At 45.1% G+C, this 144,179-nt stretch overlaps 2 protein-coding genes across 2 annotated transcripts; one reads left to right on the top strand and one right to left on the bottom strand.

Annotated features, from left to right (window-relative positions):
• The first annotated feature begins 10,004 nt into the window (after window positions 1-10,004).
• PPP2R2D (protein phosphatase 2 regulatory subunit Bdelta) lies at window positions 10,005-45,749 on the top strand. Its single transcript, XM_040361369.1, has 10 exons — window positions 10,005-10,264; window positions 12,229-12,303; window positions 30,193-30,290; window positions 34,626-34,791; window positions 36,755-36,867; window positions 38,867-39,044; window positions 42,017-42,181; window positions 43,638-43,807; window positions 43,901-43,992; window positions 45,303-45,749. Exons 1-10 carry the CDS (start codon window positions 10,258-10,260, stop codon window positions 45,580-45,582), a joined length of 1,344 nt encoding a protein of 447 aa, XP_040217303.1. The 5' UTR covers window positions 10,005-10,257; the 3' UTR covers window positions 45,583-45,749.
• Window positions 45,750-73,097: 27,348 nt separating this feature from the next.
• Window positions 73,098-127,797, bottom strand: BNIP3 (BCL2 interacting protein 3). The gene is made up of 6 exons (XM_040361368.1): window positions 127,620-127,797; window positions 98,522-98,699; window positions 94,801-94,885; window positions 86,390-86,496; window positions 85,033-85,182; window positions 73,098-73,734 (listed from the first exon to the last, which is right to left on the bottom strand). Exons 1-6 carry the CDS (start codon window positions 127,663-127,665, stop codon window positions 73,689-73,691), a joined length of 612 nt encoding a protein of 203 aa, XP_040217302.1. The 5' UTR covers window positions 127,666-127,797; the 3' UTR covers window positions 73,098-73,688.
• Between the last annotated feature and the right edge of the window lie 16,382 nt (window positions 127,798-144,179).

Here is a 144,179-nt window from a genome sequence, read left to right as displayed (position 1 = left end):
CAGATCAAAACACTGACAGAATCCATGTATGTGAGGCTTTTGAGTGTCCTTGCAAAGAAAGGTGGCTATATTGGTCACTGATTTGTTTTTGTTTTGTTTTTGAATGTCAGAAATGTATATTTGTGAATGTTGAGATGTTATATTGGTTTCACTGGTAAAAATAAATAATTGAAATGGGTATATATTTTTTCTTTGTTAAGTTGCCTAATAATTATGCACAGTAATAGTCACCTGCACACACAGATATCCCCCTAAAATAGCTAAAACTAAAAACAAACTAAAAACGACTTCCAAAAATATTCAGCTTTGATATTAATGAGTTTTTTGGGTTCATTGAGAACATGGTGGTTGTTCAATAATAAAATTAATCCTCAAAAATACAACTTGCCTAATAATTCTGCACTCCCTGTATATATATATACACATGCACTCATCTGAAATCGCATAGTATCCCATGGAAGCATTTAGTATAAAAAGCCAAATGCTTATTAATGGAGTCGTATTCGACGCATGCGCGGGATTTCGGGACGCTAGTTACACGTCATAACCAGCGGACATGTCCGATTAGGTGTACTAACCATCGGACATGTCCGACGGACATGTTTCCAGCGGACAAGTTTCTTAGCTTGCTAAGAAACTTTTGTCCGCTGGAAACCTGTCCGCTAGGCCGTACACACGGTCGGACATGTCCGCGGAAACTGGTCCGTGGACCAGTTTCAGCGGACATGTTCGACCGTGTGTACGCGGCCTTATGAGTACAGACACCCTAAGGAGCTTCAGACAGTTATCCCCCTCTGTCACGTACCTGGTTGAGGCTGAGCTGATGGGAGGGCTTTCCCTAAGAGCCGGTTCACACTGGGGCGGCACGACTTTGGGGGCGACTCGGCAAGGCGTCCTGAAGACGACTTCAGAGGAGACTTGCAAAATGACTTCTGTATAGAAGTCAATACAAGTCACCCCGAGTCGCCCCCGAAGTCGTACAAGAACCTTTTTCTAAGTCGGAGCGACTTGCGTCGCTCCTATTATAATGGTTCTGGTGTATAGGATGGGACGCGACTTGTGAGGCGGCTGAGTCGCCTGACAAGTCGCCCCAGTGTGAACCGGCTCTTACACCTCCTGTCCTATTTCTCCTGAAGGTGGTGACTGGCTATAACAGGGCACGGAGTTGCACGGGTGCCTGGTAGGAGATCCTGGAGAGAAGATACTTGCAGCCAGAGGGGTTGCTAGGTCTACAAAAGATCTGGGGCTAGAGCCTATAGCAGCGAAGTAAAGAAAGTCATAGGCCTCATACACGCGACCGGATCTATCCGCTGGGATTGATCCGCGGATCAGTTCCAGCGGATAAATCCGGTCGTCTGTACGGCCTAGCGGATATTTATCCGCGGAGATTTCTCGGGCCGATCGATTTCAAGCGGATATAAATTTCTTAGCATGCTAAGAAATTTATCCGCTTGAATCGGGTCCAGCGGATTGATCCGGTGGTCTGTACAGACTCACCGGATCAATCCGTCCGCTCCCCTCCCTCGCATGCGTCGTAATGATTCGACGCATGTGTGGAAGTACTTACATTCCAGCGTCGCGCACGTCGCCGCGTCATCATCGCGGCGACGGCGCGACACGTCACCGCGGATGAATTCCGCGCGGATTTTGATCCGATGGTGAGTACAAGCCATCGGATCCAAATCCGGAGGAGGAATCTCCGCTGGAAACGGTCCGGCGGACCGTTTCCAGCGGAGATCCCCTCGTGTGTACGGGGCCATATGCTTGGGCGGCATACACATGTATATAGTTTGTGTGTGTGTCTATCTATATCATTATATTAGGGTCTCCAGAGAGCCCCACCCTTGCATCAGGGTCCTCAGAGAGCGCCCCCCTCCATTGGGGTCCCCAGAGAGCCCCCCTTGCATTGTGGTCCCCAGAGAGCCCCTCCCTTGCATCTGGGTCCCCAGAGAGCCCCCTTGCATCGATATTCCCAGAGAGCCCCCCCTTGCATCAGAGTCCCCAGAGAGACCCTCCTTGCATCAGGGTCCCCAGAGAGCCCCCCATGCTTTAGGGTCCCCAGAGAGCCCCCCCTTGCATCAGGGTTTCCAGAGAGGCCCCCACTTACATCAGGGTCCCCAGAGTAGGCTGACCACGTGTCCCGGATTGCCAGGGACAGTCCCGCATTTTGCAGATCTGTCCCGGGCACCTTCATTCCAGGACAATACAGTGTCCCGGAATGAAACTGACACAGCCACCCCCCCCAGGCCAATCTGATGCCCCAAAAAAGGCCGCCACATCACAGCTTTACTCACTGACAGTACTTGTCCTGGCTGGGAATACCTGGAGGAGCACAGTCCCCGCCCCCTGCTTGTGATTGTAAAAATCGTAAATCCCACCTCTTGTGTCCAATCACTGTGCTGTGATTCATTACAGCACAAGCTGATTTTTGGGAAGGGGGGGGGGGGGTGTCCCTGAATGGTAGTTTAAAAATGTGGTCACCCTACCCCAGAGAGAGGGCAGACAGTAAGAGATGATATAATCTCTCTGCTGCCCGCGGCTGCACTCATGGCCCTGTGGTTGGGGACCCCTTGCATAGCCCCAAAAGCCACCCCCTAGCAACACCACTGCTTGCAGCAGGTGCGGAACAGCAGGCAGACTGGTCGACCGGCAGATGCAGGTACACAGCGGCAGGTGCAGGACAGCAGACAGCAGCCAAGCTGGAATGCAGGGTCTAGGGTGTTCAACAGGGGTCAAGTCCTGGGGAAAAAAGTGTGGGAACTCCCACCCAAGATCCACTCCCCCACCAAAAAAAGTAAATGATATGCTCATACGCATAATTACTAAACTGCATGTGTTTCTTTAAGCAAGTTCTTTCTAAATCCCGCGATAACTTGCGGCAGACCTCTGCAATGTCTCCTGGGAACAATGACAAAAGCTCCCAGGAGACATTGCGGCATTGAGGAAGTGACGGGATACCCGCACACTACCCGATAAATCCATATACAGGAAGCGACCAGTAACATAAAGGATTACTAAGGTTCGCCTCTCCGTGACAGTGACTCGAGCTGGGCATCTCCGCTTAGTCAAGGATTGGCTCGAGCGGCTCGGGTGGCTTGGCTGCTCTAGTCCTGCAAAGGGAACTGCGTTCCTGCTGAGAAAAAAGTGCAGTAACTCCGTTCCCACGCGTTCCCACAGGACTTGAGCCCTGGTGTTCAGGCAGACAGAAGTCAGTAACGACCAAGCAGAAGAGGTACAGAATCAGATCCAGAGAGAAGTCAGGGCAGGCCAGGGCCGGTATAAAGTGAGCAGAGACGGTACAGGAACAGTAGGCAGAAGGCAGAGTCGGGTCACAATCTGGGTCAGCAATCAGGTATCAGGAACCAGGAACACGCAGAGTCAAACAGGCCAGGTATATACAGGAACAAGCACAGGATCGGGTCACACATGGTAGAGGCTGACGACCACTCAGCAATCTTCTGGTCTAAGGAGCCAGTTTAAATAGGCAAGAGGGCGCCAAGTACTCCCGCAAGTTCATGCTAATGCGCATGTCTGAATTTCTCACTCAGTTCCTCCTCAGTCAGCTGTTCTGACTGACTAATCCCCAGCCAGAATGGCTCGGATGATGGTGGAAAGCTTACTGAGGAGAAACAGGAAGTGAGAAAATAAAAAACAAACCTTTACAACCCCTTCCCCCGCCCGCTACTGGTCAACCCCATCCCTGCCATCCCTGCGCAATATCGCAGTCACGATAAAAATCGCCGATCGCCGACAAAATTAATAATAAAAATGCCATAAATCTATCCCCTATTTTGTAGATGCTATAACTTTTGCGCAAACCAATCAATATAGGCTTATTGCGATTTTTTTTAACAAAAATAGGTAGAAGAATACGTATCGGCCTAAACTGAGGAACATTTTTTTTTATATATTTTTGGGGGATATTTATTATAGCAAAAAGTAAAAAATATTGCATATTTTTTTTCAAAATTGTCGCTCTATTTTTGTTTATAGTGCAAATAATAAAAACCACAGAGGTGATCAAATACCACCAAAAGAAAGCTCTGTTTGTGGGAAAAAAAGGACGTCAATTTTGTTTGGGAGCCATGTCGCACGACTGCGCAATTGTCAGTTTAAACTACGTAGTGGCGAATCGCAAAAAATGGCCCGGTCATTGGGCAGCCGATTCTTCAGGGGCTGAAGTGGTTAACCAGACAGTTTGGTTATGAGTAAGCACCAATTGTCTGTGTGAAACCGCGTCAACAGTGTTTCTGTTTTATGTCTGGCATGATGACGAATAAACGATTTTAATTGCTCCAGCTCCTTTGCGGTGTGTGGCCATTTCTTTTTCTTTATCTATGAAGTTGGCGGCGGTGAGCCCGGGGCGAGCAGTGTTGCCAACCTACCAGATTGAAATTTACTGGCACGACACCCAAAATTTACTGGCACAGCCACGTTTTTACTGGCATTTCACAAAAGTTACTAAATTACATTTTTAGGTGCAAATTTCAGTATTTAGGCTACAAACAAGTACGCTAGGCAAATAGCAATGTGATTTAAGGTAGATATTAAGGTAAGAAAACATATTTTGTTATTTTCGATATAATAAGGGCAAATTATTTAGTCACATCACCCCCTGCCTTCACCACCCTCTCTCACCAACACCCCTTGCCTCCATCCCCTTCTGCGGTGCCACCAACAACCCCTGCCTCCATCCCCCTCTGCGGTGCCACCAACAACCCCTGTCTCCATCCCCCTCTGCGGTGCCACCAACAACCCCTGCCTCCATCCCCCTCTGCGGTGCCACCAACAACCCCTGTCTCCATCCCCCTCTGCGGTGCCAATAACAACCCCTGCCTCCATCCCCCTCTGCGGTGCCACCAACAACCCCTGCCTCCATCCCCCTCTGCGGTGCCACAAACTACCCCTGCCTCCTTCCCCCCTCTGCCACCAACACCCCCTGCCTTCACCACCCTCTGCGGTGCCACAATCTCCCCCTGCCTCCATCCCCCTCTGCGGTGCCACCGACAACCCCTGCCTCCATCCCCCTCTGCGGTGCCACCAACAACCCCTGTCTCCATCCCCCTCTGCGGGGCCCCCAACAACCCCTGTCTCCATCCCCCTCCCCGGTGCCACCAACAACCCCTGTCTCCACCCCCCTCTGCGGTGCCACCAACAACCCCTGTCTTCATCCCCCTCTGCGGTGCCACCAACAACCCCTGTCTCCATCCCCCTCTGCGTTGCCACCAACAACCCCTGTCTCCATCCCCCTCTGCGGTGCCACCAACACCCCCTGCCACTAACACCCCCTGCCTCCAATCTCCCCTGCCTCTATTGCCCCCTACCTCCATCCCACTCTGCGGTGCCACCATTACCACCTGCCTCCAATCACCCCCTGCTTTCAATCTCCATGCGCAGTTCCAAGCCGAACCGATCTCGGCTATTTTTACTGGCACATTCCCGCAACTACGGACATTTACGAACGGGGGGGAAAAAAGTGCCCGTTTTTACGAACTGTCCGTAAAAATACGGACGGTTGGCAACACTGGTGCTTGACGTTGGTGCTTGACGTTGGAGCTACAATGGGGGACGCTCTTCATTTTCAATAAAAGACTTGTCAAAAACCATCTCTTGTTTTTTGTAACGCTACACTGCTTTTTTTTTGGTGAGTGAGTATATTCATTTACATGGGGGGTGGGGAGAGAGCTCCGGGGGCCCCTTTCTTAAAAGGGGGCTTCCAGATTCCGATAAGGCCCTTGCCCTCAGACCCTTACAACCACCGGCCAGGGTTGTAGGGAAGAGGCCCCTGTCACGGTCTTTCGGCTATATCACAGATGTCAAGTGGTTAAATGAGATTCAACATGCTTTTTCTTCAGCGATGGAGTCTTGCGTGGTGAGCGTTCATACAGGCCGTGGTGGGGGAGGGTATTTACTTATTGTTTTCTTTTAAACAATTGTACCTGCATTAGCTGTGTGGCTGACCCTGGTCCTACCTGGTCTAGGTCTTTCTGAAGCTCTCCACAAGTGGTCCTTTGCTCTTGGATAACTCTTCTGATATATCCTTTCACTCCTCTGTCAGAAATCGTGCGAGGAGCACCTGGTGATGCCCGGATTATGGTGAAATTATGTTCTTTCCGCTTCCGGATAATGGCCCCAACAGTGCTCACTGGAACATTCAGAAGTTTAGAAATCCTTCTGTAACCAATGCCATTGGTATGTTTGGCAACAATAAGGTTGCAAAGGTCTTAAAGGGGAGTTCCGGCCACAATTTCACTTTTTAAATATAAATACCCCTGTAATACACAAGCTTAATGTATTCTAGTAAAGTTAGTCTGTAAACTAAGGTCCGTTTTGTTAGGTTGTTACAGCATTTAGACACTTTATAAAATAGAAATTGACTGGGGCCATCTTAAGTGTGGGCATCATGAAGCCAGACTGTATGACTTCCTGGATTTCAGCCTTGCAGATCTCGCACATGCTCAGTGCTGCACAAGCAGTGTAATAGGTTTCAGATCAGGTTTCAGCACCTGTACTGTCCAAGTCACATGATTCTTCGAGACTGGGGAGTGCACAGACTCCTGGAAAGTTACACCCACTACATTCCCAGGAGTCTGTGCGGTGTAGGTTAGGAAGCATTAAGCACCTAGGTGCAGGAAGTGGGAAGATTAACTATTCTGCCTAGCAACAACACTTTGAAGGCATCTAAAAAAAAAAAAAAAAATTCTTAAAGGACTAATGACATTTTTTTAAAACTACTGATGTAATGTTATATTTATGGGTGGAACTCCACTTTAAGAGAGCTCTTTGCTTTTACCCATCATGAGATGTTTTTTGTGTGACACCTTGGTAATGAGACACCTTTTTATAGGCCATCAGTTGAGACTGAACCAGCTTATAATAAAGGGGTTGTAAAGCTTTAATCTTTTTTTTTTTTTTTTAAATAACAAACATGTCATACTTATCTCCACTGTTCAGCTCATTTTGCACAGAGTGGCCCCGATCCCCCTGTTCTGAGGTCCCTCGGCGGCTGTCTCGGCTCCTCCCCGCTTCTGGTAACCCCCTCTGGGAAGCTCTCGCCCAAGGGGGTTACCTTGCGGGCGCGCTCCCGAGTCCTGTATTCAGCCTCCATAGCCGCCAACTACAGGACTCGGCCCCCGCAACCCGCGTCATTGGCGTTGATTGAGAGCAGCACAAGCCAATGGCTGCGCTGCTATCAATCTATCCAATGAAGAGCTGAGAAGATCGAGCCGAGATCAAGCGCGTTCTCAAGGGCCAGGATTGCTTTCTAATTACTGATGGATTGCAGCTGGTGTCTTGGCTTTCCATGCCCTTTTGCAACTCCCTTTCTTCATGTGTTCAATACTTTGTCCCCCGATGTCATTCCATTTTATTACACAAAACCAGGAGCGGTTCGTCCATAGAGGGCGCCGGAGCGCCGCCCCCTCTGGCTTTCGCACAGCCACTACAATATATAGATTCATGCATTGTATGAATCTATATATATTCGCCGCTGCCGCCCACTATTGAGCGCCGGCAGCTGGTTGGCTGTGTGGAAGTGCCTATCAGAGCCAGCGGCCCTGAGGCTGTAGTCGGCTTCCTGAATGCTTATCCTCGGGACGTACCGGCGGTGCGTTCCTTGGATAAGACTGACAGGCGTCTCAGCCAATCAGGTAATCTGATTCTGGTAATCGGTAACCTGATTGGCTGAAGCGTCATCGAGGGCGGGACGAGGGACTGGACGAGGGACATCGAGGGACGGTAGAAGCACGGCTGACCCCAGAAAGGTAAGTGCGGGGGGGGGGGGCATTTTACAGGTCACAGTGGCAGCATTTTACTGGGCACAGTGGCGACAATTGCGGGGCACAGTGGCTACAATTGATGGGCACAGTGGCGACAATTGCGGGGCACAGTGGCTACAATTGATGGGCACAGTGGCGACAATTGCAGGGCACAGTGGCTACAATTGATGGGCACAGTGGTGACAATTGCGGGGCACAGTGGCTACAATTGATGGGCACAGTGGCGACAATTGCAGGGCACAGTGGCTACAATTGCGGGGCACAGTGGCGACAATTGCGGGGCACAGTGGCTACAATTGATGGGCACAGTGGTAACAATTGATGGCACAGTGGTGACAATTGGTGGGCACAGTGGTGACAATTGATGGCACAGTGGTAACAATTGATGGCACAGTGGTGACAATTGGTGGGCACAGTGGTGACAATTGATGGCACAGTGGTAACAATTGATGGCACAGTGGTGACAATTGGTGGGCACAGTGGTGACAATTGATGGGCACAGTAATGACAATTGATGGCAAAGTGGTGACAATTGATGGCATGGCACAGTGGTGACAATTGATGGCAAAGTGGCTGTGTTTGATGGCATGGCACAGTGACTGCGTTTGATGGCATGGCATAGTGGTGACAATTGATGGGCACAGTGGCTGCGTTTGATGGCATGGCACAGTGGCTGCGTTTGATGGCATGGCACAGTGGCTGCGTTTGATGGCATGGCACCGTGGTTTGCGTTTGATGGCATGGCACAGTGGTTGCGTTTGATGGCATGGCACAGTGGCTGCGTTTGATGGGCACAGCGAGGCTGCAATTGTGTTTTTTTTTTTTTTCCGTTTGCGCCCCCCCAAATATTTTGAGCACCAGCCGCCACTGCACAAAACTTAATTTTTTTACTTTTTGGTTTTGGTGTCTTTGTATGTATGGATTGCATGGGATGTTACCGACATGTGGTGAAAATATTATGCCAATAGAACCTTTAGAAATGTATTTACCTAGAAAAATGATGTCGTGTTCAATACTTATTTTACTCACTGTATATAATACAGGGATGTATGTACATATCATATATATATATATAATACAGGGATGTATGTACATGTCATATATAATACAGGGATGTATGTACATGTCATATATAATACAGGGATGTATGTACATATCATATATAATACAGGGATGTATGTACATGTCATATATATATATATATATAATACAGGGATGTATGTACATGTCATATATATATATATATATATATAATACATGGATGTATGTACATGTCATATATAATACAGGGATGTATGTACATGTCATATATGATACAGGGATGTATGTACATGTCATATATAATACAGGGATGTATGTACATGTCATATATAATACAGGGATGTATGTACATATTATATATAATACAGGGATGTATGTACATGTCATATATAATACAGGGATGTATGTACATGTCATATATAATACAGGGATGTATGTACATGTCATATATAATACAGGGATGTATGTACATATTATATATAATACAGGGATGTATGTACATATTATATATATATATATATATATATATATATATATATATATATATATATATATATATATATAATACATGGATGTATGTACATGTCATTTATAATACAGGGATGTATGTACATATTATATATATATATATAATACATGGATGTATGTACATGTCATTTATAATACAGGGATGTATGTACATGTCATATATAATACAGGAATGTATGTACATGTCATATATAATACAGGGATGTATGTACATGTCATATATAATACAGGGATGTATGTACATGTCATATATAATACAGGGATGTATGTACATGTCATATATAATACAGGAATGTATGTACATATTATATATATAATACAGGGATGTATGTACATGTCATATATAATACAGGGATGTATGTACATATTATATATAATACAGGGATGTATGTACATGTCATATATAATACAGGGATGTATGTACATGTCATATATAATACAGGAATGTATGTACATATTATATATATAATACAGGGATGTATGTACATGTAATATATAATACAGGGATGTATGTGTGGAATCCTCTCATGGACAGTCTGGTATCACACACAGTGACATAGGACTGTATACAGGGGGAGGACACCCCTCTCTCTCTCTCTGTACCCGAGCGCCTCGCCAGGCAGCCGTAGGGTTAAATGACGTCATCGAATCAAGTCGACGAGCAATGGGCGCCATTTTGAAACCCCATCCCGGAGCAGCCGAGAGCGGCTCGTGACCGCCGCATCCCCTCCCGAAGTGTCAGGGCGGCTCCTCCTCCCTCACCGGCCCCAACACCCGGCTGTACCGAACACCTCCGACCGGACCGAGAGAGAGCGAAACACACACCGAGGGGAGGGCTGACAAAGCGACAAGGAAGCCGCCTCCTCCCCCCCACCCCCTGGATAGGAAGGCCCGCTCCTAGAGGGCAGCCATGGCAGGTACACACTACTACAGGCGGGCTGCGGCCTACTCTGCGGGCCCGGCGTATACCTCACCCGGGGACCCTGCGCTCCGCCCGGGGACCATCCCTCCTCTACAGGCCCGGCTTCTCTCCCTCCGCCGGAGCCCCGGCTTCTCTCATTCACTACACGGCCCGGCTTCTTTCCTCACCCGCTCTGCAGCCCGACCCCTTCCCATCATCCCCGTCCTCTTCTCCCCTCATCATCCCCGTCCTCTTCTCCCCTCATCATCCCCGTCCTCTTCTCCCCTCATCATCCCCGTCCTCTTCTCCCCTCATCATCCCCGTCCTCTTCTCCCCTCATCATCCCCGTCCTCTTCTCCCATCATCATCCCCGTCCTCTTCTCCCCTCATCATCCCCGTCCTCTTCTCCCCTCATCATCCCCGTCCTCTTCTCTCCTCATCCCCGTCCTCTTCTTCCCTCCTCAAGATCCCCTCCTCATCATCATCCCCATCCTCTTCTCCCCTCCTCAAGATCCCGTCCTCTTCTCCCCTCATCATCCCCGTCCTCTTCTCCCCTCATCATCCCCGTCCTCTTCTCCCCTCATCATCCCCGTCCTCTTCTCCCCTCATCATCCCCGTCCTCTTCTCCCATCATCATCCCCGTCCTCTTCTCTCCTCATCCCCGTCCTCTTCTTCCCTCCTCAAGATCCCCTCCTCATCATCATCCCCATCCTCTTCTCCCCTCCTCATCCCCGTCCTCTTCTCCCCTCCTCATCCCCGTCCTCTTCTCCCCTCATCATCATCCCCGTCCTCTGATCCCCTCATCATCATCCCCGTCCTCTTCTCCCCTCCTCATCATCATCCCCGTCCTCTTCTCCCCTCCTCATCCCCGTCCTCTTCTCCCCTCCTCATCCCCGTCCTCTTCTCCCCTCCTCATCCCCGTCCTCTTCTCCCCTCCTCATCCCCGTCCTCTTCTCCCCTCCTCATCCCCGTCCTCTTCTCCCCTCCTCATCCCCGTCCTCTTCTCCCCTCCTCATCCCCGTCCTCTGATCCCCTCATCATCCCCGTCCTCTTCTCCCCTCATCATCATCCCCGTCCTCTTCTCCCCTCATCATCATCCCCGTCCTCTTCTCCCCTCATCATCATCCCCGTCCTCTTCTCCCCTCATCATCATCATCCCCGTCCTCTGATCCCCTCATCATCATCATCCCCGTCCTCTGATCCCCTCATCATCATCATCCCCGTCCTCTGATCCCCTCATCATCATCATCCCCGTCCTCTGATCCCCTCATCATCATCATCCCCGTCCTCTGATCCCCTCATCATCATCCCCGTCCTCTTCTCCCCTCATCATCCCCGTCCTCTTCTCCCCTCATCATCATCCCCGTCCTCTTCTCCCCTCATCATCATCATCCCCGTCCTCTGATCCCCTCATCATCATCATCATCATCATCATCCCCGTCCTCTGATCCCCTCATCATCATCATCTCCGTCCTCTGATCCCCTCATCATCATCATCTCCGTCCTCTGATCCCCTCATCATCATCATCTCCGTCCTCTGATCCCCTCCTTATCCCTGTCCTCTTCTTCCCCCTTCCTCTTCATCATCCCTGTCCTCTTCTTCTTCCCCCTTCCTCTTCATCATCCCTGTCCTCTTCTTCTTCCCCCTTCCTCTTCATCATCCCTGTCCTCTTCTTCTTCCCCCTTCCTCTTCATCATCCCTGTCCTCTTCTTCTCTTCTTCCCCTCCTCATCCCCGTCCTCTTCTCTTCCTCTTCATCATCCCCGTTCTCTTCTTCCCCTGTCCTCCTTCTTCTCTTCTTCCCCTCCTCCTCCTCATCCCCGTCCTCTTCTTCCCCTCCTCCCCCTTCTCTTCTTCTTCCTCTCCTCCTCATCCCTGTCCTCTTCTCTTCTTCTTCCTCTCCTCATCCTCGTCCTCTCTTCTTTCTCTCCTCCTCCTCACCCCCGTCCTCTCTTACCCTCTTTGCCTCTTTTCTTTCAGGAGTGGCCGGAGGAAATGACTTCCAGTGGTGTTTCTCCCAAGTCAAAGGTGCCATAGACGAGGATGTGGCAGAAGGTGAGTGATGTAACCTGGAGGACCACAGGTCCCAGCATTACTGTAGTCTAGATGGGAAGGGGGACCACAGGTCCCAGCATTACTGTAGTCTAGATGGGAAGGGGGACCACAGGTCCCAGCATTACTGTAGTCTAGATGGGAAGGGGGACCACAGGTCCCAGCATTACATAATGGCTGTATAGAGACTACAGAGTTGTGCAATATTGTGATGTAGGTGGTTGGAAAGTTTTATTGAATCTTGTGAAAATGTGAATGAGGCCCGGTGTCTGGTGTCCTTTTATAGTATATGTGAGCCCTCGCCTTGTAAAAACAACCCCTTCACTACCGGGCACTTCACCCCCTTCCCGCCCACACCAATGTTCAGCTTTCAGCACTCTCACAGTTTGAATGACAATTGCGCGGTCATACAGAACTGTGCCCAAACAGTGTTATCATATTTTTTTCACACAAATAGAACATTGTTTTGGTGATATTTAATCACTGTTGTGTGTGTGTGTGTGTGTGTGTGTGTGTTTTTTTTTTTGTTTTTTTTTTTATAACCTTTTGCAAATAAGGTATTCATTTATTTTGTTCCAAAATGTTACACTGCTACATATCTTTGGTAAAAAAATAAAAATAACCCAAATTAGTGTATATTATTTAGTCTGTGTCTACAAGCTATGCTACCAAGAATTGAAAATTGATCACACCTAATCATCCTGAAAAATGTCAGGACCGTACCAATACCCCCTTTTGGAAAGTAGACATTCCAAGGTTCTTAGAGGTATGATGAGTTTTTTAAAGTTGTAATTTTTTATTTTACCCAAAATTGTCATTAAAGGATCACAAAAGTAATTTTTAAAAAAAATAACAAGCATGTTATACTTGCCTCCACTGTGCAGCTCATTTTGCACAGAGTGGCCCCGAACCTGGTCTTCTGGGGTCCCTCGGCGGCTGTCTCGGCTACTCCCCCCCCCCCCTGCATGGTGTTGAGTGCTTGCGGGCGCGCTCCCGTGATATAGCCGGCGGCCATAGCTGCCGACTATCACTCGGCCCCGGCGCACCACGTCATTGGATGTGATTGACAGCAGTGCAAGCCAATGGCTGCGCTGCTTTCAATCAACCAATGAATGAGCCGAGAAGACCGCGTTCACTGCGTGGGACTTTCGAGTGGTCAGGTAAGTAAAGGGGAGGTTGGGGGGGCCTCTAATACTCTAATGTTTTTTCACCTTAAAGGAACACTAAAGGCACCATTTTTTTTTTTTTTAAATAACAAACATGTTATACTTACCTCCACTGTGCAGATCGTTTTGCACAGAGTGACCCGGATCCGTGTCTTCTGGGGTCCCTCGGCGGCTGTCTCGGCTCCTCCTCGCAAAAGCTTTCCACGTTCATGCGAGCTCCCTCGCATGGTGGAAAGCTTTTGCGAGCGCGCTTCCGTGATACAGCAGCGGCCATAGCCACCGACTGTATCACTCGGCCCCGCCGCATCATCCGCCAATGGCTGCGCTGCTATCAATCCACCCAGCCTAGCCAATCAACGGCCGGTGCTGTCAGATGTTTTTTTACCTTAATGCATAGGATGCATTAAGGTAAAAAAACTTTTACCTTTACAACTCCTTTAATGCATTAAGGTGAAATTTATTTTTATTTTTTTTACCTTTTACAACCCCTTTAACCACTTCATTACTGGGCACTTAAACCCCCTTCCTGCGCAGACCAATTTTCAGCGCTGACGCATTTTGAATGACAATTGCGCGGTCATACAACACTGTACCCAAATTATATTTTTATCATTTTTTTCCCCCACAAATAGAGCTTTCTTTTGGTGGTATTTGATCATCTCTGCGATTTTTTTTTTTTTTTTTTTTTTTTGCACTATAAACATAAAAAGACAGAACATTTTGAAAACACTATTTTTTACTTTTTGTTATAATAATATCCCAATTTAAAAAAAAAAAAAAAAAAAAAAAATTCCCTCGGTTTAGGCCGATACGTATTCTACATATTTTTGTTAAAAAAAAATCGCAATAAGTGTTTATTGATTGGTTTGCGCAAAAGTTATAGCGCCTACAAAATAGGGGATAGACTTATGATTTTTTTTTTTTTACTAGTAATGGCGGCTATCTGCGATTTTTTATTTTTTTTTTGTCAGGCCTGTGATATTGCGGCGGACATATCGGACACTTTTGACACAATTTTGGGACCATTCACATTTATACAGCGATCAGTGCTATAAAAATGCACTAATTACTGTATAAATGTGACTGGCAGTGAAGGGGTTAACACTAGGGGATGAGGAAGAGGTTAAATGTATTCCCTGGGTGTGTACTAACTGTGTGTGGAGGGGGACTGACTGGGGGAGGTGACCGATGCTGTGTCCCTATGTACAAGGGACACAGATCGGTCTCCTCTCTCCCTGACAGGACGTGGAGCTCTGTGTTTACACACAGAGCTCCACGTCCCTGCTGTCACCGCCGATCGCGGGCAACTGGCGGACATCGCGGCCGCCAGGCACACACCGGCTCCCCAGTGATGCGCCGGGCACAGTGTTTCCCCGCTGCGCGCCCCAGCCGACCACTGTCTTGCTAAAGAAGATGAGGGTGATGGACCAGCCAAGCATGTCTCCAGGGCATCCTCAAACAGAAGGTGGAGGAGCGCAAGGTATCTAACATCCTCCAGCTCTGTGATGTCATGGAGGAGGGGAAGAGGACTCCAGTGGCAACCTGTGAATCTCTGGGTTAAGGCAGTGCTGGAAAATGTTGGTGGCCACACAAAATATTGACACTTTGGGCCCAATTTGGACATTTTCACTTAGGGGTGTACTCACTTTTGTTGCCAGCGGTTTAGACATGAAAGGGATTGTAAATGCATCCTATGTATTTAAAGGGGAATTCCAGCCTTTTTAGGTTTATTAAAAGTCAGCAGCTACAAAAAGTGTAGCTGCTGACACTTGCCTGCTCCACGGCTGTGACAGCTTTCGGCTTCACAGCCTGGCACGCACTGCGCATGCGCGAGCGGCGCTGCGCTCCCCGAGTGGACAGGCGATCTCCTGGAACCTGTCACGTGTCCCAGGAGATCACCTAGGGGGAGGGGCCGCCTAAGGCGAGAGGAGGCGGTCCCTGGATGGAAGGAGGAAGTGGGACAGGAAGTCCCACTCCTACCGAAGGCCCCCCCCCCCCAAAAAAAAATTACATGGCAAAAGTGGCATGTAAGGGGGTGAGGAGTGCTTAAAGCACAGTGACCGACCCCTAGCGCCCCAACCCCCTGTTTTACTCGTCTGAGTCCTGTAATTCCCACGGCGGAGACGCACTCTTCCCCTCTGCCCGAGGTTCTCGGCTCTTGATTGGATAGATTGATAGCAGTGCAGCCATTTGTTCCCGCTGCTGTCAATCAAATCCAATGACCCAGGGGCAGAGTCCTGTGTCTATGAATGCAAATGCTGGACTCGGGAGCGTGCCCGCAAGGTAACCCTCTGGGAGAGTGCTTCTCCTAGGGGCTTATACGATACAGGTAGTTGCTGATGGCACCACAGTGGGACCCCAGAAGTCTATACAGAAGTCATTTTGCAAGTCGCTTCTGAAGTTGTCTTCAGTACGCCTTGCCGAGTCGCCCCCAAAGTTGTGCCGCCCCTGTGTGAACCGGCTCTGTGTTGTCACATGAAAAGATAGAATCTCACATTTTAATAAATATTTTATTCTAACTAGTGACTACTTATCACACTTTTTTTTAAGGCCCTGGAGCACCAGGACAAAGGAATTACCCACACAATGACCCCATTTAGGAAAGCAAATGCCCCAAGGTATATTCTATGGGGCATAATGAGTCTTTTTGAGCATGTCATTCTTTTCCACAAGTTTTTAGAAAATGACAAAAGAGACATTTTTACACAGCTGACTATTTATAAGATATTTATAACACATGGCAATTACATTCTGCTACTTGTCCTGAGTATGGCGATGCCACATGTGTGAGGCTCTTATACAGCCTGGTAACATACAGAGGCCCAACATGCAAGTAGCACCTTCAGGCGTTCTAGGAGCATAAATTACACACTTAATTTCCTGACTACCCATCACATTTCTGTGAAGGCCCTGGTGCACCAGGACCATGCAAAATGCCCAAAAATGACCCCACAAGACAGGTACTGGGGTACTCTGGACTGGAGACAGGTCCTCTTTATCTTGGGGGCAATCTTGGGACTGTTTTACTACTGTAATCGGTAAATTATTGTTACCAGATCTCCTCGCACTGGACCAGTGTGTGAGGAAGAGAACCCGATAACAGTGAGTATATACTACATGCAAGGCTTAGGGCTGGGGGTGTCAGCACAAGTCTGACCATTAGAGCACAGGCGGGCTTTGCTCCGAGCACAGGCGGGCTTTGCTCCGAGCACAGGCGGGCTTTGCTCCGAGCACAGGCGGGCTTTGCTCCGAGCACAGGCGGGCTTTGCTCCGAGCACAGGCGGGCTTTGCTCCGAGCACAGGCGGGCTTTGCTCCGAGCACAGGCGGGCTTTGCTCCGAGCACAGGCGGGCTTTGCTCCGAGCACAGGCGGGCTTTGCTCCGAGCACAGGCGGGCTTTGCTCCGAGCACAGGCGGGCTTTGCTCCGAGCACAGGCGGGCTTTGCTCCGAGCACAGGCGGGCTTTGCTCCGAGCACAGGCGGGCTTTGCTCCGAGCACAGGCGGGCTTTGCTCCGAGCACAGCCAGAAAACTGACCATGCTGGGATGGATGTGCTACTATGCTTAGCGTGGTTGGTTTGAAATGGGAAAGCAGAACTGGTGGCAGGATCACCCAGTATTTGACACAAAGAAAGCAATGCAAAGAGAACAGGATATTATTATTTTTTTTTTTTTTTTTACATAAGTGCATGGTAACAGACATGTTGGAAATATGAAATGTTGGGGAAACATACTTTACACATGTTTTACTATAGATCAGCCCCGTATTTGGCTCCACCTTCTTGTCCTCAGTCCTACTTGGTATTCCAATTGTTGGTGAAGAATACTACATGTCTAAAAACAGCGCCTGAAAAAAGCCTCAGCTGCAATCCCAGTGTGAATGCCCCAGTGCTTTCACACTGGGGCGCTGCGCTGGCAGGACGTCAAAAAAAAGTCCTGTAAGCAGCATCTTAGCAGCGCTTTAGGAGCTGTGAATTCACCGCTCCTAAAGCGCCCCTACCCATTGAAATCAATGGGCAGCGCCAGCAAAGCGGTGCTTTGCGGGAGCTTTTAGCCCTTTTTCGGCCCCCAGTGGGGGTCAAAAGCGCCCCGCTAGTGGCCAAAGAGCGTTACAAAAACTACGGTAACGTGCCACTAAAAATAGCGTCACTTTACCGCTGACACCCGGGCGCTGTGTGTGTGAAAGTGCTCTTAGTGTTATTGAACCCAAAACAGTAAAAGTCTGTATATGCAGTAAAGCATGCTTGTTATACTCTGGAACCTAAGAGGGTTAAGTCGCTGCATTGTGTAAAAGGGCTGATCTTGTATTCTCTGATCCTCCTCTTCTTCCACAGTCCCCAATCCATTTCCTGACAGTACGGAACCTTGGGTGCACCCTGCCCATGCTCAGTTTGGTGTGTGTAAAGAGAAAAAGACAAAGGCAGGCGCCGCTAGAGTAAAACTTTTATTTTAATAGTACAGTAGCATTTAAACACTCACTCTGTAGTATCTTTAAAACGGCATGTGGGAGTCCAGTGAGATGTACATCTCCGCCTGTGCCAGCAATGTCCAGACGCAGTCTCTGTATGCAGGGGAGCCGGTGTTCTATCCTATGGATGGTTTCCGGATCTCGGGCGGCGGCCAGAACGAGGCCTGGAGAGCAATATGCTGGAGCGGGGCGGGATGACGTCACGGACCAAGATGCAACGCGTTTTGGTGCATGTGCAGTGAGGAGATGGAAAAACACCGCACCTTTCTCAAGGCTTTTTTCTTCTCCTCACTGTGCACGCACCGAAACGCGTTGCATCTTGGTCCATGACGTCATCCCGCCGCGCTCCAGGCCTCGTTCTGGCCGCCGCCTGAGATTCGTAAACCATCCATAGGATAGAACACCGTCTCCCCTGCATACAGAGACTGCGTCTGGACATTGCTGGCACAAGCGGAGATCTCACTGGACTCCCACATGCCGTTTTAAAGATACTACAGAGTGAGTGTTTTAATGCAACTGTACTATTAAAATAAGTTTTACTCTAGCGGCGCCTGCCTTTGTCTTTTTCTCTTTACATGCACTGGAGTTCAGCCTCAGCTCCGCTCCCCTTGCAAGGCAGCCCAGAGTTCTTGGGACAATTGCCTCACTATAAAGCAAAGGACTTCTGTGGACAAGTGTCCTATACTATATTTCAGTGTGCGCCACTATTTTGTATTTCAGTTTGTTGTGTGTTGTTAGTTTCTTTTATATATATATATATATATATATATATATATATATATATATATATATATATATATATATATATATATATATATATATATATATATAAATATTTTTTTTTTTTTTTTTTTTGGGGGAGGGTGCATGCGATCAGCACAGGGCCAATCGGCTCTGTCCAGACAGAGGGTCAGGGGTCCTGCAGCCTCATAGGACAGTCGGAGGTGAATGAAAACTCCTTCCACAAGCTATAACCAGTGCTCAGCAAGACACCGATAGAAGTCACAAGACTGCTATATACTGCTGATGAAAAAATATTTAGCAGTTTATATTTACTAAATTGGATTTCCATGTTCTGTGGGAGAGCAGATATAGTGAATGCAGGCTCCTGGGTTTGTTCACACTTTAACGCACGTTTTGGGAGTGTTCTGAGTTTTTTATAGTGTACATTGATGATTATAGTGAAAAATTAGTACAGAGGGATGTTTTGGAATGTAAAAAAAGCTTCTAAAAGCAAATGCCCTTTAAACGCCCCTAAACACTTGTGCAATACAAAATATTGTGAGCTTTTTATTTTTTTTGCTGCTTTTACTGCCAGAGGTTCTGATGCTTTTTTTCTGCTTCTAGTGAGCTTGGACCTTACGTTTACTTCAAAAGGTATCTTGGATGACTAAATTACTATGCAGCAGATGTCTTGTTGGGGACCGTTTTGTCATTCACTTCAGACTGACCACCAAATGTAGTTCTTTTATAAAGGCAAGGCTCTGCACCATAACCAATACAAATGTAGCTTTCGTTGTTTGAAGCCACTTTCAGTGGGCTATCAGGCTATGCTGAGGCTTGTAGGTCCAGCTTTTCCCCGTCCCATTTTTATTTTTTTGCTTCTCCTCGCTTGCTTGTATATTATGTTTATGGGTCTGTGCACACTGGCTTAACCACTTGCTTACTGGCCTCATAAACCCCCCCTCCTGCCCAAACCAATTTTCAGCTTTCAGCGCTCACTCTTTGAATGACAATTGCGTGGTCATACAACACTGTATCCAAATTAAAAAATTAATAGAACAAATAGAACTTTCTTTTGGTGGTATTTGATCACCTCTGCGGTTTTTATAAAAAATAAATAAAATTTAAAGACCAATTAAAAAAAAAAAAAAAAATACAAAACCGTTTTATATTTTGTTATAATGTTTTCTTTTTTTTTTTTTTTCTCCATTGATGTACGCTGGTGAGGTGGCACTGGTGGGCACAGAGGCGGCACATATATACAAATCGATCAACATATTACAACACTGGTGGGCACTGATTTGTGGCACTGGCAGGCGGTACTGGTTGGCACAGATGAGGCGAATGTGCCTCTTCGGCCCCTTTCACATGTACGGATCCCGTGAGGATCCATTCATGTCTCATCCTCTTGCTCAGCAGGGATCACTCCGTTGATCCCCACTGAGCCGGCAGATGACAGGGCATTCCCCGCAGACTGTGCAGGGACTGCCCTGTCAAATCTCCGCTCTCCCCTATGAAGGGATCGGATGAACACGGACTGTCCGGGGAGTGCGCAAAGGGGAGGACGTCTATTGATGGCCTCCCGGCAAAGTAGGTCCGCGCTGTAGCCGCCATTCGGCTATAGCACGGATCCGAAGGAGTTAAACCCTCTAGAAGTTTAGTAGCGCCGAAACAACTAATCGATTATGAAATGAATCGATTACAATTTTCAGAATCGATTAATCGGCCAGTAACATAATGGGGTTAAAAAACTAAAATTAGCCCTTTTATAGTACAAAAAGGCAAATGGCTACTGTAAATATTACTTTCACTGTCCCACAGTAAAAAAATGAACCCCTTACAGTAGCGATTATTTGCTCTTTTTGTACTTATTTTTGTTTTTTTTTAACCCCATTATGTTACTAAACATCTCAGGCCGGGGGTCACCTCTGTTTTTTTTGGTGCTTTTTGCAGAAACACATTACAGTTCATTTACATGTTTTCCTATGGGACACGTTCACATCCAGGATTTTTTTTCAGCTGCTGCGTATTTGGAAAGGGCAAGGACTTTTTAACGCTAAACTGTGCTATTTTGTTTTTCTTGGCTCAATACACTTCAATGGAGAAGCTGCAGAAAAGCATGTAATGTGTTTTTGCGTCAATTTGTGTTTTGTAATCTGCCATTTTGTAATCTGCCATCTGCAATTTTTTTTAAGGCTATTATTCCGATTAATCAATTGATCGAAACAACTAATCAATTATGAAAATAATCGTTAGTTGCAGCCCTAGTTTAGCATTTTCCCTGTAAAAGCAACTAATGTTCTATGTATTAAATAAGTATTTGTGCGCTGCTATGGACCTCACAACCAACCAAAACTGAGATACCAAAGAATATATCGCCCTAAAAATACACATGAAAAAGATGCCACCATTAGTGACCTCAACACTCTAAAACGTATAATGATGATAAAAATGGTGCGCTAATTCAAGGAGCTATGCAGCATAAAGACAAAAATGCCATAATGTGCAGTAATGTTGTGAAACAATGATAAAATGTTCTCTGTGTCCATGCACATGACGTTTAGATGCATATTTTAAGTTCCGCATTTAGAGGCGGAAAAAAAAATAAACCCTTCCTGAGCAGTTTTCTGGCAGAAAAAAAACGCTGCTAAACCCTTCTAAATGCTCCTACGAAAAAAACACTCAAAATTAGCCAGTGTTTTTTTTAGGCCAGTATCCATGGACCCTTAGGGCTCTTTCACACATACAGAACCGTATGTCCGTTTTTTAATTCATTTGTTTTCGGATGAAAAAACGGACGGACATACATGTATCCCTATGGGATTGCGGATGGACATCCGTTCTCATCGGTCTCCACTATGCTCCGTTTCTGCAGACGGAGGAAAATCCTATTTTTCCATTGTCATCGGATGAACACGGACAGATGGTCCGTGTTCATCTGATCCTCCCATAGAGGAGAGCGGCCTGCAGTGGTTTGGCGATCGCCCCCTGTGAGACCGCAGTATTGGGGATAACCTCCCCCGTACTAGCTGCCACTTTTTAAAAAGAGCGTGGATGTGTGGGGCTCTGCTCACATGGCTGCGTCATTCATCGATTTCTGTGAATGAACTAGAAGTACCGACGTCCTTTATGGCTATCAGTTTGTAGTTCTCAATGAACTACCGCGGTGTTGTTGAGTGCTCTGGTAGTTGGATCCTTCCTGTCAGTGTGAAAATGCCTGCCTGTATGATGTATGTCCATACTGCCAGTCTGCAGGAGACCTGCATGGCATCAGCGATATGCTGAACGCTGGTGCAATGCTTTCCAGGCCCCCCAAAAACGTGGTGACTGCGCTCCTTTTTTTTTTTTTGCAAAAAAGTGCATTTTGTTTTATTTAATTTTTTTATATTAAACTTATCCTTTACCAAAATCTGGTACAGCTATGCATGGTAGCCATGCCATCGCCTTCTAACTTCAGCTTGTTCAATTAGGCTGGTTTCACTACAGCGGTCAGACTGAACATTGCACAGACCATGGTGGTACAGGGGGCATATGTGTAAAGGACGCCAGCGGGTGCCAGTTCCTTTACAACCTGTATCTTTCTAAAGAAAGTGTTGTGTGACCCGAAAAAACACACCTTGGTGTGTTTAATATTGACTTACAATAGAAGATGTGTTTTTGGTGCACCTTTGAAAAGTTGCTCCAAAGATGCTACAAGCAGGATTTTTTTTTTAAACTGCAGTGCAAAAGCAACACAGCAGTGTGAATTTTTTTTTTTAATTGGCTTTAAAGGGAAGTCTTTTTTGATGCACTTGTCCTGGGCACACGCGATTTGTCCCTCCACTTTCGGGTTGCTGCCGTTGCCATCTTCGGTAAGACCCCTTTCACACTGGGGTGGTTTTCAGGAGCTATTGCCCTAAAAATAGCACCTCCAATAGCACAAGCAAAAATAGCATCTCCAAACCGACCCTAAACAGCTGCTGCTGTTTCTCCAGTGTGAAAGCCCCGAGGGCTTTCACACTGGAGCGGTGCGGTAGCAGGACGGTAAAAAAAGGTCCTGCTAGCCGCATCTTTGGAGTGGTGAAGGAGCGGTGTGTATACCGCTCCCGCCCATTGAAATCAGTGGGACAGCGCGGCTATACCGCCAGCAATGTGCCTCTGCAGAGGCTCAATGCTGGCGGTTTTAACCCTTTCTCGGCCGCTAGCGGCCGAATAGCGATGCGAAATTAGTGGGGCGGGAGGTGCAGTGGCGGTAAAGCGCTGCTACTTTTAGCATCGCTTTACCGCCTCTGCACCTCCCGCCCCAGTGTGAAAGAGGCCTAAGGGAATCAGGATTCCCTACTGCGTATGTGCGAGTCACGCTGTGTGATCCCACTGGTCCCTGCTGTCTTCTGGGATCTGTGTGTCTCCCAGAAGACAGCAGGGGGGGCGTGTAGGCGCTGGACGTGACAAAGGTCACCACGATGATCTATGCCTGGAAATGGGAGCAAATACCTGTATTACACAGGGATTTGCTCCCTCCTTCCCCCTGAAAGGTGCCAAATGTGACACCGGAGGGGGGTTTCCAAAAAGCGGAAGTTCCATTTTTGGGTGAAATTCCACTACTTCTTTTTTTTTTTTTTTTTTTATAACAGGAAACCGGTCCACAGAGACCACAGTAACAAAATGGTCAAAATAACGTTGGCACACGTAAAGGTGCATATGCATGGATAATACAACATTGGCAGTGATGATGTAGGATTAAACCTTTTCTTGATTCTGTGTGTCCATGTAGACAAAACAGGGAACTCCACTTTAAAGAGAAAGTAAAGTCTTCCTATTTTATTTTATTTACAGGTAAGACTTGCCTGTAGGTACTGTAAATATCTATCTCCTAATCTTACACCGTTTAGGAGATATTTTACTATACGCGCTGACGTCATCGGAGCATGCGCTCTGAAGGAATGGCCCGCTCGTGCCGTTTCTTCAGGGCCTGTGCTGTGACCGGCGGCACCCGCGTGCATGCGAGGAAACTACGTCATCGTGGCTTCAGCCTATAGCAGTGACGGAGCCTGCGACCCCGGGAGTAACTCCGGGAAAGATGTCTGCTGTGTGAGGGGAGTGCGGGTGGCACCGAAGGGCTCATCGTTCTAAGGTATTTCATACTGAGCTAGTATGCAATGCATGCTAGCTCATCATGCCTTTGTCTTACAGGTGTGTGTGTTCCAAGAATATTGTTTTGTTTTTTTTTGGAGGTTTGCAACCTCTTTGACAATAAAACCTGGAAGCTGATTGGTTTCTATGCAGAACTACACCAGATTTGGCACTTTCCAATTTTAGTAAATAAACCCCGCTGTCTCATAGGAGGTGCTTTTATATTTTGCAAGGTTTATTCTTTTTGCCCAATTTAAAACTTCAAACAAGGAAATGAAGGGTGTGTTGTAACTTCAACCAGTGATGTCACTTCAAAATAATAGTAGCGTGTGCGTCTGATGAAACCTGCACAGCTTGTATTTTTAGTAAAACTACAATGAGCTTTGTTTAATTGTCTCTTGTAGCAGTGTGAGACATGTCCGGGTTTGCTAGTGTCAGACCCGTTTTATTGGCTTGGGAATATTGCACGTATCCAGAGATCTGCTTCTACGCTTAATTTTTCACTTTCCCTCAGCTGTCATTTTGATGTTTGCTTTATTTTTACATGCAAACAAAATAAAAAAATTTATTTTGATAAGGTGGGTTAAAAATATTGAAGATTTCTATGTAAAGTGGGGGCTGAGGACACTGATTTAGTTTGTATGGGGCAGGGCATGGGTGAAAACAAATGCAGCCACCACATCAAATGATTGGTAAGCTGCAATACGTAACATTTTTGGGTTTAATTACACTTTAAAGTCTAAGCTACACTTCTTTTCCATTGCACTGCCTATTAAGTTGCAGATCTGGACAGGTGATGCCAAACTTACTATTTTAACAACCAGGTGGTTACCCGCTTGTTGAAGTTAACCCTAAAAAAAATAATAATCCAGTTTCCTTAAGGCAGGGGTCTCCAAACTGTGGCCCATTGCTTGTCTTTATCCGGCCCTTGGGGCACTATTCATCCCACTGATATGAGACTATTCTGCCCACTGACACCAACAATGGGGCACTATTCCTCCCCCTAATAACGAAGATGGGGGCACGGTTTACTCTCACTGATGCAGCAAAAAAAAGATATTCTCGCTGACCACAGTGCGGCCCCCCTAAAGTCTGAATGACAATATACTGGCACTTTGTGTAGAAAGTTTGGAGACTCCTGCCTTAAGGCCCCATTCACACTGTGCGGATCCACTTAGCAGAGTCCGCCTGCTCAGCGGGAGATCTCTCTGTTGATCTCCGCTGAGCCGGCGGATGACAGATCACTCTCTGCTCACTGAGCGGAGAGGGGCTTGTCGAGCGCCGCTGTTTGTTATGGAGAGATCAGACTAAAACGGACAGCATGTTGGTTTTCATCAGATCTCACCTGATCCGATCCGCCAGGAATGTATCGCCGTAAGTCTGAGTTTAGCGGATCGGATGTCGGTGGACATGGTCACCGCTGACATCCGACGCTCCAAAGACTTGCATGGAGCGCCCATTCAGGTCCACCGAAAAAACTGACAGTGTAAAAGGGGCCTAAGGCATGATCTATACTAGTAGTCATCAACCCTGTCCTCAGGGCCCACTAACAGGCAAGGTTTGCAAGATAACTAAAACGCATCACAGGTGATATAATTTGCTGCTCAGTGATTGCAGTATTCTAGTCTACATCTCCCCAAGGTAATGCATAAAACCTGGCCTGTTAGTGGGCCCTGAGGACTGGGTTGATGACCACTGATCTATACCAGTGTTTCTCAACTCCAGTCCTCAGGGCGCACCAACAGGTCATGTTTTTAGGATTTCCCTCAGATGAAACAGCTGTGGTAATTACAAGGCAGTGAAACTGATAAAATCACCTGTGCAAAATAATGGAAAGCCTGAAAACAAGACCTGTTGGTGCGCCTTGAGGACTGGACTTGAGAAACACTGATCTATACCATGGTGCTTGTGCAGTGTGATTTGTGCCACTAATGCAGTGTTTCCCAACTCCAGTCCTCAAGGCACCCCAACAGGTCATGTTTTCAGGATTTCCCTCAGATGAAACAGCTGTGGTAATTACAAGGCAGTGAAACTGATCAAATCGCCTATGCAGAATAATGGAAAGCCTGAAAACATGACCTGTTGGGGGCACCTTGAGGACTGGAGTTAAGAAACCCTGCACTAATGTGTACTGACCACAGTAATCGTGCTTGATACCATGGTCATATGTCCCTCCATCATCCCCCCTTTTTTTTTTTTTTTGAGACAAGTAGAGCTTTTTTGGGTGGTTTAACCCTTTCACTGCCAGGTACGTATGTCGTACAGACCTACAACACTGCTTTCAGCTGGCCAGGTCTGTACGCCATACGGACCTCCATTCCTCCTCTGCTTTAAGCTTCCACTGCTGAACAAAACAATAGCTCTGATCAGCGGATTACAATCCAATGATCAGAGCTATTGGTCGAAGTTTAAAATACACAAAAATCCCCCCCACTGAGTGATCACCGGTGCCCTGTCTGTGTAGCGCTGATGGCCAGCTCTCCCTTCACCCCCTCCTGCTGCCTGCAACTGCTGCCTGGGAGATCGGTAAATGTCAGGATGGGGGGGGGGAGGGGTGTAACATGTTTACCAGCCCCCTTTTCTTGAATGAACAAAGCGATCGGTACCGATTTGCTTATGTTCATTCCTTACGGTCTTACCGTCCCTTTCCTCTGTCTCACAAAGTAGACATTTTTGGGCGTATGCTTTAGTACACCTCATGTGAACAAGGACTTAGTAGGAATTTTGGGGGTTTTTATTTTTTGGGCTATAAAAATAAATAAATGAAATTCGTGTTTTTATATTTTCGTCTTGGTTTCTGTTCCAAAACGTAGCCAAATTAGTGCATATTATTTGGTCTTTGTGAAAGTTAGTCCCGGTTCAAACTAAGGCAATTTGTTTGTCAGGCAACTTAAGTCACGCTCCATGCAGTGCAATGGAACCGTTCTTATGTGAACGATTCTAGTCGCTCCCACCTTAGAAAAAGGTTCCGGTACTACTTGGGGGCGGCTTGCAGTGTGATCCGGGACTTGGTGCCGTTTCACACCAGTGCGAGATCGCCATTTGATTTGGCAGCACAGTGGTGTAGTGGGTAGCACTCTCGCCTAACAGTAAAAAGGGTCGCTGGTCCGAATCCCAACCACGACACTACCTGCCTGGAGTTTGCCACTGTGGGTTTTGTCTGGGTCCCCCGGTTTCCTCCAACACTCGGACATGCTAGTGGGTTATTTGGCTTCTGTCTAAATTGGCCCTAGTATATGAATGTGAGTTGGGGACCTTGGATTGTAAGCTCCTTGAGGGTAGGGACTGATGTGAAGGTACAATGTATATGTAAAGTGCCGCATAAATTGATGGCGCCATATAAGTAGCAATAATAGCATCACATGCGTTGTCCATGCAATGCGATTTCAGCCATACAGATGGTATGCGTCACATTCGGACCAAACTCGCACAGGACCCTTTTTTGGTCCGCGCCAAGAATCGGATCGCATGGGTGTTCATGCCAATGTGATCCATGACCCAACTGTCGGTTGGCAGTGCGATTTGGTAGACTCATTACCATTGTATTGACACTCCCAGCAGTTCGCACATGGCAGTGTGACCTGCCTCACTCGCATGAACCTGCCTCAGCAGCGCGGGGCACAATCTGACAGAAAAGATTCTCATGTGCAGTTCGCCCCGAGCACTGATCGATGGGGGGGGGCACTGATCGACAGAACACCGGCACTTGGAGTCTACAAGCTATGGTGTCCAGCCATTGAAAATTGATCACATCTGATGTACTAACATGCAGTGGCAGCTGGTGCTCAGTTTTTGGCGCAAACAAACTGGTAAAAAAATCAATTGTAGCCACTGTGACCCATAAAGCGCCGCCTGTGTACCTCGCCCCGGCACTTGTCTGTCTCGCATCGGGTCGCTGTGGCGTCCTCTACGCTCTTTGATGTCTTCTCCCATCCTCTCTATCAGACAACCAATCACAGCGCCTGTTTCAGCCAATCAGGTAACAGACCCGAGCACCTGATTGGGTGAGAGGCGAGTCGGTGTTGGGAAAACGAATAAATAGTTTTCCTAACACAGCGCTAAGTGAACAACGATCGCCCTGCATGGCGCCCGCTGTTCACCATTTTGGATGCCTATTAGAGCGTATGGCGACCATAGATAGATTTTATGCATTGCATGAATCCATCTATGGTGAGAGAGGTGACAGGAGAGAGGGGCAGCTGTGCCTGTGCTCCCTTTATGGACACACCGCCACTACTGACATGCCATCCATGACAGTACAAATACCCACAAAATTATCCCTTTTTGAGAAAAAAAAGAAAAAAAAATATATATATATTTTTAATATTATTGTTTGGGGGTTCCAAGTAATTTTCTTAGGCTGCGGCTCACAGCATGCGGTCCGGTGCATCCCTGTTCACCGATTCAGGTGCGACCCAAAGACGCACAGGACCCTTCTTCAGTGCAGACCGTGGCTGTCCCGGAGATGTGTGAACCCAGCCTAAACTTGCAAGCAAAGTGCCGGCAAGAGAATTTTTATTTATTTTTTTCTTAAATTACCAAATTGCATTAATTTTATAAACTAATACAATGCTTACCCTGAATGTTTGTCAAGTATCAAGTGTTGCCATTTCCTTTTAATATTTTTTTTTTCTTTAATCCGTATAAATGACGCCTCCTAAGCTGTTTTTTGTATGGGGAATAAGTCGACTGACAATGGGTTTTTAGGCCCTATAAAGACTGAAGAGCAAGAAATAAAACACATATATTGCAATTCAAAGCAACATTTTGTACCAGAAACCAGATAGTCTTTTCTGGAAGTGGCTGTGAAATGAGATGCTGTATTTTATAATTGCAGTTATACTTCTCAACTTTCCTGTCCAGAAAGTAAGCTAAGAAACGGCTAAAAAGTAAACTCATGCTTTTTAGTGTTTAACACAACACTCCATATTCATATGTGCCTGCTGTACCGTGTAGTTGTATGAGAAAGTATCCTGTTCTTTGTATTGCTTCCTTTATGTGAAATCCCCAGTGTTCCTGCTAGTCCCTCTGCTTTTCTTTTAAAAACTAACCACACTAAGCAGGAGAGCACATTGTGGTCAGTTCTCTAGCTGTGCTAGGAACACTGTGCTCTCCTCCAATGGTAAGAATTGTCCTGACACGCCTCCACTGCAAATCTATTCACTGGGAAGCCCAGTGTGCCGTTTTCTCCTCCCCCAGCTTTTATGCAGCTGAGAACAGAGGGAATGTGATCACTTATTAAAAAAAAATGTGTGTGTATGCGCACACGCACACACACACACACACACACACACACACTCTTGAACCTCGGATTACGAGCATAATCTGTTCCAGGAGTATGCCCGTAATCCAAAGTACTCGCATATCAAAGCAAGTTTTCCCATTGAAGTCAATGAAAACGAAAATAATTTTGTTCCGCATTGACTTCAATGGCATGCAATAACGGGTGTGCCAGAGAGCGCCAAAAAAGGCTGAGGACACTTCGGCTTGTTTCCTGCGCCCCCGTACCTCAGGCCAAATGAGGTACTGAAGGCCTATTTTGCTTGAATTCTGCTCGTCTTGCGAGTCAACACTCGCAAACCGAGTCAGAATAAAAAAAAAAAATTTGCTCGCAAATCAAAACGCTCTCAAACCAAGTTACTCTTAAACCAAGGTTCCACTGTATGAATCAGCTTGCTATGGAGGGCACCTTGGCTGCAGCTCTGTGTGTTCGTTCAGTCACGGCCCTGCTGTTCCACCCTGCCCCCTCATTCGTTCATGGACGGACACAGCATCCTTTGACAGTAGGTGCATAACCCTACTGTCAAAGGATGCTGTGTCTGTCCATGAACTTCAGAGAAATGGTTTTTACGTTGAGTACAAAAATCCTATTTTTCCGATTGGCTAACTGACTTTGACAGCCGCGGGAGCCAATGACGCCGCTGCTGTGGCTGTCAATCGGGGCGGCCAAGGGACTTGTGGACATCGCTTGACAGATGGGGCTCAGGTAAGTATGAGGGGGGCTGCTGCACATTTCTTTTTTTTTTATTTCTTTTTTCGTGTAAGTTCACCTTTGCAGAAAAATGTGTATAGGGATCTTAGACCGGTCCCTCTCCCCAGTCCCGCTGACCTGGACCGCGGCAATCTCCGGTTCTAAGCCCCGGTATATCCGCGTCAGGAGCCTGGGGCTTAGAAATCCTCTCCATCCCACGCGTCTTCTCCATAGCTGACAGGACGGGCTATGCGGCTGCTGATTGGTTTGACATAACTCTGATGTCATGCTTTCTTGTGATTATTTATCTCAAATAAAATTGTGCTTTGAACAAAAATTGCCAGGTGATAATATATACAAGCTATGGAAGTGCACGTCTTCCTGTGACTGCAAATTTTTTTGTTTTTTGCCAAGAAACTGTTTTAACATTAAACTGTATCTGTTTTTGTTTTAGCCGACATTATTTCTACTGTTGAGTTCAACCTTCCTGGAGACTTGTTAGCTACAGGAGACAAAGGAGGAAGAGTGGTTATATTTCAACGGGAACCAGAGGTTTGTCTTTCTTTTTTTCTCATCTATTTATTGCCTGGGGGCTCTGGTATTATACACTGACCATACACATGGCAAATTCTCTTGCCAATTTCAGACACTTTAAAGTGGAGTTCCACCCATAAATATAACATTACATCAGTAGTTTTAAAAAACAAATGTCATTAGTCCTGTAAGAATTTTTTTTTTTTTTTTTAGATGCCTTCAAAGTGTTGTTGCTAGGCAGAATAGTTAATCTTCCCTCTTCCTGCACCTAGGTGCTTAACCACTTAAGCCCCGGACCAATATGCAGCCTAAAGACCCAAGGTGTTTTTACAGTTCGGGACTGCGTCGCTTTAACAGACAATTGCGCGGTCGTGCGACGTGGCTCCCAAACAAAATTGGCGTCCTTTTTTCCCCACAAATAGAGCTTTCTTTTGGTGGTATTTGATCACATCTGCGGTTTTTATTTTTTGCGCTATAAACAAAAATAGAGCGACAATTTTGAAAAAAAAGCAATATTTTTTACTTTTTGCTGTAATAAATATCCCCCAAAAACATATATAAAAACATTTTTTTTCCTCAGTTTAGGCCGATACGTATTCTTCTACCTATTTTTAGTAAAAAAAATCGCAATAAGCGTTTATCGATTGGTTTGCGCAAAATTTATAGTGTTTACAAAATAGGGGATAGTTTTATTGCATTTTTATTATTTTTTTTTTTTTTTACTACTACTAATGGCGGCGATCAGCAATTTTTTTCGTGACTGCGACATTATGGCGGACACTTCGGACAATTTTGACACATTTTTGGGACCATTGTCATTTTCACAGCAAAAAATGCATTTAAATTGCATTCTTTATTGTGAAAATGACAGTTGCAGTTTGGGAGTTAACCACAGGTGGCGCTGTAGGAGTTAGGGTGCACCTAGTGTGTGTTTACAACTGTAGGGGGGTGTGGCTGTAGGAATGACGTCATCGATCGTGTCTTCCCTATAAAGGGAATGACGCGATCGATGCGCCGCCATAGTGAAGGACGGGGAAGCCGTGTTTACTTACGTCTCTCCCCGTTCTTCAGCTCCGGGGAGCGATCGCGACGGAGCGGCTATAAACAAATAGCCGCGCCGTGGTCCCGGATCGCTCCCCGAGCGGACCCGACCTCCGCATGTAGCGGGGGGGGTCCCGATCGGACCCCCCACCCGCTAATAGGCGAGGACGTACGTGTACGCCCATGTGCCTGTACGTGCCATATTGTGGACGTATATGTACATGCGGGGGTCGGGAACTGGTTAAATGGTCACTAAAGGATTTTTTTTTTTAGCTAAATAGCTTCATTTACCTTACTGCAGTCCTGGTTTCATGTCCTCATTGCTTGTTTTTGCTCTGATGTTGCTGTAATACTTCTCTGTTCTGGACACTTCCTGGTTGTCTGGCTCCGTATGAAAAAAGTCATGGGAGAGTTTAGTTTCAATTTCCTAGCCATGACTCTCTATGGCACTGTCCAGCACAGAGGCATAAAATAACATGCAAAGACTAAACTACTTTGTTTCGTTTTTGCATCTAAGAGGCATATTATATGATTGATTTTTAACTATTTTTAATTGTTTTCATTGTTTTGTTTTAATTGTTTTCAATCAGTTAACTATTATGTCTCTATACCCTGTAAACAGTCATTTCAGCAAAAAAAATGTTTTCCTTTAGTGATCCTTTAAGCTTCCTAACCTACACCGCACAGACTCCTGGGAATGTAGTGGGTGTAACTTTCCAGGAGTCTGTGCACTCCCCAGTCTCGAAGAATCATGCGACTTGGACAGCACAGGTGCTGAAACCTGATCTGAAACCTATTACACTGCTTGTGCAGCACTGAGCATGTGCGAGATCTGTAAGGCTGAAATCCAGGAAGTCATACAGTCTGGCTTCATGATGCCCACACTTAAGATGGCCCCAGTCAATTTCTATTTTATAAAGTGTCTAAATGCTGTAACAACCTAACAAAACGGACCTTAGTTTACAGACTAACTTTACAAGAATACATTAAGCTTGTGTATTACAGGGGTATTTATATTTAAAAAGTGAAATTGTGGCCGGAACTCTGCTTTAAATTCCAATTCAGAATAAACAACAAAGTGGTCAACCATTAGAATCTGTCTAAGACGACATTCTCGAGTGGTCATATTTTTCAACTGCATTTGATTCGTTTTAATTCTGTATCTTTTGCACTCCAAAACCACTATTTTATTGCTTTGTGATTTCAACAAAAATTTTCAATCTCTCAAATATGTATGGCCAGCGTAAGGGCTCATGGGCGTGGAGGGTTCTACACCGACAAGTAGCGGCATATTTCTGGGCCCAGGAGTGGCAGGTATTTGCGTACAGCCATGGCCAGCATCCTGTACAAGTCATTGACAGGCCTGATGGCTGCATAAATGTAACAGCACATCTGAGCCGTTACACCCATACAAAGACCTCCATCCTTGTGTGCCTGCAATCACTTGGATGTGGGGCCACATCTATTCAGCAGTGACATGTCATTCTGTCATTACTGGTATAAGGGAGTAGTGAGTGTAAAGCTCTTTGTACCCGTGTACTAGATCACTAACACTCTACCACAATACTAAGGATCAAGAGCCTGTCAGAAGCACTTTGCATGCTGGTGTTTTAGAAGTGGTTACAAGCACCTAGTTAAAGAGGAGCTCCAGGATCCTTCACAAAAAATGAAGTTAGCATCTACAAATACTGTAGCAGCTGACATTTAATATTAGGGCACTTGCCTGTCCAGGCATCTAGTGGTGTCCTCACCCGAGCCGATTATTCTATCGGGTGCTGGCGCCGACATCTTGACTAAGGGAAACCGGCCTAGAGCAACCTGGGGCCCTCCAGCTCTTGCAATTTCCCATGAGGCATTGCAAGACTGGCAGTTACAATTACTCCCAGAAGCATGATGGGACTTGTAGTTCTGCAACAGTTGGATGGCCCCAGGTTGCCTACCCCTGGCCTAGAGGCTTCACAGCCGTTTTTCTACTGCACGCGGGCCGCGGTCTTCTGGCACCTGTGAAGTGTCCCAGAAGGCTGCGCGGGAAGGAGGGGAGGCTGAACCTCTGGCTTAGTTCACTGCGGCAAACTGATCCGGAGGTGGGAACAGGTACTCCCCAGGTATCTGCCCCCCCCCCCCCCAAAGGTGGCAAATATGGCAGCGGAATGGGGGTAAAAGGCAGACAAGTGGTGCTTTCCCCTTTTGGGTGGAGTTCGGTTTTAAGTGAAAACTCCATCTGTTGTTCTGCAGGTAAACCAAGCACTTTAGACCTCTTCTGGTTCCAGACTTCCAGATAACAGGGCTTGGGCATTATTATTCTGTACCCCCTCTATTAGACAGGTACCCAGAAATTAAAGCAGAGTTCCACCCATTTCTTACAAGTCAGTAGCTACAAAAAGTGTATCTGCTGTCCTTTTAATAAACACACTCGCCTGTCCCACAGTCCAGCGATGTGGCCGCCTGAAGCCTCGGTTCTCTCCCTCCCCTCTCTGTGGCGCCGGCATCACTGGTGTGAAGCAGTCACGGCCAGGTGCGCACTGCACATGCGTAAGTCGCACTGCACTTTCCGAATGGCTGGGCAATCTTCTGGGACCTTTGACATGTCCCAGAAGATTGGAGAGGGGGGGTAGGTAGAGTAGAACTTGCGCTCGGGCCATGAGGGGAGCTGGGTACCTGTCATTTTTTTTTTTTTGGGGGGTGGTACCTAGTTTTAGCGGCGCTTTACCTTCGTTTTCCACCGCTAGCAGGGAGCTTTTAACCCCCGCTAGCGTCCGAAAAAGAGTTTGAAGTGTTGCTGTAACGGCGCTTTGCTGGCAGTTTGTCAGCCCCTCACATTGATTTCAATGGGCGGGGGCGCTTTAGGAACAGTGTATACACCGCTCCTAAAGCGCTGCAAAGAAGCTGCTTGCAGGACCTTTCTTGACACCCTGCCAGCACCAGCGCCTCAGTGTGAAAGCACTGGGGCTTTCACACTGGGATTGCGGCTGAGTCTTTTTTTTTTCAGGCGCTATTTTTAGCGCTAATGCGCCTGAGAAACGCTTCTAGTGTGAAATGGGTCTAAAACAGAACACTTGCAGTTTCTTATCGATGCTTGAGAAGAGTTGATGAATTTCCTGATAAGATTGCACTGCAAATTAGGGTGAAGGCTATCTATGTCCTTATCTTTTAATGGGTTGATTTGTGAATTTCACAATTTAACATGTGCATTATATTCCCTTTTTATAAACGAATTGTTGTAAATGTGTAGAAAATATATTTTATTTTTTACAGTTTGTCTGAATAGTAAATGACCAGCCTGTTTATTTTGGTATTTTTTTTCCCCCACAGAGTAAAAACCGTCCTCATTCTAGGGGTGAATACAATGTTTATAGTACTTTCCAAAGCCATGAGCCGGAATTTGACTACTTAAAAAGTCTAGAAATTGAAGAAAAAATAAACAAAATTAGGTGGTTGCCACAGCAAAATGCTGCTCATTTTCTACTCTCCACCAATGGTAAGTGTATGACCTACTATTACAAAGGCATAAGGATAATATGCAATATTCTTACATGGTTGAATCGGCAGTTTAAAATACACTTTTCATAAAAGGACTTCACTGTGTAGAGATGAGACCCCCTCCCCCCCCCCCCCATTGTGCCAAATCCCTCTCTGCTTTGTTGATTAGAATCTGACCATTTTAGACACTCCCTCCAGAAGTCTATAGTATCTGCGTAGTTACATTGCAACACATAAAAGTGGGGACCACACTATTGGGGGTCCGTGGAAGCGGTCCAGTTGCCTCCACCTGACTGCCGACGGTGTACACCCGCCCTCGCTGACGTATGTCAGCTCCTTTCTCTATCTGCAATGTAGAGTGTCCTGACTCTCCTGTAGTCCAAGGGAGGGGGCGAGCACGACACTCCACCAGGAAGAAAGCCTCGCATTACTGTGTGGAGTTACAGACAGAAGAACAGGAAGTGAGGATTTCTCAGAAGAAATAAGGACATTTAAAAGCAAAATGGAAGGATGAGGTAAGTGAAGGAGGACTGCACTAAGGTAAAGGAAGATATTTAGGGAAAAAAATTGTACCTTTACAACCCCTTTTTAAAGCGGAGGTTCACCCTAAAAAACATCTATGTACCATTCCATCCAGCATACTTGCGTCAGCTACAGTATGCTTTTTTTTTTTTTTTCTTGCGCTGTATTTACCGTTTAATCGCTCAGTTTCTTTTCAGACTCCCGCGGGGAATAGGCGTTCCTATGAAGAGGGGAACATGATTGACGTCCGGCTATGGCGCGTCACACGTTCCGAATATAGCCGGACTAGGTCTCGGCTCTTCACGGCGCCTGCGCACGGACTAGGAGCTGGCTGCGCAGGCGCCGTATACAGCCTAGTTTTATTTCGGCTATTTTCGGAACGCGTGACGCGCCATAGCCGGACGTCAATCATGTTCCCCTCTTCATAGGAACGCCTATATCCCGCGGGAGTCTGAAAAGAAACTTAACGATTAAACGGTAAATACAGCGCCAAAAAAAAGGCATACTGTACCTGATGCAAGTATGCTGGATGGGATGGTATATAATTATTTTAGGGTTGAACCTCCGCTTTAAGGTGAAAAACCTCCTGAGATGCAGCAGCCCCCCTTTTACTTACCTGAGCCCTGTAATTCCCGCGACGGGAACAAGCACACTAGCTCCTGCTGATGTCTTGTGTCCTTATTGGATAGATTGAAAGCAGCGCAATCAAATCCAATGACGTGGGGTCGGAGCCATGTCCTGCTGTCTGAGTCAATAGACGCAGCAGCAGGACATGGGAGCATGCCCGCACGGGAGTTTTCGTAGGGGAGCTACTCTCAGACACAGCGCTCGAGGTCGGAGCCACCAGCGCCGCTGAGGGACCCCAGAAGAGATGGATCGGAGCCACTCTGTGCAAAACCAGCTGCTCAGAGGAGGCAAGTAGGACATGTATGTTTTAAAAAACAAACAAAGGTTTAGTAGCCCTTTAAGGACACGCACGGAACACATGTATACCTAACAATTCACGCTTGTAGTATGTATGTAAGCAGCAATCACACACAACCTCAGGTAGTGCCACGTGCACATTACTTCTAGGACTATAATTTGAATAAAGGTTAACAAGCTGTCTTGGGTGTCGTAGTGTGTCGCGTAGGACCAAGCACTTTTTGAGGCCCAACCTATTTGGTGGTAATTTACATGTCGGTCTTTAATATTTTACTAACAAATGGAGACTATATTGTTTGTGTACACTGATATTAATTTTGGTGTATTTCTGCTGAAAATATGAATTTGATAAACCCACTTTTTAAATACAGTACACATGTGTGTATTATGCAGTATCTTGTTGCCCATCCTAATTTTTATTAATTTTTTCATCCAGTCTGCACAACTCATCTTATAAGCACTTCAATGTGTGTTTTATTTATTTTTAATTTAAAAATGTTATTTATTTTTTACAGATAAAACAATAAAGTTGTGGAAAATAAGTGAACGCGACAAGAGAGTAGAAGGCTACAACTTGAAAGATGACGATGGCAGGCTACGGGATCCATTTAGAATCACCTCTTTACGGGTATGGACCAATTGGATTTCCTTGGAGGTTGTTTGGCATAAATGTGAAGGTTCAAAGAACCCTTGGGCTCCATGCACACTGGGCTTAAAAAAACAACAACTGTGCTCTCGGGAGTAAAAAACACTCATTTGTAGAACATTTTTTGGTACAAAGTTTAGGAGTGTTTTTTGTTTTGTGTGTTTGGCTCAAAAAACAGCGTCTACCAAATAGGGGATAGTTTTATTAATATTTGTTTTTTCCTAGTAATAGCGGCGATCAGCGTTTATTTTTTATTAGAGATATATATATATTCTCTCTCTCTCTCTCTCTCTCTCTCTCTCTCTCTCTCTCTCTCTCTCTCTCTCTCTCTCTCTCTCTCTCTCTCTCTCTCTCTCTCTCTCTCTCTCTCTCTCTCTCTCTCTCTCTCTCTCTCTCTCTCCAACATTATGGCGAACACTATTTTGGGACCAGTGTCATTTTTACAGCAAACGGTGCTACAAAAATGCACTGGTTACTGTAAAAAAAATGGCAGTGAAGGGGTTAACCAGGAGGTGGCGCTGTAGGGGTTAAGTGTTCCCTAATGTGTGATTCTTACTGTAGGGGGGTGTGGCTGGCCGTGTGATGTCACTGATCGTCGTTCCCTGTGATAGGGAACAGATGATCAGTGACAGGCTCACTAGGAAGCACAGGGGAGAGGTTTGTTTTACACTTGCCTCTCCCCGTTCTTCCTCTCTGTGACCCAATCGCGGGACACCGGCGGCGACCGTGTCCGTTGTTCCCGCGGGGACGGTCACAGAGAAGAGGGCCGGGAGCATGCCGGCGGCGGCGCACTCGCGGCCCACGGCTGGGATCTTAAAGGGGACGTACATGTACGCCCTTGTGCCCAGCCGTGCCATTTTGTTGACGTATATCGTCGTGCGGCGGTCCTCAAGCGGTTAAAATAGTGGTCATACAGCCAACACCATTTCTTCTTCCTCGGGCCCAGGAAGCACAATGCACCATATGTAGTCTGTAGCGGCGTTTCTCAGCTTTGAGCCTTCGGAGTGTTGCAGCAAAAGGGCAAAAAATCTGCTATAGGTTAACTCCTGTATACAGACAGAAGAGAGAACATGGACCTCGCTTCTCCTCTGTGCTGCTTTCTTTATTCTTGCTGGTCACCCAGAAAGCTGTCCGGGAGGCCTGCCGGGATCTTACCAGCCCCAAAGATCTCATTGATGGCGAAGGACAGGTCAGATGGCCAAAAAGCTTTATGGGTTGCCGACAGGATTATAGATGGCAGCAGAGAAAGAGGGGAGGTCTGTGCTGTCTCACTCCTGTGTGTGTGTGTGTGTGTATACTGGTGTCAACACACAGGGTTTGAATACTGTCTCTTCCCTTCCCCAGACTGCCAGGGGGGGCACCTCCCACTCACCTAGCAAATGCACATGTGTTTGTGCCTGCTAAAACTCATGATACCACAGTAACTTTTTCTTTATGCGATTGAAATGTTTCAATCGCATAGAGCAGCCCATTAAGACGCAGGCAACTCCGACGCACCTCAGACAGGGTTCCCCCGAGATTGTTCACAATTCTACATGGTACCTTGACTGAAAGTTTGAGAAACACCGGTCTATAGGACTGCAGGAGGGGGGGGTGGGGGGTACTGCATGTCTGTTAGCCAGATGAGGTTAGATTGACACTGGTCCTCATCCAATAGGAAGTGGGATGGTAAGAGCAGAGGCATCGCCCAGTGAAACCTGTGCAGCAGCATGGGCAAGTATGGCAAACAAGCCTTCTACTAAACCAATGTATAGCACATTCTTAGAATGGAAGATATTCACAAATCTCATTCCATCACTTATCCAAAACATTAGAGGATTATTCCTCATTTCAGTAGTGGACAAAGCTTATTACTAATCATTTTTTGGTATGTGAGTTTTTTTAGGGATTAGAAAAAAAATATTGTGTACTGTAATATTGCTGTTCAGGTTATTTATAGGTTCTCTGTATTTATGGTTTCTGTTTTTTTTCTCTTTTTCAGGTGCCAATTTTGAGACCCATGGACCTAATGGTTGAAGCAAGTCCAAGGAGGATATTTGCAAATGCACATACATATCACATAAACTCTATTTCAGTAAATAGTGACCATCAAACTTACCTTTCAGCAGATGACCTGAGAGTTAATTTATGGCATTTAGAAATTACAGATAGAAGTTTTAGTATCCTTTTTCTGGTGACCTGTGTATTTGCCTATCCCATGCATGATCAGATCTATTTTTTTTTTTTTTTTTTTTTTTTTTTTTTTTTTTTAAATCTGTGTATGTGTGTATGTGTGTGTGTATATGTATATGTATATGTATGTGTGTATATATATATATATATATATATATATATTGTGTGTGTGTGTGTGTGTGTGTATATATATATATATATATATATGTATGTGTGTATGTGTGTGTGTGTGTGTGTGTGTGTATATATATATATATATATATATATATATATATATATATATATATATATATATATATACACACGCACGTGCACCTTCACATTTTTGTAAATATATTTTATTATCTTTTCATGTGACACTGAGACCCGGTTCACACAGGGGCGTCTCGGCAAGACGACTTCAGAGGCGACTTGCAAAATGACTTCTGTATTGAAGTCAATGCAAGTCGCCCCCAAAGTCGTACAAGAAACTTTTTTCTAAGTCGGAGCGACTTAAGCCGCTCCTATTAGAACGGTTCCATTGAACAGGACGCGACTTGTCAGGCGGCTGAGTCGCCTGACAAGTCGCCCCTGTGTGAACCGGCTCTGAAGAAACGGCTTGTATAATGGTGTAAATTTGCTGTCCCCTCAAAATAACTCAACACACAGCCATTCATGTCAAAACCGCTGGCAACAAAAGTGAGTACACCCCTAAGTGAAAATTTCCACATTGGGCCCAAAGCGTAAATTTTTTGTGTGGCCACCATTATTTTCCAGCACTGCCTTAACCTTCATGTGCATGGAGGTCACCAGAGTTTAGGTCTGGAGACATGCTTGGCCAGTCCATCACCTTCACCCTCTGCTTTTTTTTAGCAAGGCAGTGGTCGTCTTGGAGTCGTTATCATGTTGGAATACTGCCCTGCGGTCCAGTCTCTGAAGGGAGGGGATCATGCTCTGCTTCAGTATGTCACAGTACATGTTGGCAGTCATGGTTTCCTCGAACTGTAGCGCCCCAGACCATGACACTCCCGCCACCATGCTTGACTTGTAGGCAAGACACACTTGTCTGTACTCCTCACCTGGTTGCCGTCATACACGCTTGACACCATCTGAACCAAATAAGTTTATCTTGGTCTCATCGGACCACAGGACATGGTTCCAGTATTTCATGTCCTCGGTCTGCTTGTCTTCAGCAAACTGTTTGCAGGCTTTTGTGTGCATCATCTTTAGAAGAGGCTTCCTTCTGGGACGACGGCCATTGAGACCAATTTGATGCAGTGTGTGGCGTATGGTCTGAGCACTGACAGGCTAAACCCCCCTTCCCCCCACCCCTTCAACCTCTGCAGCAATGCTGGCAGCACTCATATGTCTATTTCCCAAAGACAACCTCTGGATATGATGCTGAGCACTTAATTTCTTTGGTGGACCATGACGAGGCTTGTTCTGAGTGGAACCCGTCTTGTTATAACGCTGTATGGTCTTGGCCATCGTGATGCAGCTCAGTTTAAGGGTCTTGGCAATCTTTTTATAGCCTGGGCCATCTTTATGTAGCCCAACAATATTTTTTTTCAAATCCTCAGAGTTCTTTGCCATGAGGTGCCATGTTGAACTTCCAGTGACCAGTGTGAGAGCGATGACACCAAATTTAACATACCTGCTCCCCATTCACACCTGAGACCTTTTTAAGGCCCCATACACGGCAAATTTACACTGTTATACAAGCTGTACACTCACTACACAACATTGTAGCAAAGTGTCATTTCTTTAGTGTTGTCACTTGAAAAGATAGATATAAAATATTTACAAAAATGTGAGGGGTGTACTCACTTTTGTGAGCTACTGTGTGTGATTTGTGTGTGTGTGTGTGTGTGTGTGTATTTATATTTATATATATATATACATACACACACACACACACACTATATATTCAAGACCAGATTTATTTGGATTTGCAATTTACTGTTGCCTTTGTAAACTGACAGATTTCTTTCTTTGGGCAGTTGGCGGTTTTAATCGAGATAACAAATGTGCTGATGAGTTATTTGCAAAAAACGGGAGGATTTGTTAAAGCACATATGCGTCAAGCCTTTTGAGTTTCACACCAAAAGGTTCCTAGTTTTCAATGAAAACTGACTACTACAATGTAGTGTAAGTTCTACAGCTGCAAAATGTTAAAATAGTTTGGTACATAGTTGGGTTAAAGGATGAGTTTAACTTTAGGAACATGTTCCAGCTCCTCCAGCTGCCCCTCTGATCCACTCCACACTTGACCCCTACAGCGCCCCCTAGTGGTTAACTCCTAAACTGCAATTGTCATTTTCACCGTAATCCGTGCATTTTTATAGCACGTTTCGCTGTGAAAATTACAATGGTCCCAAAAATGTGTCAAAAGTGTCCGCCATAGTGTTGCAGTCTCGAAAAAAATCGCTGATCGCCGCCATTACTAGTACATTTTTTTTTTTTTTATATAAAAATGCCATAAAACCATCCCCTATTTTGTAAACCCTATAAATTTTGGGCCAACCAATCGATAAACGCTTATTGCGATTTTTTTTTTTTTTTTTTTTTAACCAAAAATATGTAGACTACATATCGGCCTAAACTGAGGAAAATAAAAAAAAAATTATATCTTTTTTTGGGGGATATTTATTATAGCAAAAAGTAAAAAAAATATTGCATTTTTTTTTTCAAACTTGTCGCTCTATTTGTGTTTATAGCGTAAAAACTAAACCACAGAGGTGATCAAATACCACCAAAAGAAAGCTCTATTTGTGGGGGGGAAAAAAGGACACCAATTTTGTTTCCGAGCCACGTTGCACGACTGCGCATTTGTCAGTTAAAGCGACGCTGTGCCGAAACGCAAAAAGGGGCCAGGACCTTAACCTGCATAATGGTCCGGGTCTTAAGTGGTTAAGTTTAGGTGTCACATTGAGAAAATCTTAACTGAAATGTGGAAATTTGTCCTTAACACTGTTCTCAGACATTGTAGATATTAAGCCTGCTAACATGGAGGAATTAACAGAAGTCATCACAGCTGCTGAGTTCCACCCTCATCAATGTAACGTGTTTGTCTACAGCAGTAGCAAAGGAACAATTAGACTTTGTGACATGCGGGATTCAGCACTCTGCGATAGACATTCAAAATGTAAGCCAAGCTCTTTTCTCCTCTAGCCAACATTTGCTGCTTCTCCAGATAAGGTCCTGGCACCTCACAGAACAGGGTGTAATCAATTATTGGTAAAGTAACATTTACTTTAAGTGGAACTTTAGTCAGAAAGTAAAGTCCTGCTAGAAGACTTTAGGCTGGCCTCTTTTGCAGGTATAGCTATGGAAAACAATAAAGTGCCTATACTGTTTAAAATTCAGCAAAACACTCTCCCTGCTCTGCACATGCTCAGCTGCTCTCTATTTTTCGGCCCTGTGCCTAAAATCAGAGCCACTAGAGGCCATTCTGCTGACGGCCTAAAGATTTACTGCTGCTCTGGGCTTCAGCAAAATGGCAGCTTCCGGCAAGAAGAAACTGCAGCAATACTGGAGGGAAATTACAACACATGGTAATTTTGGTAGCGGCATCAATCTGGGATGTATGTTCCTTGCTGAAAAACATTATTTTTCATCAAGTTGTGAGTGCAGTTCCGCTTTAAGACCCCTTTCACACCGAGGGTGTATTGCAGGCTCTACCGGGATGGAAGGGCCTGCTGCCAGTGATGTATTATTAAAATGATGAGGCAGGCAGAGTGGAAATGAAGAGGATTTGACAAGCTATGAAAACAAAAAGGATGATATTATGAGGTGTGTCTTTAAAAGTTCAGTGAATGGTATCTGAAAACAAACACAACAGAACATATAAACAAATTCAATTTATTGACCTTCAAAATAATCGACATCCTTCACAAAACACTTTTCAACGTTCAGAAAGTTTCTGGAAACTGTTAGCAAAGGGCTCTTTAGGAATCGATCGCAGAACGGCTGTCACACATTCTTGGATTTCTGCTGAATTCAGAAAACATGACTCTCCAGGCGGGGAAAGAAGTCCGCAGGCTCCAGATCAGGGGAGTACGGTGGATGATTGAGAACAGGAACGCCGCGCTGAACCAAGAATCGGATCGTACAGAGCGCAGGTGCGTTATCGTCCAGCAACATTCACTGTCCAGTCCTGTACATCTCTGACTGAACACAGCGGATACGTCACAGCAACTGTGACTCTACCTCTCACAGGGACTATGTTCGTCTGCCCGCAGTGGGTTTTCCCTGATGGTCACGTGTTCTCCACGCTATGTGGGGCTTCTCGACATGTCTGGAAAGCCATGTGCACGCACCTCGCCCACGTTGTTGCTGAGATATCCGAACATTCGCCTAACTTTTTAGACACCCCTCATATGTAAGACTTGGACCTATTTGAATACCTGAAAAAATCGAGTTGTCAGTTTTAGTAGAATTTTTTTTGGGGGGGGGGGCAGGAGGGTCTGCTTTAAAATACACCTCGAGGATAAAGAACTTTGTCACTATGGATTTGTTTTTTAAACCTCTTTTTTGCTTGTTAATGGTATCATCCTCTTCACTCAAATGAGCATCTGACTCTTAAAATTGTATCTTTCTAGTTTTTGAAGAACCTGAAGATCCCAGCAGCAGATCGTTTTTCTCTGAAATCATCTCCTCTATATCAGATGTCAAATTTAGTAATAGTGGCCGCTACATGATGACCAGAGATTACCTGTCTGTCAAAGTCTGGGATCTCAACATGGAGAGCAGGCCGGTAGAAACATATCAGGTGAGTTTGTGACCGGCTTACCTTCATGTTCTTAGTTTTGTACCCATATGAGCCAACTTCCCTAACTAAACTTATGCTGTAAACATTGCACAGGTTCATGAATATCTTCGAAGTAAACTTTGTTCCCTTTATGAAAACGACTGCATCTTTGACAAATTTGAGTGCTGCTGGAATGGATCTGACAGGTGAGTGATTGAGTAGGTAAAAACTTCCATTGCATAACGGTAAACTACATTAGTTTTATTTTAGACGACTGCTTTAAAGTTGTTTTTCCACTTTTGCAGTAAAATTTGAGAAAAACTCACTGTTTTCCCAGTCACATTGCATTCCTTTAACCGCTTCAATATCAAGTATTTTTACCCCCTTCCTTCCCAGGTCAATTTTCAGCTTTCAGCGCTGTCACACTTTGACAATTGCACAGTCATGCAACATTTTACCCAAATTCTTTTTTTTCTTTTCACACATTCTTTTGGTAATATTTATTCACAGCTGGGCTTTTAATTTTTTTCTAAAAAAAAACAATAAGACCAAAAATTGGAAAATAATTATTACATTTTTGTAAATAAGTATTTTGTAAATAAGTGATTTTTCTCCTTCACTGATGAGGCGGCACTAATATGCAGCACTGAAACGCAGCCCTGACTGGCATCGCTGATAATGGGCACTGTTGGGGCTTCACTGATGATCAGGGCACTGTTGGCGCATCACTGATGATCAGGGCACTGTTGGCGCATCACTGATGATCAGGGCACTGTTGGGGCTTCACTGATAATGGGCACAGATTGGCGCTTCATTGATGATCAGGGCACTGTTGGGACTTCATTGATGATCAAAGCACTGATTATCTGTGCAGGTCTCCCCAGTTAGGAAATGCCAGTGATCGGCTCTCCTCACATTCTGTCAGTGTGAGGCGAGGAGAGACCATAAGCGGCATTTCCTTGTTTACTTGAAATCGGTTGTGATTGGGCACAGCTAAACACATAGATAAAGAGCTAGGACAGACCTTCTTTTTAATCTAGTTTACAACTGATGAAGTCTGCCAGCACAGTACTGAAGGGGGTAATTATGTACACAACTCCCCCTGCCCTCTCATAAACAAGGGCCGAAGCTGAATTTATCAGAAAACTTCATGTGGAATTTTGAGCAGTAATGTTTGATTAAAAAAAGATTTGGCTGCAGAAGTGGAAATACATTTTAAACGTGTGCTTTAATCAAAACTACAGGCCGACTTGTGCAGTAAGAGATGACTCAATGTACATCAGCTGAAGGGCCGTAGTTTGCAGATCCCTGCACTACACATAGAGGAGCTGTGGTGAACAGGGGTGCTCCTGTCAATGACCTGTTGTAGGATTGACTGAATGCAACTGCCCTGTATATTGAAATTCCTTACACAAGTTGTGAAAATATTTAGGAAATGTATTATATGCTGCTTTTTTTATTTTTTTTTCTTACTAAATGACTTGAGGGTGTTTTTTTTTATAATTTTATTTTTTAGTGCAATTATGACGGGCTCTTACAACAACTTCTTCAGAATGTTCGACAGAAACACACGCCGGGATATAACCTTGGAGGCCTCTAGGGAGAGCAGCAAACCACGTGCCATTTTAAAGCCAAGGAAAGTCTGTACGGGTGGTAAGAGGAAGAAAGACGAGATTAACGTCGACAGCCTAGACTTCAACAAAAAGATTCTACACACTGCATGGCACCCTAAAGAGAATATTATTGCTGTTGCTGCCACCAATAATTTGTATATATTTCAGGACAAAGTTAATTAAAGATGGTATTTTCTTTTTTTTTTTCTTTTTTTCTTTTTTCCCCCTCTCCATAACTTTGAGGACAAAGTCTTGTTCTTGCATAGTTAAACCTAGTTGTTTATCTGTAAGAGATCAGACCATGTTGTCCTACCAGTAAAAAATAATAATAATAAAATAAATAAATTGGATGCGCTTCCCTTTTGTAGAAAATAAACTATAAAAACAAATTTAGCAGAAAGCTGACCTGGATTTCATTTCATAGTAATGCTCTGTCCCAGTAAGGAGGAAGCCAGGGGCCGTCTTGTGTCCACAACCCAGAGAGGGAGCAAAACTCTGAGGTCAGTACTCTACCTGTGCTTAAATGATGAACTTCTTTCATTGCCATATAGACCAATACCATTCGCTGGAATGGAACGGAAACCTAGCATTTTAAATGTAATAGTTTGACCATTGTTTTTTGTAATTGTTAACGGACTTTGGCCTTAATTCAGGACTGGACTACAATATATTTTTTTTTTCTTTGTCCTTTTTTTTTTTTGTACTACCTGAGCCCCGACCATGAAATCCCAGCGATGAAATTCTATAGAGAAAGTTGCCTAATAGCAGTACTGTAATTATCTGGATATATAATGTGGCATTGTTGGGCATTTGTGGGGGGAATGTAAAAAAAAATTCAAATTTGCACCCGTTTCCCCCTTCCTTTTCCCCAGCATGTCGGAATTTAGTAGGAGTTTCATAAGCAACACCCAATGTAACAGAAGGGGCAGGCACTTTTTTTTTCTTCTTCTTCTTCTTCTTCTTCTTCTTCTTTCTGGGTGCTGGACACTGGAACTCCATATTTGCTGCTCTCTCGTGGTAAGGAAAGATGAACTTTTTATTTTATTTTTTGTCCCTGCAGCTTGTTTTCACACATCCTATCTTTCCATTGGACTGGAATACTTCAGTCACAGCTACTTGCGTTACTGTGCGACTTGGTCCCGTTTATTTTACAGTGAATAATCACTGGCGGGTCACATGCCTATCACTTAGTATGCAAATTGGGAATCCAATGCCCTAAAAACTATATTAAAATGGTGACAGTTAACTGTTATTACACATAAATTCCCACTGTCTGTAACATTCCTGTTTTCTGTAGGCTTGGCCGTTGCTACTGAGCGTTTGCTGCTGAGCGTTTAATTAAAAAAAAATGTAGTTTTGGTTCAGTATGCAGTACCAAGCCCCCCCTCCCCCCTCCATTCACTGTATGTCTACCCCTACATTATCAAGTACAAAAAAGCAGGCTTTTTTTTAGAATTTTGGGCTTGTTTGCCTTTTTTCCTGTATACTGTTCAGACAACCCAGTTGAATTCAGATTCATGCGTTGCAACTTTTTATTCCTTGTTCCATTTTTATTTTTTAATGAAATGGTAAGGTTTCAGCAGGGTTGGCTAATGAGGCAGCCATTCAGCTGAGGAGTTGCATTTCCCAGCATGCTCTGCTTTGTCAGGACCACTATGGGATTTGTCTCTTCTCGAGACCTGTCATTTGAACGATTTTTAACCTACTTGGTTATATTTTTTTGTCGGTATCCAATGAGTGGAAGTTAACAAAAAAAATTAAATAAAAAAATTCAGGGGGTTTTGCACAGTATTATGTAGGATGGTTGTAACAACATGCTAACAATTTCATAGTGTACCTAATGTGCATTATTTTTTTTTATATATACGGTCCCTTTTTTTTTTTTTTTTTTGGTCCATCGCTGCACCTCAGCCCAAGACATTTAATGCCAAACAATATTTTTTATATCATTTTCTTTTTTTTTTTTCTTACAAAATGGCTGCAATGAACAAATAGGTTTAACTGGGTTAAACGGTTGCTTGACACTTGGAGTTTGTTTCCTATAACTAGTAGGCGACCCGTCTAGTCGTAGGAAGCTGAGACTGGTACTAAGTGCAAGAATTTTGTGCCTCTTTTGGAGATGAGAAAACACATTTGACCTACAATCTGTTTTTTTTTTTTTTATTTTTTTTTATTTTTTTTAGAATTATTGGTCAGTTCCAACAGTAATATGCAAGAACAAAATATGTACCTCATCCCCGATATGCCCGTAGAGTGCCACTCTTCACATTAGACTTGGCTCAATATAAAGGCCAACTCTTCCTTTCTAGAAAATTATATTTTTAAGTCGGGGTGGCAAAATCGGCTTTCTAAATGGTTGTTGTCCATCTTGTCTGCTTCCTGATGGTATAGCCTCTTAAATAATTAGCACTGCCTAACGGGAAGTGTTCAAATTGTGTGTGTTGCTACATGAGAATTCAGAATGTTATGCCTATTTTTAAATGTTTGTGTGATTGGCTGTACAGAATTGTAGTCCTCTATGGTAATGACACTTTCATACACTGACACTGTAGAAGCACGGCAAAGTGGGTAAAAGACCGTTTAAAGAGCCGATTGTTTAAAGTGGAGGTTCACCCAAAAAAATCTATTTTTAACAGTAGATTGGGCCTAATTACGGGAAGCAGAATCGGGTGTTTTGATTCAAATCAGTGCAGTACTTACCTTTTTTGAGAGAGATGTTCTGCCGCCGCTTCCGGGTATGGTCTTCGGGACTGGTCGTTCCTATTTGATTGACGGCCTTCCGACCGTCGCATACAGCGCATCAACAGTTTCCGAAAGTAGCCGAACGTCGATGCGCAGGCGCCGTATAGCGTCGCACCGACGTTCGGCAACTCGTGACGCGCTGTATGCGACCGTCGGAAGGCTGTCAATCAAATAGGAACGCCCAGTCCCGAAGACCATACCCGGAAGCGGCGGGAGAACATCTATCTCAAAAAAGGTAAGTACTGCATTGATTTTAATCAAAACACCCAATTGTGCTTCCCGTAATTGGGCCCAATCTACTGTTAAAAAAAAAATTTCGGGTGAACTCCCGCTTCAACTTTTCCCGTCTTTAAAGTATGGCTTTTTTTTTTTTTTTTTTAGAAAGGTGCAGTTGCCGTTTGAAATTCTAATTCAATTTTTTTTTTTTTTTTTTTTTACATAAACAAAGGCTTAAAATATAAAAACAAAAAAAAAAAAAACTTCCTATCTTGTATATTGGTTGTGACACTATTTCAAATTGCTAAGTTGTGAAACTTTTTGGCCATAAAATCTGACCATGTTCATGAAATAGAAAACAGACCTATACAACAGGATTGTATATATTTGTTCAATTATTTTGACCAAAAAGTTTAATAAATTTTAAATGTTTACCTGAATTTTGAGTTGTGTACATTGGTCTATTTTTTTTGCATTCTTTTTTATATAAACCCTTTTTTTTATTTTTTTAAATATAATAGTTTTCTATTGTACAGTTGAACCTTGGATTATAAGAATAATCCGTTCCAGGAGAATGATTGTAATCCAAAACACTCACATATCAAAGCAAGTTTCCCCATAGAAGTCAATGGAAACTAAGATACAGTAAAACCTTGGTTTGAGAGCATTTTGCAAGACGAGCAAAATTTTTTAATACATTGTGACTTGATAAACAAGCGATGTCTTGATATACAAGTGGCGTCATCTCACAACTGAGTATAAAAGAGAAGAGAGGCGCTTCTAAGTGTAGCAATACGGTTACATTTAATAAAGATACAACATTTAGCAACTCACATGGTTGATGATTAATAAAAGAGGTACAGTGCCTTGCGAAAGTATTCGACCCCCTTGAACTTTGCGACCTTTTGCCACATTTCAGGCTTCAAACATAAAGATATAAAACTGTAATTTTTTTTTTGAAGCATCAACAAATGGGACACAATCATGAAGTGGAACAAAATTTATTGGATATTTCAAACTTTAACCACTTAAGGACCGGACCAATATGCTGCCTAAAGACCCAAGGTGTTTTTACAGTTCGAGACTGCGTTGCTTTAACAGACAATTGCGCGGTCGTGCGACGTGGCTCCCAAACAAAATTGGCGTCCTTTTTTCCCCACAAATAGAGCTTCCTTTTGGTGGTATTTGATCACCTCTGCGGTTTTTAGTTTTTGCGCTATAAACAAAAATAGAGCGACAATTTTGAAAAAAATGCAATAATTTTTACTTTTTGCTATAATACATATCCCCCAAAAACATAAATTTTTTTTTTTTCCTCAGTTTAGGCCGATACGTATTCTTCTACCTATTTTTGGTAAAAAAAATCGCAATAATCGTTTATCGTTGGTTTGCGCCAAATTTATAGCGTTTACAAAATAGGGGATAATTTTAATGCTTTTTTTTTTTTTTTTTTTTTTTTTTTTTTTACTACTAATGGTGGCGATCAGCGATTTTTTTCGTGACTGCGACATTATGGCGGACAATTTTGACACATTTTTGGGACCGTTGTCATTTTCACAGCAAAAAATGCATTTAAATTGCATTGTTTATTGTGAAAATGACAGTTGCCGTTTGGGAGTTAAACACAAGGGGGCGCTGTAACATTTAGGGTTCACCTAGTGTGTGTTTACAACTGTAGGGGGGTGTGGCTGTAGGACTGACATCGATCGAGTCTCCCTAACAAAAGGATCACTCGATCGATGCGCCGCCACAGTGAAGCATGGGGAAGCCGTGTTTACATACGGCTCTCCCCGTTCTTCAGCTCTGGGGAGTGATCGCGACGGAGCGGCTATAAACGAATAGCCGCGCTATCGTCCCGGATCGCTCCCCGCGGGAACCCAAACGCCGCATGTCGCGGGGGGGTCCCGATCGGACCCGCGGAAAGGCAGGGACGTACAGGTACGCCAATGTGCCTGTACGTGCCATTCTGCCGACGTATATGTACATGTGGAGGTCGGGAAGTGGTTAAAAAAAAAATTAAAAATTGGGCGTGCAAAATTATTCAGCCCCTTTACTTTCAGTGCAGCAAACTCTCTCCAGAAGTTCAGTGAGGATCTCTGAATGATCCAATGTTGACCTAAATGACTAATGATGATAAATAGAATCCACCTGTGTGTAATCAAGTCTCCGTATAAATGCACCTGCACTGTGATAGTCTCAGAGGTCCGTTTAAAGCGCAGAGAGCATCATAAGGAACACACCAGGCAGGTCCGAGATACTGTTGTGGAGAAGTTTAAAGCCAGATTTGGATACAAAAAGATTTCCCAAGCTTTAAACATCCCAAGGAGCACTGTGCAAGCGATAATATTGAAATGGAAGGAGTATCAGACCACTGCAAATCTACGAAGACCTGGCCGTCCCTCTAAACTTTCAGCTCATACAAGGAGAAGACTGATCAGAGATGCAGCCAAGAGGCCCATGATCACTCTGGATGAACTGCAGAGATCTACAGCTGAGGTGGGAGACTCTGTCCACAGGACAACAATCAGTCCCTGTATACTGCACAAATCTGGCCTTTATGGAAGAGTGGCAAGAAGAAAGCCATTTCTTAAAGATTTCCATAAAGTGTCGTTTAAAGTTTTCCCACAAGCCACCTGGGAGACACACCAAACATGTGGAAGAAGGTGCTCTGGTCAGATGAAACCAAAATCCAACTTTTTGGCAACAATGCAAAACGTTATGTTTGGTGTAAAAGCAACACAGCTCATCACCCTGAACACACCATCCCCACTGTGAAACATGGTGGTGGCAGCATCATGGTTTGGGCTTGCTTTTCTTCAGCAGGGACAGGGAAGATGGTTAAAATTGATGGGAAGATGGATGTAGCCAAATGACCATTCTGGAAGAAAACCTGATGGAGTCTGCAAAAGACCTGAGACCGGGACGGAGATTTGTCTTCCAACAAGACAATGATCCAAAACATAAAGCAAAATCTACAATGGAATGGTTCACAAATAAACATATCCAGGTGTTAGAATGGCCAAGTCAAAGTCCAGACCTGAATCCAATCGAGAATCTGTGGAAAGAACTGAAAACTGCTGTTCACAAACGCTCTCCATCCAACCTCACTGAGCTCGAGCTGTTTTGCAAGGAGGAATTGGCAAAAATTTCAGTCTCTCGATGTGCAAAACTGATAGAGACATACCCCAAGCGACTTACAGCTGTAATCACAGCAAAAGGTGGCGCTACAAAGTATTAACTTAAGGGGGCTGAATAATTTTGCACGCCCAATTTTTCAGTTTTTTATTAAAGTTTGAAATATCCAATAAATTTCGTTCCACTTCATGTTTGTGTCCCACTTGTTTCTTCAAAAAAAATTACAGTTTTATATCTTTATGTTTTGAAGCCTGAAATGTGGCAAAAGGTCGCAAAGTTCAAGGGGGCCGAATACTTTCGCAAGGCACTGTACATCCAAGTATACAGACATTCAGGGTAAAGCTGTCCACACTTTTTTTCAAAGAGGGCCACATTTGATGAAGTGAACATGCTCGAGGGCCGACCATTTTGCCTGACATTCTTTGAACCATTAAAATTTGATCTAAGTGTATTGGCCTGAGCAACTAATACACTGCCCAACAAGAATTCTCCTTGCCTTTGTGGCTGTGTGTGGTGAAGAGATGAGCTTGGGCGTGTTATTTGGATATACTGTATATATCTCTTTTGTGACCCCAACGAATCCCAGAGCGCTGCTCAGGACTAAGGATGAGCTTGGGCGTGTTATTTGGATATACCGTATTTATCAGCGTATAACACGCACAGGCTTACCATTGCCATGAATGCAGCCTCACCATTGCCAGAATGCAGCCTGACCATTGCAATCAATGCAGCCTCACATGTGCCCTGAATGCAGCCTTACCATTGCCATCAGTGCAGCCTGATCGCTGCCCATCTGCAGCCTCGGAGGGGGAGGGACAAGTGCCGTCAGATTACAAACAGGAGAATTTCTTGTTTACTCTGTGGCCTCTTTAATACAAAGTCCTGCCTCCTATGATAAACAGAACAGTCATCCAATGGCATCCCATTTATTATTATACAGGATTTATATAGCGCCAACAGTTTGCGCAGCGCTTTACATCGGGGAAGAGAGTACAGTCACAATACAAATCAATACAGGAAGGATCAGAGGGCCCTGCTCGTTAGAGCTTACAATCTAGAAGGGAGGGTCAAGTGGAACAAAGGGTAGTAGCTGTGGGGGATGATCAGATGGACTCCAAATCTGGAATATGCAGTTCAGTTTTGGGCACCAGTTCTCAAAAAGGATATAGGAGAACTGGAGAAAGTGCAGAGAAGAGCAACCAAACTGATAAGAGGCATGGAGGAGCTCAGCTATGAGGAAAGATTAGAGGAACTAAATTTATTCACTCTTGAGAAGAGGAGAATAAGGGGGGATATGATCACCATGTATAAATATATAAGAGGTCCATACAGTGAACTTGGTGTTGAGTTATTCACTTTACGGTCATCACTGAGGACAAGGGGGCACTCTTTACATCTAGAGGAAAAGAGATTTCACCTCCAAATACGGAAAGGTTTTTTCACAGTAAGAGCTGGGAAAATGTGGAACAGACTCCCTCCAGAGGTGGTTCTGGCCAGCTCAGTAGATTGCTTTAAGAAAGGTCTGGATTCTTTCCTAAATGTACAGAATATAACTGAGTACTAAGATTTGTAGGTATAGTTGATCCAGGGTAAATCCGATTGCCTCTCGGGGGATCAGGAAGGAATTTTTTTCCCCTGCTGTAGCAAATTGGATCATGCTCCGCTGGGGTTTTTTGCCTTCCTCTGGATCAACTGTGGGTATGGAGTTGGGTGTATAGGATTTTACTGTGTTTTTTTTATTTTGTTTTTTGTGGTTGAACTGGATGGACTTGTGTCTTTTTTCAACCTGACTAACTATGTAACTATGTAAATGCAAATACAATTGTTAGGTGTGGGTAGGGTAGGCTTCTCTGAAAAGAAGGGTTTTCAGGGATCCTCTAAAAGCTAATAGAGAAGGAGATAGGCGGATAGATTGGGGTAAGGAGTTCCATAGGCTTGGAGAGGCTCTGGAGACGAGCATGGGACCAGGTGATGAGAGAGCTAGAGAGTAGGTCTTGAGAAGAGCAAAGAGAACAATTAGGTTGGTATTTAGAGACTAGGTCAGTGATGTAGCTGGGGGCAGAGTTGTGGATTGCTTTGTAGGTAGTAGTTAGTACTACCTACAACGGGACTTCCTATTATAGACGCCGCCGAGTAAATAGGAGATTCTCTTTATGTAATCCGACGGCGCACGTCCTGTCCCCTCAGAGGCAGCGCCGATAAATACGGTATATATCTTTTGTGGCCCCCAGAGCACATGTGAGGCTGCAATGGCTATATATATATCCAAATCCCCAGGGGGGCCATATTAAATCACCAGTGGGGCCACAATTGGCCCCCGGGCCGGACTTTGGACATGCCGGACATAGACCATCCCCTGCACCACTATCAATGTCATCCCTTCCACTCTGCACTCCATGAGCGTTTCAAGCCTCACTTTCAAATCGCTCTACTGCAGGGTCATCTTCCAGGTCACGATTGCAGACAACTTTCCCCGGATTCCTGCATACTTGGATGCGCCTTTTTTCATCAAAAACCATGTGAGTTGCTAAGTGCATCTTCATTAAATGTAACCATTTTTCTACACTTAGAGGCGCCTCTCTTCTCTGTGGCTCCTGCTGGATTTTGCTTCTAATCCCCTTGCGGAGGCTTCCATTTGTGGATGGACATTTTATCCTTACACGACCATCACATTGCTATAATCTTTTTATATGGACTATAAACTGAAGGACTTATGAATAAATTGTGGAACGAATCTGAGTTTGCATTATTTCTTATGGGGAAATTCGCTTTGGATTACAAGCATGTTTCTGGAACGTATTATTAGGTAGATTCAGGTACATTGGATTATCTTTAGGGCGGCCTAGCCTAGCCTGTTTAGGCTACACCGCCGTAAATTAACTAGGCTAGTAGTGATTTTCAATCTACTTACCTGCTAATCTACGGCGGCGTAGCCTCAAACGGGCGTAAGGGCGCCTGATTCAAATTGGTTGGAGGGGGGCGTGTTGTATGGAAATGATGCTTGACCTCAAGTTTTTTGACGTTTTTTACACTGCGCATCGCCGGGCACCTACATTTCCCAGGGCGCATTGCGGCTAAGTACGCCGTACGGGCCTATTGATTTTGACGTGGACGTAAACGACGTAACTCCCGATTCGCGGCCGACTTACGCAAACGACGTAAAAAATTCGAACCTCACGGCGGGAACGGCGGCCATACTTTTAACATTGTTATTCCACCTCATAGGTGGAATAACTTTAGGCCGCCTAAGGCCTTTACGGAAACAACGTAATTCGACTGCGGCGGGCTGGCGTACGTTCGGGAATCGGCGTAAAAGCTCATTTACATAATCTACGCCGGCCGCAATGGAAGCGCCACCTAGCGGCCATCCGAAAAATTGCAAGCTAAGATAGAACGGCGCAAGCCGGCCTATCTTAGCTTTGTTTAAGCGTATCTCTGTTTGAGCATACGCTTAAACAAACGGCGGCGTAGATTCGGAGTTAGGCCGGCTTATCTACTGATAAGCCGGCCTAACTCTTTGTGAATCTACCTATCTGTTCACAATCCAAGGTTTTACTGTAATTGGTTCCGCATTGACTTCTGTGGCATGTTAATACCGCCTGTGGCCAGAGGTGGGGGGGCACCGGAGAGCCTCAAATACTCGGACACCTCGGCTGATCTTGGAAAGGCTCGGGAACGGAGTGTTTACGACCGGCTACGAACCGTTCCGTGTGTCACCGGCGCCCCCTGCACCTCTGGCCAAATACGGTTCTGCACACCCCATTAGCTTGAGTTTTGCGAGACAACACTCACAAATTGAGTCGGGCTTTAAAAAAAATAATAACGCTCGTTAACTGCGTAAACCAAGGTTCCACTGTACTAGGAAAATCAGTATTACGTTGGCTGCTGTGAACGAGGGGAGTTCTGCAGCAGGTAAAGGCAGTTCTGTGACTATCTGTTTAAATATTTCAGTTTTAATGATTTAAGTTTGTTGTGGATGTTGGCACTATGACATCCAAAGGATTGGGCACCATTTTTGCTTGTGAAAGAACCAGAGTTTCTTTCCGTTGTGATACAAAGATCTGCTAATTGGCTATATGTACATTTTTTTTTTTTGGAGCACTATCCCCCAGCATGCTTGTTAACCTGCCATCTGTATTCCCTGAATAAAGCTCCTGTTTGTTCTACTTTAGATTCAGGATTTGTTGGCTTCATGGGCTGAAGATGACCACCTGATTAGTCTGTATATGGAGGTGATAGCTGGTTTTGGTTGAAATAGATGGATAGATTAAATGCAGTACAGACCAAAAGTTTGGACACACCTCATTCAAAGAGTTTTCTTTATTTTCATGACTATGAAAATTGTAGATTCACACTGAAGGCATCAAAACTATGAAGTAACACATGTGGAATTATACATAACAAAAAAGTGTGAAACAACTGAAAATATATTTCATATTCTAGGTTCTTCAAAGTAGCCACCTTTTGCTTTGATTACTGCTTGGCAGACTCTTGGCATTCTCTTGATGAGCTTCAAGAGGTAGTCACCTGGCGCAGCACCCCATCACTCTCCTTCTTGGTCAAATAGCCCTTACACAGCCTGGAGGTGTGTTTGGGGGTCATTGTCCTGTTGAAAAATAAATGATGGTCCAACTAAACGCAAACCGGATGGAATAGCATGCCGCTGCAAGATGCTGTGGTAGCCATGCTGGTTCAGTATGCCTTCAATTTTGAATAAATCCCCAACAGTGTCACCAGCAAAGCACCCCCACACCATCACACCTCCTCCTCCATGCTTCACAGTGGGAACCGAGTCCATCCGTTCACCTTTTCTGCGTCGCACAAATACACGGGGGTTGGAACCAAAGATCTCAAGTTTGGACTCATCAGACCAAAGCACAGATTTCCACTGGTCTAATGTCCATCCCTTGTGTTCTTTATCCCAAACAAGTCTCTTCTGCTTGTTGCCTTTCTTTAGCAGTGGTTTCCTAGCAGATATTCTACCATGAAGGCCGGATTCACACAGTCTCCTCTTAACAGTTCTAGAGATGTGTCTGCTGCAAAAGGTGGAAGAACCTAGAATATGAAATATATTTTCAGTTGTTTCACACTTTTTTGTTATGTATAATTCCACATGTGTTACTTCATAGTTTTGATGCCTTCAGTGTGAATCTACAATTTTCATAGTCATATATATATATATATATAATTAAAAATACACACACTGGCCCAAAAAATGAATACACACTTCAACAGTTATCTATACCCTTTTTTTTACACAGACCTATATTAAAACACAGTGGGGTGGATTCAGGTACATTTGCCCATTTCTTACGGAGGCGCAGCGCACCGTTTTGCCGCTGCGCCTCCGTAAATTTCCTGCGCTACGCTTGATTCACGGAGCAGTAGCTCCGTAAATTGCGTGGGCGCTCCTGAAAAATGCCCGGCGTAAGAGCGCGCAATTTAAATGATCCCGTAGGGGGCGTGGATCATTTAAATTAGGCACGTTCCCGCGCCGAACGTAGTGCGCATGCTCCGTCGGGAAACTTTCCCGACGTGCATTGCGGTAAATGATGTCGCAAGGACGTAATTTGCTTCAAAGTGAACGTGAATGGTGTCCAGCGCCATTCACGATTCACTTACGCAAACGACGTAATTTTTCGAAAACCAGCGCTGGGGCAGACGTACGCAAACGACGTAAACTGCGTACGCAGGACGCGCGTACGGTTGTGAATCGGCGTTAGTATGCAATTTGCATACTCTACGCTGACCACTACGGGAACGCCACCTAGCGGCCTGCGTAAAAATGCAGCCTAAGATATGACGGCATAAGAGCCTTATGCCAGGCATATCTTAGGCTGCAGTCGGCGTATCGAGGTTCCTGAATCGGGAGCATTCGATACGCCAGCGCAAGTAAGCAATTGCGCTGCATAACTATGATTACGCAGACGCAATTGCTTATTGAATCTACCCCATTGTAATGTTGCAATGATTTTAACCTTTATTCAATTAAACACTTCACACAATACTAGATAGTCTATGCGTGTGCCTATGAAGTCCATTTCTCTAGTTTTCAATTTTCTCCTTCTAAACATTATTGGGATGCTGGCACACTGTTATTTGTGTATCTACATAGTCACCCTATGAAGCTGTAAATGTTGTCAAATTGCTGATATCATGTTACTGGTCATTCATGCGGATGAGTAATTTTACTTCCAGCAAGATGGCGCACCACCTCGCTACCAGCGTGAGAGCCTATCTCCATGACATTCTTCTGCCAGGGTGTTAGATCGGATGTATAGGTGCTTTTGAATTCCCTGGACTTAACACCCCTTGATTTCCAACTGTGGGGAACCGTAGAAAACCACCTACACGCAATTCCTGTCGACACGCTAGTGGTGTTTATACAGTAGTTGACCAAAATCAAGTGTCTGGATGTGAATGGTGACCATTTGAGCTCCTTATTTGGATAGCATATTTTTCTAACATGACTTGTAGCTACCCTTTAAGCTCCATGCACACTGGGCTTAAAAAAACGTTTATTCTTTTTGGAGTAAAAAACGTCCATATAGAGCATTTTTTGTACAAAGTTTAGATGAGTTTAGGAGACGTTTACGTTTTTTCTGCCAGTGGAGCTCCAATCAGAAACGCGAATGAGAAGTTTTTTTTTTCTCTTCCGTTCATGGATGGACACAGCAGCCTTTGACCTTAGGGTTATATCCGCTTCCTTCCAGGAGAGTTCCTACAGTCAAAGGCTGCTGTGTCTGTCCATGAACTCAGAGAAATGGGTTTTACGGTGAGTACAAAAATCCTATTTTCTCTTCCGTTCATGGACGGACACAGCAGCCTTTGACTGTAGGGACTCTCCTGGAAGGAAACGGATATAACCCTAAGGTCAAAGGTTGCTGTGTCCGTCCATGAACTCAGAGAAATGGATTTTACGGTGAGTGCAAAAATCCTATTTTCTCTTTTGTTGACGGACACAGCAGCCTTTGACTGTAGGGACTCTCCTGGAAGGAAGCGGATATAACCCTAAGGTCAAAGGCTGCTGTGTCCGTCCATTAACTCAGAGAAATGGATTGGAATGGAGTGCAAAAATCCTATTTTTCCTGCCTCTAAACGTTGTTCTCAAAAATATGCCTGTAAACGTCCTAATGTGTATGGACACAAAGGGTAACATTGAGTTGCTTCTACAGGCAGAACACAAAACTCCTGTAGAAGCAACGTTTATTTATTCCAGTGTGCATGGAGCCTGAGGGGCAGATCCACAAAAGGATTACGCCGGCGTAATTTTAAATTTCCCGCGTCGTATCTTTGTTTTGAATCCTCAAAACAAGATACGACGGTATCTGGGATCGATCCGACAGGCGTACGTCTTAGTACGCCGTCGGATCTAAGCTGCAATTTTTCGGCGGCCGCTCTGTGGCTGCACTGCCGGGTACCCTAACCTGCAATGGCGGCGGTAGCAAACGACAGCGGATGCCGACATCGCTGGACTTCAGGACAGGTAAGTGTCCATTTATTAAAAGCCGGCAGCTGCAGTATGTGTAGCTGCTGGTTTTTAATAACTTTTTTGGGGGCGGAATACCACTTTAAAGCACTTGCCACATGCACTTTTGAATCTTGCCAAATTCCCTGTGTGTGTGTTGATTTTCCTATTTGTTTTAAGGTGTCCCAGCAGATCCCCCTACTCACTAGTAACCCCCAGCTCTGCTTTTCTGATCCTCTGTGGTCCCCACTTGCTATATTGCTCCTGTGCTACACACCTTGTGTGACATCTGCAGTTTCTCCTGCTCTGGTCCCCCAGCACTGCTGATCCTCTGCGTTTCTCCTCCAGTCTCGTTTACAACATAGGAACACTATATAAAGCAAACATGTGCTGTCTGCTAGTTGCTCCAGTCCGGATCCTGCTCACCTTCAGATGTGATGTCTGCACCAGACCCTTCCAGAACATACACGTGACTGCTGATGACCACATTCCAGTTCGCTTATTGGTTTCTCAATGCATTCTGGGATGCTAAAGCTGAATAAAATCTTCAGGGTGCTGTAAGCAAGTGTTGTCAGATGTCTTTGAAGCACCAATAAAGCAACATGGGGTAATATTTTTGAAGCAAAGTAAACACGTGACAACAGAACTGTAAGGTAACTATTTTATTTAGCGACGGGCACTTTGTTGAGCATTCGGAATGCTATAAAAATGTGTGTCCAATGCCACGTTTTGACGCAAGCGTAAACCAGCCCTAACAGGACTCGGCAATTTTTCCAAATTATGGATTTTTTTTTTTTGGATGAATCAGCACTTCATCTCTCTGGTAAGGTTATTCACTGCAATGTTAGCATTTGGGGGGGTTTGTGAAAATCCTTGCATAGTCGTCGAACATGAAAGGGACTCCTATGATCCAATTCAAGTGGTTGTGTGGCACTGTGGACTTTTTGACCGCCTGTAATTCTGTGGTCCGTTTTCTTTGGTAAAAGGCCCGGTGTTGTGATGCCCGGTGGAGGATCATCTCATGCTCAACTGCTTGTGTCTTTGTTTACCCCGTGGGTGATTCCCGCTTCCTTTCCTGAACAAGGGGCCATATTCTCAGTGAAGTTACGATGGAGTAAGTCAGATACTCCATCGTAACTCCCTTTTTTGGCCCGTGTATCTATGCTCCTGATTCTCAGAATCATTTTTGCATAGATACACTTAAGATCCGCCACCTGTAAGTCACTTACACTGGCGGATCTTAAATGCAATGACGCCGGCCGCCGCTAGATGGCATTTACGTGAAGGAGTCATTTGCATATGCAAATGATCCTTCTACGCCGATTCCCGAACGAGTTCGCGTCGCGTAACCGTCGCTAACGTCGTTTGCGTAAGCGGAAATTTAGTCCTGCTATATGGAGGATTAAATTTCCGCAAGTCTCGCGTAGGCCATGTTACGGATGGCGTCGGGTCCCCGTCGTGTTTTTTCGTCGGGTACGTCGTTTACGTAAGTCGTTCTTGAATACGACTTTACGTCATTGACGTTTTCCGCCGAGAACTGGAGCATGCGCACTGGGCTTTTTGCAGCCCGGCGCATGCCCAGTTCTTTCGCATCGGGGGCGCGCTTCATTTGAATAGAAGACGCCCCCTTGGAGATCCGCCAGGCTACGCCGGGACACTTACACTCCGCTGTCCCAACTTATGGAGCAAGTGTTTGGGGAATACAACACCTGCTCCAGTAAGTTGGGACAGCGGAGTGTAAGTGCCCTAAGCGCAGCAGGCGGATATTTTTAGAGAATATGGCCCCAGGACTTTACTTTAAACACTATTAGGTAGATTCACAAAGAGTTAGGCCGGCTTATCTACAGATAAGCCTACCTAACTCTGAATCTAAGCCGACCTATGTTTAAGTGTATTCTCTAACAGAGATGCACTTAAACATATCTCAGATAGGACGGCTTGCGCCGTCCTATCTTAGATTGCAATGTTTTGGCTGACCGCTAGGTGGCGCTTCCATTGCGGCCGGCCTAGATTATGTAAATTAGCTTGTACGCCGATTCCCAAACGAACGCGAGCCCGTCGCAGTCGATTAACGTCGTTTCCGTACGCGATAGGCCGCCTAAAGTTATTCCACCTATGAGGTGGAATAACAATGTTAAGTATGGCCGCCGTTCCCGCCGCGAGGTTCGAATTTTTTACGTTGTTTGCGCAAGTCGTCCGCGAATCAGGATTTACGTCGTTTACGTACGCGTCAAAATCAATAGGCCCGTACGGCCTACTTAGCCGCAATGCGCACTGGGAAATGTAGTCGCCCGCCGCATGCGCAGTATCAAAAAACGTGAGGTCATGCCTCATTTCAATACAACACGCCCCCCTCCAAGTCATTTGAATTAGGCGCCCTTACGCCCGCTCGTTTTAGGCTACGCCGCCGAAAATTAGAAGGTAAGTGGTTTAAGAATCACTACTAGCCTAACTAATTTACGGCGGTGTAGCCTAAAAAGACTAGGCTTGGCCGCCCTAAAGTTAGGCGCCCCTACGTGAATCTACCTATATGGACTCTTACCTTTAATGTTATGCTACTAGTGCTGCATACACCCATTTTTTTCCCCCTGAGCAAACTGACAGAATTTTTCATATCTGTACCTGCTACAAAACGGGTCGTTTCCCCAACTTCAAGAAGATTCAAATGAATTAATTTTCATGCAAGATGGTGCCCTGCTTCACTTGCACTTGGCGTTATCTGACCGATACCATTGCAGGATAATGTATTGGAATAAGTGGACAACAAGATCGTGTTGTCTGTGGCCTCCCAGGTCATCAGACCTTACCCCCAAAATTATATATATTATAATCTGTGTGGGGGGGGGGTCCATAAAAGAAAAAGTGTTTGCCTACCACTCAAGATCTGAGATACTGAATTGTTGAAGCTGCGAATCCAATAACTAGAGACCAGTTGTGTGTGGCAAGAAATGGTCTACTGTTTTTGATGTTGTACAACACATGGTACTAATATTAAGCGCATACAGCCTTTTTGAGAAAAAAATAGACACACAGTTGTGCTCACACGTTTACATACCCTGGCAGAATTTATAATTTCTTGGCCATTTTTTCAGAGAATATGAATGATAATACAAACACTTTTCTTTCACTCGTGGTTAGTGTTTGGCTGAAGCCATTTATTATCAATCAACTGTGTTTACTCTTTTTTTAAATCCTAATCACAACAGAAACTACCCAAATCACCCTGATCAAATGTATACATACCCTGGTGATTTTGGCCTGATAACAACATGCACACAAGTTGCCACAAAAGGGGTTTGAATGGCTATTAAATGTAACCATCCTCACCTGTGATGTGATTGCTTGTAATTAGTGTGTGTGCATAAAAGGTCAATGGGTTTCTGGACTCCTGACAGACCCTTGCATCTTTCATCCAGTGCCGCGCTGACGTTTCTGGATTCTGAGTCATGGGAAAAGCAAAATAATTGTCAAAGGATCTGCTGGAAAAGGTAGTTGAACTGTATAAAACAGGAAAGGGATATAAAAAGATATCCAAGGAATTGAGAATGCCAATCAGCAGTGTTCAAAGATTAATCAAGAAGTGGAAAATGAGGGTTTCTGTTGAAACCAAACCACGGTCAGGTAGACCAACTAAATCTTCAGCCACAACTGTCAGGAAAATTGTTCGGGATGCAAAGAAAAACCCACAAATAACTTCAGGTGAAATAAAGGACTCTCTGAAAACATGTGGTGTGGCCGTTTCAAGATGCACAATAAGGAGGCACTTGAAGAAAGATGGACTGCATGTTTGAGTCGCCAGAAGAAAGCCATTACTACGCAAATGCCACAAAGTATCCAACGCCAAACAGCACAGAGACAAGCCTCAAACCTTCTGGCACAAAGTCATTTGGAGTGATGAGACCAAAATGTAGCTTTTTGGCCACAACCATAAACACTACATTTGGAGAGGAGTCAACAAGACCTATGATGAAAGGTCCACCGTCCCTACTGTGAAACACGGAGGCGGATCGCTGATGTTTTGGGGGATGTGTTAGATACAAAGGCACGGGAAATTTGGTCAATACTAAATGGCAAGATGAATGCAGTAAGTTATCACAAAATACTGGGGGAACATTTGCATTCATCATCCAAGAAGCTGCGCATGGGACGTACTTGGACATTCCAACATGTCAACGATCCAAAACACAAGGCCAAGTCCATCCGTCATTGGCTACAGCAGAATAAAGTGAAGGTTCTGGAGTGACCATCTCAGTCTCCTGACCTCAATATCATTGAGCCCCTCTGGGGAGATCTCAAACGTGCCGTTCATGCGAGACAACCCAAGAATTTACAGGAAATGGAGGCTTTTTGCCAAGAGGAATGGGCAGCTTTACCATCTGAGAAGATAAAGAGCCTCATCCACAAATACCACAAAATAATTCAAGCTGTCATTGATGTTAATGGGGGCAATATACAGTATTAGGAACTGGGGTCATTTGGGTAGTTTATGTTGCCATTTTAATTTAAAAAGAGTAAACACATTTGATTGATAATAAATTACTTTAGCCAAACACTAACCATGAGTGAAAAAAGTTTTTGTGTTATCATTTATATTCTCTGAAAAATGGCCAAGAAATCATAAATTCTGCTAGGGTATGAAAACCTATGAGGACAAGTGTGTGTATATATTTTATATATATATATTAAAAAAAATTATTATACACACAGTATATTCAAATCAATAGTAATGTGCATGCATTTGTGTTTTTATGCCTGGAGATCGGCTTTTAAACACTGCATTGGGAGCATTTTCATCATTTGCTAACACCCCCTATGAAGCTACAAAGTATTCCAGACAGTTGCCATTGAAAACACTAAAACTTTTATTATAGCTTGAACTTGAACTTCCTTTTTTTTTTTAACACCACAATAGTTCTGATTGTACTTTGTCATAGCTAAAATTCAGTAACTTAAAACAGTTTGGCATACAAAACTGAATTTCCTTCTTTGTCAGTAAGGAATCACTCCAAGTTGGATGTATTGGCTACATTTAAATGCACACTGAAGAAGAAGTACAATTCTGATCATCAAGAGGTCAAACTGAAACAATACGTGGAGCTGTTGGCTAAAATAACCAAAAAATTATAAATTTTCTAGAAAAAAAAAAAAATTCAAAAAATAAGCAAGCAAGCTGGTTGCTTATTGCAAACTGCTTTAGTTTTAATTCCAGTTTACATAAATCAGAATGGTCTCACACAGCCAAGAATACATTTTTCTCTAGTATTGGTGAAAAAAATAAAAATAAATTTGATTTCCCTCAATAAAATAAAAATGAGGCATTTCTGCAAAGTATACAAAGGGAGTGGGGATATAAAGTACATTCAAAGAGTACAATAAGCCATATTCTTACCGAAAACAGCCTGAAAAATTACTTTGGTTTAAAATACAACATTCACTTGTGTGCAACATAAATTCTGTATTCATTTACAATGTATATACAGCGATTAAATTATAACTAATAAGGCAAAATGTTTTTTTCTTTAGCATTTGAATAGTGGTGAGGGGTTACAACCCTTGTCAGTTTTTTATTATTATTATTATTGCCATAAGGCTAGGTTCACACTGCTGCGAATTCAAAATCGCGCGATTTTACCACAAATTCGCGGCCGCAATTTTGCTGCTATTTCAGGGAATGCCAGTCTATAAAGCTGAATTCTCATCGCACACGCATCAAACTCGCACAGGACCCTTTTTTCCCCCCAGCTTAGATTCCCACCGCACTGATGTGAACGGCACTAATGGAAAACAATGTTATTTTAAAGTGGAGTTTCCATCCCAATTTTTTTTTTTTTCATTATTGTGCTCATTAGACCTAAAAAATATTTTTTTTTTTACTCATCTGGAAATGCCTGTTGCTATGCGGTCCCACCAAATCTGCCTTTGGAATCACCTAGGATCCTGACATCATCTCCCTCTAATGCTCCTGGGAAATGTGTTTGTCATCGTTTCCCAGGATGCAGTGCGCTACCCAATTATCACTCCCCAGCCAAGACTTCCAGGAAGTGCTTGTGGGCTTCACAATGCCCACAAGCAAAATGACAACGGTGTGGACATAGTTTTATAAACTATGGGGCAGATCCACAGACAGAGTACGGCGGCGTATCTCCTTATACGCCGGCGTACTTTCAAATTTCCCGCGTTGTATCTTTGGTTTGAATCCTCAAGCCAAGATACGACGGCATCTGGGTTAGATCCGACAAGTGTACGTCTTCGGATCTAAAATGCAATACTTCGGCGTCCGCTGGGTGGAGTTCGCGTCGTTTTCTGCGTCGGGTATGCAAATTATCTATTTCCGACGATCCACGAACATACGCGCGGCTGTCGCATTCTCTTACGTCGTCTCTAGTCGGCTTTTTCCGGTGTATAGTTAAAGCTGCTATTTTGCGGCGTATAGTTAGACTTGCCATGTTAAGTATGGTCGTTCCCGCGTCAAATTTTTTTTTTGCGCAAGTCGTCCGTGAATCGGGATGGACGTAAATCATGTCTAAGTTAAAAAAAAATGACGTTGTTGCGACGTTATTTAGCGCAATGCACGGCGGGAAATTTAGAAACGGAGCATGCGCAGTTCATTCGGCGCGGGGACGCGCTTCATTTAAATGAATCACGTCCCCTAATCGGCAATTTGAATTCCGCCGCCAGAGATACACTACGCCGCCGTAACTTACGGCGCGAATTCTTCCAGGATTCGATTTAAAGCCAGGTAAGATACGGCGCCGTAGCGTATCTCTGATACGCTGCGCGGGTGCAGATCTCTGTGGATCAGCCCCTATTTTTTTTTGAATAACTATGCGGAGCGGCGGCGGATTGTAAAATAGTAAGTGACAGGATTTATATTATAAAAACGCAGGATGAAAGGACATACATTTAAAAAATGCTAATTGTGGTTGGAACTCCGCTTTAATGACTTGCGAATTTGAGCAATCGCAACGGCTCAAATTTGCAGCAGTGTGAACCCAGCCTTATGGAAATTCACTCAAACTGTCCTGATCGCCAATGTCCCAGAGTGAAAGTCAATTTAAAATTTGGAGCTGTCACTAGAACAGGAATTGAGGGGAAATCTGCCAATGGAGGGGGAGACTTGTCCCTGTGACAAGGGTGTAAAAAGAGATTTACTTCCCATTTAACAGCTTTCCTCTCACTTCCTGTTGAGTTGACAGGAAGTGAAGGGAAATCTCTTGAGACACAGCAAAAAAATAAAATAAAAGACAGTGGTTTCAATCCCCCCTCCTCTGTCCAAAATGCAAAGAAAGAATGTTGACTTTAGATATCAGCTAAAGAATAAAATCACAATTTACAAGCAAGTCACTAAAATACAAATCTACCTTTATATTGTGCTTAATCTTTGATTTCCAAGACATTAAGGTGCATTTTCCAGGAGTTCCTGTATAAGGCCTGGTTCACACCTATGCAGGTTGCATACTGCAGGTGCATTTTGTGTTTTTCAATACATGTTTTTGATCTATTGAAGTCTATGGAACCAAAAAAAGTCCCTGGCCCTTTCCATAAAATGCACAGATGTGAACTACGTCCATAGGAAACCCTGTTATATGGACTGTAGTGTGTTTCTTCAAAATTGAAAATGCATTAAAAAAAAATGCATAGGTGTGAACCAGGCCTAAAGGTATAATGGCAAATATCTCTTCTGTGACGGTGCTCAGCAGGTCACAGATAACTTGGCATGGTTCAGTAGGTTTCAGAGTGCTATAGGGCCTGAAGGTCAACTCCAGCCAGGTTCTGGGTAGAGTGGGGAACGTTCAGAACTGCAGCCTGTTCCTACTGAGATGTTTGTCAGGTTTTTAGTGCCGTGTCCCCACATTGGAGATTAATAGTTTATGTTGTCAGCACACCAACAAGCTTGTTGTAAAGAAAAATAATAATAATTTTATTGCATGATCACAAAGACATGCAGGGATGTAATACTTAACAATCTTGCCAGTGTTCTGACAATTACCGTATTTATCGGCGTATACCGTGCACTTTTTTGCCCTGAAAATCAGGGCAAAAATCGTGGGTGCGCGATATACGCCGATACCCGCGCCGAGTTTGAACCACTGCGCCGGCATATACCGAGCGCAGTACACTCGGGCAGGCTCCTGTCCTCCTCTCGCAGTCACGTCCTGGACGTACAGGACGTGACCGCGAGAGAAGCCGAGCCTGCCCAACTATACCCGAGTGTACTGCGCTCGGTATATGCCGGCGCAGTGGTTCAAACTCAGCGCGGGAAGCGGGGATCGAGCGGCGAGGACACCGCAGAAGGACGCCGGACCCGACGAGGCCGCCACGCAAGACACCAAAACTAAGTACTAAAATGTTTTTTTTCTACAGGAATGCGGGTCCACTTTAGGGGTGCGCGCTATACGCCGGAGCGCGCAATACCCCGATAAATACGGTATATCTTATGTTAAGCCCCGTACACAAGATCAGGCTTTTGCCCGGCCAAACTCACATCGGAATTCCATCGGAGTAAAAGGAATTCCTCGAAATATCCGATGGAAAAAGTCTGTCTGACTTTTTCCACCGGAAATTCCGATCGAGTGTACGGGGCATTAGTCTGAGTGGCGGTGGAGTCATTGCAGCCCCTTCTTTAACCATATGGTTGATGCCAGTATTGCACAGATGTCAAACACCCGGCTCCTTGTTATGTGGCCCTTGCACCCAGAACGTGGCAGAACTGCATTCCACCACCTCCAGCTCTCGCCCTCTACTTCCCTTTGTCTCTGTTAGAGAGAGAGAGAGAGAGATTACCTCCCTGCAAGGCGAGGCAGAGCCACCTACACAGGGATATCAGAGCCAGACCAGATAGGAGAGAGTAGAGATGCAAGGAAGCTGTGGGGGATTGGGGTTGATTGATTGATTGTAAGTGCTAACAAGCTGCCCCCTCCCCCCCCCCCCCGATTCCTACTGTATTAAATTGTACTGTCTGCCCTAATGTTGTAAAGTGCTGCATAAACAGAAGCCTTCTGTGTTTACAAGTGACAACTTTGCGCTCAGCAGCTCCCGGATGTAACAGATCTCTGAATGCACTCATGGCGGGGACAGGACTCCAGTGAGAGAGAATAAGCTCCCTGCAAGGCGAGGCAGAGCCACCTACACAGGGAGATACTAGAGCCAGGCCAGATAGGAGAGTGTAGAGATGCAAGGAAGCTGTGGGGGGTATTGGGGTTGCACACTGCACCCCTAAACTCTACACAGCGCACCCCTGAACTCGGCATTATGTACATAGTGCACCCATAAACCCTGCACACTGTACAGACTGCAGAGTTTAGGGGTGCACTGTGTGCAGAGTTTAGGGGTGCACTGTGTGCAGGGTTTATGGGTGCACTATGTACAGAATGCCGAGTTCAGGGGTGCACTTAGTACAACCGGTCCTTTGAGGACAACCATACTGCTGATGTGGCCCGCAATAAAGTGGAGTTTGACACCCCTGTAGTATTGTGAGCCGAAACAATATTCTCTTAGGATTGTAAGTGCTAACATGCTGGGCCCCCTGATTCCTACTGTATTAAAAGGGGGGTTCCAGGCTTTTTTCATGTTTATTAAAAGTCGGCAGCTACAAAAAAGTGTAGCGGCTCGCTTTTAATAAAAAGACAGTCACCTGCTCCACGTTCCAGCGCTGCGCCTCTCTGGCCGCCGCCTTCATTACTAGTATGGGCACCCGGCCGTGACAGCCTTCGGCTTCACGGCCTGGCACTCACTGCGCATGCGCTAGCGGCTCTGCGCTCTATAAGTGTCCCAGGTGATCGCCTTACAGGGAGGGGCCGCCGTAGGCGATATGACATATCGCCTAAGCGGTCCCTGGGCGGAAGGAGGAAGTGGGACAGGAAGTCCCACTCCGACCCCCCCCCCCCCCAAATAGGGGGTAAGGAGTTGTTTAAGTGGAAGTTCCACTTTTGGGTGCAACTCCGCTTTAAAAATTGTACTGTCCGCCCTAATGTTGTAAAGCGCTGCATAAACTGTTGGTGTTATAAAAATCCTGTATAATAATCATATACAGTACTCGGTGCACACATTGGAGAGGTCTCTTTCTGACACCCCTCAGCTGGACAAGAAGAGAGGGACGATCCACACTCTTTCCAAAATGAAAAAAAAAAAAACACAAAAGTAAAAAAAAAAAAAAAAGGAAACTTTATAGAATAAATAATATATATATATATATATATATATATATATATATATATATATGAGAGAGTTTTTGAAATGGCAAGTTCTGTAGAGGTTATCGTGATCACTACGGCGGCAGGTCGGCTCGGCTGCGCAAAATCACGTTATATTACGTGATTTCGCATTTCAGCCACTAGGGGCGCGCACGCCCCCTGCTCGCCCCTGGTGCCGTCACGCGTGCCCGATCACCGCCGGGCACCCGCGAAACGCTAGTTACGGAGCGAGAACAGCTGTGTGTCAGGGGGAGAAATTACTGATCACATGTTCATACAATGTATGAACAGCGATGTGTCATTTCCCCAAGTCAGTCTCACCCCCCCCCTTCAGTTAGAACACACACAGGGAACATAAATAAACCCTTCCCCGCCCCCTAGTGTTAACCCCTTCCCTGCCAGTGAAATTTTTACAGTAATAAATGCATTTTTATAGCACTGATCACTATAAAAATGCCAATGGTCCCAGAAGTGGGACCATAAGGTCGCAGTACCGATAAAAATCGCAGATCGCCGCCATTACTAGTAAAAAATATATTATATATATATATATATATTAATAAAAATGCCATAAAACTACCCCCTATTTTGTAGACACTATAACTTTTGCGCAAACCAATCAAACGCATATTGCGTTTTTTTTTTTATGAAAAATATTTAGAAGAATACGTATCGGTCTAAACTAAGGAAAAAAAATGTATTTTTAATATATTTTTGGGGGATTATTTTTATATTCATTTTTTTCAAAATTGTCGCTCTATTTTTGTTTATAGTGCAAAAAATAAAAATCGCAGAGGTGATCAAATACCACCAAAAGTAAGCTCTATTTTTGGGGGAAAAAGGACGCCAAATTTGTTTGTGAGCCACATCACACGTGCAATGGTTAGTTAAAGAGACGCAGTGCTGAATTGCAAAAAAGTGGCCCGGTCATTGACCAGCAATACGGTCCGGGGCTGAAGTGGTTAAGCCTCGTACACACGATCGGACTTCCGTCGGACAAATTTGTGGAATTTTTTCCAAAGGGCGTTGGCCGTGAACTTGTTCTGCATACAGACGGCAGAACTTTTTCAGCCAACATTCACGAAACGCCAGGCGTTTTGCTCTATGACAGATGCCTTTGTAATATTTAATAAGCATTCGGTTAATTATAGGCTTTTCCCCAAGCTGTATGTCACTTTTGAGATTCACGTGTAATAAAACCGTAGTGTTCAACTGAAGGGACAGGAAAAAGATTGCGTAATATCTATTCACCCCGCTACAGAGAACGCGGATAGCCGTCACAAAAAATTGGCCTTTCTTTTTGGAGTACTGGCAGTGGCAACTATCTATGTCAGGGATATGCACTTAGTGGACCTCCAGTTGTTGCAGAACTACAAGTCCAATGAGGCATGCATGCACATAGGTCCTTGGAAGCTCACTAAATTTACAACTTTAAAATTAGTTGACACTGTAAAAAAAAAAACCTTTATTAAATGGTCAGAATTAAAGGAATTGTAAAGGTAAAATTTAAAAAAATAGATAAAAAAACAACAAACAGAGGTCTATACTTTCCTGCTCTGTGCAAAGGAATTGCACAGAGCGGACCACGAACCTCCTCGTCTCGGTTCCCCTACCGGCACTCCTGGCCCCTCCCCTCTGTCCAGTGCCTCATGCGCACTCGTGCATGCTCACTCCTGAGCCCCGATGCTGCGTCCATTGGAACAGACAGCAGGACTCGGCCCTGCTCCCTTGTCACTGGCTTTGATTGACAGCACTGGGAGCCAATGGCTCCCGGTGCCCCAGCGAGACCTGGAAGTGAAGAGAGAAGATGTGCAGCGTGGGATCGAATGAGGGCCTAAACATTTTTTTACCTTATTTTTTACCTTATTGCAAGGAATGCATTAGGGTAAAAAACGTTTAGGCTTTAGAACCACTTTAAAATTAGATATCATAACATGAATTAAAAAAAAATGTATTGATGTGTGCAAGATTCAAAATTAGCAATGTACTTTAAAAAAAAGAAATAAAAAAATAAGAAGTTTGTATAGCCCCCCCCCTTTGGATAGAGTATGGAAGGAATAGAACCCCATTAGGCTTTTATTACTGTCTGTGTTCCCGTTAGGTGGGTTCACCCTCTCCATTTGCTTGGTTGACCATACTTGCATATTAAAGCGAGTTTCCCCATTAAAGTCAATGGAAACTAAAATAATTTGTTCCGCATTGACTTCAATGGCATGCAATACCGCCAGAAGCGGGGTGGGGGGCGCGCCAGAGAGCCTTGGAAATGGCTGGGAAAGGCCAGAGGACAGTTCAGCTGACCTTGGAAAGACACCGTTCATGAGCCTTTCCGAAGTTTGCCGAGGTCAGCCCAACTGTCCTCGGGCCTTTCTGGCTGTTTCCGAACGGCTCTGTCGCCTCCACACACCTCAGGTCAAACGTGGTACTGCACACCGCTTTGGCCTGAATCCTGCTTGTTTTGCGAGACAACACTCGCAAACCGAGTTGGGATTTTAGGAAAACCAGTTAACCGCGTTACTCGCAATCCGAGGTTCCACTGTATATGGATAGAAAGTAAGGCTTACAATGGGGACATCTGTTCCAGCAAGAACAGGGGAATTCACCTGATTAGGTGGGAATTTTCCTTTTACTTCACATTGCATCTCTGGGACAGGAACTGAAGGGAAAATGTTCCCATCGGAATAAAGACAGCAAACAATTACCTGGCAGGTTACATTAACCTTTGTCTAGGACAGTGGTCTCTAAACTGCGGCCCTGGGCCAGATCTGGCCCTTTGCTTGCTTTTATCTGGCCCTTGGGGCACCATTTCATCCACTGATATTTAATAACAGTGGGGCATAATTCCCCCCACTGACACCAATGAAGGGACACAAACTCTCCCAATGACGCCAACAATGGGGCACAATTCTTCCCAACACCCAAGATGGGGCACAATTCTTCCCAACACCCAAGATGGGGCACAATTCTTCCCAACACCCAAGATGGGGCACAAATATTTCCACTTACACCATAGATGGGTCATTGTTTTTTCCACTGACATCGAGACCTTTTCTACACCCAATGACCAAAGTCCGGCCCACCTTATGTCTGAAGGACCATAAACTGGCCCTTTGTTTTCGAAAGTTTGGAGACCCCTGGTCTAGGATATCCAAAATTGTTGAAATGTTACTGACCATGGCCAGCTAAAGCAGCCACATGCATCCAAACAAGACCAGTTGGGCATCCTTGCTTACATGTCCATCTCAAGGCAAAATTGGCAACCTTCTCCACTCCCACGCATTCATAATTTTTTTCCAAGCCCCCTTTCACTTAGGCCTCTTTCACACGGAGCGGACCGTTTTTGTGTCCGCTCCGTGTGTGTCCGTCGGCTCAGCGGGGATCATCCGTAAGTCAGGTCAGGGCGGTCCCCGCACACTGTGCAGAGACCGCCCTGTCTTTCCTCCGCTCTCCCCTATGGGGAATCGGATGAAGATGGACCGTCTGTCCGTCTTCATCCGATCCGTTCCGCCAGACGGAAGAAAAATAGGGTTTTCTTCCGTCCGAAAAAACGGATCCTGACGGACGCGGATGGTTGCGGACGTTAGCGGATGCTCCATCCGCTAACGGACGCAATCCCATAGGGTTGCATTACAAGTCCGTAAACGGACTTGTAATAAACGGACGAACGGTCCGCTAATGTGAAAGGGGCCTTACTTGAATCCACCAATTGATATTGACCCTCAATGGCACCTCTTCCATTAATGCAGAATGGTGATTCAGCCATGGAGTCCTACCGGTTTTGCTGTCATCCATTATAGTCCTCTGGTGCTTGAGAGGACCCTGCTGCTGGACAGGCAATGGGTTCAGGTCAGTGAGGCAGTAATGTGGGTAACTAGAGATGGATTACCACTCTGAGGAAGCAACCATTTAAGATTATTTATCCCCTTTTTTTTTTTTTTAAAGGAATTGGGGGGGGGGGGGGGGGGTAGAGGGGCTTCCCTGGCCAGACTTAAACTTTAAGCCGTTCTCTGCTCTACTATTTCTTATAAAGAGCGACGCTGCTTTTCCTGCCCTAAGACAACAATGTTTAGTGTATTCATCAGTGAGGATCAACGTTCAATGAATAGCATTTGAAAACACTGTTGACCCCATTTCTTATGTTGCAGCCTTAGCTAAAAAAAAAAAGTACCACCACAATGTACACCTATGGACTCTACCGAACCATGGCAACATACAAAGCCCAGTATGGAGGCAACGAGATTATTCTCTACCATTGGCAGTATATTGGCTACTGAAATCAAGCGAATGTCAACTAAACAAGTAGGCTTAATCATTTTTTTTTCACCTGTACATTTTTTTTTTTAAACTACAATTCACAGTGGATGAACGCCTGGAACATGCCAATGGATCTGAATGAAATGATTATCTTCATTAAAGAGGTTACTATCCCCTCCCCACTAATAATAGGCTTTATAAACAACATTCATTTACAGAGCAGAATATGATGACCGGAGGTCTGCTCTCTTCTCATGCTTGAATAAATCTCCGCTCTCTCCATTTTAGAATGTACCGGCGGAGGTCGTCAAACGTCTTCCGATATAAACCCTAGAAAAAAAAAGGGGGGGGGGAATTAATATTTTACAGTGAAATGATTACTTAACATTCATGCAATGGTAGTCAGTGGGGGAGATTTACTAAAACTGGTGCACAGAGAATCTGGTGCCGCTGTACATAGTAACCAATCAGCTTCTAGATTTTGTTGTCAAAGCTTAACCACGGGAAGATTTTACCCCCTTCATGACCAGAGCCTTTTTTGCAATTCAACACTGCACTAATTTAAAGCGGGGGTTCATCCTGAAAAAAAATTCTAACATCACATCCAGCATACTAACGACATTTACAGTATGCAGGTCTTTTTTTTTTTTCGCCGTACATACCGTTATTTTGTGATTTTTCCCCCGGCTTCCGGGTTGATTCCCGCGGGACTGGGCGTTCCTATCCCTGGGTTAGATGATTGACGTCTGGTGAAACAGTTCCCATGTCGCACAAGCCGCGTCACCAGATTTCCATAAAAAGCCGAGCTGCGAGTCGTCTGCGCCCGCCGTGTAGAGCTGACTGCGTAGGCGCCGTATAGCGCCGACTCGCAGTTTGGCTATTTACGGAAATCTAGTGATGCGCCTTGTGCGACATGGGAACTGTTTCACCAGACGTCAATCATCTAACCCAGGGGTGGGAACGCCCAGTCCCGCGGGAATCAACCTGGAAGCCGAGGAGAAAATCACAATATAACGGTATGTACGGCAAAAAAAAAAAAAAAAGACCTGCATACTGTACATGTTGTTAGTATGCTGGTTGTAATGTTAGAATTTTTTTTTTTTTTAGGGTGAACCCCCGCTTTAACTGGTAATTGCGAGGTCACACTGTACACAAAATACATTTATGTAATTGGTTTTCACATAAATAGAGCTTTATTTTGGTGGTACCCCGTTTCCCCGAAAATAAGCCCTAGTTAAAGTCATTCTAAAAACATGCAATCCATTTTGTAAAAAAAAGTATAATATGTGCAGTGTGTCTTCTTGTGTAAGTTTATTGTGAAAAATGCCTGTTTTACAGTGCCACTGGGCGCTCACATGACCCGCCAGAGAGCTTCTCCAAAGCCCTGAAGCAAGAGGTAGCAATGTACCGTATATACTCGAGTAGAAGTCGACCCGAATTTAAGCCGAGGCACCTAATTTTACCACAAAAAAAACTAGGAAAACTTATTGACTCAAGTATAAGCCTAGGGTGTCCATCTGCATTCCTCACTGTGTCTCACTTTGTCTCACTGTGTCCATGTCCATGCCTCACTGTGTCCATGCCTCACTGTGCCCATGACTAGACTGACGTTTAACATGGGAGTATATAGAAGGGGTGCCCGGCTTCGAAAAATCGGTGCTCCCTGGCCGTAGGTCCCCCAGACAGCAAACTTTGTAGAGGAGAACTGGGGCTACATGTGTGCCAAGTTTCGGGTCCAGGGGACCTACGGCCGGCCAGTACCAGGTCCCCAAAGTTACTGAAGAAATTATCGTTTAACATGACCCTGCTACTGGACAGGCAATGGGTTCAGGTCACTGAGGCAGTAATGTGGGTAACTAGAGATGGAGTCCCACTCTGAGGAAGCAACCATTTAAGATTATTTACCCCCTTTTTTTAAAGCAATGGGGGGGGGGGGGTAAAGGGGCTACAGGACAAGTGTATTGAACGGTCCATTAAATAAGGGGCAGAATTTTATATTGGATACTGTGAAATATATATATATATATATATATATATATATCAGTGCAATCCATATTCCACACCTTAACTTTTACTCAGCCAGTAGGATAAATAAGAAATTTTCCATCAGGACAGATCTGCTTTAATAGTTTGAATCCGGCAGCCTCAGTTGGGAGAGAACAGGAAGTTTGAAAATGACTGCCCATTAACTATCCTGTTAAGATGTTCAAACAAGGCCTAATTATATAGGTTTAAAGACAGAGGGAATAGATGTATCATCTATGAATTATTTACTGTGCAAATACAGCATAAGGCATTCCAACCATACCACGGCTTTCCGCTTCACGAACGTTTATTATTTTATGTAATACAGACCTATTTTAGCAGATCTTATCTACTTTAACCATTTTAATCAATATACTTGTTACCGTATTTGCCGGCGTATAAGATGACCCCCTAATTTTCCAGCCAAAATGTTGGTTTTGGGATATACTCGCCGTATAAGACTACCCCCTTCCTACTAGTCATGCCTCGCCTCACGGTGCCACCATTACATGCCAGACCTTGTCACTACATGCCAGACTGTGCCCCAGTACATGCCAGACTGTGCCCCAGTACATGCCAGACTGTGCCCCAGTACATGCCAGACTGTGCCTCAGTACATGCCAGACTGTGCCCCAGTACATGCCAGACTGTGCCCTTACCTTATCCCAATACATGCAGAATCGCGGCCGTACGATTTTTCAAATCGTAGGCGGAAACACAGCTTCCCAGGAGGCACTGTGTTCAGTGTTCGCCTATCACGCCAGTGTTCAACTCCGTGATAGGCGGACACTAAACACAGGACGAGAGGGCCTCCGTGATAGGCGGACACTAAACACAGGACGAGAGGGCCTCCGTGATAGGCGGACACTGAACACAGTGCCTCCTGGGAAGCTGAGTGTTTCTGCCTATCACGGAACAGAAGACGTCGGAGGCGCGGCTTTTGAAAAATCGTACGGCCGCGATTCTGGGATAAGGTAAGGTTAGGTTACCGGCGTATAAGACGACCCCCGACTTTTAAGAAGATTTTAAGGGGTTAGAAAGTCGTCTTATACGCCGGAAAATACGGTATATAAATATTCAATGCATTTAAGGAAGACCATAAGCTGGCCATGAATAGATTAAAATGTGTCCAGTTCACCAGGGACCAGATACATTTCGATCCACGCCTGGCCGTTCCAGTTTTTCAACTGGGTTGTCTCCTCAATCTGGCATTTCTTTAACATAAAAATAGGAACACCAGACTTTTCACAGCAGAACATAAAAACACAGGCAATATGTTCATCTATTTTGCAGTACGACCATGAAAGACATTTGACCAAACTAGGTTGCCATTTTTGTGAGCCCACCAATACTGTTGACTAAGGATGCTCGGATTGTCCTTTCATGTTCAAACACTTGTGTAGGATAGATCTGCCACCAAGACTTGATGTCAAAGATTTTCCCACAGGCTGGCACACTGTGAAAAAGGAAGGGAAAGGGATGGAAGCACAGGTGGAATTCACTGGAGGCCACTTTAACTGGGACCTGGCAAGGTGGCCTTATCCAAGACTGGAGTATTGACCAACAATGGGAACATTGGCCAGGATTTGGAGAACTGGCCAACAACTTGAGCGCTGTCCAACAACGGGAGGGCTGTCCAACAACGGGAGGGCTGTCCAACAACGGGAGGGCTGTCCAACAACGGGAGGGCTGTCCAACAACGGGAGGGCTGGCCAACAACGGGAGGGCTGGCCAACAACGGGAGGGCTGGCCAACAACGGGAGGGCTGGCCAACAACGGGAGCGCTGTCCAGGATTTGGAGAACTTGCCAACAACTTGAGCGCTGGCCAACAACGGGAGCGCTGGCCAACAACGGGAACATTGGCCAGGATTTGGAGAACTTGCCAACAACTTGAGCGCTGGCCAACAACGGGAGCGCTGGCCAACAATGGCAACATTGGCCAAGACCCAAAGAATTATCAGGATTGGGAGATTGGAGGTGACCAAGTTACACACTTCATTCACTCCTCCAAACTCAACCACATAAGACGAAAACAGACAAAGATAAAACTGAGGTCCCTACCCTGTAAACAAGGTAGTTGGGAAAGGCTTGTGTACCAGAGGAGCTATAAAAGCATGGTTATACCTTTTACGTATATACATTAACACCTGGAATGCTCCTGGAAACAGTATAAAAAAAAAAAAAGCAAAAAAAAAAAAAATGAAAAAATGCTATATTTTGTAAAAACAAGAACGTTGTACAGATTGACCCAACGTGACTCAGCACTGATATCATTTCTAGAAATAATTAACCTGGGGGTACCTAAGAGTACCGGGTCAGCATCTCATACATTTAATGGTACTTTACAGTATAAACAATGTTATATGGAATGTTATTGTGGAACACTATAGCTTGTTATGCAGAAGTTAGACCAAAATAGCGCAAGATGATTGGAAATGCGGCCATTAGCGCTGTTTAATGGGAAGTATATGTAGAAACAAAATATTTGTACAACCTTCAAAGCAATTATAGGCGATTTATGATCTTGCTAAATTTTAAGGATTGCCTCATTTTATTTTTTATTGTGTTGACAGGTATGTATATAGATATTTATATATCAAACGAGGTTAAAGTGAACCTGCGTTATGCCCATTGAGTGTGAAAGCCAAAAGGTTGGCTTTTTTTAGCTTCTTAAAACGCCCCTGCTTTAAGCTCCCAAGGCCACCCCAGCTGAGTGAAGGCTCCAAATCACAACATGTTATACTTACCTCCACTGTGCAGCTTGTTCTGCACAGAGAGGCCCCGATCCTCGTCTTCTGGGGTCCCTCGGCAGCTGTCTCGGCTCTTCCCTGCAAGAGCTAACCCCCGTTCTGGAAAGCTCTCTCCCAAGGGGGTTAGCCTGCGGGCGCGTTCCTGTGATACCGCCGACTGTATCACTCGGCCCCACCCCCAGCACTCTGCATCATTGATATGATTGACAGCAGCCAGAGCCAATGGCTGCGCTGCGATCAATCATCCAATGAATGAGCAGAGAAGAGCTGAGAAGCCAGCACGTTCACAACGTGGGACTTTCGACGGCTCAGGTAAGTAAACGGGGGGCTGGGGGGCATCGGATGTTTTTTCACCTTATTGCATAGGTTGGGTTAGGGTTACAGACAGGGTTAGGGTTACAGATAGGGTTAGGGTTACAGACTGTAACCCTAACCCTGTCTGGAACCCTAAACCTAACCCTGTCTGTAACCCTAACCCTATCTGTAACCCTAACCCTGTCTGGAACCCTAACCCTTACACTACCTGATCGATACAACATCATACCTGATGTTTTAAAGCACGTTATTCCAAACAAATTAGAAAATACTTGTGACAGCTCGGCTTTTGGTGCTCAATGATAGCAGAGAACTGAGAAAAGATGTCCTGATAATTAGTATTTAAGGCTCCGTTCACATGCAATTTTACAGGCATTTTTCCGGCGTTTTTGTACCAGCGTTTTCAAGCTTAAGAGGTCACCAATGTAAAAACAGTAAAACGCCTGTAATCTGCCAAAAAAGAAGCTCATGTACTATTTGGAGCGACGGGCTCAGATGCGAGATGAATGAGACTTGTCTTGTTGGGCCGTTTTAGAGCTGAGGCTCATGCCGCGTACACACGACCGGTTTTCGGGTTGTAAAAAATTACGTTTTTTTTTAATGTCATTAAAAACGATCGTGTGTGGGCTTCAGAGCATTTTTCACGATGTAAAAAATGGGCATTAAAAATTTCGAACATGCTCTAATTTTTTACGTTTTAACGTTGTCGTTTTTAACATCGTAAAAAATGGTCGTGTGTGGGCTTTAACAACGTGAAAAAAACGCGCATGCTCAGAAGCAAGTTATGAGACGGGAGCGCTCGTTCTGGTAAAACTAGCGTTCGTAATGGAGATAGCACATTCATCACGCTGTAACAGTAAAAGACGATTTGCGCTTTTCTGTCTAACACAAAATCAGCTAAAGCAGCCCAAAGGGTGGCGCCATCCGAATGGAACTTCCCCTTTATAGTGCCGTCGTACGTGTTGTACGTCACCGCGCTTTGCTAGAGCATTTTTTTTTTCACGATCGTGTGTAGGCAAGGCCGTTTTAACGATCAGGTTGAAAAAAACATAGTTTTTCTAGACCATTAAAAATGTCGGGCCAGATTCACAAAGAACTTACGCCGGCGTATCTATTAATACGCCGCGTAAGTTCTACGATGCCCCGTTGTATCTTTGTTTTGTATTCACAAAACAAGATACGACTGAATGTGGGCTCGATCCGACTGACGTACGTCTTAGATACGCTACGCCTGCCTAAAGATAGGCAGATCTTTGTGGATCTGGCCCGTCATTTTTTACAACCCGAAAAACAGTCGTGTGTACGCGGCAGAGCAGAAAAATGCCCAAAAAAACGCTTAAATGGGAACAGAGCCTCATGCCCCGTACATACGATCGTTTTTCCTGTTGGAAAAAGTCTGATGAGAGCTTTTGGTCAGGAATCCTGGGCACATTTTGGCCAAGGTTAGACACTGCACATAATGTACTTCCAATTAACAAATGATTCCCACACTTGGGGGTCTATTTATGAAAGATTTGTTGGACAAAAGTCACACACACAATTTGTGAAAGCTGGGCACACGTTGCCTATATTTTCTGCAATAGATTAATTTCTATGATCATCAGGTCCATCTAGTGGCCCGAAATGCTAAATATTTTCACACCGAGGTATTTTGGCCACTGGATGGAGCTCATGGATTACAGGAAATGTAGGCCTGTAGTGTTAAAAATAGGGTTGGCGTAAGCCGTTAAGCGAGGGAGTAGGATGTCACTGAATGTTTTATAATACAGGACTGTATACCTGTCCGGGCCTGGGGCTTTTCCTAAAGGTGTGGTTTTAATGATTTTTGAAATTCTTCAACAGAGAAGTCGGTTTCCATATGTCAAATGCCGCCTACACACACGATCATTTTTGAGGAAGAAAAAAAAGTAGAAAAAACATTTTTTTACAACTTCATCATTAAAACAACGTTGCCCACACACGATCGTTTTAAAAAAATGCTCTCGCAAAGCGCGGTGACGTACGACGGCACTATAAAGGGGAAGTTCCATGCGGATGATGCCATCCTTGGGGCTGCTTTAGCTGATTTCCTGTTAGTAAAAGACGATTTGCGCTTTTCTGTCTGTTACAGCGTGATGAATGTGCTATCGCCATTACGAATGGTAGTTTTACCAGAACGAGCGCTCCCATCTCATAACTTGCTTCTGAGCATGCGCAGGTTTTTCACGACGTTTTAGCCCACACACGATCATTATTTACAACCTGAAAAACTACATAGTTAAAAACGTTGTTAAAAAATGCAGCATGTTCGGAAATTTTTTTTTTTCGTTTTCCAGAACCCGAAAAATTATGTGAAGCCCACACACGTCACGTCGTGTGTACGCGGCATAAGAGTCTTACGCGGGAGTTTGGGAAGTTTTGCATGTTTTAGGTAGGAAAGTATGTGATTGCATTTCTCTGTTGGGGAAAAGAGGCTTGTAAAGATTGGCATAAAACTCCCTAAAAGCCATGAAAATTTGGGGGAAACATGAGCCATTTCACCTGAATAGGAGTTTAATTTTAGGTATGAAGGAAGCTTTTTTTTTTGCTCGAAGGGATCATGCAAGTTGTCTACCGGGTTTATCCCACCATTTATAAATTTTATATGAGATAAAGGTGGGACTTCTTTTTTGTTTCTAGGCCAGGAAGAGCCTTAAGTTCTTCTCTCTTTTTCGTAACAGCCTTCAGGTGTGTTTTATGCAGGGATAATTTTTGTTTCTTATCTAGGTCAGCAACCAGTAGCAATAATTCTTTAGGTTGTTGACCATGCTCTCTTTTTTCTCACACCAAGTTCAATCGATCTACCCCTCATCGTTGCCTTGTGGGCCTCCCATGTTCGAGAAGGAGTCGTTTCTGGAGATTTGTTCTCCATTAATTACCGTGCCAAAAGATGAGGATCAGGAGGGAGATGTCAGTAGGATTCGAGAGGAGAGAATAGTTGGAATTTCCAATTATTGGTGAGAGGGGATAGAGGGAATGGACAGACGGATAGACGGGTGCATGATCTCACATAGATGCAGTATCTATGGAGGCAGAAAGCAAGAGAGGAAGGTGGAAATGGTCAATAACAATATTATCTATCCTTGAATAGGAGTGGTGTGTGTTGGAATAATAGGAATAGTCCTTATCTTTGGGGTGAAATAAGCGCCAGAAATCCATTAATTGCAAGTCATGGAGTCTTTTTTTTTAACATAAGACAAGCGTTTGAATGGGTCTCCAGAACGGCCCTGTGAAGTATCCATAATGGGTTCTAGTGGCATATTATTGTCTCCTGACAGAATAGTGATCCCTTCTGCAAAATCAGCTAGTTTTGTGAGGATTCAAGACAAAGGCTGGCTGGTTGCGATTTGGACTGTTTAAATTTCCAGGGTGTTGCTTATAGATCCCTTAAGAAAAAGAAAACGACCATGATCATCTGCTATCATCTCATCAAGCTGAAAAGGATATGCTCCCAGCTTTATTGTATCAGATAGACGATATTACCATTTCAGGAATTGGGGTGAAGAAAGTTTGACAGAAGTAGAGTGCGTTAGGTGCGTTTATTGAAGAAAAGCAATAAAGCAGGCAGCTTGTTTTAACTCTCTCATAACCTATTGTCATTTCATGGCGTAGTTCAAACCCCTTACGTTGTATGGAAAAACAGTCAGAGTAGCCATTGTGTGGTTGGTTCGTGAACTCTTAGTCTGTGGGACCATCTATACCAGCAACAATGGGAGGGAAAGAGAAGAAGGGAAGGAGAAAGGGGGTGGGGGCAGATAAGAGGGGGAAAAAAGCACATAAGCAAGACAGACATATAGATCTTATGACTCTGGTGGGATACACAAAACCTTTACGCAGTAAACTGTTGTGATCCCTGTGGGAATGGAGAGGACGAGCAGCCAGCAAGGCCTCTGTAGAAGGTCTAGCCAGGAAAGCATGGAGGCCGCTTTTACTCACCAACCCCAAAAAGGAGGGGGGCATGGAACATAGAAAAAAAAGACAAAAAATGTACTGGGGCCACTGGGCCCCATCAGCGCACGGCCGAAATGATAAGTGCGAAATAACTAGAAAAAATAACCTCTAGCAATGAGGAAAACTGAACAACAATAACTCAGATAATACAGTCAATACTGAACGTTAAGGTGATAATGAAGTGGGGAATGTCCCAAAACAGTGACTGTCATCTGATAATCTGATTAAGCCTCTGGTCTCAAAGGAGAGAGATGGCATTTAGAAGGCCATATATAATTTATATACAGGAGAGTAACCACTCTAAGTGTGGTCAGATAAGTAAAGAAGATAAGAGCTGAGAATATCTCACCCATTTTTCAGAAGACGATCCCGGTGTCACTGCTCGCTTCTTTTTTTAAGGGGTTTTGCGCCACTGGGGCTCCGGGGACACAGAGAACACTGGAATAGGATCTTGCCAACCGGGAAGCTCCACCTGGGGAATGCTGATCTTGTGAAAGAAGGCCGGAAGTTCTTCTGGGAATTGGAGAACACGATCGAATCCTAGGGGTTCAGTGATCGGTTTGTCCAAAATCAAGTTCAAGATACCTTAGATCGTAACCTCAAGCTCGCCATCTTTGGTTGCCTCTGGTAACCCCCATATTCGCAAATTATTTCTACGGTTCCGGTTTTCTAAGTTCTTAAGCTTGTAGAGAGTGAAGCGATGGGCAAGTGCCAGCTGAGTGACAGTATTCTGTAATTTTTAAAGCGGGGGTTCACCCGAATAAATTTTTTTAACATTAGATTGAGGCTAATTACGGGAAGCACAATCGGGTGTTTTTTTTTTTTAAATCAATGCAGTACTTACAGTTTTAGAGATGGATGTTCTCCGCCGCTTCCGGGTATGGTCTTCGGGACTGGGAGTTCCTATTTGATTGACAGCCGTCCGACGGTCGCATACAGCGCGTCACGAGTTGCCGAAAGAAGCCAAACGTCGGTGCGGCTCTATACGGCGCCTGCGCACCGACGTTCGGCTACTTTCGGCAACTCGTGACGCACTGTATGCGACGGTTGGAAGGCTGTCAATCAAATAGGAACGCCCAGTCCCGCAGCCCATACCCGGAAGCGGCGGAGAACATCTATCTCTAAAATGGTAAGTACTGCATTGATTTTATAAAAAACACACCAGATTGTGCTTCCCGTAATTAGCCTCAATCTAATGTTAAAAATTAGTTTTTCGGGTGAACCCCCGCTTTAAATGGCAACCTTGTGTGTGTCTTGGTGTTTTTTTAAGTCCTCTACTCAGGCTAGCAGGTGGGACATATCTGACCTTACTGCTGCAATTTCCTTCTTCATAGAATTCTTAAAGGTTGGGAAACATCCCTGCCAGTTCTTTCTTTATACCACTCACTAGGTAGGACATCTCTGAGCCGGCGTGCACAGGGGGGGGGGGGATATTCTGGATCTCGAGGCTCCTCTCCCTGACCTCTTAAAGAATGCCGAGTAGGATCCCGAGGCTTTAGTAAGCATTGCTAGAGGTATAAAGGCCAGTGCATGGACAGAGCTAGCTTCAGACACGTCCGGTCAGCGCCATGCGGAAAATACGCCCCCACAGGACTCTTAAAACTAAATAAAATTACCTACTGATCCAGTCTTTCCTGTGGACTGAACTGAAATCTCAAACAATGAATCAGCTTTCTCAGCTATCTACTCAAAGCCCATCTCCAGGTAAAAAAAATGTTTTTCCCATACATTGGGGCTGTGCCCACGGTGCATGGGTTAGCTGCTCATTTTGGAACAGGGGGATCCGAGTTACTACCTCCTGTGCAATGCCTGGTGAGCCTCAAGAACACACCACTCAGCCTGTGAAGCTGCATGAGCTGCTCATTTTGTCTAGGGGTGGGAAGAGAGCTTATACTCCCCCGATCCTTCGTTCCACCAGAAACCGGCACTCCCCCACAGAGCAGCAGTGGACTGTTCTTGGTCTATGAAACCTATCTCATGCACTATCCTGGAGACAGGCATTATTTTTTAATTCCCACCCCCACTCCTTTTCTGCAGTCATGTGGTTACTTTTCTGGATTTTGACTGGATGTTAGTGATCATAGCATAATTTAGTGTAAGGAATACACAGGAAAAAAAAATGTATGTTGACAAGAGGAGTGTAGAGGGGGGCGGGGAGTCTACTGACATCATGACTCCACCCACAGAGCTCCAGACAACAGACCCACCCACAGAATCTGCAGTTTTTCAGGTCTTATAAACAGACAGAGAGGAGACATTTGACAGGTAAGGATACATGCAGGAGGTATCTATATCCTTATAGATCAGCACTATGGCAGTAGTTTAGAAAGGATGAGAGGAGGGTTCACATCCACTTTAACTTTTGCTGTTGTGTCATTTCTGAATAGCAAAAGCAAATATCTTTGCACAATGTTATTGATAACAAAAAGTCAATGTCAGTCAATGGGTAGCCATACAAGGTGACTTTTGACTATTATCTTAGGACTACTGCAGATTGTTCTACCCCATATTAAATAAAGGTCAATGGCTGTGTCATTTGCAGTAATTATTGTATTGTATACAACATACCCCAGTCCAATAGCCAGCAGATGGGATAATAGCAAGGAAGGAAGGAAAACTTTTAAAAATTCTGCAGAGAAAATCCCACCCTTCTTCATAACACTTGTATTTCTCATGCTCAGAGCGGAGCTACGCTTCGGATGCTTAAAGACAAATTCCCTGGGGGAAGAAAAAATAATATAAATAATAATAAATCAAAATTTTATGTTAAACAAAATCTATTTTTCAGTATGTTTAGCATCACACAACTTTAAGGAAACCATTTTTGTTAAAGTGTAACTAAACCCACAACAGTAAAATCAGTCTGTATATTCAGTAAAGGATGTTTGTTGTTATACTCACCGTGGGACCCAATGGGTTAATCCTTTGCATTGTGTAAAAAGGCTGTTTGATCCTGTCTTCTCTGATCCTCCCCTTCTTGCACAGGCCCCAATCCATCTCCTGATAGTACAGAGCTTTGGGGGCAACTCTGAACACGCTCAGTTTTGTGTGTATTGCTAGAGAGTTTTTTTTTTATTTCTTGGGAGGGGGCATGTAATCAGCACAGGCCCAATCAGCACTGTCCAGACAGAGGATCAGGGGGACCACATGTATGGATTTTGTACATACATGTGTTATATGGAAAGGATTACCTGCCTTAACTGTGAATAAGCATGCTTGCAAGTCATTGAGATTTGTAGTCACTGGTGAGTACTGCTCTAAAATTACAAACTTATTTTAACTACCCTATTTATTGGCGTATAACGGGCAACCCAATTTTAAGAGGGAATTTTCTGGAAAAACTATTTTTTTTTAGTCCAAATAGTAAATGCAGTTAAAATTAAAAATAAGATAAGCAGCAATGTACAGCAAGCAACTCAGAGAGCAGCTCCTATGTTCAAGGAGATACACAGTACCTTAGGGCTTCTAGCTGTCAGCATTCGATGGTGGGAGGGAGGGAGCTGGAACTCTCAGACGCAGGCAGCGCTGACCGGGACTGTAGCGTGGCTTGGGGCTTCTATACCCAAATGTTCAGCAGTCTGTGGTGAAGGGGAGGGTGAGGAAACCCTTAAACGTGGGCAGCGCTGGTCGAGACTGTAGCGCGTACCCATGGCATACCTCGGAGGGGAAGGAGGGGGACGAGCGCCTGCCAGAAATCACCGCCGGAAATCCCAGAGCCGTCATCTCCACTCGATGACGGCTCAGTGATTTCCGGTGGGCGCTCGTCCCCCTCCGAGGTATGCCATCGGCATGATTTTCCCCCTATTTTCAGAGGAAAAAAGTGCGCGGTATACGCCGATAAATACGGTAAATCCTAGTTTGTGTACATGTTGGTTGTTCTGATAAATGTAACCAAAGAAAAAAAAAAAAAGACAGACAATCTTACTTGGGAGGGATATTTTCAGGCCTGCTGGACCAATCCCAAATCCAGTCTGAATTCTTCTTCAAAAGGTTTTCCAGTTCTTTCCTCCGTTCAATATAATCTTCTTCTGACTGTCATAGAAAGAACGAATAAAAGTTAACACTTATCATACACAGGTGATCTTCCACAATCACTGGCATACGCTATTCTATCTCAAAGATTCATCTTTGAGCTGTCTGGCATTAACAGATCGGAGCTACTACAACAAGCCTTAACCAAGTGATGGTGGTCCCCGTGTCTTCTGGCTCCATACCAGGTTTCGGCACATTCTCACCTTATCCAATTTAAAAGAGGAGTTCCACTCGTTGACTTTAAATAAACAGACACTCACCCGTCCCACGGTCCAGCGATGTGGACTGCCTCTTAATCTTCGTTGGATCAATATGCCCCGAAGAAATGCCTTCAAGGCATCCAATGTCACCCCCATTAGTGCTGTACCGGTGTTTAGCTTTACAAACTCTTTCAAAGCCAATACCTCATCTGGTTTCCCCATTAATTCCATCCAAAATAGACTTATTTTCCAATCAACCTGACTTTCCGCCCCCTAGGTTTACAGACAACGCCAATAGGGAATGATCCGACAAGCAAGATACACTTTACCAGATGCAATGCTTCTCCATTTCCCAGAGCCATGTCGATTCTGAAGAGTGTGGAATGGGAACTTCCCAAACAAGAATATTGCTGACCATCCAGATTCCACACTCTCCATATCTCCAACAGCCCTGCCTCCTCCAAAAACTGGGAAAGCCAATCATCAGACAGATTTTTCGTCTGTATCCCTGGTGGAAACCCATTACTTTTATCTAGGACCATGTTAAAATCTCCCACCACTAAAACTGGCATGTCTTATTCACCATAAACTCCATTAATCTATACAAAATCTCTGATTTAAATGGTGGAGGGATATACCGTATACCATTTGCCAAAACATATTTTTTTTGTACTGCTCTATAGTGAAGAAGATGTAATGACCAAATTCATCTATGCTAATCTGCCTGCAGGAGAAAACCACCACACCCCCAACAAAAATGCTCACTTCTCTAGAATATGAGGTGTGAACAGAATGCTATTGACACTGAAATTTGCTATCTCTAAATTGAGTTATGGTCGCCTTTGTTAGGTGTGTCTCCTGCAGGCAGAGCAGCCCCACTCTATGCATACCCAATATAGAAAAAACTGTGGTTCTCTTAACTAGGTCACCCAGCCCTCAGACATTCCAGGAGCCTATATTAAGCATTTTAGACTGCATTTAAAAAAAAAAAAAAAAATGAATAAAAAAAAAAAAAAAAAAAAAAAAGAAGGGGGGGGGGGGTTTTCCCTCCTCCCCTCTTAGTTTCACCCTATATCTTGGTGCACTAATTTCCTTTTAATCGAGACTGAACTGTGTATAAATTCCATTTTAAAGTGAAGCCCTCATTGTTCTCAAATGTACTTCCATTACACTCTTATCCTTTCTATGTGATTGTTTTGCGATTTACTCTCCACATACCCCCACTCAACCCCCCCAAATTTTCCTCCCCTCAAAGCATCCACCCCCCCCCACGCGCACACACCCATCTAGGTTTACAATGGGGGCTTTTGGTGTGACCGTTCCATACAACCCATGTGATACCCATAATCCTTTTCGTTTACAAACCCTCTCACCCCCCCAAAAAAACAACGACCACATTTCTTTTTAAATAAACGTGTAACAAAAAACATCTTCAGAAAAGAAACCCCATTCATTCGTCATTCCCTTCATCCTAAGTGTATTAACTTTCTTTAATCAACTATGCAAGCTAAATGTCATTTTCATATTGATCCCAAGTTGCCTGTAGTCTCTTCTTCTTGTCTTCCAGCCACTTTTTGCTGCCCCAGCTGGTGTATTAAAAAAAACTGGGTTCCCCCAGGGCTGTTACCCGTAATTGTTCTGGGTACAACAAGGCATATGTAACTTTAGACTGTTGTAAACTATGTTTGAATTCTGAGAACTTAGCACTTCGATTCTGCAACTCTGGTGAAAAGTCTGGATACGTAGAAATCATTACTCCATTATAAAAAAGGATATTTCCCATTTCTCTAGCTTTTTGGGAGTACGGTGACTTCATCCATGCGATTGAAAAACTTCAAGAATAGTGATCTGGGATATCCTCCTGGTGGCGATGGTCTAAAAGGCACTCTTTTGTGCTCTTAAAAAGTATATTTTCCAAAGATTTCCCTGAGCCATTTCTCCAGGAATGCTATGGCATTGGAGCCCTCGCTCTGCTCAGGGAGGCCCACCACCCTCACATTATTCCTGCGCAGTCTATTTTCCATATCGTCCATTTTTGACGCATGTATATACATTTGCTCCCTCATAATTTTAAACTCTTGTTTTATCGGGTTTCAATTCGTCCTCCACGGAGCCAAGCCTTCCCTCTAAAGCTGTTGTCCTTTCAGATATCTTTTGTAAATCATGGCTCACTAAAGATATCTCTGCCTTAATGCCCTTCAATTGATCACATAGTTCACATAGAGAAAACTTACAGACGTTGACTGCTTGCATGACTTCCAGTGTCGGTTCTCTCTCTGATGATGGTCCTGCTTCAGAGGATGGCTCAGGCTTAAAGGAGTTGTAAAGGTAAAAGTTTTTTTACCTTAATGCATCCTATGCATTAAGGTAAAAAAACATCTCACAGCACCGCCCCCCCCCCCCCGAGCCCCAGTTTTACTTACCTCACCGTTCGAAAGTCCCGGGCGCGTGCTCGTCATCCTGCTCGGTTCCCAGCCTGGCCGTTGATTGGCTAGGCTGGGCGGATTGATAGCAGCGCAGCCATTGGCTGGCGCTGCTGTCAATCACAGCGGATGACGCGGCGCGCCGGGGGGGCGGGGCCGAGTGATACAGTCGGCGGCTATGGCCGCTGCTGTATCACGGGAGCGCGCTCGCAAAAGCTTTCCACCATGCGAGGGAGCTCGCATGAACGTGGAAAGCTTTTGCGAGGAGGAGCCGAGACAGCCGCCGAGGGACCCCAGAAGACACGGATCCGGGACACTCTGTGCAAAACGATCTGCACAGTGGAGGTAAGTATAACATGTATGTTATTTAAAAAAAAAATTATTGTACCTTTAGTGTTCCTTTAAGGATTTCTCCCTCTGTCATCCTGTTGCTTGCAGGTTTTATCCCTGATGCCGCTGTTATCTGTCCTTGGCTATTTCTGTCAGAGGGGGCTCCCAACTGAACTCTGGCTAGCGGCTGCTGCCCCCCCCTGTTGGTGTCTGAACAGGGGTATGAGCAAACCACTCCAGCTTATCTGCTGCCGCCTGGTTCTCTGTCTTTGGCTGCACACTGTGATTGTACGCCCGCATTCTCCTGGTGCGCCGGCTCTCTCCCCTTTTCGTGTCATGGTATAGTGGGGATGCAAAGTGTGACCTGTGCCCAGCTCTCAGGTTCCCACCTTCAGTGATTTTCTCGCTCCGCTACACTTTTGAAATTCACGCCAGAGAGCCGACGGAGGATGTATGAATCGGGATGGTCCTGCACCTGACTCTGCGGATCTCGCGAGCGCACTCGCGGGTATTCACGGGGATGTTCAGCAGCATCTCTCCCCGCTCTGAGCCCACACTAAGGAGCCGCCACCTCTGCTCACTTTCAGCAGCCGTCGCCTCTCGTATTGTGGGGCACAGCTGACAGGTACCTCGGAGACAGAGCAGGGAGCTAGCCCGCACACATCCACTCACTCAGACATCCGGTCACACCCCTGTGTATATGCATTAACCTCTTTGATTTTTTAATTTTTACGCCCCCCCCCCCCCCCAATCTAAAACATTACAGTTTGTTGTTCAACTGAGTTGTACAGTTTATAGGTCACGTTAAAAGGTGGAAAAAGTTCCGAAATTATTTATCTTTGTCTAATTTTTTTTTACATCACAGAAACCTGACATTGTAACAGGGGTGTGTATACTTTTTATATCCACTGCAGGTACCAAGCAAACATTTTATTCAGTTCCTGATTTTTAACGTGCAACCACATCACCTGTGTACTAATGTGCCCAGATCCTAACAGGCCAGACAGGAGCAGGCCAATTCTGACATCAAATGTTCCATTCTATAATGAAATCTTCAAACACTCGCTACAATGGTTTCCTGTGAGCCAAGCCTCAATAGTGTCCCTGTATATCTGATTTCCTGTACATTAGTGTGCAGTGCTTAGCTGACTCCATACTATGCACTTAAAACAATTATTTTTGATGTTTAACAGTTAAGAGGTTCAACAACATTATATCAATGTTAGTCTTTGCATTAGCAAGGTAAAAGATAAGAACATAAATATTTATAGCTGCAGGCCATATGGGGCCAAGATAAGTCAGCAAAGGTGAGGCCGGTGATTGGCTCCAGCAGCTGCTTGTGACACCTGTTTTTCTAGAACGTTATTTGCACAGTGGCTGCAGCAAACTAGCTTTGTGCAAGAAGAGCTTACACCTCCAGCTACAAACTCGGACGTGCCGGACTCCAATTTATTCTTTGCTGATTTTACGTAGCCCACACAAAAACATAAATTGGACAAACATAGATAATCTCATCCTTTTTAATTGTCTCTAAAAATCAGGCATCTCCAAACTTTATAAAGAAAAGGGGCAGTTTACTGCCCTTCAGACTTTAGAAGGGCCGGTGGGAGTAGAAAATGTCCTGGTGTCCAGTGGGGGTAAACCATACCCCATCTTTGGGGTCAGTGGGAGGACTAGTGCCCGTTTGTTTGTGTCATTGGACAGAATTCTAACCCATCATTGTAATCAGTGGGAGGAATAGTGGCCCACCATCTGTGACAGTGGGAGGAATAGTGGCCCACCATCTGTGACAGTGGGAGGAAGAGTGGCCCGTCCTCTGCGACAGTGGGAGGAAGAGTGGCCCGTCCTCTGCGACAGTGGGAGGAAGAGTGGCCCGTCCTCTGCGACAGTGGGAGGAAGAGTGGCCCGTCCTCTGCGACAGTGGGAGGAAGAGTGGCCCGTCCTCTGCGACAGTGGGAGGAAGAGTGGCCCGTCCTCTGCGACAGTGGGAGGAAGAGTGGCCCGTCCTCTGCGACAGTGGGAGGAAGAGTGGCCCGTCCTCTGCGACAGTGGGAGGAAGAGTGGCCCGTCCTCTGCGACAGTGGGAGGAAGAGTGGCCCGTCCTCTGCGACAGTGGGAGGAAGAGTGGCCCGTCCTCTGCGACAGTGGGAGGAAGAGTGGCCCGTCCTCTGCGACAGTGGGAGGAAGAGTGGCCCGTCCTCTGCGACAGTGGGAGGAAGAGTGGCCCGTCCTCTGCGACAGTGGGAGGAAGAGTGGCCCGTCCTCTGCGACAGTGGGAGGAAGAGTGGCCCGTCCTCTGCGACAGTGGGAGGAAGAGTGGCCCGTCCTCTGCGACAGTGGGAGGAAGAGTGGCCCGTCCTCTGCGACAGTGGGAGGAAGAGTGGCCCGTCCTCTGCGACAGTGGGAGGAAGAGTGGCCCGTCCTCTGCGACAGTGGGAGGAAGAGTGGCCCGTCCTCTGCGACAGTGGGAGGAAGAGTGGCCCGTCCTCTGCGACAGTGGGAGGAAGAGTGGCCCGTCCTCTGCGACAGTGGGAGGAAGAGTGGCCCGTCCTCTGCGACAGTGGGAGGAAGAGTGGCCCGTCCTCTGCGACAGTGGGAGGAAGAGTGGCCCGTCCTCTGCGACAGTGGGAGGAAGAGTGGCCCGTCCTCTGCGACAGTGGGAGGAAGAGTGGCCCGTCCTCTGCGACAGTGGGAGGAAGAGTGGCCCGTCCTCTGCGACAGTGGGAGGAAGAGTGGCCCGTCCTCTGCGACAGTGGGAGGAAGAGTGGCCCGTCCTCTGCGACAGTGGGAGGAAGAGTGGCCCGTCCTCTGCGACAGTGGGAGGAAGAGTGGCCCGTCCTCTGCGACAGTGGGAGGAAGAGTGGCCCGTCCTCTGCGACAGTGGGAGGAAGAGTGGCCCGTCCTCTGCGACAGTGGGAGGAAGAGTGGCCCGTCCTCTGCGACAGTGGGAGGAAGAGTGGCCCGTCCTCTGCGACAGTGGGAGGAAGAGTGGCCCGTCCTCTGCGACAGTGGGAGGAAGAGTGGCCCGTCCTCTGCGACAGTGGGAGGAAGAGTGGCCCGTCCTCTGCGACAGTGGGAGGAAGAGTGGCCCGTCCTCTGCGACAGTGGGAGGAAGAGTGGCCCGTCCTCTGCGACAGTGGGAGGAAGAGTGGCCCGTCCTCTGCGACAGTGGGAGGAAGAGTGGCCCGTCCTCTGCGACAGTGGGAGGAAGAGTGGCCCGTCCTCTGCGACAGTGGGAGGAAGAGTGGCCCGTCCTCTGCGACAGTGGGAGGAAGAGTGGCCCGTCCTCTGCGACAGTGGGAGGAAGAGTGGCCCGTCCTCTGCGACAGTGGGAGGAAGAGTGGCCCGTCCTCTGCGACAGTGGGAGGAAGAGTGGCCCGTCCTCTGCGACAGTGGGAGGAAGAGTGGCCCGTCCTCTGCGACAGTGGGAGGAAGAGTGGCCCGTCCTCTGCGACAGTGGGAGGAAGAGTGGCCCGTCCTCTGCGACAGTGGGAGGAAGAGTGGCCCGTCCTCTGCGACAGTGGGAGGAAGAGTGGCCCGTCCTCTGCGACAGTGGGAGGAAGAGTGGCCCGTCCTCTGCGACAGTGGGAGGAAGAGTGGCCCGTCCTCTGCGACAGTGGGAGGAAGAGTGGCCCGTCCTCTGCGACAGTGGGAGGAAGAGTGGCCCGTCCTCTGCGACAGTGGGAGGAAGAGTGGCCCGTCCTCTGCGACAGTGGGAGGAAGAGTGGCCCGTCCTCTGCGACAGTGGGAGGAAGAGTGGCCCGTCCTCTGCGACAGTGGGAGGAAGAGTGGCCCGTCCTCTGCGACAGTGGGAGGAAGAGTGGCCCGTCCTCTGCGACAGTGGGAGGAAGAGTGGCCCGTCCTCTGCGACAGTGGGAGGAAGAGTGGCCCGTCCTCTGCGACAGTGGGAGGAAGAGTGGCCCGTCCTCTGCGACAGTGGGAGGAAGAGTGGCCCGTCCTCTGCGACAGTGGGAGGAAGAGTGGCCCGTCCTCTGCGACAGTGGGAGGAAGAGTGGCCCGTCCTCTGCGACAGTGGGAGGAAGAGTGGCCCGTCCTCTGCGACAGTGGGAGGAAGAGTGGCCCGTCCTCTGCGACAGTGGGAGGAAGAGTGGCCCGTCCTCTGCGACAGTGGGAGGAAGAGTGGCCCGTCCTCTGCGACAGTGGGAGGAAGAGTGGCCCGTCCTCTGCGACAGTGGGAGGAAGAGTGGCCCGTCCTCTGCGACAGTGGGAGGAAGAGTGGCCCGTCCTCTGCGACAGTGGGAGGAAGAGTGGCCCGTCCTCTGCGACAGTGGGAGGAAGAGTGGCCCGTCCTCTGCGACAGTGGGAGGAAGAGTGGCCCGTCCTCTGCGACAGTGGGAGGAAGAGTGGCCCGTCCTCTGCGACAGTGGGAGGAAGAGTGGCCCGTCCTCTGCGACAGTGGGAGGAAGAGTGGCCCGTCCTCTGCGACAGTGGGAGGAAGAGTGGCCCGTCCTCTGCGACAGTGGGAGGAAGAGTGGCCCGTCCTCTGCGACAGTGGGAGGAAGAGTGGCCCGTCCTCTGCGACAGTGGGAGGAAGAGTGGCCCGTCCTCTGCGACAGTGGGAGGAAGAGTGGCCCGTCCTCTGCGACAGTGGGAGGAAGAGTTACGCTGGCCTATCAGTAGATACGCCGTCGTAACTCGGAATCTAAGCCGTCGTATGTTTAAGTGTATGCTCAAACTGAGATACACTTAAATCTAGCTAAGATACGACGGCCTGCGCTGTCGTATCTTAGCTGTCTAGTTCCGCCGGCCGCTAGGGGCGTGAACGCTGATTTACGCCTAGAATGCGTAAATCAGCGAGATACGCCGATTCACAAACATACGCTTGCCCGTCGCATAAAAGATACGGCGTTTACGTAAGGCGATTCCCGGCGTAAAGTTAGTCGAACAAATAGCTGGACTAGTCAATGTTAAGTATGGCTGTCTTTTCCGCGTCGAAATTTGAAAAATTTACGTCGTTTGCGTACGTCGTCCGTGAATGGGGCTGGACGTAATTTATTTTCACGTCAAAACCAATACGTCCTTGCGGCGTATTTTGGAGCAATGCACACTGGGATATGTCCACGGACGTTCGTAAAAAAACGTCAATCACGTCGGGTCACGAGTAATTTACATAAAACACGCCCCCCCTCATCCTCATTTGAATTAGGCGCGCTTACGCCGGCCCATTCACGCTACGCCGCCGTAACTTAGGAGGCAAGTGCTTTGTGAATACAGCACTTGCCTCTCTGACTTACGGCGGCGTAGCGTAAATACGATAGGCTACGCCGCCTCAAAGATGCGCCCAGCTACCTGAATCCAGCTAATAAAGTCTTATGATGCACTTGGATTACCTGGGAGCTGCTTTTTCCTTTGCTGCCCTGGGTTTCACTGTCGCTCAGCCTCTGGATGCTCTGGGGGGTCTGAGATCGGGGAGGGCTTGGAAAGGAAAGACAAAGAAGAAACAGATTAGATCAGTAAATTCAATTTTAAGATTTTGCAGCTTTGGAGTAATTGCTTATTTGGTAATCTTCCGTACCAATCCCCTTCCTAGTCTTATACCCACACATCTGCTTGCCAAAATGCTCCTGTCGGGGACCACACACGCACTCAGAACGATGCATTCCTATAAACGTCCACGTCTTTCACAGAGTCTGTATTATATACACAGGGCTTCTGATAGAAATCACAGGTACAGACTACGTGACAGGGCGCCCCTCCTCTGAAAATATCATTTTTTTTCCCAAAAATGCAACACCGGCGATGCTTTGCAGCCATGGCAGAAATTATACCCCTGTCAAACAAGACCCATTCAAGTGAATTGCAACACAGAGGCAATAACTGCACCTCCACAGTGAGCGATTGGTACTGATCACTCACTGTGTTCATTTAGGGTGGTGTATTCATTCAGGATAGTGAGCCCCCCACTCACCATCCTGAAACTACCATCCTGCCTGTGTGCTCTCAGCAGCTTCTGAAAGGAGAGGAGGGAAAACAGCAAGAGGGGGGAAAAGGGGCACACAGGGGTCCCAGACAGCAGGGAGAAGGGGTTACAGATACTAGAACCAATCCTCCTTCAGTGCAGCCATAGAAAGAAAAGAAAGGTAGAAGCCAGCAGCACTTCACAAGTGTCAGCAATAAGTCAGTAATGCTTGCCCTCATGTTTGGCAGGTGCCTGGGCCCCCCCCCCCCCTTTTTTTTTTTAACTGATCAAGCCTGGGTCCAGTACAGGAGGCTTGGCTGTACTGCCTTAAAGTGACACTAAAAGGTTAATTTTTTGTTAAATAACAAACATGTCATACTTACCTCCACTGTGCAGTTTGTTTTGCAGTGTGGCCCCGATCCTCCTCTTTGGGGGTCCCCCGGGGGCTCTCGCGGCTCCTCCCCGCATCAGATAACCCCCTAGAAGAAGCGCTCTCCCCGGGGGGGTTATCTTGCGGGTGCGCTCCCGAGTCCAGCATTTGACTTCCATTGCCGCCCAATTGCAATGAAGCGCCGAGTACCCCGGGCAGAAAGACATCACGTCCTCGGCGTGGGACATTCCAGGGCTCAGGTGAGTAAAAACGGATGGGGCTGGGGGGCCACTGACTGATAGGATGCATTAAAGGGTTAGTAAAGGAAAAATAAAATAAAAAATGTTCCTTCAAAATAACAAACATGTTATACTTACCTCGTTTTGCACAGAGTGGCCCCGAACCCTGTCTTCTGGGGTCCCTCGGCGGCTGTCTCTGGTCCTCCCGCAAATACCGACTACAGTCAAGCGAGAGCTCGCATGGTGGTGAGTAATTGTGGGCGCGCTCCCATGATACAGTGAGCCATAGCCGCTCACTGTATCACTCGGCCCCGCCCCTCAGCGCGCCGCGTCACTGGATGTGATTGACAGCAGCGCCAGACAATGGCTGCGCTGCTCTCAATCCATCTGCTCTAGCCATTCAGTGGCCAGGCTGAGCGGCGAAGAGGATCTCGGGACCGAGCGTGGGACTTTCAAGGGGTCAGGTAAGTATAATGGGGGCTCGGGGGGGCGACAGGATCAGATGTTTTTTCACCTTAATGCATAGATTGCATTAAGGTGAAAAAATATTTTACTTTACAACTCCTTTAAGGTGAAAAAACAGGAGGGTTTACAATCCCTTTAATATCGGCCCTGTACACACACACACACACACACACACACACAACGGGGTTGATTTACTAAAACTGGAGAGTGCAAAATCTGGTGCAGCTGTACATGGTAGCCAATCAGTTTCTAACTTCAGCTTGTTTGCTTAAGCTTTGACAATAAAACCTGAAAGCTGATTGGTTTCTATGCAGAGCTGTTCCGTTTTCCTCCCACACTTCAAAGACTGTCTTTGTAGGTTAATTGGCTCCAGTCTTAAAGTGGAGGTTCACCCTATAAAAAATTTCTAACACTACATCCAGCCCAGTTCTGCAAATAAAATGACAGACCTTTTTTTTTTTTGCGCCGTAGATAGCGTTTAGCCTTAGAATTCACCGCGGCTTCCGGGTAGGGAATCCCGCGGGAGTGGGCGTTCCTATTGTCATGCCAATTGATTGACATGCTAAACGACGGCGCACACAGCGCGTCACGACTTCCCGAAGGAAGCTCGGGTCGGCTCTATTCGGCGCCTGCGCACCAGCGCCAAATAGAGCCGACCCGAGCTTCTTTCGGGAAGTCGTGACGCGCTGTGTGCGCCGTCGTTTAGCATGTCAATCAATTGGCATGACAATAGGAACGCCCACTCCCGCGGGATTCCCTACCCGGAAGCCGCGGTGAATTCTAAGGCTAAACGCTATCTACGGGAAAAAAAAAAAAAGGTCAGTGTCATTTTATATGCAGAACTGGGCTGGATGTAGTGTTAGAAATTTTTTATAGGGTGAACCTCCACTTTAATTTCCCTAGTACGTATCTGTGTATGTAAGCTCCTTGAGGGTAGAGACCCCTATCTGCTGTTGGGTGGCCAACATCCCTCCATTCAATGAGAATACAGATTTCCCCTTAGGATAGGGCTTTATAGGCACAGATTGTAGAAGGTTAAAAATTCTAATTTAAAAGGTTTACAATAACATAAAATATTGGACCAGTATACATAACACAACCCCAGATGCAAATATAATGAAAAGCACAGATTATGTATGTGGTAAATACTATTAGCATTCGTGATTCCTACACGTTACGGAGCAAATTAGACTTCTTCAGGGATAGTCCGATATGCAATTTAGTAACAATAATAGTCGAAAAGATAATGAAAAATATATGTTATACATCCAGTAAAACATGCAACCTGTAGAATTTTTTTAAACGTCGCCTATGGAGATTTTAAAGGGTAAAAGTTTGTCGCCATTCCACGAACAAATGCAATTTTGAAGCGTGACATGTTGGGTATCAATTTACTCGGCGTAACATTATCTTTCATAATAGAAAGAAAAAAAAAAAATGGGCTAACTTTACTGCTGTCTTATTTTTTAATAAAAAAAAAAGTTTATTTTTTCCAAAAAAAAGTGCGCATGTAAGACCACTGTGCAAATACGGTGTGACAAAAAGTATTGTAATGACCGCCATTTTATTCTCTAGGGTGTTAGAATAAAAAATATATATAATGTTCGGGGGTTCTAAGAGAAGGAGCTTGTTGGGCAATGAAGACAGGCAGGGAAGCTAAATTAGCATTGCTGGTTGTGTTGCAACAACCAACGGCCACCACAAGAGGGCTCCAGATTCCAGAAAGAAGCATAGGCCTGCAGAAGGCCGCAAAGCTGCGGCCTCAATTACCGGCCGGCGCAGCTCACACGATCGCGGGGGGGGGGGGGGGATGCGCACGGAGACAGGTTTGCCCAGCTGTGCCGCCCCAGACGCCAGGTCGCTAATTCTAGTCGCAATTGCGACCTGGCGCCCGGGGTTTGTCGAGCCCTGCATTAGATACTGAAAAAACTGGGCTATTTGTTTTGCCACTAGGCATGTAAAGATGTAGAGATTTGATGCATTTTTCGCCATTACCGGTATGTTTTTTTCAGTATCTACTGGATGTATAACATCAGCAGCCGCAGTATTTGTAGCTAAATCCATTTAATAATATATACCTGTCACAATGTGAACTCTCTCTAGAGCTGCTCCGTCCAGACTCATGCTGGGCATCCAGAAGTATTTTTTCCATGTCACCATTATGAATGGAGATTGAGGCGGGCACTTGCTCTTGGCCCACTAGAGGTGGTACTCCACCATGCCCGTTGTTGCTGAAATGCAGCTCTACCCAGGAACCTACAAGTCAAAAGATAAAATAGAATTAGTTAAAAAAAAGACTATTCAAAAAGAACCCAGAAATTGCTTTTTTTTTTAGATTACGAAATTAAATTTTTGCTCTTTTTATTCATTTTGCTGAGATGAAAGAGAAACAATTTATATATATATAAAAAAAAAAACACGACACATTGAAATTATAACAAAGAAATACAGTCTCATGCCTTTCATCACTGAATGTGTACAAGGGGCTTTGGCAATCATGGTTGAATCACACAGAGTAAAAAGAAGTGTCCACATCACAAAACATTAAGGCCAGGTTCACACCTATGCGAATTGAGTGTGGCTTAAACCGCATCCAATTCGCAGAACATTTTAAAATACATTGTTTTCAATGAGGCTGGTTCACATATGTGCGATGCATTCGCACTGCGCATTGCCGCCAAACCGTGTGCGTCTTTTAGGCATTCAGGTGCGAATTCAAGCCCATTATCTTCTATGGGTACGCAGCTGATTCGCAGATGTGTTCAGTTCTCTTCAGGAATTTCTCTCATTCAGCGCAATACACTTCTCCCCCACTCTCCTCTCACCCGTAACTTCTCCTAGATCTCCAAATTCGCATCTAAAACGTTGCTAATCTGCTGAACACTTCTCGTATCTCTCTGCAGAGATAAGAGAGCTGAAATTCGCACCGCACTAGTGTGATTCTGGTCTAAAGCGGAGTTCCCCCCAAAAATGAATTTCTCACTTCCTGTTCCTCCTCAGTAAGCTGTTCTGGCTGACTAACCCCCAGACAGAATGGCTCGGATGATGGTGGAAAGCGTACTGAGGAGGAACAGGAAGTGAGAAATTAAGGCCGGAATCACACTAGTGCGGTGCGAATTTCAGCGCTCTTATCTCTGCAGAAAGATACGAGAAGTGTTCAGCAGATTAGCAACGTTTTAGATGCGAATTTGGAGACCTGGGAGAAGTTACGGGTGAGAGGAGAGTGGGGGAGAAGTGTATTGAGCTGAATGAGAGAAATTCCTGAAGAGAACTGAACACATCTGCGAATCAGCTGCGTACCCATAGAAGATAATGGGCTTGAATTCGCACCTGAGCCGCACCGCAATGCCTAAAAGACGCACACGGTTTTACTGCAATGCGCAGTGCGAATGCATCGCACATATGTGAACCAGCCTCATTGAAAACAATGTATTTAGAAATGTTCTGCGTATTGGATGCGGTTTAAGCCGCAGTCAATTCGCATAGGTGTGAACCTGGCCTCAGACAAAGAAAAAAAAATTTAGAAGGGAAATTGAAGGAAAAGGGAAGCGAACCAACAATGCACTAGCTTAAAGCGGGGTTCCAACCCCAATTTGCATTTTTGAAATGCATGTCCTTTTAACAATCGTTGTTGTGCTAGACTTAGAGGGCCAGATTCAGAAAGATCAGCGGATCTTTCTTCTGGCGTAACGCAACTCATTTACGTTACGCCGCCGCAAGTTTTTTCAGGCAAGTGCTGTATTTACAAAGCACTTGCCTGTAAAGTTGCGGCGCGTAGCATAAATCCACCCGGCGGAATTCAAATTCGGCAGGTAGGGGGCGTGTATCATTTAAATGATGCGCGTCTCCGCGCCGAACGAACTGCGCATGCCCCGGCCGCGACTGAATCCCAGTGCGCATGCTCCAAATGACGTGGGCAACTTGTCATGCTTTCGTTGTGAATGTAAATTACGTCCAGCCGTATTCGCGAACGACTTACGCAAACGATGTAAAAATTTCAAAACTCAACGCGGGAACGACGGCCATACTTAACATTAGCTACCCCTCATATAGCAGGGGTAACTACGCGCCGGAAAAAGCCGAACGCAAATAACGTGTTAACCCCTTCCCTGCCAGTCACATTTATACAGTAATTAGTGCATATTTATAGCAGTGATCGCAGAATAAATGTGAATTGTGCCAAAAATGTGTTAAAAGTGTCCAATATGCCCGCCATAATGTAGCAGTCCCAATAAAAATGGCAGATCGCCATCATTACTAGTAAAAAAAATAAAAATAAAAAAAAAGTAATAATTCTGTCCCCTATTTTGCAGGCACTATAAACTTTTGCGCAAACCAGTCGCTTATTGCGATTTTTTTTTTTTTTTGACCAAAAATATGTAGAAGAATACGTATCGGCCTAGACTGAGAAAATGTATTATTTTTTTTTTTTTAAATTTGGGCTATTTATTATAGCAACAAGTAAAAAATATTGGTCGGATTCAGATAGAATTGTCTATCGGCGGGCGTAACGTATCGCAGATACGTTACGCCGCTGTAAATTAGGGCGCAAGTTCCGTATTCAGAAAGGACTTGCACCCTATGTTACGGCGGCGTAACTTATGTGTGTCGGCCTAAGCCCGCCTAATTCAAATGGGGATGATGTGGGCGTGTTTTATTTAAATGAATTGTGACCCCCGCGTATTTTATGTACTTTAAAAAATCCCAGTGCGCATGCTCGAAATTACGTCGCAAATCGTCATTGCTTTAGACGTGAACGTAACTTACGTACAGCCCTATTCACGAACGACTTGTGCAAACGACGTAAAATTTTCAAAACTCGACGCGGGAACGACGTCCATACTTAACATTGGCTACGCCTCATATAGCAGGGGTAACTTTACGCCGGAAAAAGCCTAACGTAAACAAATGCGCCGGCTGGACGTACGTTTCTGAATCAGCGTATCTACCTAATTAGCACATTCATTGCGTAACTATACGGAAGTGCCACCTAGCGGCCAGCGTAAATATGCAGCCTAAGATACGACGATGTAAGACACTTACGCCGGTCGGATCTTAGGGAAATCTATGCGTAACTGATTCTACGAATCAGTCGCATAGATACGACGCCGCACACTCAGAGATACGACGGCGTATCCGGAGATACGCCGTCGTATCTCCTTTCTGAATCTGGCCCATTGATTTGTTTTTTCAAAATTTTCGCTTTTTTTTTTTTTTTGTAAAACAGGGACAAGGCCGACAAAAATAAACACAATAGTACACACAGTACGCGCAATGTATAAATTACACAACAGCAAAACATAATGTATAAAAGCCAATCACTAACCTCCCTTCAGGTATCCCCCATGGACCGCCAGCGCCTAATTGCGTCCGCGTCCCCGGGGAGCGCCCGAAGGCCGCCGCGTGCAACAAGCCTGCGGCGGCTCTTAAAGAAGGGGGAGGGGAAGCTCCCCATCCTGTGGTAGACATCATGGCAATATGTCCAAACCGCGCAACTGGCCTCTTTTTTTGTTTATAGCGCAAAAAAGGATGCCAATTTTGTTTGGGCGCCACGTCGCACGACCGCGCAATTGTCAGTTAAAGCGACGCAGTGCCGGAAGCTGAAATTTCACCTGGGCAGGAGGAGGGTATGTGCACCCAGTAAGCAAGTGGTTAAAGTTATTACAAAACAAAAAAGAAGAGGTTACATAGGTTCAGATCTGAGAATAAACATCACCAGATTTATTATTAACTCGCTGAACGGTTACGGCATTTACCGGGAACAAAAGGAACACAACGCAGTGCGCACGTCACCGCTCGGCATTCCTCCATACTATCATCTTCCTACTCAATGTAAACTCTCCGTATTGTAAAGTGGAAGTCAACTGACTGCAGTCACATGGCTTTGTTTTCACCTCCGAAGGCAAGGGAACAAAAGTGCAGCTAAAAATAGCAATCCAACGTGAGCCAAGCGGTTACTAGAAGCCAACAACCAAACACATAAGAGGAAATGTTTACCCAGATGGTCAGCGAATTAGAGAATAGAGTGTCCATCCGATCACTTGGAGGAGTGAAAAGAGACATCTCACTGTCGGAAACGTTGTCCTCAAACTTAGTTGACTCACAAGTTTGTTTACACCATGAAGGCACAGAATGTGCCAACTCCAGTACTCCGTAGTGTACTCCATGGTTAATAACCACTTCAGCCCCGGACCATTTGGCTGCCAAATGACCGGGCCACTTTTTGCGATTCAGCACCGCGTCTGTTTCAGGCTGCATTCACATCTAGGCGGACAAAATCGCGGAGTTTTGTCCCGCGAATTGCGGCGACAAATAGCAGCATTTTGTACCGCGATTTGCGGCGACAAAACGCCGCGATTGTCCGCCTAGATGTGCCCCTAGATTGTCCCCCTATGGAGATGGTTCCCATCTCCTATGCCGAACGTCGAAAGCCGCCTGAAAAAAAGGTCCGGGACTTTTTTTCCAGGCGGCAGGCGTGGAGATGTGAACCATCTCCATAGAGGGCAATGTTAAATCATCCCTCTGGCGTGTCGGGGCGGCAGCGGGCGTCACACTGCAGGCGACAAAATGCCTAGGTGTGAATGAGCTCTCACTGACAATTTCGCGGACGTACGATGCTGTAACCAAACAAAATTGGCGTCCTTTTTTTCCCACAAATAGAGCTTTCTTTTGGTGGTATTTGATCACCTCTGCGGTTTTTATTTTTTGCGCCATAAACAAAGAGAGCGACAATTTTGAAAAAAAAGCAATATTTTTTACTTTTTGCTATAATAAATATCCCCCCAAAAAAATATATAAAAAAATTTAATTTTTTCCACAGTTTAGGCCGATATGTATTCTACATACTTTTGGTAAAAAAAAAAAAAAAAAAAAAAATGCAATAAGCGTTTATTGATTGGTTTGCGCAAAAATTATAGCGTCTACAAGATAGTATGGCATTATATATATATATATATATATTTATTAAAAAAAAAAAATTTCACTAGTAATGGCGGCAATCAGTGATTTTATATTTTTTTTTCTCAAAAAAGGATGTTTGACACATATGGTAAAAAAAAAAAATAAAAAAAAAAAAAAACAACAGTGTTACATACATTTTCTCTTTTTTTTTCTTTTCGTAAAACAGTACAGAAAAACGGAAAGAACAGTGGCGATCAGTGATTTTTATCCTGACACATTATGGCGGACACATCGGACACTTTTGACGTTATTTTGGGACCATTCACATTTATACTGCGATCAGTGCTATAAAAATGCACTGATTACTGTGTAAATGACACTGGCAGGGAAGGGGTTAACCACTAGGGGGCGAGGAAGGGGTTAAGTGATTCTAACTTTGTGGGGCTGGGCTTACTGTGACACAACACGGATGACAAGGAGCAGAAGATCACTGTCCTGTCACTAGGCAGAACAGGGAGATGCCTTGTTTACATAGGCATCCCCCTCGTTCTGCAGGTCCGTGACACGATTTGCGGGACACCGGTGGACATCGAGTCCGCAGGCACGGTCACGGAGCTTGCGGCAGGGGCGAATATTCAAAGCAACGTGTATATATATATATATATATATATATATATATATATATATATATATACACACACACGCGTAAAGTTGCCCCTGCTATATGAGGGGCAACCAATGTTAAGTATGGCCGTCGTTCCCGCGTCGAAATTTAAAAATGTACGTCGTTTGCGTAAGTCGTCCGTGAATGGGGCTGGACGCCATTTACGTTCACGTCGAAACCAATGACCTCCTTGCGACGTCATTTAGCGCAATGCACGTCGGGAAATTTAAGGGACGGCGCATGCGCAGTACGTTCGCCTAATTTAAATGCTCCACGCCCCCTACCCAGCTCATTTTAATTAGGCAGGCTTGCGCCGGGGGATTTACGCTAAGCCGCCGCAACTTTACAGGCAAGTTCTTTGTGAATAAAGCACTTGCCTGTAAAACTTGCGGCGGCGTAACGTAAAATGACATACGTTACGCCGCCGCAGTTTTACGCCCATCTACGAGAATCTGGGCCAAAGGCTTCATGGTCTCTTATAAAGACTTCATAAATGTATTTATATATATATATATATATAATATGTATGTATGTATGTATGTATGTATGTATGTATGTATGTATGTATGTATGTATGTATGTATGTATGTATATATATATATATATATATATATATATATAAACAGCTGATCTAAAATGTGAATTGCACAAAATCCGAGTGGAAAATTACAGCAATAAAAATGCGTCATTCCTCCTCCTCCTCCTCCGCAGGGAAGTGTAAACAGAAGAGAATGAGGGTGATAAGTCAGCGTTTGGGACATTAATGGATTTGTTTAATAACATGTTGCAGCAGATTAGGACCCGAGGACTTTTACCCTGAATGCAGGACCTCCGCTTGGTTAGAATGTGATCCGCAATACCCACACATTGGCACCAGGATGTTATGAAAGATGACATCATTACTCGTGTCACAATTCACCTCCTTTTACAGCGAGCAGTGACCCTTACTATATCAAAGATCAGCAGTCACTAGTCTGCACACTCTATTGGCTTGTTTACACTTATTATAAAAACATTTTTTTTTTTTTAGTAGTAACGACGGTGATCAGTGATTTTAGCGGGACTGCAACATTGCAGCGGAGAGATCGGAAACCCAACTGACATTTTTTTTTTTTTTTGGGAACCAGTGACATTATTACAGTGATCAGTGCTTAAAATATGCACTGGTAATGTACTAATGACACTGGCAGGGAAGGGGGTTAAGACCAGGGGGCAATCAAACGTGTTCCCTCACTGTATGGGGGATGGGCTCACTGGGTCAACACACAGATCCGTCTTCCTGCATAGCAGAAATGTGTGATCTCCCCAGTCAGAATGGACATATGCCTTGTTTACACCGTTCTGTCAGTGCGGGGAACGATCGTGGGTGGCCGGTGGACATCGAGTCCGCCGGACCCGCTCATTGGCTCCCCCGCTGGACAATGGGAGCATGCGCCCACAGTTCGTCATGTACAAGTCCGACGATTTGCGTAGCTGAGCCAACCTGCCACAGTATAACTGCAGCGGCTGGTTGGTTAAAGAATATGTTAATCCAAAACCTTTTTTTTTTTGGATCAAATAAAGGGGGATTTTGTCTGCCTGTGTTCTGCTTGAGACACAACAGTACCGCATGACTTCATAAAATAACTCATGCGGGATTTTAGTAGCGTTCTTACAGCACTAATCGCTGTATAAATGCCAATGGTCCCAAAAATGTGTCAAAATTATCCGATATGTCCGCCATAATGTCGCAGTCCCGATAAAAATTGAAGATCACCGCCATTAAGAGTAAAAAAAAAATAATAATAATAATAATAATAATAATAATAATAATAATGCAATAAATCTATGCCCTATTTTGTAGACACTATGGGCCAGATTCAGAAAGAAGTTACGCTGGCGTTTCTATTGATACGCCGCGTAACTTCTAGGATGCGCCAGCGTATCTTTTTTCTGTATTCAGAAAACAAGATACGCCAGAATTTTGCTAAGATCCGACTGGCGTAAGCCTCTTACGCCGTCGTATCTTAGTTGCATATTTACGCTGGCCACTAGGTGGTGCTTCCGTAGATTTACGCATAGAATATGCAAATTAGGTAGATTCACCGATTCACGAACGTAGTTGCGCCCGGCGTATCTATATGCTTCGTTTACGTAAGGCGTCGGACCGGCGTAAAGTTACCCCTGCTATATGAGGCGTACACAAATGTTAAGTATTGACGTCGGGACAGCGTAAAATTTTCCATCGTTTACGTAAAACGTTCGCGAATAGGGCTTTGCGTAATATAAATATTTGCGGCGTAATTGGGAGCATGTGCACTGGGATACGTTCACGGACGTTCAGGCGCCGTTAGTCAAAAACGTCATTTACATGGGGTCAGCCTTCATTACCATACAACACGCCCACTGCATGGAAAATTTGTATTCCGCGGGCTTACGCCGGACCACATACGCTACGCCACCGTAACTTAGGGCGCAAGCTCTTTCTGAATACGGAACTTGCGCCCTAAGTTACGGCGGCGTAGTGTATCCGAGATACGCTACGCCCGCCGATAGATACGTATATGTATCTGAATCTGGCTCTATAACTTTTGCGCAAACCAATCAATTTATGCTTTTTATTACCAAAAATATGTAGAAGAATACATATCGGCCTAAACTGAGAATTTTTTTTTTTTTTTTTAAATTGGGGATATTTATTACCACAAAAAGTACAAAATATTGTTTTTGATCAAATACCACCAAAAGAAAGCTCTATTTGTGGGGGGGGGGGGGGGGGGAGTACATCCATTTGTTTGGGTACCATGTAGCACGACCGCGCAATTGTCACTTAAAGCGACGCAGTGCCATATCGCAAAAAATGGCCTGGTCATTGAGCAGCCAATTCTTCCGGGGCTGAAGTGGTTAAATATCACACGCCGGGATCACTGCTTATTTACGATATGTATTCCTTTCCCTTTTGTGAATGGACTTTCACTCCTGTGTTATTTACTGAGCGTTTTTGCTGTATGCAGTAAATACCACATAAAACAAACAGTGAATTGACATTTTCAGGATCGCATTCAGTATTTGGGAAAACACCTAAATACCGCATGCCATGTGGTTCTGTGACTGGAGCCCATAGAGTGTTGTTTTCCCCGGGTAGAATGAAGGTTCCCTCTTACCCTTACATGGTCCCCTCAGAACACAGTAAACAAAGACGGTTCATTTACAGGGACCGCAAATTCTGACTAAAAAACATCCCAGCCAATAGACACAACCTAAATATAGTTCCATCCAGAAGAGATCATAAGAGGACGCATTGTGTCCTATCAATAGAAGACATTCGATCTTCCACTTCTATAGACGTGACCATGAAAACAGTCGGGGGGAACCATCCCGTCACTATGGGGCAGATTCACATAGAATTACGCCGGCGTATCAGCAGATACTCCGACGTAACTCCGAATCTAAGCCCGTCGTATGTCTTAGGCCCTGTACACACGAGCGGATATCCGATGAAAACGGTCCGCCGGACCGTTTCCATCTGACATTTCTGCTCCGGATTTTGATCCGATGGCTGTACACACCGTCAGATCAAAATCCCCGCGGAAAACATACGCGGTGACGTGGCCGCGCCGATGACGCGGCGACATGCGCGACCCTGGAAGGTAAATACTTCCACGCATGCGTCGAATCCCTTTGACGCATGCGAGGGATGGGGGGATCGGTCGGACTTATCCGGTGAGTCTGTACAGACGACCGGATAAGTCCGACGGACAGGTTTCCAACGGATAGATTTCTTAGCATGCTAAGAAATTTTTATCCGCTTGAAAAACGGTCGGCTGGACAAATGTCCGCCAAAAAATGTCCGCTAGGCCGTACACACAACCGGATTTATCTGCTGGAACTGATCCGGGGATAAATCCCAGCGGACAGATTCGGTCGTGTGTACGGGGCTTAAAATGTATTCTCAAACTGAGATACACTTAAACATGCCTAAGATACGATGGCCAGCGCCGTCGTATCTTAGGGTGCAATATCTACACTGACCGCTAGGTGGCGCTTCCTTCGCGGTCGGCGTAGAATATGCAAATGACTAGTTACGCCGATTCACGAACGTACGCTTGCCCGTCGTAGTGAATTTACGTAATTTCCGTAAGAGATACGCAGCGTAAAGATAAACATGCCCCCTAGGTGGCGTATCCAATGTTAAGTATGGCTGTCGTTCCCGCGTCGCAATTTGAAAATTTGACGTCGTTTGCGTAAGTCGTCTGTGAATGGATCTGGACGCCATTAACGTTAACGTCGAAACCAATGACGTACTTGCGACGTAATTTTGCGCAATGCACGGTGGGAAATTTCGAGACTGAGCATGCGCAGTACGATCGGCGCGGGAACACGCCTAATTTAAATGATCCACGCCCCCTACCTGGATCATTTGAATTAGGCGGGCTTGCGCCGGTGGACTTTACGCTACGCCGCCGCAACTTTACAGGCAAGTGCTTTGTGAATCAAGAACTTGCCTGTAAAACTTGCGGCGGTGTATCGTAAAGGAGATACGTTACGCCGCCGCAGTTCTACGAGAATCTGGCCCTAAATGTTCTGAACCGAAACAAATACAAAACTCCAGTGTATACAAAGTGTGTCCCATTTCACCTAAACAGTGGATGGTTTTGGTTGCACTTTTTTTATCATTTTTATACAGTTGTGCTCATAAAGTTTACATACCATGGCAGAACTTAAAGATTCCTTGGCCATTTTTCAGAGAATATGAATGAGAAAACAAAAAACATTTCGTTCACTCATGGTTAGTGTTTGGCTGAAGCCATTTATTATCAATCAACTGTGTTTACTCTTTTTAAAGACCCTGATCAAAAGTTTACATACCCTGGTGATTTTGGCCTGATAACATGCACACAAGTTGACACAAAGGGGTTTGAATGGCTATTAAAAAGGTAACCACCCTCACCTGTGATATTTTGCTTGCAATTAGTGTGTGTGTATAAAAGGTCAATGAGTTTCTGGACTCCTGACAGACCCTTGCATCTTTCATCCAGTGCCGCGCTGAAGTTTCTGGATTCTGAGTCATGGGGAAAGCAAAATAATTGTCAAAGGATCTGCAGGAAAAGGTAGTTGAACTGTATAAAACAGGAAAGGGATATAAAAAAAGATATCCAAGGAATTGATAATGCTAATCAGCAGTGTTCAAACTTGAGGGGTTCTGTTGAAACCAAACCACGGTCAGGTAGACAAACTAAAATTTCAGCCACAACTGCCAGGAAAATTGTTCGGGATGCAAAGAAAAACCCACAAATATCTTCAGGTGAAATACAGGACTCTCTGAAAACATGTGGTGTGGCCGTTTCAAGATGCACAATAAGGAGGCACTGAAGAAAGATGGACTGCATGTCGAGTCGCCAGAAGAAAGCCATTACTACACAAATACCACAAAGTATCCCACTTACAATACGCCAAACAGCACAGAGACAAGCCTCAAACCTTCTGGCACAAAGTCATTTGGAGTGATGAGACCAATATTTTGCTTTTTGGCCACAACCATAAACACTACATTTGGAGAGGAGTCAACAAGGCCTATGATGAAAGGTCCACCATCCCTACTGTGAAACACGGTGGTGGATCGCTGATGTTTAGGGGGATGTGTGAGCTACAAAGGCACAGGAAATTTGGTCAAAATTGATAGCAAGATGAATGCAGTAAGTTATCAAAAAATACTGGAGGAACATTTGCATTCATCAGCCAGGAAGCTGTGCATGGGACGTACTTGGACATTCCAACATGACAATTTTGGGGTGGCCATCTCAGTCTCCTGACCTCAATATCATTGAGCCACTCTGGGGAGATCTCAAGTTGGAGGCTTTTTGCCAAGAGGAATGGGCAGCTTTACCATCTGAGAAGATAAAGAGCCTCATCCACAAATACCACAAAAGCTGTCATTGATGGTAATGGGGCAATACACGGTATTAAGAACTGGGGTATGTAAACACAGTGGATTGATAATAAATGGCTTCAGCCAAACACGAACCATGAGTGAAAGAAAAGTTTTTGTGTTATCATTCATATTCTCTGAAAAATTATAAATTCTGCCAGGGTATGTAAACTTATGAGCACAACTGTATATTTACCAAAAAACGCCTAGAAGTGCTGTACAGTAACACTTCATAACTAGCATTTTTAAAGAATAAGCACATTCTGAAAGGCACCCACACGCATCAAACCGCCTTAGATTTCCTGCACGAAAAATCGCTTTGGTTCCGTGCGGAACGATTTTAGGTGTGAACTTAGGCTGGCGGGTGCGATTGTGTCCGAATCACATGCCTTTTCCCCACTACTTGTGTGCGTGTGCGCGCATATATAGAAGGGAAGGGGGCCATCTAGTAGCCATGTCTTGGTCTGCCAATGATAGCAAATCAGGGCCGCTGGAGGTACTCACAGGGATGGAGAAGTCCTGGGACCGCCATGGGTATAGGCTATAGGTAAGTGATATCAGGGGGAGGACTACCTCTACCTCTTCTCCAGCCCTGTGAGCACCTCCAGCAGCCTCAGCAGACCGGGACACCTATGTAGATTGTTTTTCATGTGGCCAGATATTTACTATTAGCCAGATTCACAAAGAGTTAGGCCAGCTTATCAGTAGATAAGCCGACCCAACTCTGAATCTAAGCCGACTTATGTTTAAGTGTATTCTCTAACAGAGATACACTTAAACATATCTAAGATAGGATGGCGCAAGCCGTCCTATCTTAGATTGCAATGTTTTGGCTTACCGCTAGGTGGCGCTTACATTGCGGCCGGCCTAGATTATGTAAATAAGGGGATACGCCGATTCACGAACGTACGCCGGGCCTACACCGTCGCATTACATCGTTTCTGTAAGGGTTACGTCGCCTAAAGTTATTCCACCTATGAGGTGGAACAACAATGTTAAGTATGGCTGCCGTTCCCGCCGCGAGGTTCGAATTTTTTGCGTCGTTTGCGTAAGTCGTCCGCGAATCGGGATTTACGTCGTTTACGTCCGTGTCGAAATCAATAGGCCCGTACGGCGTACTTAGCCGCAATGCGCACTGGGAAATGTAGTCGCCCGGCGCATGCGCAGTACACAAAAACGTAAAAAAACATGAGGTCAAGCCATTTCCATACCACACGCCCCCCTCCTAGTCATTTGAATTAGGCGCGCTTACGCCCGCTCGTTTTAGGCTACGCCGCCGAAAATTAACAGGTAAGTGGTTTGAGAATCACTACTAACCTAAATAATTTACGGCGGTGTAGCCTAAAAAGACTAGGCTAGGCCGTCCTAATTTTAGGCCATTGTGTGTGAATCTACCCATATGTGTTCTAACATTTTTTTTTTTTTTTTTAACTGCCTTCTAGGTGGTGCTTTAATCCCTTTCTATACACACACAGGAATTGCACCGCTTTCCTGTTCAAATCGCATGAGATTCTTTGCAGTGTGATTTGCACCCATTCGATTTGTATTGATGCAATAATCAGGAATCGGTGGGACCGGCTCCTAATCATGTGACCACTGTGACAGCCAATCACAGTGGTCATGCAATCCTTCCCACCCCTCCCCCAGGCTTACAGACCTCATTAAAGGGACGCTGAGGCTGGGCGTGAAGGGAATAATGTATATCTGAATCTAAGAACAAAAACTGAATGTAAGGCAGCTTACCATTCCTTAGGCTGCATTCACACCTGAGCGTTTTGTTGCCTGAAGCGCGACGCTCCAAAACGCTAGAGGGGAAAAAATACATTATTCCCTATGGAGATGGTTCACATCTCCACTCCAAAATGCCTGACGCCGAATGACTGAAGCTCAAACAAGTTCCGGACCCGCGAATCGGGCGGTTTGGGCGTTTTTGAGCGTTTCTATTTCCCATAGAAAGTAATGGAAACGCTCGATTCAAGCGACTAGCGCGACAACGAGCGTTTGCTACGGGCGTTTTGACGCTTTAATCAATAGAACATTTCACCCAGGCAGAAGATAAAAAAAAAAATCTACCAACATAGCAACAAGTGATGAAAAGATGATAATTTATCCTATTGGCTAAAATAAAAAACGTCGAAGTACAAAAATGTCGGACGACGCTGTATGCAAACGCGCAAATACGCATGAATACGCGCGACAAAACGACCAAACAAGCTACGCTCAGGTGTGAATGCAGCCTTATACTGGTGGGTGGGGGGCCAATTTGGTAACTAAAATAGCTCTTAAAATTTGAGGGGAAAAAAAAACATTAATGGAATAATGAGAGATCTAAGCAGCTTAGAAATAAGAAAGTGTTTTCCGTTTAGACAGACGTTCCTCTGTGGAAGATGTTTGTGGCTGAACACGTTCCCCCAGACATGATGCAATGTGTACAGTTATTTCTTCATATCCATCGGGTGAGGAGTCTATGGCATGAATCTGATCCCTCGTCACATCACCGTCTTCAATGGAAGTGAAATGATACCGACTCATATTGGCTTGTATAAGCAATGAGCAGATCCTGCTTTTATACTCTGCAGAAGTACAGTCATGTGAAAAAGTAAGTGTACCCCATGTAAACTGTTGACTTGGGCCTTATTCACACATGTGTTTGGGGGTCAACCATTCCTCATCAAATCCTACATTTGGGGTCAACCAGTCCTCATGTCACACCTACATTTGGGGTCAACCAGTCCTCATTTCACCCCTACATTTGGGGTCAACCGGTCTTCATTTCACACCTAAATTTGGGGTCAACCGGTCCTCATACATTTGGGGTCAACCAGTCCTCATGTCACACCTACATTTGGGTCAACCTGTCCTCATTTCACACCTACATTTGGGGTCAACCAGTCCTAATTTCACACCTACATTTGGGGTCAACCAGTCCTCATGTCACACCTACATTTGGGGTCAACCTGTCCTCATTTCACACCTACATTTGGGGTCAACCAGTCCTAATTTCACACCTACATTTGGGGTCAACCAGTCCTCATGTCACACCTACATTTGGGGTCAACCAGTCCTCATTTCACACCTACATTTGGGGTCAACCAGTCCTCATGTCACACCTACATTTGGGTCAACCAGTCCTCATTTCACACCTACATTTGGGGTCAACCAGTCCTCATTTCACACCTACATTTGGGGTCAACCAGTCCTCATGTCACACCTACATTTGGGTCAACCTGTCCTCATTTCACACCTACATTTGGGGTCAACCAGTCCTAATTTCACACCTACATTTGGGGTCAACCAGTCCTCATGTCACACCTACATTTGGGGTCAACCAGTCCTAATTTCACACCTACATTTGGGGTCAACCAGTCCTCATGTCACACCTACATTTGGGTCAACCAGTCCTCATTTCACACCTACATTTGGGGTCAACCAGTCCTCATTTCACACCTACATTTGGGGTCAACCAGTCCTCATGTCACACATACATTTGGGGTCAACCAGTCCTCATGTCACACCTACATTTGGGGTCAACCAGTCCTCATTTCACACCTACATTTGGGGTCAACCAGTCCTCATGTCACACCTACATTTGGGTCAACCAGTCCTCATGTCACACCTACATTTGGGGTCAACCAGTCCTCATTTCACACCTACATTTGGGGTCAACCAGTCCTCATGTCACACCTACATTTGGGTCAACCAGTCCTCATTTCACACCTACATTTGGGGTCAACCAGTCCTCATTTCACACCTACATTTGGGGTCAACCAGTCCTCATGTCACACCTACATTTGGGTCAACCTGTCCTCATTTCACACCTACATTTGGGGTCAACCAGTCCTAATTTCACACCTACATTTGGGGTCAACCAGTCCTCATGTCACACCTACATTTGGGGTCAACCAGTCCTAATTTCACACCTACATTTGGGGTCAACCAGTCCTCATGTCACACCTACATTTGGGTCAACCAGTCCTCATTTCACACCTACATTTGGGGTCAACCAGTCCTCATTTCACACCTACATTTGGGGTCAACCAGTCCTCATGTCACACATACATTTGGGGTCAACCAGTCCTCATGTCACACCTACATTTGGGGTCAACCAGTCCTCATTTCACACCTACATTTGGGGTCAACCAGTCCTCATGTCACACCTACATTTGGGTCAACCAGTCCTCATGTCACACCTACATTTGGGGTCAACCAGTCCTCATTTCACACCTACATTTGGGGTCAACCAGTCCTCATTTCACACCTACATTTGGGGTCAACCAGTCCTCATGTCACATACATTTGGGGTCAACCAGTCCTCATTTCACACCTACATTTGGGTCAACCGGTCCTCATTTCACACCTACATTTGGGGTCAACCAGTCCTCATGTCACACCTACATTTGGGTCAACCTGTCCTCATTTCACACCTACATTTGGGGTCAACCAGTCCTAATTTCACACCTACATTTGGGGTCAACCAGTCCTCATGTCACACCTACATTTGGGGTCAACCAGTCCTAATTTCACACCTACATTTGGGGTCAACCAGTCCTCATGTCACACCTACATTTGGGTCAACCAGTCCTCATTTCACACCTACATTTGGGGTCAACCAGTCCTCATTTCACACCTACATTTGGGGTCAACCAGTCCTCATGTCACACATACATTTGGGGTCAACCGGTCCTCATTTCACACCTACATTTGGGTCAACCGGTCCTCATTTCACACCTACATTTGGGGTCAACCAGTCCTCATGTGAGGCCGCTTACCAGAGGGCAAGCAAACTGTGTGTTTGGCTATAGCCCAGCCACGGCCTTTGATTCACAGGATCCCGGGGGAGAAGCAGCTCTCAGGAACTCAGCATGCAACACTCTCCAAAATGCCCAGTAATGAAATGAGAAAAGAGGTGCACCATAGCGTAATTCCGTTACATAAAAAACATTTATTAAAAGTACGAGTGGAATGTACTCACAAACATTGCAGTAAAAAGAGCGTATAAAATCAGAGAAATGCCGGCCGGCAAGTACAAGGAGCCCTTCCTCCTTAGCGTGGTGACGTCACTGCGCGTCCTCCCAGGCAGGTTTCGTCATCAAAAATGACGTTCTCAATGGGGGAACCAAAATCACAGAAAAAAAATGTTCAGGTCTCAAGGAAACCGTGTGGCCCTTACAAAAAAAAACTTCAGTCACCTCTCCAGGTCCCCAAGCCCACTCTTTCTGGTGACTCTCAATCTCACCGATCTAAAACAAAGCTTCTACCTCCACTTGTATGGGAGGCATGTTTACTTTTAGGGCTTGTTTACATTACTTTTCAGGGGGTGTTTGACAGGTGGTAAGGTGGCCTATATAATTAAAAAGAAAAACGGTTGGGGGGGCCAAAAATGCAGCTCAAGCGCACGTCTTTACTGCCCACAATTGCGAGTGTAAACCTAGCCGTATAGTATAAGCATCGTAAACTAATAGTTAATTAAAAGGTTATCAAAATGCATTTTTGCCATGCATTGGCCACGCAGTGATGGCAGGTGTGCATACGGTGAAATGCGCCCCCTTACCATGAACAGGGACCATGTGATTTGCACAAATATATATATAGTGCCTCCAACAATGGCTTCAGCTCATGGCTACCACCCTAGGTCAAACGTTCAGATCACAAATCTATGCAATGATGGTGTACTAGAATTATCCATTGCTGATATATGTACATCGTCTGATCTTATGCTTGTCTGCCTTTGAAAATAGGAATTGCTCACAGTAAAATTATTATGGGATGACGACATCAGTTGCTAAGCAACTCAGCACCTATTCATTGTTAGAAAGAAGAGGCAGGGTCATCCTTTCCCGATGTTTCTACAGCAAGGCTGCCTAGCAGAAAAGCAGTCCTGTGCATGTTTAGTGCGGTGCAATTTTAGGCTCCATAGACTATAAAAATCGCATTACAATCGCAGCTGTCAAGCACAAATCTCACTGCAAATTGACATTCCAAACCTCATGAAAAATCGCACCGCATCAGTGCAAACCTAGACTGCATTCTTTTTTGTTTCAGAGGTGAGCTACATTTGCAGGAATAAGCAGTCTCAAATGGGGTCCCCATCTGTCCGTTTTTAGCAGACCAGATCGGATGCATAGCGGGTGTCCGCTAGGGCAGGGTGATTTTGGGCAAAAAAAAAAAAAAAACACTTGATTCACGGTTCAAATCCATTTTTTTTCCTGATGGACACCGCCCCGGCAGGAGTTTAGGCGAGGCAGCGGCTTCGGCCTAGTCCACCGCGATCCTGGGAAAAGGCCGCGGACTAGGCCGAAGCCTCGCCTGAAAAATCCTGCCCGCAGCTTGCTGCGATCCTGGGAAGAGGCCGCGGCTTCGGCCTAGTCCGCGGCGTCCGGCCCCGTGGCCTTTTCCCAGTATCGCGGCGAGCTCCGGGCAGGATTTTTTAGGCGAGGCCGCGGCTTCGGCCTAGTCCGCAGAGCGCCGGTCCTATGAAAAAAATAAAATATCGAAAAAAATCGATTCGGTCAAAATCTGATTCAGATTTTAAATCGATTTTTTCCCCAGATCTAGTGTCCGCTGACATCCACTGCTCTATAAAGAACAATGGGTGGTCCCATCAGATCCGCTGCTCCATAGAGAACAATGGGTGGTCCGATCGGGTCCACTGACATCCGCTGCTCCATAGAGAACGAGTGGTCCGATCTTGCCTGCTGACATCTGCTGCTCCATAGAGAACAATGAGTAGTCTGATCGGGCCTGCTGACATCCACTGCTCCATAGAGAACAATGGGTGGTCAGATCAGATCCACTGACATCTGTGTTGTTCTTTCCAACACCCCTTCTCAACAGCATGTGCTTTGTCACATTACATTCAGCTTCCTCTGGATATACAGGGAGTGCAGAATTATTAGGCAAGTTGTATTTTTGAGGATTAATTTTATTATTGAACAACAACCATGTTCTCAATGAACCCAAAAAAACTCATTAATATCAAAGCTGAATATTTTTGGAAGTAGTTTTTAGTTTGTTTTTAGTTTTAGCTATTTTAGGGGGATATCTGTGTGTGCAGGTGACTATTACTGTGCATAATTATTAGGCAACTTAACAAAAAAACAAATATATACCCATTTCAATTATTTATTTTTACCGGTGAAACCAATATAACATCTCAACATTCACAAATATACATTTCTGACATTCAAAAACAAAACAAAAACAAATCAGTGACCAATATAGCCACCTTTCTTTGCAAGGACACTCAAAAGCCTGCCATCCATGGATTCTGTCAGTGTTTTGATCTGTTCACCATCAACATTGCGTGCAGCAGCAACCACAGCCTCCCAGACACTGTTCAGAGAGGTGTACTGTTTTCCCTCCTTGTAAATCTCACATTTGATGATGGACCACAGGTTCTCAATGGGGTTCAGATCAGGTGAACAAGGAGGCCATGTCATTAGTTTTTCTTCTTTTATACCCTTTTTTGCCAGCCACGCTGTGGAGTACTTGGACGCGTGTGATGGAGCATTGTCCTGCATGAAAATCATGTTTTTCTTGAAGGATGCAGACTTCTTCCTGTACCACTGCTTGAAGAAGGTGTCTTCCAGAAACTGGCAGTAGGACTGGGAGTTGAGCTTGACTCCATTCTCAACCCGAAAAGGCCCCACAAGCTCATCTTTGATGATACCAGCCCAAACCAGTACTCCACCTCCACCTTGCTGGCGTCTGAGTCGGACTGGAGCTCTCTGCCCTTTACCAATCCAGCCACGGGCCCATCCATCTGGCCCATCAAGACTCACTCTCATTTCATCAGTCCATAAAACCTTAGAAAAATCAGTCTTGAGATATTTCTTGGCCCAGTCTTGACGTTTCAGCTTGTGTGTCTTGTTCAGTGGTGGTCGTCTTTCAGCCTTTCTTACCTTGGCCATGTCTCTGAGTATTGCACACCTTGTGCTTTTGGGCACTCCAGTGATGTTGCAGCTCTGAAATATGGCCAAACTGGTGGCAAGTGGCATCTTGGCAGCTGCACGCTTGACTTTTCTCAGTTTATGGGCAGTTATTTTGCGCCTTGGTTTTTCCACACGCTTCTTGCGACCCTGTTGACTATTTTGAACGAAACGCTTGATTGTTCGATGATCACGCTTCAGAAGCTTTGCAATTTTAAGAGTGCTGCATCCCTCTGCAAGATATCTCACTATTTTTGACTTTTCTGAGCCTGTCAAGTCCTTCTTTTGACCCATTTTGCCAAAGGAAAGGAAGTTGACTAATAATTATGCACACCTGATATAGGGTGTTGATGTCATTAGACCACACCCCTTCTCATTACAGAGATGCACATCACCTAATATGCTTAATTGGTAGTAGGCTTTCGAGCCTATACAGCTTGGAGTAAGACAACATGCATAAAGAGGATGATGTGGTCAAAATACTCATTTGCCTAATAATTCTGCACTCCCTGTATACTCAGCCAACAATCTTCTGCTCCATAGAGAACAATGGGTGGTCCGACCGGGTCTGCTGACATCCGCTGCTCCATAGAGAACAAAGAGTGGTCCGATCGGATCCACGGATATCCGCTGCTCTATAGAGAACAATTGTTGTTCCAATCAGATCCACTGACATCTGTGTTGTTCTTTCCAACACCCCTTCTCAACAGCATGTTCTTTGTCACATTACATTCAGCTTCTTCTGGATATACACTCAGCCAACAATCTTCTGCTCCATATACAACAATGGGTGGTCCGACCGGGTCTGCTGACACCCGCTGCTCCATAGCGAACAAAGAGTGGTCAGATCAGATCCACTGACATCTGTGTTGTTCTTTCCAACACCCCTTCTCAACAGCATGTGCTTTGTCACATTACATTCAGCTTCTTCTGGATATACACTCAGCCAACAATCTTCTGCTCCATAGAGAACAATGGGTGGTCCGACCAGGTCTGCTGACATCCGCTGCTCCATAGAGAACAAAGAGTGGTCCGATCGGGTCCACTGACATCTTCTGCTCCATAGAGAACAATTGTTGGTCCAATCAGATCCACTGACATCTGTGTTGTTCTTTCCAACACCCCTTCTTAACAGCATGTGCTTTGTCGAATTACACTCAGCTTCTTCTGGATATACACTCAGCCAACAATCTGCTGCTCCATAGAGAACAATGGGTGGTCCGATCGGGCCTGCTGACATCAACTGCTCCATAGAGAACACTGGGTGGTCCAATCTGGCACCTGGTATGAAAGGGGCCAAATTGAAGCCAAAATCCAGCTAACATTTTTTAAAACAGTTACAGCAACAGTTTTTTTCTTTTTGGGATAAAGATTTTACATACATAAATAAAAGCACCCCTATCAGAGAAATGCTTTCTTTGCTTTTAATACCCCTTTAAATTTTCCCCTTGTTATGTATTACACATGTATATTCTGCTGAGGATTCAAGATGTCATTTGTGATAGGCTACTTCATTCACATGAAAGGTGAAGCTGCACTTTGTTTTCTTCCAATACAGCTGAATAGGATTGTCTAGGGAGTGAAGGCTGATGCAAGCACATTGGCAATTAGCATTTGTTTCTAGAAATGTACCGTATTTATCGGCGTATACCGCGCACTTTTTTGCCCTGAAAATCAGGGCAAAATCGTGGGTGCGCGGTATACGCCGATACCCGCTTTCCTGCGCCGAGTTTGAATACTGCGCCAACATATACCGAGCGCAGTACACTCGTGTATTGTCGGGCAGTCTCGGCTCCTCCCGCGCTCACGTCCTGGACGTACAGGACGTCAGCGCGGGTAGCCGAGCATTGCCGACAATACACGAGTGTACTGCGCTCTGTATATGTCGGCGCAGTATTCAAACTCGGCGCGGGAAACGAGCGGGGAGGACGCGAGGATGCCGCAGAAGGACGCCGGACCCGACGAAGAGGACACCCGAAGCGGCAGACGGACGCCGGACCCGACGAGGCCGCCGATGGATGCCGCGCAAGACACCAAAACTGTAAGTATAAAAAACTTTTTTTCCACAGGATTCGGGGCAACTTTAGGGGTGCGCGGTATACGCGGGAGCGCGTTATACCGCGATAAATACGGTAACTCTTCTGGAGGCTGAAAACTATAAAGATTTACAACGAATCATTCGAGTTTCCATTATTTCTTATGGGGAAATTCGCTTTGATATAAGAGTGCTTTGGATTACAAGCATGTTTCCGGGAACGAATTATGCTCGCAATCCAAGGTTTTACTGTACGATATTTGTTATCTCAGCAATGTCAACTGCTGTAAAAATGGTTATGAATCCTGCTGACACTTTTATTGGGATTTTTCTAAATACTGTACATAGGATTAACATGAATATCTAAGATCAATGAGCTTCAAATGCAAACCAGGCAACAATGTAACCGCGCTAATCTTGGAAAGTCCACTCAATATACCTTCAGGGCCGCTATACACCGTTCGATTTTCTCAGGCGGTTCTCATGAGTTTGCCAACATCTCATTGTTCAGCCAATAGTTTTCCCAACCAGCTAATTTGGTTGGGGGGGTCGTAAAAAAAATTTAATTTCTGCCTGGGAGCCACAGATGTACATACAGCCATCCATAGAAATCAATGACTGTATGTAGTACTTATGTAAACATACACATGCGCATGGTAGAGTTTCCACCTCATCCCTTTAGCCCCCGTCCACGATTTGGCATGCCATTTGATATGATCGCAAATCATGCCAAATCGGCGGCTACTAAAGAAGTCCCGAACCCTTTTGTAATATTGCACCAAACCGACCCTGTGGTTTGGCATTTACAAGGCTTTCCAGAATGATGGCAGCCTCTGGTCACATGATTCTGTGCTTTACCGTCTCCCTCTGCTGTGGTCCCAGTAAGTAGGCAGACTTTGGGACGCATTGGGGTTTCATAGGCTCAGAGTGGGATTTTAGAATAGATCGGCAGCTACAGGGAATTAGCTTAACCGCTTAACGACGGCCGCATGTATATGTACGTCCACAGAATGGCACGTACAGGCATATGGGCGTACATGTACATCCCTGCCTTTCCGCGGGTCGGGGGTCCGATCGGGATCCCCCCCCCCCCCGTACATGCGGCGGTCGGAAATCGTCGGGGAGCGATCCGGGAAGAGGGCGCGGCTATTCGTTTATAGCCGCCCCCTCGCAATCGGTCCCCGGAGCTGAAGAACGGGGAGAGCCGTATGTAAACACGGCTTCCCCGTGCTTCACTGTGGCAGCGCATCGATCGTGTCATCCCTTTTATAGGGAGACTCGATCGATGACGTCACACCTACAGCCACACCCCCCTACAGTTGTAAACACACACTAGGTGAACCCTAACTCCTACAGTGCCCCCTGTGGTTAACTCCCAAACTGCAACTGTCATTTTCACAATAAACAATGCAATTTAAATGCATTTTTTGCTGTGAAAATGACAATGGTCCCAAAAATGTGTCAAAATTGTCCGAAGTGTCCGCCATAATGTCGCAGTCATGAAAAAAAAAAAAAAAAAAAAAAAAAAAAATCGCTGATCGCCGCCATTAGTAGTAAAAAAAAAATAATAATAAAAATGCAATAAAACTATCCCCTATTCTGTAAACGCTATAAATTTTGCGCAAACCAATCGATCTACATATTTTTGGGGGAAAAAAATCCCATTAAGCGTATAAGAATACGTATCGGCCTAAACTGAGGAAAAAAAAAATTTATATATGTTTTTGGGGGATATTTATTATAGCAAAAAGTAAAAAATATTGCATTTTTTTCAAAATTGTCGCTCTATTTTTGTTTATAGCGCAAAAAATAAAAACCGCAGAGGTGATCAAATACCACCAAAAGAAGGCTCTATTTGTGGGGAAAAAAAAGGACGCCAATTTTGTTTGGGAGCCACGTCGCACGACCACGCAATTGTCTGTTAAAGCGACGCAGTGCCGAATCGCAAAACCTGGCCATTTAGCTGCCTAAAGGTCCGGGGCTTAAGTGGTTAAAAAGCGCGTTGTGGTGTGAAAGATGATTGGCAGAAAGTAAATTAGAGGCACTCGGCAGATCGGCTCTGCCGCCGCAGTTTTGTATTTGTGTGACGCGTACCTTTAGGAATATAGTGGAATGTTTATTTTGTATGTGAAAAGTCAATATGCTTCTGAAAACAAACCCGCGGTTCACACTCTGTACACAGCAAAGGACTATTAAGCTCCATCCCCTTATTATATTATTATCATAGGCTCGTATTAGACAACAGTGACCCTGTGACCTATAGGATTGTGTCACACTGACCGCTCACTAGATGTAATTACATAGAGCAGGGCAAAGGCCAACAATGATGTGCAGGGGAGTCATCCGTACCAGCTTTTCCCCCCAATGCATCCAGTGTTATCGAGGACTTACACTCACAATCATAGGCGGTCGCCTAAGGCCTTGCACCCACAGGGGCCTCGCGGCCGCCTAACTTACCCAATGCCTTACCCCAGTTTTGAGGGACAGGGGACGTCCCTAACAACCAGTGAATATCGGTGACACCACCCCTCGTGACGTCAATGACCCAGTATGCCCTCAGTCAATGATATCACAAGGGGGCGGGTTCAGCAGGTGACATCACCGGGTGGCCCCCCAACCCCTTAGGTATTAAAGAGCAGGATCTGGGTCCACCTTGTTAAAGTGGGCTTCCAGATTCCGATAAGCCCCCTGCCCTCAGACCCCCACAATCACCGGCCAGGGTTGTGGGGAAGAGGCTCTTGTCCTCATATTATTTTTCCCCCATCGTGGGTGTGAGTGGGCCCCATGTCAAGTTTTGCCTAAGGCCTCACAAAGCCTAGAGCCGCCTCTGCGCACAATACAATGTGATTGGACAATCGCCTTTAGATCTGCCAACAACTCTGTAGTGCCAGAGTCTGCCTGATTGGTTAGTAGAAGGAGATCCTCGTGTTACAAAGTTTTGTTATAAATACAAAAAGGTGATTTCAAAAGATTGTAGAGTTAGAAGGTAAATGTATATGGGGACCCTTAAAAGATTGACACTGTTATACAAGCTGTACACTCACCACTTTACATTGTAGAAAAGTGTCATCACATGAAAAGATAGAAGAAGATATTTACAAAAATGGGAGGGGGTGTACTTACTTTTGTGAGATACTGTATATGTATAAAAAGGAGATTCCTACTATACTTTATATTTTGTACCTCCTTCTATACCGTATTTCAGGCGTTTTAGCGCTAAAAATAGCGCGTAAACTGCCGGCAATGCGCCTCTGCAGAGGTGCATTGTGGGCGGTATTAACCCTTTTTTGACCGCTAGCGGGGGTTAAAACTGCACAGCTAGCGGCTAATTATCGCGGTAAATACGTTGGTATATCGGCGCTAAAAATCGCGCCGCTATACCGCCACCGCACCTCCGCTGCCCCGTGTGAAAGGGGCCTAATACTTAAAGTATAGAAGGAGGGATAGATATAAAAGTATAATATCTATACATCCTTCTATACTTTATATATCTATCTCTCCTTCTAGACTTTAGATCTATCCCTCCTTTGATACTGTATACTTTAAAAAGTATAGAAGGAGGGATAGATATAAAAGTGTAAAAGGAGGGATAGATATAAAAGTATAGAAGGAGGGATAGATATATAAAGTATAGAGGGAGATATAAATATATAAAGTATAGAAGGAGGGATAGATATATAAAGCATAGAAGGAGGGATAGATATATAAAGTATAGAAGGAGGGATAGATATATAAAGTATAGAAGGAGGGATAGATATATAAAGTATAGAAGGAGATATAAATATATAAAGTATAGAAGGAGGGATAGATATATAAAGCATAGAAGGAGGGATAGATATATAAAGTATAGAAGGAGGGATAGATATATACAGTATAGAAGGAGGGATAGATATAAATGTATAGGAGGAGGGATAGATATATAAAGTATAGAAGGAGGGATAGATATATAAAGTATAGAAGGAAGGATAGATATATAAAGTATAGAAGGAGGGATAGATATATACAGTATAGAAGGAGGGATAGATATATAAAGTATAGAAGGAGGGATAGATATATAAAGTATAGAAGGAGGGATAGATATATAAAGTATAGAAGGAGGGATATATATAAAGTATAGAAGGAGGGATAGATATATAAAGTATAGAAGGAGGGATATATATAAAGTATAGAAGGAGGGATAGATATATAAAGTATAGAAGGAGGGATAGATATATAAAGTATAGAAGGAGGGATATATATAAAGTATAGAAGGAGGGATAGATATATAAAGTATAGAAGGAGGGATAGATATATAAAGTATAGAAGGAGGGATATATATAAAGTATAGAAGGAGGGATAGATATATAAAGTATAGAAGGAGGGATAGATATATAAAGTATAGAAGGAGGGATAGATATATAAAGTATAGAAGGAGGGATAGATATATACAGTATAGAAGGAGGGATAGATATATACAGTATAGAAGGAGGGATAGATATAAATGTATAGGAGGAGGGATAGATATATAAAGTATAGAAGGAGGGATAGATATATAAAGTATAGAAGGAAGGATAGATATATAAAGTATAGAAGGAGGGATATATATAAAGTATAGAAGGAGGGATAGATATATAAAGTATAGAAGGAAGGATAGATATATAAAGTATAGAAGGAAGGATAGATATATAAAGTATAGAAGGAGGGATAGATATATAAAGTATAGAAGGAGGGATAGATATATAAAGTATAGAAGGAGGGATAGATATATAAAGTATAGAAGGAGGGATAGATATATAAAGTATAGAAGGAAGGATAGATATATAAAGTATAGAAGGAGGGATAGATATATAAAGTATAGAAGGAGGGATAGATATATAAAGCATAGAAGGAGGGATAGAGATATAAAGCATAGAAGGAGGGAAAGATATATAAAGCATAGAAGGAGGGATAGATATATAAAGTATAGAAGGAGGGATAGATATATAAAGTATAGAAGGAGGGATAGAGATATAAAGTATAGAAGGGATAGAGATATAAAGTATAGGAGGGATAGATATAGAGTATAGAAGGAGATATAAATATAAAATGTATAGAAGGAGGGATAGATATATAAAGTATAGAAGGAGGGATAGATATATAAAGTATAGAAGGAGGGATAGATATATAAAGCATAGAAGGAGGGATAGATATATAAAGTATAGAAGGAGGGATAGATATATAAAGTATAGAAGGAGGGATAGATATATAAAGTATAGAAGGAGGGATAGATATATAAAGTATAGAAGGAGGGATAGATATATAAAGTATAGAAGGAGGGATAGATATATACAGTATAGAAGGAGGGATAGATATATACAGTATAGAAGGAGGGATAGATATATAAAGTATAGAAGGAGGGATAGATATATAAAGTATAGAGGGAGATATAAATATATAAAGTATAGAAGGAGGGATAGATATATAAAGCATAGAAGGAGGGATAGATATATAAAGTATAGAAGGAGGGATAGATATATAAAGTATAGAAGGAGGGATAGATATATAAAGTATAGAAGGAGATATAAATATATAAAGTATAGAAGGAGGGATAGATATATAAAGCATAGAAGGAGGGATAGATATATAAAGTATAGAAGGAGGGATAGATATATACAGTATAGAAGGAGGGATAGATATAAATGTATAGGAGGAGGGATAGATATATAAAGTATAGAAGGAGGGATAGATATATAAAGTATAGAAGGAAGGATAGATATATAAAGTATAGAAGGAGGGATAGATATATACAGTATAGAAGGAGGGATAGATATATAAAGTATAGAAGGAGGGATAGATATATAAAGTATAGAAGGAGGGATAGATATATAAAGTATAGAAGGAGGGATAGATATATAAAGCATAGAAGGAGGGATAGATATATAAAGCATAGAAGGAGGGATAGATATATAAAGCATAGAAGGAGGGATAGATATATAAAGCATAGAAGGAGGGATAGATATATAAAGTATAGAAGGAGGGATAGATATATAAAGTATAGAAGGAGGGATAGATATATAAAGTATAGAAGGAGGGATAGATATATAAAGTATAGAAGGAGGGATATATATAAAGTATAGAAGGAGGGATAGATATATAAAGTATAGAATGAGATATAAATATATAAAAGTATAGAAGGAGGGATAGATATATAAAGTATAGAAGGAGGGATAGATATATAAAAGTATAGAAGGAGGGATAGATATATAAAGTATAGAAGGAGGGATAGATATATAAAGTATAGAAGGAGGGATAGATATATAAAGTATAGAAGGAGGGATAGATATAAAGTATAGAAGGAGGGATAGAGATATAAAAGTATAGAAGGAGGGATAGATATACAGTATAGAAGGAGGGATAGAGATATACAGTATAGAAGGAGGGATAGAGATATACAGTATAGAAGGAGGGATAGATATATACAGTATAGAAGGAGGGATAGATATATAAAGTATAGAAGGAGGGATAGATATAAAGTATAGAAGGAAGGATAGATATATAAAGTATAGAAGGAGGGATAGATATATAAAGTATAGAAGGAAGGATAGATATATAAAGTATAGAAGGAGGGATAGATATATAAAGTATAGAAGGAGGGATAGATATATAAAGCATAGAAGGAGGGATAGATATATAAAGTATAGAAGGAGGGATAGATATATACAGTATAGAAGGAGGGATAGATATATACAGTATAGAAGGAGGGATAGATATATAAAGTATAGAAGGAGGGATAGATATATAAAGTATAGAAGGAGGGATATATATAAAGTATAGAAGGAGGGATAGATATATAAAGTATAGAAGGAGGGATAGATATATAAAGTATAGAAGGAGGGATATATATATAAAGTATAGAAGGAGGGATAGATATATAAAGTATAGAAGGAGGGATATATATAAAGTATAGAAGGAGGGATAGATATATAAAGTATAGAAGGAGGGATAGATATATAAAGTATAGAAGGAGGGATATATATAAAGTATAGAAGGAGGGATAGATATATAAAGTATAGAAGGAGGGATAGATATATAAAGTATAGAAGGAGGGATAGATATATAAAGTATAGAAGGAGGGATAGATATATAAAGTATAGAAGGAGGGATAGATATATAAAGTATAGAAGGAGGGATAGATATATAAAGTATAGAAGGAGGGATAGATATATAAAGTATAGAAGGAGGGATAGATATATAAAGTATAGAAGGAGGGATAGATATATAAAGTATAGAAGGAGGGATAGATATATAAAGTATAGAAGGAGGGATAGATATATAAAGTATAGAAGGAGGGATAGATATATAAAGTATAGAAGGAGGGATAGATATATACAGTATAGAAGGAGGGATAGATATATAAAGTATAGAAGGAGATATAGATATAAAAGTATAAAGTCTAATCATCATCTAATAAAACAAGCAGTATGTTTTCCCCTTATAGTAAGATGAAGCAAACATATGGAGGGGGGAGGGGGAGGTGTAGTCAGGACCCCGATGTTGTACAGCCCCCCCTTGTTTCAGGACACCCCTCTCCATCTCCAGTAATTGGGGGACACACAGAGTGACGTCACTGGCGGACATGGGGGGGAGGAGGGGACACCCCGGTTCTATGTACACATCAGCCTGGGAAAAGCAATCACTCTTCTCCCCGCTGACACTCAGGCGGCTCCTCCGGTGTACACAGCGCCCTGTATATCGCCCCCTATAGGCGGAGCGGAGTTCTTACCCTGCAGAGGCTCTTCCTGCACACCGTGTCCTCCGTGCTGAGACATGTCTCCGCTCTCTTCTCCCGCCACACACCTCCTGTGCCGGTGCTACCGCAGCAGCTGGCTTTGTCACCGAGCTTGTTATTGTTATTGCTCTGAGCTCTGATGACGCCGCACACGTAGCCGCCATCTGATTGGCCGGCCGCACATCCCACCCACCGATCTGGACGGCAACGTCCCCAAGGAGGAGGAAGCGGCGCCTCCTATTGGTGGTCTCGGGTCTCCAGTAGTTGTGTAGTTGGATGTGATTGGCCGGTGCAGGGATCTGTCATCGGTCCCCCTGTCATTGCTCAGTCATCCCAGGACGTGTCCACTGATTCATATTCCCACTTCTTTCCAAATATAACCCCCGGATCTATTTATATCAGATGTGTATACAGAGGATCTCCCTTCAAGGGACTGTCCTTCCTCCCTCCTCTATCTGTCCCTATATTACTCTCATGTGCTGGATAGAAATAATAGTAAAACGTATTAACCACTTCAGCCCCGGAAAGGTTTTACCCCCTTAACCACTTGCTTACTGGGCACATAAACCCCCTTGGTGCCCAGGCGAATTTTCAGCTTTCGGCACTGCGTCGCTTTAACTGACATTTGCGCGGTCGTGCGACGTGGCTCCCAAACAAAATTGGCGTCCTTTTTTCCCCACAAATAGAGCTTTATTTTGGTGGTATTTGATCACCTCTGCGGTTTTTATTTTTTTGCGCTATAAACAAAAATAGAGCGACGATTTAAAAAATATATATATTTTTTACTTGTTGCTATAATAAATATCCCAATTTTTTATAAAAAAAACTATTTTTTTTCTCAGTTAAGGCCGATACGTATTTCTCGACGTATTTTTGTTAAAAAAAAAAAAAAAATCGCAATAAGCGACTGGTTTGCACAAAAGTTATAGCGCCTACAAAATGGGGAACAAAATTATGATTTTTTTTTATTATTTTTTTTTTACTACTAATGGCGGCGATCTGCAATTTTTATTGGGACTGCGATATTGCGGCGGACGTATCGGACACTTTTGACACAAATTTGGGACCATTCACATTTATACAGCGATCAGTGCTATAAAAATGCACTAATTACTGTATAAATGTGACTGGCAGGGAAGGGGTTAACACTAGGGGGTGAGGAAGGTGTTAAATGTATTCCCTGGGTGTGTTCTAACTGTGTGGGGGGAGGGGGGTGACTGGGGGAGGTGACCGATGCTGTGTCTCTATGTACAAGGGACACAGATCGGTCTCGTCTCCTCTGACAGCACGTGGAGCTCTGTGTTTACACACAGAGCTCCACATCCCTGGTGTGTTACCGACGATCGCGTGTACCCGGCGGACATCGCGGCCGCCAGGTACACGCATCAGCTCTTCAGCGATGCGCCGGGATAGTGTTTACCCACTGCGCGCCCCCCAGAGGCGCGCGCGGGTAATGCACTTTAAATGACGTCCAAAGATGTCCACCCGGCACTTCAGGTCCGCCCTGCAGACGTCTTTTGTCAATAGCGCGGATCTGAAGTGGTTAATGACCAGGCCATTTTTTTGCAACTGCGTCGCTTTAACTGACAATTGCGCGGTCGTGCGACGTGGCTCCCAAACAAAATTGGCGTCCTTTTCCCCCCACAAATAGAGCTTTATTTTGGTGGTATTTGATCACCTCTGCGGTTTTTATTTTTTCGCGCTATAAACAAAAAAAGAGCGACAATTTAAAAAAATAAAAAATAATATTTTTTGCTTTCTGCTATAATAAATATCCAATAAATAAAAAATAAAAAAATCGAATTTCTTCATCAATTTAGGCCAATATGTATCCCACTACCTATTTTTGGTAAAAACATTTTTTTATAGCGCCTACAAAATAGGGGGATAGATTTATGCCATTTTCTTTTTCACTAGTAATGGTGGCGATCTGCGATTTTTTTTTTAGCAGGACTGTGACATTGCGGCGGACAGATCGGACACTTTTTTGAGACCATTGACATTTATACATCGATCAGTGCTATAAAAATGCACTGGTTACTGTGTAAATTAGGGTGATCAGACATCCCTGGTTTCTGGGGACAGTCCCCGGATTGAGGACACTGTCCCCAGACCAAATCTGTCCCCGGATTTGAACAGGGGCTGGGGCAATTTCAAAGACAGTCAGTGTAGAGTAAAAACAAAAATCTGAATCACACACCTCCGCTCCATCACTCATACAAGCTTAAGGGGGGGGGGGTGTATTTTCCCCATTATCTGTGCCCATTTCTGATGATCATGTGCTGGTCGGAGTGGAGTGAATATTTCTTCAGCTTCGCGCGCATGTTCTTCAGCCTTGGCTCAAGTCCCGGCCAGCCACCGGCCTGCTTATCTCCTTACCTTCCCTGGCGGAGTGATCTTCCTCCGCTCCCCACCCAGTAGTAGCCGGGGGCCCGGAGAGTAAGACTTGACAGGTGGGCGACGGGCAGAGAGTCGCTGATTGGTGCCATTACCAGTAAAGAAAAAAATATGTCCCCGGATTTCATTAAAAAAATCTGGTCACCTTAGTGTAAATGTCACTGGCAGAGAAGGGGTTAACACTAGGGGACGATCAAGGGGTTAATTGTGTTCCCTAGGGTTTCTAACTGTGAGGGGATGGGACTGACTAGAGGAGGAGCCGGATCATAGGTGTACGCTCAGGATGTGCCTGGGCACGCCCCTAATCACCCCGTGTGGGGCAGATTCCTCCTGTTTAGACCCCTGATATTTCACCAAAGGCTCTTAAACAAAATTGTAAATAAATAAAAAAAAAGAATACAAAAATAAATTTGTAAAAAATAAAATAATAAAAATAAATAAAAACTAGTGACACTAAAATCTGTGCTGCTGACACTGTCAGTATATATACACATGCACACGCCGTTTTTGAGCTTCGGGGTGCACACCTATGAGCCAGATCATTGTTTATACTTAAGACAAGATTTTTAAATAAAATCCGGGGACATTTTTTTTTTTTTACTAGTAATGGCGGCAATCAGCGATTCTCTGCCCGTCGCCGCCGCTGCCTCCCACCTCACAGCCTGTGAAGTCTTACTCTCCGGGTCCCAGCTACTACTGGATGGGGAGCTGAGGAAGATCACTCCACCAGGGAAGGCAAGGAGATAAGCAGGCAGGTGGCTGGCCAGGAGCCAAGGCAGAAGAACATGCGAGCGGAGCTGAATGGGCATGCACCCCGAAACGGCAGAAATATTCCCTCCACTCCGACCAGCACATGATCATCAGAAAGGGGCACAGATAATGGGAAAATACAACCCCCCTATGCTAGTAGGAGTGGGGGGGGGGTGCAATTCACATTTTTTTTTTTCTGCACTGACTGTCTATGAAATTGCCCCAGCCCCCATTCAAATCCAATTCGGGGACAAACCCAGGGACAGACTTGGCCCGGGGACAGTGTGCTCAATCTGGGGACTGTTCCCCGGAAACCGGGAATGTCTGGTCACCCTAACTCAGGGGTCTCAAACTCAAATTACCTGAGGGCCACAGGGGGGCCGCATGCAAACTTTCAAACTTCAAAAACAACAGTACTGGTGTCAGCGAGCGCATTATTACCCCCAGCACTGGTGTCAGCGAACACATTATTACCACCTGCACTGGTGTCAGCGAGCGCATTATTACCACCTGCACTGGTGTAAGTCAGAGTTTGACAAATTTGCTTGGAATCTAGGAGCCAGCTAAAAAAGTCAGGAGCCAGAAAACGCGCCCCGTCCCGACGAGCTTGCGCGCAGAAGCGAACACATACGCGAGCAGCGCCCGCATATGTAAACGGTGTTCAAACCACACATGTGAGGTATCGCCGCAATAGGTAGAGCGAGAGCAATAATTCTAGCCCTAGACGTTCTCTGTAACTTAAAACATGCAACCTGTAGATTTTTTTAATCGTCGCCTATGAAGATTTTAAAGGGTAAAAAAGTTTGTCGGCATTTCACAAGCGGACGCAATTTTGAAGCGTGACATGTTGGGTATGAATTTACTCGGCGTAACATTATCTTTCATAATATAAAAAAAATGGGGATAACTTTACTGTTGTCTTATTTTTTAATTAAAAAAAGTGTAATTTTTTCACAAAAAAGTGTGCTTGTAAGACCGCTGCGCAAATACGGCATGACAGAAAGTATTGCAACGATCGCCATTTTATTCTCTAGGGTGTTAGGATAAAAAATATATATAATGTTTGGGGGTTCTAATTAGAGGGAAGGAGATGGCAGTGAAAATATTGTAAAATGACATTAGAATTGCTGTTTAACTTGTAATGCTTAACTTGTAATACCAACGGCCACCACCAGATGGCGCCAGCTCCCCCCACTTCCGCCCTGCCTGCGGGCCATTTATAACTGGAAATGGCCCGCGGGCCTGTACTTTGAGACCACTGCCCTAACTCAAGAGTAAGGATGAGCTCCACTGTGTTCGCACACTCCACGTGCAGAGCCCACCAGGAAGTCGGCACTTCGCTGCGCTAATCACAGGCAGTGAGACATTTCCTGATCTCTGCAGCCGAGCATCGGGACATTGGGGGTTATTTACGAAAGGCAAATCCACTTTGCACTACAAGTGCAAACTATAAGTGCAAAGTGAACTTGAAATTGCACTGAAAGTACACTTGGAAGTGCAGTCTCTGTAAATCTGAGGGGTAGATCTGAAATGAGGGGAAGCTCTGCTGATTTTATTATCCAATCATGTGCAAGCTAAAATCCTGTTTATTATTTTCCCTGCATGTCCCCCTTTGATCTACAGCGACTGCACTTCCAAGTGTACTTTCAGTGCAATTTCAAGTTCACTTTGCACTTATAGTTTGCACTTGTAGTGCAAAGTGGACTTTCCTTTAGTAAATAACCCCCAGTGTCTCACTGCCTGTGATTAGCACAGCGCAAGGGCCGACTTCCTGTGAACACGCCGGAGCTCATCCTTACTTAAGAGGAATGGACGATCTGTTTCTCCTGTCAGAACAGGGATTTGTGTGTTTGCACACACAAATTCCCATTCTGGCTCACGTCACGTGCCCGCAATCGCACCCGCCGGCCACTTGCAGCGGGCGGGGGCGCCCCTGCTATGGCTCTTAAAGGAGCCGCCGTACATATATGGCGATTCACGCAGGAGAGCCATCCTGCCGCCATATATGTACAGGAGCTGGTTGGGAAGTGGTTAACCACTTAAGGACCACCGCACGACTAAATACGTCGGCAGAATGGCAGTGACCCGGTCCTGTGCTCCGTAACCGCGCACACGGGACCCACGGACCCCGATCGCCATCGGTGTCCCGCGATCGGGTCACAGAGCTGAAGAACGAGGAGAGGTAAGTGTAAACAAACCTCTCCCCGTGCTTCCTATTGAGAGTGTCACTGATCGTCTGTTCCCTGTCATAGGGAACGACGATCCATGACGTCACACGCCCAGCCACGCCCTCCTACAGTAAGAAACACACATTAGGTCACACTTAACCCCTGTAGCGCCCCCTACAGGTTAACCCCTTCACTGCCAGTGTAATTTTCACAGTAATCCGTGCAATTTTATAGCACTGTGTGCTGTACAAATGACAATGGTCCCAAAATAGTGTCAAAAGTGTCCGATGTGTCCGCCATAATGTCGCAGTCTTAATAAAAATCGCTGATCGCCGCCATTACTAGTAAAAAATTAATTATTATTATAAATGCCATAAAACTATCCCCTATTTTGTAGACATTATGGCCCAGATTCACAAAGCACTTACGCCGACGTATAACAAGTTACGCCGACGTAAGTGCAAATGTGCGCCGTCCTATCTGTGCGCCAGACCCACAAACAGATATGCGCCTAAAGCCAGGCTACACCCCACCGACATATCTTGCTTACGCCAGCGTAGGGTGGACGCACATTTAGGCTGGGTGCATGGTGGCGCTCCCATTGATTAGCCATTCAAACATGCAAATGAGGGAAATACGGCGATTCACGAACCTGTGTGCGCCCGACGCAGGCTACGCGAGGTGTGCGTAAGTTGTACTTCCGGCGTAAAGTTATTCCCCATAAAGGAGGCTCAACCCAGCAACAGACATGCAAAGGTCTGCACCAGGGAACACAAGCCAACGTATTTTACGTTGGACGTTTGTCTGGCTGGGCGTAGGTTACGTTCACGCCGTACAAAGTGCTCCGGCGTAGTTTAGGCAGTTGTTCTGACGTGGTTGTGAGCAGGCGCAGGGGAATGCGTCCACGTCACGGCGCATGCGCAGTTCGTGATACGTACCTGTCTGGTGTTCGGCCCATCATTTGCATCGGATCACGCCTCATTTGCATGGGTTCACGCCCACTTCCACCTACGCCGACGTGCGCCTTCGAAACCAACGCCACGCTGGCGCAGCGTTGGGAGCACTGGCTTGCTGAATTCAATGCTTGCCTCTCCGTGCTACGCCGGCGTGGCATACGGCGTTTGCGCTACGACGGCGTAATGTGCGCCCACAGGGCCAGATTCTCATACATTAACGTTGCTCCTGGGCAGCGTAATGTATGTGCTGTACGCTACACCGCCGCAGGTTTACAGGTTTACATCCTGATTCTCAGAACACTTACCTGTAAACTTGCGGCGGTGTATCGTTAATTCGCTCGGCGCAAGCCCGCCCAATTCAAATGGGGCGGGCACCATTTAAATTAGGCGCGCTCCCGTGCCGAGCGTACTGCGCATGCTCCGTCGGGTAAATTACCCGACGTGCATTGCGCTAAATGACGTCGCCCCGACGTCATTTGCTTAGACGTTTACGTAAATGGCGTCCAGCGCCATTCACGGACGTCTTACGCAAACAACGTATTTTTTTTAAACTTCGACGCCATAGTTAACATTGGTTGCCCCTGCTAATAGCAGGGGCAACCTTACGCGTCGCGTACGCTACGGAAACAACGTAAATTCTCAGCGTCGGACGCGCGTAGGTTCGGGAATCTCGCGTACTTACCTCATTTGCATAGACGACTGGGAAAACGACGATGCGACACCTAGCGGCGGGAAAAAATAATACTTTTAAGATCTGACAGCGTAACAGCCTTACGCATGTCAGATCTAATGGGTATCTATGCGCAACTGATTCTAAGAATCAGTCGCATAGATACCCGGGGCCAGATGAGGAGTTACGACGGCGCTAATGGTGTTGCGCCGTCGTAACGCCTTTGAGAATCTGGCCCACAGTTTGTGAATCTGGGCCTATATCTTTTGCGTAATCCAATCAATAAACGCTTATTGCGATTTTCTTTACCAAAAAAATTTAGAAGAATACGTATCGTCCTAAACTGAGACAATGTTCTTATTTTTTTATATATTTTTGGGGGATATTTATTATGGCAAAAAGTAAAAAATATTAAATGTTTTCTAAAATGTCGCTCTATTTTTGTTTATAGCGCAAAAAAATAAAAACCGCAGAGGTGAAAAAATACCACCAAAAGAAAGCTCTATTTGTGGGGAAAAAAGGACGTCAGTTTTGTTTGGGAGCCGCGTCACAAGACAGGGCAATTGTCAGTTAAACTGAGGCAATGCCGAATCGCAAAAAGGGGCCTGGTCCTTTAGCTACAAAATGGTCCGGGGCTTAAGTGGTTAAATCATACTGCCTCTGTATCTCTAAAGTTCAGTAGGTACAAACTTTAACATCTTGCCGGCTCTGTCACACCAAAGTCCAACAGGTATTTTCCTCAGGTCTTGAAGGAACAACAACTTGTTTTCAGTTCTCAGGCACACAGTGAGGAACACCTTGTTTTTCCCTAGTCACTGATTTCAAGGACTAAAGACTTGAACTTGAAGTGTTGCAAACTTCGCACAGGCAACACAGAAACCTGAGACATGACTCAGCCTTTTCCAGGAGACTGAGGCTATTTTCCACACACATGAAGGACATGCTGAATTTTTTTTTTCTTCATAGCAACAGATCAGCATATTATTTTGTGCTTCTGTTCCGTTCCCGGGATAACAAACCAGTGCATCACTTTAACCACCTAAGGATCGGGCCTATTTTTCAAACGGGCTGTTGAATTTTTTTGCTAGAAAACCAAACGTAGAACCCCAAACATTATATATATATATTAGTGCTGTCAGTTAAACGCGCTATTAACGGCGCTAACGCAAACCCACGTTAACGCCGTCAATTTTTTTATCGCGCGATTAACGAGGCGGCGTTCGGGGGTTATACCGGGATGATGCCTGCAGCCGGTACCGTTGTTTAGAGCGGGCGATCGGCTATCCAAACATAACAACCGATGCGGCTAAAAGCCGCTCGGTTGTTATGCCGGAGGAGCGGGAGGGGACATCCCCCCCCCTCCCGCCGCCTTTCGCCGCTCTGACCGGGCCTCCCGTCCCACCGGGAGACCCGATCCTCCATCCGGCGCCTTCTGTGTCCAGGCGGAGACTGACACTAAGCCGTAAGCGGCTTTGATTCAGTCTCCGCATTGAAACCACGGAAGCGGCGTCATGACGTCACTTCCGGGTTTCTCGGCTGCCAATGGCGCCGGATTTAAAAAAAGTACACAGTATTCAGAATCGCCGTTTTCGGCGATCTGAATACTTTGAAGTGCAAAGGAGGGCTCGGAGGTCTTTTAGACCCCCGATCCCTCCATAAAGAATACCTGTCACCACCTATTGCTGTCACAAGGGATGTTTACATTCCTTGTGACAGCAATAAAAGTGATCAAAATGTAAAAAAATTAAAAAAACACAATTTAATATTATAAAAAAATAAAAAATAAATAAGAAAACAAAAAAAAAATTTTTGGCGCGATTAATCGTGAGTTAACTATGACATTAATGCGATAAATCGCGATTAAAAATTTTAATCGCTTGACAGCACTAATATATATATATATATATATATATATATATATATATATATATATATATATATATATATATATATATATATATTTTTTTTTTTTTCCCCTAAAGCCCTAGAGAATAAAATGGAGGTCGTTGCAATACTTTTTGTCACACCGTATTTGCTCAACGGTTTTACAAGCACACTTTTCGTGGAAAAAAAAACACTTTTTTTTAATTAAAAATTAAGGGGGTTATCCACAAAGCCGCGGCGCAACGTAACTTTTCGGATTTAAGTTACTCCGCCGCAAAATTCCCAAGTTAGGTGCCGATCCACAAAGCACTTACCTGGAATTTTGCGGCGCTGTAACTTAAATCCGTCCGGCGCAAGGCGTTCCTATTCAAATGGGCGAGTCCCATTTAAATTAGGCGCGCTCCCGCGCCGGACGTACTGCGCATGCTCCGTCGGGTAAATTACCCGACGTGCATTGCGCTAACTGACGTCGCTCCGACGTCATTTGCTTAGACGTTAACGTAAATGGCGTCCAGCGCCATTCACGGACGTCTTACGCAAACGACGTAGAATTTAAAATTCGACGCGGGAACGACGGCCATACTTAACATGGCTTAGGACAACTAGGGCTTAGCCCTAGTTTTACGCGGCGGAACTCGACGTAAACGACGTCGATTTAGAGCGTCGGGCCCGTCGGAGCGTTCGTGGATCGCCGTAACTGGTCATTTGCATATTCTACGCCGGCCTCAATGACCTCGCCACCTAGCGGCCGGCCTAGAATTGCATCCTTAAGATCCGACAGTGTAATTCAATTACACATGTCGGATCTTCGTCCTAACTATGGGAAACTGATTCTGTGGATCAGTTCCATAGTTAGGACCAGGGATACGGCGGAGTAACAGCAGTTACTCCGTCGTATCTCTTTTGAGGATCTGGCCCTAAGACAACGGTAAAGTTAGCCCAAATGAAAAGAAAGAAACAATTGGGATTTTGAGTGAGGTCATGGCCAATAGGGAGCATGTACCTCCGTCCCGGTCTGGTGAAAAAAATAATAAAAAATAAAGGAACAGGGAAATAGAATACTAGAAACAAGTTGGGACTTTATATGGACTGCGCAGTTTAGGGAAAGACAGCCATCAATATGATTGTAAATATAAATATTTTAATTAGGTATAGGTAAACAGTAATTACATTAAATTAATAATGATTGGTATTATTATAGACCATAAATATGTAAAAGAAAAAACAATATTTGATGATGTTAGTAAAATTCCCATAAATTTAATTCATCAACACATACATATAGGCCCAGATTCTTAGAGGAGATACGCCGTCGTATCTCTGCGTCCGGCCGGTAGTATCTATGCGCCTGATTCTTAGAATCAGTTACGCATAGATATCTGTTAGATCCGACAGGCGTAAGTCTCTTACGCTGTCGGATCATAATTGCATTTTTAAGCTGGCCGCTAGGGGCGTGTATGCTGATTTACGCAGCGAAATATATAAATCAGCAAGATACGCAAATTCCCGAACGTAAGCGCGGCCGACGCAGTAAATTTATGCCGTTTACGTTAGGCTTTTCCCGGCGTATAGTTGCCCCTGCTATATGGTGGCATAAGTGTTAAGTGTTAAGTATGGCCGTCGTTCCCGCGTCGAAATTTGAAAAATTTACGTCGTTTGCGTAAGTCGTCCATGAATGGGGCTGGACGTCATTTACGTTCACGTCGAAACCAATGACGTCCTTGCGGCGTACTTTGGAGCAATGCACACTGGGAAATTCCACGGACGGCGCATGCGCCGTTCGGGAAAAACGTCAATCACGTCGGGTCACAGTAGTTTTACATAAAACACGCCCCCCGGATCCAAATTTGAATTAGGCGGGCCTACGCCGGCCGATTTACGCTACGCCGCCGCAACTTACGGAGCAAGTGCTGCACTTGCCCGTCTAAGTTGCGGAGGCGTAACGTAAAGCGGATACGTTACGCCCGCACAAAATTACGCCGCTGGACGAGAATCTGGCCCTATATGTAATATGAGGACAAGCCTAAAATATCCAAACAATTTGTATCCAATCAAGCAGGCCCTTGCTCTATATACTTGTTGATAGATCCAAAGAAGATTGTACCATGTGTGGGGAACTTAACCACTTCACCCCCGGAAAGCTTTACCCCCTTAATGACCAGCCCATTGTTTGCAAAACGGCACTGCATTATTTTAACTGACAATTGCGCGGTCGTTTGACACTGTACACAAAATTGACGTCCATTTTTCCCCACAAATAGAGCTTTCTTCTGGTGGTATTTGATCACCTCTGGCATTTTAATTTTTTTGCGCTAGTGTCATTTTTAGCAGGACTGTGACATTGCGGCGGACAAATCGGAAGACCTAACTGACACTTTTTTGGGAACCAGTGACATTATTACAGTAATTAGTGCTAAAAATATGCACTGTTACTGTACTAATGACACTGACAGTGGAAAGGGGTTAACATCATGGGTGATCAAAGGGTTAACTGTGTGCCTGCTAACTGTGTGGGGGATTCTCTGACTGGATGAAGACAGAGATCGGTGTTCCTGCTTAGCACACAAGTAGCTAGATTCAGAAAGACTTAGGCTGGCGTATCAGTAGATACGCCAGCCTAAGTCAGAATTTGCGTCGGCGCTAATTTAAGCGTATTCTGGTAACCAGATACGCTTAAATTAGGCTCAGATAGGAGCGGCGTAAGTGTTATACACCCTCGTATCCTAAAGTGTAATTTTTAGGCTGACCACTAGGTGGCGCTTTCATTGCGGTCGGCGTAGAATATGTAAATCACTAGATACGCCTATTCACGAACGTACGCCCGGCCGACGCAGTACAGATACGCCGTTTACGTAACGCATTATCAGGCCTAAAGTTATTCCATCAAATAGCTGGAATAGTAATGTTTAGTATGGACACCGTTCCCGCGTCGAAATTTGAAAATTTTACATCGTTTGCGTAAGTCGTCTGTGAATAGGGATTTACGTCATTTACGTCCACGTCTAAATCAATAGGACCGTGCGGCGTACTTAGCCGCAATGCACACTGGGATATGTAGGCGGACGGCGCATGCGCCGTTCCAAAAAAAACTCAATCACGTCAGGTCAACACAAATTCGCATAAAACACGCCCCCTCAGCCTATTTTGAATTGGGCGTGCTTACGCCCGCCGCATTTACGCTACGCCGCCGTAACTTAGCAGGCAAGTACTTTGTGAATCATGTACTTGCCTCGCTAACTTACGGCGGCGTAGTGTAAATGCCATACGCTACGCCGCCGCAACTATGCGCTCGCCATCCTGAATCTAGCTAATGATCTCCATTTTCTCCCCCTTTTAAAATGGCGATCTGCCTTATTTACACCATTCTGCCTCTCTGGGGAACGATCGCAGGTGGGCGCCGGACGCATCCCCTGTGTCTATTCAGCGTGCGACCGCACCCCCGGCGGGCGCGCAGACGCCACCCTCAGTGTCTATTACAGGAAATTACGTACAGGTACGTCGTTCCGATCAATAGAGCCGGCCTGCTGCAGTAAAAGTAGGTAGGCGGTCGGCAAGTGGTTAAAGTGCATCCCCTGTTGCAGTGTTTCCAAAGCGCTTTTTGAAGGGGGGTAAATCTTCCAAAGGTCAAGTGGTTAATAAGCAGATCTTCCATTGAAGGTACAAGGTCTGCTTTAAAGGGGTTGTAAACCCTTGTGTTTTTTTCATCTGTCAGTGACCGCCCCCCCGTTTTACTTACCTGAGCCCCTTCGTTCACTCTGCAGAGACGCGCTCTTCCTTTCTCCACGGGGTCCCATCTCTTGATTGGATAGATTGCTAGCAGTGCAGCCATTGGCTCCCGCTGCTGTCAATCAAATCCAATGACGAAGGCGGGGCCGAGTCCGGGATTCGTGTCTATGGACGCAAATGCTGGACTTGGGAGCGCGCCCGCAAGGTACCCCCCCCCCCCCCGGGAGAGCGCTTCTCCTAGGGGGGGTTATACGATGCGAGGAGGAGACACCGGGGGACCCGAGAAGACGAGATTCGGGGCCACTCTGTGGTCAAAAACGAGCTGCACAGTGGAGGTAAGTATAACATGTTTGTTATTTAAAAAAAAAAAACAGCGTTTACAATCACAATCACTTTAACCACTTGCCGACCACCTCCTGCACATATACATCATCAGAATGGCACGGCTGCGCAAAGCAACGTGCAGGCAATGTGCTTTGAATTTGCTGCACCGCCCTGCCAGGAGCTTTGTTACAGTGCCTCGATGTCCGCCGGTATCCCATGATCGTGTCACGGAGTTGCAGAACTTGGAGAAGCTTTGTAAACACAGAGTTTCCCTGTTCTGCCTAGTGACAGGACAGTGATCTTCTGCTCCCTGTCATCGGGAGCAGTGATCAGTGTCGTGTCACTTGTAGCCCAGCCCCACACAGTTAGAATCACTCCCTAGGACACACTTAACCCCTTCCTCGCCCCCTAGTGGTTAACCCCATCCCTGTCAGTGTCATATACACAGTAATCAGTGCATTTTTATAGCACTGATCGCTGTATAAAAGGAAATGGTCCCGAAATCGTGTCAAAAGTGTCCGATGTGTCCGCCATAATGTCGCAGTCACGATAAAAATCGCAGATCGCCGCCATTACTAATAAAAAGAAAAATTTATAATAAAAATGCCCCAAATCTATTCCCTATTTTGTAGACACTATGGCCCGGATTCAGAGAGATCGGCTTATCTCTGTGCGGGCGTAGCGCATCTCATATGCGCTACGCCGACGTAGCCTAGAGTGGCTCGTACTGTATTCACAAAGCACTTGCTCCCTTTCTTACGCCGGCGTAACATAAACTGGCCAGCGTAAGCCCGCCTAATTCAAAGTAGGCTGGTAGTGGGCGTGTTGTATTAAAATTAACCGTGACCCCATGTAAATGCATGGCCGAACGATCGGTGCATGCACGCGCATGCTCAGAATCACGTTGAATTTACTCCCTAAGATACGCCGGGTCCATTCATGCGACGTGAACGTAACCTACGCCCAGCCCCATTCACGTACGACTTACGATGCAAACGATGTAAAATACGACGCTGTTCCGATGTTTCCGACGTCCATACCTTAACATGACTTACCCCTGCTTTATGAGGGGTAAACTTACTCCGGGCGTACGCCTTACGTAAATGGCGTAGCTAAATCCGACGGGCGCAAGTACGTTTCTGAATCGGCGTATCTAGCTCGTTTACTTATTCGACACGTAAATCTACGGAAGCGCCCCTAGTGGCCAGCGTAAATATGCACCCAAGATACGACGGCGTAAGGAGACTTACGTCGGTCGTATCTTGCAAAATTCAGGCGTATCTCAGTTCCTGAATACCGCGCATAGATACGCCGGCGCACATTTGGACTTACGACGGCGTATCTGGAGATACGCCGTCGTAAGTCCTTTCTTAATCTGGCCCTATAACTTTTGCGCAAACCAATCAATAAATGCTTATTGCGATTTTTTTACCAAAAATATGTAGAAGAATACATATCGGTTAAAACTGCGTTTTTTTTATATATTTTTTGGGGGATATTTATTATAGCAAAAAGCAAAATATATTGTTTTTTTTTTTTTTCAAAATTGACGCTCTTATTTTGTTTATAGCGCAAAAACTAAAAACCCCAGAGGTGATCAAATACCACCAAAAGAATTCTCTATTTGTGGGAAAAAAAGGACGCCACGTCGCACGACCGCGCAATTGTCAGTTAAAGCGACGCAGTGCCGAATCGCGAAACGCGCTCTGGTCGGGAAAAGGGGGGTTAATTCTTCCGGGGGGTGAAGTGGTTAACCTCGCGTGTCTACAGCAGGTTGTTGGAAAGCTACGGGCACTTCTGCTAAAAGCAAAATCCAAAGCCAACAACCGTGCTTTGCATTCAAAGCCTTGGCGTCAGTGTCATTACAATTGCATGGCACAGCAGGCATCTCGGCGAGCATTTGGCAGCGGCCGCCCTTGCTCCGGACATGATTTTTCCCCTCCGGGGTCCTCTCCCTCTCTGGCACAGACGAGGGATGCTGGGCAGTTTTTATAATAAGTGTCGGTTGGATGACGCGCTTGCACTGGGATGCTGGCTGCAGTGACTCTGCATAGGGGCTGATAGGAGCTTTCCTGAATGCTAGCAAATGAGCTCATTCTCCCAGGAGAGAGCAGAAAGCCTCAGTGCATCTCTGGGTAACAGCATCCCGCCTGTTGGAAGCCATCCCCGAGCATCCTCTCTGATGCTCCACTTTGTGGGTGTGTATGTGGTGAGCAGATATTTTTCCTCCCTCTCCCTCTCCCTCTCCCTCTCCCTCTCCCTCTCTCTATCCTCTAAGCTCTGGTATTGCTCTGAATCCTGCTTCAGCATCCATCTCCTGCCTGCACAGAATAGGGCTTTACCATCCACGCGCGCAGAATGGATTGGTTTATTATGTGGATGTTTTCCAGCATAACTGATAAAAGCATTTTAGATCTAATAGGAAGGACCTGCTGGTTGTAGAATGAATTGTGCATCCAACTGAGAATTGGGGTGATCTGCAGGTAGAACAGGAAACATCTCAGTGGCCCTTTCACTCTAAGGTCAGTGCTTTTTTATTTTTTTATTATTATTATTAATTTTTTTTTAGGTTCTTGCATAATGCCGACTTATATTGCAGTCGCTGGGGGATGTGAACCCTTCCTGTTGCAACATGTAGGCCTTTACAAAGTACCTGGGTGCTGTACAGGGGCGGACTGACCATTGGGGCTCTCGGGCACTGCCATGCCACTAGGGGGCCCCCATCAGGGTTGCCAGGCTCAATAAAACCAGGGACAGTATGTAGGCTCTGCCTGAGGGCCCCATGCCACTAGGGGGCCCCCATCAGGGTTGCCAGGCTCAATAAAACCAGGGACAGTATGTAGGCTCTGCCTGAGGGCCCCATGCCACTAGGGGGCCCCCATCAGGGTTGCCAGGCTCAATAAAACCAGGGACAGTATGTAGGCTCTGCCTGAGGGCCCCATGCCACTAGGGGGCCCCCATCAGGGTTGCCAGGCTCAATAAAACCAGGGACAGTATGTCAAAAATCTGTGTTTTTTTTTTTTTTTTACATCTGTCCCTGATATGTCTGAAACCGACATGCTTTTGATGTGAAAATCCCGAGATTTTAACTGCACTGCCTCCTGGCGTGGTACCCATCTGTAAGTCCGGGGGCCCCATAGTCTTCTATTGCCCGGGGGCCCCATGAGTTGTCAGTCCGCCCCTGGGTACTGTACGGCTGCAGCTGTACCGCCCTTGTGCAGCTTGACTCTAATCCACAACCAAAAATTCATTGTAAACAGGTGTTTGCAGCAATTTTGGATTTTTTTTTATCTTTTTTCTCCTTTTTTTATTGCATTGCTTTATATTGCAGACTGGATAAAAATGATATTTTTCGATATCCTTGATGCTCTGGCTGCTGGTGTAGATGTTCATTGTTGCTGATGCTAACATACCGTATAGGAGTTTAATGCTGTCTTGGGGCTGGTTTAATGTACAGTACTTTGTCATGAATTGCCGGTGGGGGGGCAGGACTCAATGTACAGGAATGCATTCACTGAGTGCATCCCTGATTGCCTGTGATGGTTAATCTGTTGGCTAGCAGTATCATTTTTCATCTCTTGCAGAAACAGTTTTTTTTTTAGAATTAAATAATTTTTATTGAAATTTCCATACAAATAACAGAAAAATTATAGGGCAGCTGGTTCTGGTGTATAACAGT

This window comes from Rana temporaria, chromosome 8 (assembly GCF_905171775.1).
Source record: "Rana temporaria chromosome 8, aRanTem1.1, whole genome shotgun sequence".
NCBI classification, from domain to species: domain Eukaryota; kingdom Metazoa; phylum Chordata; class Amphibia; order Anura; family Ranidae; genus Rana; species Rana temporaria.
The sequence above is the reverse complement of the archived record's forward strand: the minus strand, read 5'-3'. Positions and strand labels throughout refer to the sequence as shown.

Excerpts from the sequence above, each read along its gene's own strand:
- PPP2R2D (XM_040361369.1), top strand. Across the intron at positions 12,304-30,192 it reads AGACGAGGATGTGGCAGAAG|CCGACATTATTTCTACTGTT; the intron begins GTGAGTGATGTA and ends TTTTTGTTTTAG. Across the intron at positions 36,868-38,866 it reads TTAGAATCACCTCTTTACGG|GTGCCAATTTTGAGACCCAT; the intron begins GTATGGACCAAT and ends TCTCTTTTTCAG.
- BNIP3 (XM_040361368.1), bottom strand. The coding sequence starts at position 127,665 with ATGTCTCAGCACGGAGGACACGGTGTGCAGGAAGAGCCTCTGCAGG. Across the intron at positions 85,183-86,389 it reads CCTGAAAATATCCCTCCCAA|GGAATTTGTCTTTAAGCATC; the intron begins GTAAGATTGTCT and ends TTCTTCCCCCAG. Across the intron at positions 73,735-85,032 it reads CTGCTGGCTATTGGACTGGG|GGTTTATATCGGAAGACGTT; the intron begins GTATGTTGTATA and ends TTTTTTTTCTAG.